Below are 144,179 nucleotides of genomic sequence, written 5' to 3'. Positions count from 1 at the left end.
ATAATTGTAATATGTCAATGGCTTCAATACTTGAATAAATAGTATTCTGCAGAAAAGCTACAAAATACATACACCATTTTGGCCTGGTCTTTTTCACAATACCAGACCTGCAAACCCTGGTTACTTTTTTTATAAAAAAAGTCAGGAGCTAAGTCTACTGTGGAATCTAGTAGTAGATGGTCTACTTGAGGACCTTACTAACAATGGAATCTATGTCCAAGGATATGCAGACGACATAGTCCTTATGGTACAGGGAAAATATACAAATGTTGTTTGTTGATATCATGAATACCAACCTTCAACATGTACACAACTGGTCTCAGGGAGAGGGACTGAAAGTAAATCCCTCTAAGACAGTAGTTGTACCATTCACTAGGAAAAAGAAACCTAGAGTCTCTTTCTAGGCTGAAACTCGCATCCACACAGCTTGAGTGGGTCAAAGACAGTTAAATATTTAGGACTGACTCTAGACCATAAGCTAACGTGGAATGATCATCTTAACAATATCCTGCACAAAGCAAAGTGGGCGCTCATGACGCCAGGAGACTTGCAGGAAATCTCATGGGGCGTAAAACCCCATATAGCACTATGGCTTTACAAAGCAGTTGTAAGGCCTCAAATTACTTATGGTTACATTAGTCTGGTGGACAAAGGTGAATCAGGTAACTGCCAAAGCCAAGCTTGAAAGCTTACAAAGGCTTGGCACAATCTTTGCAACCGGAGCATTCAGGAGCAGTCCCTCAGCGACCCTCGAGGTGGCTTTAGGACTTCTACCTCTTGATGTCCATATAAAAGCTGAAGCGCGTAAGTCAGCTTATCGGCTGATGGTTGCTGGCTTGTGGAGGAATGGCGCGTCTAACGCGAGCATGGCGCCATCACTGAAGCTGTAAACCCAAGCGCTATTCTCGAAATGATCTCCGACATAATGAGAACGGAGTTCGTATTCAATAAGCCATTCTCTGTTGACTTCTACTCCAGAGATGAGTGGAAATTGCAAGATAACATCCCAACAATAAGAAAGAGCTTTGTCTGGTACACGGATGGCTCGCTTATTAAGGGAAGAACTGGATATGGAGTGTTTAGTCAATCCCCTAGAACTGCCCTTTGCGGCAGTTTGGGTCGGAACTGCTCCATATTTCAAGCCGAAATCTATGGTATCCTAGCCTGTGCCAACCTAGGCCTCACCAAAGGGTACCAGGGAATGAACATCTGTATAATGTCAGACAGTCAGGCAGCTCTTAAAGCTCTTGACTCCAACAGCATTTCATCCAGGCTTGTGTGGGAGTGCTTTAACACTCTCTGCAAGCTTGGATCACGCAACTTTGTGCGTCTTGGCTGGGTACCGGGCCACACAGGCATAGGTGGCAACGAATACGCCGACAGGCTTGCCAAAAGCGGAGCAAGCATGCCATACACCGGTCCAGAAACCGAGTTGTGGTATAAGCAAGTCAGCCGCTTACCAAAGTATAAACAAATGGTCCAGGAAGACACACCACTTGCGGTGGCAGAGTCACCAAGGACAAGCACTCGGCAAAAGACTGCTCACTGATTCTAGCTCCGGCTTCACCAGATGGCTGATGGGGCTGGGCAGGGATCGGGTTAAGCAAGTGATTGCCTTGATCACTGGACACTCTAGGTTTACGAAATGAGGACTCGGAGTGTAGACTCTGCAATAAGTCTGAAGAGACTGCAAAACACATAATACTGGACTGTGAGAGACTGGGAGCAAGGAGAAGGGCTCTTTTCGGTGATAAACAACCAGGCGACGAACCAGATGCTAGTATCGGGGAAAAGCTTCTTAGCCTAATTAAGGGCACAAAAGATAGGCTTACCCCTCTAACATCAAAGGGGCACACAATAAGCTCAGGTTGACGTGTGAGGATCTGTGAATCCACCCCAATACCCTAAAGCAAAAAAAAAAAAAAAAAAAAAAAAAAAAAAAAAAAAAAAAAAAAAAAAAAAAAAAAAAACTATTACATTTTTCTTTATATTTGGATAAAGATTCATTAAATTCTTATGATTTGGTTCAGATTTTGTAGCAAATTATATTGTACATCTATAAATATTTGTAATATAAAATAAATTTTTAGCTAACTAGCATATTATCTAAGTATTTAATTTGTTATAAATGCTGAAAAATAATTGTAATATGTCAATGGCTTCAATACTTGAATAAATAGTATTCTGCAGAAAAGCTACAAAATACATACACCATTTTGGCCTGGTCTTTTTCACAATACCAGACCTGCAAACCCCTGGTTACTTTTTTTATAAAAAAGTCTGGAGCTAAGTTTTGTCAAACATTTGTTGGTCCTGAAAGGTTGAACTAAAAACCAAACTATATATATTGCCTGCTTCATACCAGCACTCACTACTGTTCTTTTATAAACTCGTTCTTCACATAGCTTTTCAAGAACTCATAAGTATTGGCAAAATGGCTGTAAACCAATGTGTGCTCTTTAATGGTGGCTATCACCAGTAATTTAAAAGTTTGCATTTTCTCAATGGTTATAATTGTGCAGATGTTTTCTCTGAGCTGGTCATCGTGTGGAAACATGCTTGCCACAGTGTGTAAGGATTCTGTGCTGAGAGTATATCAACCTCGCAGCTCCACCAGTCCTGTAGCAGAGGGCAAAGGTCCCGTGGGATCCCGAGGTGCTAGGGTCACTTGGGCCCTTGATTCTTCCTTCATTGTTGTCACAGGATTTGACAAGTGAGTTGAATACTGTAGACGAAATACCAAAACACACAATCTGGTTCTTAGTGGATTCTGCCAAGAAAACTAGAAAATAGTTTATATTGTTGGTATGACAAAACTAATGTTTTCCATCAAATTTTCAATTTATTTTTATGTGTATGCAAGAAAATATGGTAGTACCAACCTGTGTGCCAAATGATCTCTGGATGCGCTCATAATTATCTTTCACAAAAGGAATGAGGAAATAGAAAAGATGCTGTAATTAATCAAATAAAATTCATTTATCATTCCTTATCTTTGTTCTAAATGATTTTTGTAAAACAATTTGCAATTAATTTACATGAATAGCCTATCTTCTTATGCCAGTACATATATGGTTCTAATTTACCGTAATACAAATAGTATTTTTACAATATTTAAGATCATTGACATTGAGTTGTAAGTACAATATCAAGAAAGTACAGTTATTGCACATGTTGTAATAAGAATGTGTTCTATCAGGGTTTCAGAGAGGCAGATCATGGTATACAAGAGAGAAGACCTGAGCACTCCCCTGGCTACTGTAGGCCTTGATGTGTCTCCTGCCATCCTGATCCCTTACTATGATGAGGACAGCTCAACTCTCTTCCTTACTGGCAAGGTACTTATCGAGGCCTAGAATTAAAAGATAATAAACAATCAGATTATATTTACTCCTTTTAATGTTAGATAATGTGAGGGTATGTACACATGTGGGATATTCGGCAATATAAAGGTAAATACATGGGCCAGATATTTGGCTATATGAGGGTATTGTACACATGCTGGATATTTAACAATATGAAGTTAAGCACATGGGCCACATATTCGGCAATATGAGAGTATGCACATGGGCCAGATATTTGGCAATAAGAGGGTATGCGTATGGATTAGATATTCTGCAATCTGAGGCTATGTAGAGAGGCCAAATATTCAACAATATGAGGTATGCATCAGGCCGGATATTCGACAATATTTGGGTATATACAAGGGCTGGATATTCAGTAATATGAGAGTACATAGGCTGGATATTCGGCAATATTAGAGTACCCTAGCTGGATATTCGACAGGAACTTGGGTGGATCTTTCATGGCTACTGCCAGTTTCATAATTAACCCTTTGAGTGCCACAGCGTCGCTAATTTTGACGGTACGAAAAGTGCATAAAGTGCCAGCGTCGCCAATTTTGACGTTTCGTATTTCGATAATATTTTGTATAGTACAAGATTATTTTGGCCAAATAATCAGACGGCTGTATTCAATAGGTTCCAAACTATCAATAAACACGAGTTTTATGTTGTTTCTCTACTATTTTATCTGTGAAACTTATGTTGTTTGGGTACTTATCAAGAAGCCACTATTTTTGGACGAGTTTTCCTTATCAGGGACAAAATAAATTACAGTATAAAAAACAACTGACTTTATTTAACCTATTTTGTAATTTACAAGTTATTACGACAATCAATTAAATCAAAAACTATAAGAACAACGTTTCATTATTCGAAAATGTCAGGTCATTCGTGTGTCTATTTGGAGATGATTTGGAGATAGGAAGTATGACTCATCAAGTATTTTTCGATTCATTATGGAAGAAGGAACTTATAATGAAGTTTATTTTGATCTCTGATAAGGAAAACTCGTCCAAAAATAGTGGACTGTGATAAGTACCTGTAGATGATTCTGTCTTCCAGTCACGCGACGTAGCGGACGACGAGTACCGTGTTGCGTAACAGCCTTTCTTGTTGTTTTATGTGCCAATAACCAAGCATTTGAGTAAATACAAAATAAAATAGTAACTTATACAGTATTTTACTATATTTCTTTACAAAAGTAATGTATGATTTGAGTTGTGTTCTAGCGAAAAACGTGAATTTTCAATGTAAATATTATTAAGGTTATTATTTAGTAAATGTAAACTTTTATGTAAATATGTTAGCAAGTATTTGTTTCTAAATGTACTAATCATATTTATTTGTGTTGTATTAATGTTTTATTAGATTTATTGAGAAAACTACATCATTACTAAGTAATTTCTAAACTCTGACAAATGAAGTACAGTTTATAAAATGTCGGTACCGGGAAGCATTTTGTTAATGCATATAATGCCATGTTTTTAAAACTCTAGAATAAGATATTATACGTGGGTTTTATTTAGAATCATATGGCCTTTATCATGGTATAAAGAAAAAAAATCTTAAAAATACTGTATACACACAAATTAGGTCAAAACTTAACTTTTTATACAAAAGTAAAAAACTTTTTTTATAAATACTGAAATTTTTATATTTTTATAAATCAAATTTTATTTGTAACGATATGTATCATATTCTGCATTTAATAAGAAAAAAAACAACAACAATATGATGGAAATCTGTTTGGTAGTTATTTTACAACAGCTTTTTTGTCAAAAGTTTACAAATATGCGAAAAACAGCGTAGCACTTTATGCATATGCCTTCGGAAAATACTCGTGGCACTCAAAGGGTTAATGGTAGAATGCTAGAAACAATTTAGTGTTACGGCATTATATTACCACATTTCAGTTTGTTTCAACTTGATTTCTTTACATGTTTAGTGATTCTTATTAATTTATTATAAGAGTACTGTACTGTACTGTAGTGATGTCACAGGTCTGAGTTATGGTTTCTCCAGGGTACAAACTTCCAACACAAATTAAAGTAGGAGTAAATTCAGACTTTCAGGTCTTGTATTTGAATATACAAGGTTTGAAAGGTAAATCCTTAGCCCTAGAAAGTCTATTACCCAAATAATAATAAAATTACGTTTTATCTGTATTTCAGAGCACTGGCTAAATGAGAACGAATCAGAATTTTCTTTTCCCACAGGCTTTTACTGCTCAGCGGTATTACAGCCGAGTGGTACAAAGAAGGGGCGGAACACTTATTTTTGCCCGTAACGATACTAACACCAAAAAACTTGACACTAGTGCACTGTGTGAAGAACTAAATTTTGAAGTGTCCGCAAGTAATTAATGAAGATTTTTTAAAGTTATTATTGCATCATTATACCATTCAACATCAGGAAAATCATACAAATTTCTAGAATATATACAAAAATTTCTTAACTTTTTATTATCCTGGCCTTCCTATACAGTTATTATAGGAGGAGACCTGAAACTCGGCCTTTGATGTCCACAACTAATAAGCCTACAGCTAAACAATTTCAGAATATCTTAAGGCAATTCAATTTTTTATTGTGTAAATAAAATGCCCACTAGGGGTAAAAATTGTTTAGATAACATATCTATAAATGCTAACTTAAACAATAGAGTAGAATGTGAGCTTTTTAACTGTCCCTTTTCAGACCGTGACGGTTTGATAATAAGTGTGCCCTTTAAAAACCAGGAATAACTCCAGGCTGGAGCAACCAACTAATGCTGGTTTAACCCCACAGTTGGTTCTTACGGACAAAAGTGTCCAGTTGCTCGAGGAACACTTAGCCACATTACGATTGGGAGCTATATCTCAGTAATAACTTAAATGCTTGTCAAAACTTTAAAGTATTTTTTGAAATCTTTATATAGACAGTTTAAATAGTAGCCTTAAAATAAAAAACAGTAAACAAAGAAAATACAAAAAATCAAAATAAACATCAGTGGTACACGGGGTGAACTGGCCTCGATGAAAAATAAACTGTTATTCTATAACAGCCTTATTAAAAATAGTCTTAGTCCTAATGATGATTTGGTAAACCAAATGAAAAAATCTTAAATACCAATATCGAACAGCTCTTAAGAATGCAAAATTAGCATCGAATGCTCAGTATATTGAAAAATAGTAGCAACAAGTGCAAAGCTGCCTGGAATTTTGATTAAACAGAATAACAATTCAACTCCCCAGTCATTCCAAGTCTAATCTCTCACCAGATGATTTTAATAACTTTTTTATTGAATCTGTTAATGGTATTCAGAGAAAAACTTGTTAAGACTCCCGTGACATTCGATGATCTTCTAAGTAGGAAACAAATAAGTAAAGCTAACTTTAATTGGAACTACATTACCCCCCAAGATATTATAAAAGCAGCAAAGAGACTTAACAACTCCAACAGTAAAGACATTTATACACCTTTCTAACAGCGTTTTAAAAAAGATAATTCAGACAGTTTCCGTTCCTCCAGAATGCTGCATAAACAAATTTATTGGAAGAAGGTGTATTTCCTTACCAGCTCAAAAATATCTCGGATATGTCCAATATACAATAAAGGGCCAGTAAGTACACCACAAAGTTACCGCCCTGTATCAATACTACCAATATATATCCAAAATTGTTGAAAATAATAGTATATGACCAGCTTAGTATGCATCTTGAAGTAAATAACTACCTTAATGTAACACAATTCGGTTTTAGAAGGGGGATATCAACTGTAGATGCAATAGATAAATTAGTACAAGAAGCCTTTCAGGCATTTGAAAACAAGGCCTATGCTCAGGCCACACTCTGTGACCTGAGCAAGGTCTTTTGATTGTGTCAATCATGACTACCTCTTAAATAAACTTAAGTTTTATGGTGTTGAAAACCCCCCTTTTAAGTTTTTTGAATCATACTTTACAAAATAGAAGTCAAAAAGTTTCTAAATTGATGTATTTGGTCCCAAGAACTAAAAGTCAACCTTCGGTGTACCTCAGGGATCAGTCCTAGGACCTCTCCTCTTTTTAATATCAATAAATGACCCTCCCTGATTTTATAAAAGCCAGAACTATATTATATGCTGACGACACAACTCTGGTGAATTCCACTGCAGACATTAATGCTTTGGAAGAATTAACTGAAAACCGCTCTTCAGGGTGCCACCAACATGGTTCAATGCCAATGGATTTCTTCTAAATCAAGATAAAACCCAAAAAATTATATTTAGTTTAAAAAATAATATCCCTGAGAATCCTGATTACCTTAATGCAGTCAAGTTTTTGGGAGTGTTTATTGATAACCATTTAACATGGAGCCAACACCATTGACTCGATTAATCCAAGACTAAATAGAATCATTTATCTCTTGAGGAGTCTCACTAATAAAATCCCGGAATCGTATAACCAGAACAGCATATTTTGCATATTTTCAGTCAATAATGCGTTATGGGCTCATACTCTGGGGAAATTGTAGCAGAATAGGAGAAATATTAATACTCCAAAAAAGAGCCTTAAGGGCTTTAACAAATTCACAAGAATATGAACATTGTCAACCCTTATTTATTAAAATGAAAATACAAACAGTAATTAATCTATATATTTATGACTTAACCCTATATGCAATTAAAAATAAAAGTAGTTTATAAATATAATTATGATATTCATAACTATAACACAAGGAATAAGGATAGAGCCCTCCCTCATAGCGTTTTCTAGACTGAGTAAATGCCAAAGTAGCCATACCATTATATCTATGAAAATTTACAATAAATTAAAGGTACTTATGGATAAATATCCAATCCTGCAATTTAAAAACAGTTTTATAACTGGCTATTAGAAAATCCCCTTTATAAACTAGATGACTTTTTTTGTCATTGATCCAATAGACTTTTAGAACTTTTGCACGAGGCCTGTTACAAATCACCATTTTTGTTAATCATGTTGTGCTGGTCTTTGCTTGAAGGATGTATGCTTAGCTGATGCGGAGAGAGGCTGTTGTTGACGGAGTATTTGATGGGTACTGTTTGGTATTTATATTGGATAGTATCAGTTAAATGGAGGGTTATTATGTTAAAATCATTATGTTGATTTATGCAGGGAATTTTATGGATTTGGATTTTCACAAGGTGTAATCTTACATAGTATTTTGTTATGTAAATATTTTTTAGGTTGTAGTTAACATATAATATTTGTAATTTGTAATCCTTTTTAATATTGTGTTTGATTGATTATAAAATACTGATTGACCATGTTTGAATATGTGATGGACTCATGACTAAGCTTACTTAGCAGCTAAATGACATTGTCAATGATCTTTTGTGTGATTCTTATGGCAAATAAATATTATTATTATTATTATTATTACTGTATTATTATATTACAGTTTGTTTTAAATTAAGTTTGTACGTATGTTATACATACAATAGGATGTACATGAATATGAGATCAGATCTAGCTGTAAGATGTCACATGATCGAGAAAACTGATACATTTCCTATCAAAGTTAGCATTAATCTCCTGAATAATTTGAGCATGTCTTTTTGTAGATCGTTGATTATAAAATTTAATATAATTTGTTATTGTTATCAAGCAATACTTTTAAAATATATTTGAATTTATGAACAAACAAAATTGTAGAATGTGAATAATTTACTGATTTACTTATAAATTACTATTTGTGATGTCTTAAGGCAAACAAGTGCCGTATAATCCATACTGACTGGCCAGAACTACTTTTCTAAATTTATACTTGTTGCAAATTTGTGAAAATGTTCAAATTCTTAAGTTCTTGTTAATTTTTGTTTTTGTTTGTACTGAAATTGTTTTCATTGGTATCAGGGTGACTCTACAATCTATGCATTTGAAGTGTGCTGTGAGCCTCCATTTCTCTGTCCACTGAGCCACCACCGCTGCTCCTCGCTCCACCAGGGCTTATCCTTCCTACCCAAGAGATCATGCGATGTCTCCATCGTGGAATTTGCCAAGGCTCTCAGGCTTACCAACACCACTATTGAACCTCTCTCTTTCACTGTCCCCAGGATAAAGGTAAATAATGGAATATTGTTTTAAACTCCAAATCCAGTTTATTATAACCATTATCATTAAGCTGATGGCATTATAGTGTACCTGCTGTGATGTAGTATCCAAAAAAATCAATCCACAAGGTCTTCCCCTGATGAGAAAACTACTCTCATTCATCCTTAAAGTATATTGTGATTTATAAATTATTAAATAAAGTTAAAGTAAAAATAATTTAGAGATTATTCAAGATTCTGTAATCTGAAACTATGTTTTATTATTTTTTAGTCCTAATGTCTACACTTGTTATCACTATTTAATTTTTATTCATAAAATTACTTTAGGCATTACTTTTCTTAAACTCATCAATAAAAGTGAATACCTTGTGTTGTTAAAGCTTTCACCAAAGAGTCCAATGCCATTTGCAGTCAAAGACATTGTCTTCTCTGTTTCTAGAGTGACCTGTTCCAAGACGACCTGTTTCCACCAACTAAAGTGACGTGGGAACCCACAATGACGGCGGCCCAGTGGTTCAGTGGAGCCAACTGTCAAGCTAGACGAATCAGCCTAAAACCTGAGGGCATGGATAACTGTGAGTTGTATTTTGTCATGGATTTAGATATAATTTCGTAATTCATTATAGAGATGTTTCAGGGTAAACAGTCCAACACATTTTCTATTCTAATATCCAGTAGAAGAATTGTTTAAATCTTGATAATGTAATGTAAATGTAACATATACAAGAGTTATGGGACATATTATTGAAGTGAAAACTTCTTTAGGCGCGTTGAGCGTTTTGGTAGAGGGTAAAATCCTCGGTTCGCGTCACCGACATGCTAATGATACTAACCTGCATGAAAAAGTCAGTCTCGCTGTGTTAAAACTGTCCCGGCGGAGTATGAAAACAGACTGCGAAAATCAGTGACCTTTACGGCTTCCTCTCGCGATTTAAAAGTGAAGCCAATGTCGTTCAATTCTGTAAGATGCGTCAAATTAAATCTCTTAATATTGGCAATCTATTGGTTACATTTTTAAATATTAAAAAAATTTCGAAATAATTTTGATTATTGTTTACATTTTACATAGCGTTTACAATGACAAGAAAAAAGTAGTAAGCAAGGATTTTTTTTATTTTTTGGTCAGACAAAAATTTGTCAGCGAGAAAGTTGTGTGAAAATAGATGAATATTTTTTTTTGTAATTTATCATTTTTTTATTGGAAGTTTAGTTTAGCCTGTAGTAGCGTATGAAGTGATGAGTGAACGTTTCTGCCGGAACTGTAGTTGGCGCATTGGCTCACTGATACCGTATTAACTCAATAAATTAGTTTATTGTGCAATAAAAATAACTTTACGAAAGAACCAAGTTAATTTAACTAATTTATTAGTTTTAAAAATATTGTGGGTTTAATTGTTGTTGCAATTATATACTTTATCCGTAGCAATAACTGTATTATTTACAACGGTGTTCAACTCACTGTTGTTCACTCGGTGTTTACTCACTTGTATTCTATGTTTAACTAACTATTAATATTGAGCAATTACAACAAGTATAATGATTGCATTGAACTTTTTTCATTATAATAATATTCTTTAATACTTACAGTACTTTTTTATTAAGATATTGTTAAGATAATTGTATATTAATTATTTTTTCAACCACTTTGTATTTATATTTTGTTCATGATTTGTTTAACCCATCATATGTAACTAATAAATAAAACATAAAAAATTTCATATAATTTTTGCATATAGTTTTAATTACTCTCAACTTAATAGTTCCGTTTTCACTTCTATCGGCAGTCCCACGACTGCTACTGTTTTTTTTTAAATTTTACTGTCCATTCAAATGAAGTATAAATCAGGTTTTGGTGTTTGCAATGTAATGAGTAAAGCAAATTGTTAGATAGAAGTATTGTAGGGAGGATATGGACGTAGACATAGCTTTATATTAAAGTTAATCACCACTCATACAAATGTACTCATAACAATCTCTGTGCAGTGTCAGAAGCACAGGGTGCGGCAAGTGTGTCTCCCAGCAGCAAGGAGCCAACAAAGCAGACCCAATCACAACCACAACCATTCAACCGGCTGGCGTGGACTCCTGATCTTGTAGCTTCAACTAAGCAGAAGCAGGAACAGGTAAACCAATTTTTGAAGCTTGTGCCCTAAATCCTATTACTAGTATAAGTATTTTTTTAATGAGAAATATTATTGACAGTAATTTGCTTAAAATAATAGCAATGCTGCAGAAGTCATAATTTTGATATTTATATAAGAAAAGAAATTATTTTCTATTTATTTAAATTTTAGTATAGTCAGTATATTTGGATATACATGCACCATTATCGAATATGATTTTGGCAATATGTAAATGAAGATTTATGTACAATTTAAAGTCTGTAGGTAAAATCGTTCTGAAAATATTCTGTGGATAGTTAGCGTGCGTAAACGCTAAGCCTAATCCCATAGAGGGACATGCGTAGAAATGAAGTTACATGCAAAATTTCAAGCCCATAATAAGTTATTTTAACCTAGCAGAAAGGTAATTATAATTTGGATATTTACACTTTGTCATTTAAATACCCAAAATAAGGGTATTTTTAGTTTTTGAGTTTTATACAACATTTTTTGTTGTTTTAGTGAAGTGTTGAGCAAACGAGGATTGAGACACTGTCATTTGATGCTTTAAATTGAAATTAGCAATAATATTTATCACTTTTAAATGGACAAAAAATAAACATCACTTCTAGGTATTTTTGGGTATTTATAACTTTGTGTACTGCTATTGGGTTTCTTGGCTCTTAAAATGCTTTTTGATGGTACTTTTAACTTAAAGTAAGATACAATGTTGGACAAAACTTTTTATTTTTTTATATATTATGTTAAAGTATTGAATAAGGGTGGTAGCATATCATTTCAGTGGTATTGTACCTGAATATACTCTTAGCAAAGTACCACTAAGATTAAAACTAGAACCTAATTTGATTTGCGAGTTAAAGTAGTCTTGTACAAAGTTCTGCTGTAATTTAAGGTAATATAATGAACTGTTCGGGATAACAAATCTCTTACAAACTTTTATCTAACTTTTTAAATATTGGAATAAATAAATAAATTAAAAAAAAATACTTTCAAAATAATAATTAATTAATTTACAAAACTTTACTTTCAAAACTGTATTGGTTTAAATTGTAACTAGAGCAGCAGCCTGTACAAAAATAGTCCGATGAAGGCTGGTGAGTTTGAATCCTCCCTTTAAACCTGCACCCAACACCGTTACATTAAACAAACATCATCAGCTGTTACCGTAAATAATTATGTGTAAGTTTGATTTCATTCATCTTTTTGCAGACAACATGTAAATCAAACAGACAAGAGTATACGACCATAGGCAAGTCTTTAATGGGAACAGGTGGTAGTCTCACCGTCTCAACTAAATGTATTAAACTATTTGCAGACAACATGTAAATCAAACAGACAAGAGTATATGACCATAGGCAAGTATTTAATGGGAACAGGTGGTAGTCTCACCGTCTCAACTAAATGTATTAAACTATTTGCAGACAACATGTAAATCAAACAGACAAGAGTATATGACCATAGGCAAGTCTTTAATGGGAACAGGTGGTAGTCTCACCGTCTCAACTAAATGTATTAAACTATTTGGTATGGGCTGCTCTAGTTACTTGTTATAATCTTTTATGAATTGGAATTTTACCTTTCAGAATGTGTTCTTTGGGAGCTTATAACAGTGTTACTGGTGTGCAGTGGTGATCTGCAGGTATTCTATAAATAACGGAGCATCTTTGAAAACATGTCACTTCTCACAGTTGTTTAGTTATGCAAATTGTCTTTTCACAGATCCAGAAGTCTGTCAGTAGCAAGGTGGAGGTGAACATGAAGCTGGAGCAAGACCAAATGGAGGGAGTGGATGAAAGAGAATGGGTGGGTATCTCCAGTTAAACCACAATTGACAGGCTTCAGCTAAACAACAGCAAAGCAAATTAATTATAAACTCTTTAAAACGTAAAAACAAATTAAGCTTTACATGTTAAATTGATAAAAAAAATTAAATCTATTGATTTAATAAATTAAATTTTTTAGTATAATCTTGCAGTAATATCTTGCTTGTTCGGTAACCTTTTAATTCATTAGTTATTTTGTTCTTAAACTTTTATACAGCACTATCTAATTTAAACAAACATTGCCCCAATTAACAAATAAATCAGAGTTGTAATCTCTGAATGTTTCATGTGAGCAGTGGCAGACTGTGTATTGTTGGCATATATATCAGGATCATATACTGATTCAGTCTTGCGCACTACAATCAACGAACAAAATGGAGCATTGCCGGGCGGGTGTCATTTGAAACAGCAAGGGATTATTGCCGGATGTCTGTCGTGATATCAATGGAGCATTGCCGGGTGTCTGTTGTGATAGCAATGCATCATTGCCGGGTGTAACAGCAAGGGATTATTGGCAGGTGTCTGTCGTGATAGCAATGGAGCATTGCCGTGTGTAACAGCATGGGATTATTGCCGGATGTCTGTCGTGATAGCAATGGAGCATTGCCGGGTGTCTGTTGTGATAGCAATGCATCATTGCCGGGTGTAACAGCAAGGGATTATTGGCAGGTTTCAGTCGTGATATCAATGGAGCATTGCGGGGTGTCTGTTGTGATAGCAATGCAGCATTGCTGGGTGTAACAGCAAAGGATTCTCATTCGAGAGCTTCAATCCTGGATAGATCGTGGCCACGGGGAGATAGATTTCTACCTGTGTCAGTTCCTGACGGGGCACGGTTACTTTAGGAAGTACCTCTACAGGATGGGAAAAGTCAAGTCGCCCCGGTGTGCTTACTGCCTGGAGGAAGATGATGATGTTCATCACACCTTCTTCGCTTGCGGGCGCTTCACCGAGGCCAGGCAAACGCTCGCCACCACAGTTGGTGATGTTACGGCAGAGACCATTGTGGAGATGATGCTGCAGAATGAGGACGCCTGGAATGCAGTCACCACTCATGTACATGCGATCCTTCATCAGAAACGTGAAGACGGATGTCTGGCTGACCCCTAGCTTCCGAAACAAGTAGTTTAGTCCTGGTTGGGACATAAGATACACGGACCAGGCAAGATGTCATCCGAAAGGGTTCCGGTCTGGGCTCTCCGTGGCCTGTAGGGGGTTTAGTGGGTAGTCCGCAAGGAAGTCCTACACTCCGTGTGCAAATGCATTCCCCCTACGTAAAAAAAAAAAAAAAAAAAAAAAAAAAAAAAAAAACAGCAAGGGATTATTGACAGGTGTCGGTCGTGGTAGCAATGGAGCATTGCCTTGTGTAACAGCAAGGGATTATTGCCGGATGTCTGTCGTGATAGCAATGGAGCATTGCCGTGTGTAACAGCAAGGGATTATTGCCGGGTGTCTGTCGTGATAGCAATGGAGCATTGCCGGGTGTAACAGCAAGGGATTATTGCCGGGTGTCGGTCGTGATAGCAATGGAGCATTGTCGGGTGTAACAGCAAGGGATTATTGCCGGGTGTCGGTCGTGATAGCAATATAGCTACCTCATAGTGAGAATAGCTGGTGACCAGTTAAAATGCCTCAAATGTAATTTGACTATTTTCATGTAAGTTTCAATAGTAGGTTTAGGGCCTAAAGTTGGCTAAATAAAAGTGAATAGTATAACCTAAAACTCATTAGACTAAGAGTATCATTAGTTTGTCCTGAAAGGGTTAATTAAAAGAAAATGTTTTCCTGGAAATTATTTACATTTCCTTAGGTTTACATTATTTCACTGACTACAGAATCTGTATGAACAGTTGAGTTAATTTATATCTGCTATTAATTGTAAAGTTATTTATCTTGAACAATTACATTTCTGTTTCAGGATGAGTGAATCAGCACTAGGATCAGAAAGCCTACAAAAGACATTTGCAACGAAATCTTTCACTAGCTGAGTCATCAACTTCAGTTGGCTTGTACTTGGTTTGTTAATAGTCTTGTTTTGCTTTTAGTTATGAAACCTGTTACCTTTCGTTTCTATCTGCAGCATTCCGTAGTGCCATAGCCCGATGATATTAGTGCTTGCTGATATTTTATTTTATGGTACCTGAAATTAGTTGTCCTTGAAATTGAACATTCCTGCAATGTTTGTTGTATGAATTCTCTTACAGTTTTCATCTGTTTGGTCCATTTGATGATCATACTGCATTTATTGATTAGGACAATACTTTAAAAGTATTATTATAATATTGTTGCTCAGTTTTTGACAAATAATTTGGCGACAGAATCTTTTTTCTATCAAGTACAAATTTATAAAATGACGATTTAAATTATTTGTACATTTGCTTTTCGATTGGAAATCTTTTGTACAACCCTATGTTAGAAAGTTATAGATAATTTTTTTGTAAATTAGCCAACGTAAGAAGATAGTAAATTTATCTTATAAATATACATTGTATTAATTGATGTACATATTCACTGTGTATTCAAGTATGCAAAGAAATATAAATATGTAATATCCCCTGCCTGGAACAAGAACATTTTTGCAAGAAGATCCTTTATCGTAAAGGAAATCTGGGGAGTGGAATACACAGTATAATACTCATAGACTAACACTTACCTACCGTTCTACTTTTCCATCATCTGTGATTTTTTTATTTTGTTTTTATTATGCTTTTGTTTATTACCTCCGTTTTACTGTAACTTAACTATCTAGTCTCACTTAAATTATTATTGTTTACAGAAATGCTAAAATAAAATTAGCTCTGTTTAAAGTTTTTGTTTATACCAATCTCTTATATGCTATGATATAAACTTGCTAATGGCTTAGTTTATTAAAATAATAGTAAATACGTTTTTTATTTTGTATGTACATATTCGATAATGCACATTTTACAAACCACATTACTAGTTTATTCAAAATATAGAAAACAAAGCTGATTTAATAAAGATGATAATCTATTAACCCTGGAACTGGCCATCATTTTTCCCAAAATGGCAGGCACTTTTTGGCGATTTTGTAAGGGTTTTGTATTTTAATCACTGCTCATCTATTTTTAAAGATACAAACATTTTAAAAACATCAATGTCTTTAGAAATAAATTTAGTTTTCCAAAAAAATATTAAATATTGAATCATTTCAATGTATTTTAATTTTTTTACTGATTAACATAAAAATATTAGTAAAGAATAAAGTTTTCTTAAATGTATAGCACCCTCTCAGGTAATATGAAATTTTTTAGAATAATTCTAAAATATACAAAAGTTTGCTTATATATCAGAATTACAAATTACAAAAAAAAAAATATTTAGTTAAAAGAACTTTATTGGTACTTTTGAATAATATATCTATAAAAACTATAAAATCTGAAAAAAGTTTGTATAGCACTATTATGTATACCATTGTGACATTTTGGAATCTATTGGATGAACAAATATTTTTTTTCTAAGAGATAAATATATGTAGAAGACAAAAATACGATATTTATAGAAGTTTACATTGTATAAGATATTTTTATATGGCAACAAACTTTTTTTAATTTTTACAAAAATCAAAATTGTGAAATAAATGCCTAACTTTTTTAGCTAACAATTTTCTTTTCATCCAAAAATTATTTATGTAGATAGTACATTTATTGAAGTTTACAAAAATGTACAACAATGTATTTTTATCTCTATTATTTTTTTGTAAAAAAAAAATAAAACAAGTGATGGTCATAGAAATAAAACGCTAATACCTTCAGAAAAAGTAAAAAACATTTATTGTCTAAAATACATGAATATGCTTTTATGATAAATACCTTTGCATTTAAATCAAAATTTAATTATAATTAAAATTAAATTGTCTACAAAATAATAAAACACTGAACCTACGTGAACATAGGCTTCAGTTTCACAAAAATCCAACCTATTCACTAAAACTTAACCTAACCTCTATATTTTTCACTTCACTAATTAAAAAAAAAAAAAAAAAAAAAAAAAAAAAAAAAAAAAAAAAAAAAAAAAAAAAAAAAAAACACTAAACAAACTTTTATTTATACACACAAAATAACAAAAAGATATCCAAAATATCCAAATAAATAGCAAGCAATACACTAATACCGGCAATGGCGTAATAACAACAAAGAAATCAACATGGCAACCAAGCGATGCGTTGTTCTTCTCTACTGGCTGAGTCGGTGATTGTGCAACAGAACAGAAATAAAATACTAGTTCATAGTCTTTGTTGACGATACTGTTGCTTAGAGCAATTCTTCTTCTTTGTTTTGATATGATTTTCACTATTTCCAGGCAACAATAAAGTAACAGAAATAATAAAATTTAATGAAGCTATTTTCAACGCATTAGGCATTTTGGGATTTTACAAAACACGAGCTTTTCAAACGCTTATTTTATAAACATTTATTTTCCTACTGGCTATTGAAAAGATGTTTCTGAAAGCCAAGAATACACTGTTTTCAATGACGACACTTACGATCGTGTAGAACGTAAACTCACGATAGGGAATTTCGACAAACATACGGTAATTTTAGCGTGTTCGGAAATTAAGCAAACAAATGGCAATCGGAAATGTGAACATCCAAGTTTAGAATTTTATAATGAAAGATTTAATGTAACTATAGAACGTTTTATGATATAATATGAAACCTTGGATCTTTATCTTTACATTTACGTAGGTTTTACTTCAAACAAAGTAAAAATATACTTGCTGTGAGAGATCATATTACGACATAGTTAATGCGTCGAAAATAGCTTAGTGCCATTTTGAAACTGTAGTTAATGCGTCGATAATCGCTTAAAGCCAGTTGCAGGGTTAATAATCACACAAAGAAACACATTGACAAGTTGTGACTAAAATTTTATAAACAAATTATTAATTGATTCGACAAATATAAATTCACAATAAACATATACTCACAAACGTTGTGTTCCTTAGAAGTAATTTATTTAGTAAATTACAACATTTTTGTTGGTAAATTAAAACGTTTAATATTTCTTGAATGAAACAAGATGATTAATTAACCTTTTAATTAATTATGGTATTGAATGCAGTACCAACAATAGAGAAATCTCTTCTCTCAAATTTTCTGGATGTGTGGCCTCCCAGTAGCTTAAGTGCTGACTATAATATTGATTGATGGCTTTTAAATTGTTCTGCAAATTGTGAGCTTATTTTGGAGGTATTTATTTTCAAGTCACTTTCCATAAAATAGTAAGCAAAATAATTTGACAATCGTTGTTTCATCCCAAAATATATATTTATATTTGGTTAAATACATTTTCTCAATAATTCAGTTTGAAGGTTTTTATGGTTAAAGTGAATAATCTACACTCCTTAATACAAAAATACATCAGTTTTGTTTTCTATATTAAATTTGGAATGGAAAACCATGAAACTATGAGTTCAATGTAAAGCACTCTAAACTAAACTTCCATGTCATTTATTAAGACTGTGAGACTTTCAGTGATTCTAAAATGTATTGTATTGTTACTTCTATTCGTCTAGTTTAAGTATTTGTATTGTTTCTATATTCTTTTTATAATTTAAGCTTCTTATTGATTAAAGGGACCATACCAAAGGGTTGTTTTGGGATATATTTACCTTTTTAAATACTGCATTGCAAACATGATATTAAATAGTTTGGAGGTGCCACAAATTTTTTTGTCACTTTTTATATATAGTTTAATATTAATATGTTGCCTTTTTATAGAGTTACATCTAGTTCCAATAATAAAATCAGTGTATACAATAAATTACTATATGATGTTGATGAATTCTATTGTGATTGTATACTTGGTTTTGATTTATGTTTTTCATTTAAACACCGCCTAATTTAAGAATTTGTCAAAGCTTAGATTGATTTAAAACATGGAGTGAAATAATAATGACCAGAGTTTATTATTGTATTTTTAAGGCACCACATGTTAGTTGTCCATTTAAAAGTGATAACTAAGCCTTGTAATTTATATTAAAATAAAACATACATATTTTATGTGCTATAAAGACAACATCCCAATGACCAATGCACTTTGCATATTATAAAAAAACACCCAAAATATAGAAAGTACTTGGATACAAAACTAAAGTGGATTTTTTAAATAATTTTAAGTGTACTGTATTTTAAAAAGATTTTAAAATTGATTGATGGAATAAACAATTTGGTTTAAGAAACTGTATTTGTATTAAAATGAGAAAAACATTTAAAAAGTAATTTTTAAGTATAGACCAATTTGCAGCAAGTGCTCAATTTTAAATTACATCCAGTATTATGTAATTGTCTATAGTAGTTAGATTCGACTGGTAATTGTCCATTTTTAGTGTTTTAGATCAGTGCGCAGTCTGACTTAGAATAGCTAATTTTCCAGATATCTTACGAAAGTGCCATATGAGTGTTTAGACCCCTCCCACGTCTTGGTTGTACAAGACTGGTATTGTAGTCTGTGTTAGAACACCAATGTTCGTATGAGTTATTTGGTCGGATTTGAATGATTTGGAAACTCCACTATTGTATTGTCTCTGGATGAAACGGTTTTTGTTTGGTTATTTATGTCGACCTTTAAGTTCTTATTATGTGATTGATGCTATTTGTAATAGCATTATATTGACCACTACACGGCCAGAATATGGACTTGTCTTCAGTGGTGGATACAGGATTTAGCTAGTTACATACAAGGCAACTACCTACTCACAGAAAATTTAAAAACATTTTGGTGCAACGTGGTGCAATTTAAGGCCGCTGAACTCTACAATAATATCGTGATTAAATGAAATTTTAGTACGGTTTTCTTCATTTTATGTATTTATGTGAAAAGCGATAGGGATTTTATCCCAAAAGTCACCCTAAATCCACCACTGTATTTGATGTTCTTATGGAGCGTACACAAAACAAGTACTAGTTGTGGGTCATGTACAAGGTAATGCGTCTTTACAATACCAATATTTACTTAATTTTATGGAAATTAAACTAAAAACATAAAATTGCAACAGATTTGACGAAAAGAATTCCTAAACTATTTTGCTAACAATAGAACAAATTCTCTGATAGTACATGGTTTAATAGGTTCAGTCCAATGTAACACAAATTTGATGTAATTGAAACATAATGCATACAGTTGCTTGTTTATTTCTGCTATGCAGCTCTGCTATTCACTATTTTAGTATTGTACTTTTTAATAGAATCAATCCACAAAGACAGTTTAAACTAAAAATGTGCAATAACAGGAAGACATTTTCATAAGAATTGTAAAATTAATATTTGTTACGTTGTTGTCAACTACTTTATCAACAGCAGTCATGGGCATGATTTTCCTTATACTTCCTTCTATTCTAGTCATTTAAAGACATTTATTTGCTGAGATAATGTGAACGAATAGTTCAACAATCATATTTGATACGGTTACTGTATTTGTACACGTTAACAAAATATGTAAAGAATATTGTAATATTTTAATTAAGTTTTGGATTGTATTTGCTTAGAAATGTGTGGTGCTAAGTTAAGAACTATCTGTGCATCATTTGCTGAAGGATGAATATTTATTGTACAAGCGTGAGTGTTATTTTGTAGATTGCTGCAACATTTTTGTCTCATACATTGTGTTATTGTATTTGCTATTTATAAAACATTTATACTTAAATAAATTAATCATAACTGTGTGCTGTTTTCATTTGTCTATCTCCATTTCTAATGTTCCCAATCTTGTCTTTGGATTAACTTGGAATTTTGTTTTAAAATTACAAAATGTTGAGTATTAATATATATATATATACATATTTAATTTGTCGGAAATGTTAACTTTATCCTACAAATGGCTTTAAGCGATTATTGACGCATTAACTTTATTTTCAAACGGCACTAAGTTATTTTCAACACATTAACTATTTTGTAATATTATCTCCCACAGGAAGTCTATTTTTACTTTCTTTGAACTAAAACGTGTATGTCATTATTGAAAAGAGCGCATTCTTGGCTTTTATAAACAACGCTTCAATAGCCAGTAAGTAAATAAATGTTTATACAATGGTTGTTTGAAAATAATGTAGTGGTAATGTTTTATAAAATCCCAAAATGCCTAATGCGTTGAAAATAGCTTCATTACCTACATTTTATTAATTTTTTTCTTTGCCGTTGTCTGGAAGTGGTAAAAATTATATCAAAACAAAGAAGAACTGTTGAAAAGTTGCGATTTAAAAGAGTAAAAGGCTTGATAGTTACATAGAAACTCTTGATATTGAAAAATACAGTGAAGAGCTTATTTGCGAAGTGGCTGGAATAAAAACTTTTCTGATAACAAAAGTACCTCTTTTTATTCTTGAAATATATCATCCACCCAGCTCTCCTGTAGTTGACGCTTTGACACTGATTGGAAATGCACTTGACAAAATTCTTTCTAGCGACAATAGTGTATGTATTTTTGGTGATCTTAATGTGGACAGTTTGAACCAAAGAAATAATGATACGAAAAGACTGAGTTTCTTACTTCATACAACATATATAGGCTTGACTTATCACCAACAAGAATCACCCCAACTATAATTTCTTCCATTGATGAAGATACTAACAATTCCTGAGTCAATACTAATAAGGATAGTCAATGTTTTTATGTCATTAACCCTTTCCGCTCGGATGGGCAGCAGTGCTGACCAAATATGGCTTCTCGTAGGCTCGTATTATTTTAGCGCATACTGTCCACTCAGATCGGATGGGCAGCGGTGCTGTCCACTATGGCGCCTGTGTGCACACAGCAGCCATGTCATTGTTGCGTCCCCACCAGCTCGGATTTATTTTCAGCGCGTCAATGATACTGTGCCTTTTAAAAAGTTAAATGGATTTAAAGGTCCAAAGGTAAATAATAATAGTCGAAAAGTATTACAATGGAAATGTTATATTTCTATAAACTAACATGAGTTACGAGTATTAATAATATGACAGTAAATAATTATAACATGATAAAAAATAAAATTGAACTGCTTATTATTGTTCCGAATACAAATTTAACTGCAGGCTAGTTGTCATCTTGTTGTTGAAATATCTGAGATGAATGGTACTTTTCAAAACAAACACCAATGTGAAGACCGGGCTCATTTTCACAAGTTTTGCAATAAAACTTCACTCTTTTCCTGGTGCCGCCTTGTGCTCTGCTGCTACACACGACGCAATCCTTCACTTTTCTACCTTCAAGAGGATATGGTAGATGAAGTTTCCCATTTAGTCGGGAAATATCTTGCAATTGGGATGGTCTTCCTTTTTTATTTGTGTTCCTTACATCGCCAACAAGCTCTAATACCAGTAATTAATAATAATACCAGTAAAACCAGGTATTAATACTGATATATTTACACTTTTATTTACATTTATATTTACACTGATATCTACAATACTTCAGTTACACTAATATTTAATAAAATTGCACAATACTAAGAATAATAAACAATCCGTTCTAATAATGCGTGTAGGTTAACTCACTAGTGACAATGTGGTTAAAAGCGCGCTAAAACGAAAGCCTAGAATGCAATATTGACCAGATGATCAATTTCCAAGCTTTGTAATGAAACAGCTGATTGATCTTAATGCGTTGTATTATAAAAAAAATACGTCAGAATAAAAAAAAGAGTTTATAACTTGTGGTCAACGCTGCTGTCCATCCGAGCGCTAGTAGGATTATTCAATGGACAGCACAGCTGACACTCCGATCTCTGAGGACGGCAACTCTAAAAATAAATGCGCGCGCTAGAGGAAATGGCGGTGGCCAACACTGCTGCCCATCCGATCTCTGTGGACATTCTAACATTACCGCTCCGAGCGGAAAGGGTTAATACATGCATATCTGACCACACTGGACAGCTTGCCACAATTGCTATTCTATCCAAAGCTAAAAAGCCTTCCACTGCGACTCGTAGAGATATTAACACCAAGAACCTCACAAACCTAAAATATATATTAGCTGCTCTATCTTGGGAAGAGCTACTTCAAGCTCCCTATGTTCAAACTGTATACACAAACTTTATCAGAACATTAACAGCTGCATTAAATAAAGCCTGTTCTTTTGTAATATCACGAAACAAGCCTATTAGGTGTTCTAAACCAGAGAACTCTAATCCTGAAGCAGTGAAATTGAGAAAAATATTTGTTGAAGCTCAAGATCTCGTATTTTCTAAGTGGCAGTGAGGCCGATTGGCTAGAAGCATCTCAACAAAAAAATGTATGGACGAAGCTTCGTAACCTAAGAAAGCAAGTCAATGAGGATCACAGAGCTAAATCTACCAAGAAAAGTAAAGCGATATGGAAAGTTGTAAATTGTGAGAGGGCTACAAGAAAAGATGTTAGCGAAATGATATGGAAGCTGAATACTGATGGAGTGAAGACTGAAGATCCCAACAAAGTAGCTGAGCTCTTTAATGAATACTTTGCCTGTATTGTTAAAGAGACTCTGAAAATGAATTCTCTTCATCAGGCTTCCTCTTAAATTATGCATCCTGTTCACCGTGATTAACTCCTTATGAAATTCCGGTCTACAACAACCAAAGAGGTTCTCAGCATAACTAACAAAATGAAATCCTTATCTTCAACTGGAATTGATGACATACCTTCACACATTTTGAAATTCTGTGCCCATGAATTAACTCATCCCCTAACAGACATTTTTAATAAATCGCTTTCACAAGGAATCTATCCTGATGAGCTTAAAACTTCTAAAATATACACTCTGCATAAACATAGAGACCAACATGGCAAAAAAAATGTTAGACCAATTTCCCTACTACCAACAGCCTCAAAAAGTAATTGAGAAAGTTTTACTAATAAAAACTATTTTATCATATACAGCTAAACAACCTCTTACCTGCAGGTAACAATAACAGCTCTTGCAGAACTTGTAGAGAATATTATTGACAACATTGAAGTCGGTAACACAGTCAGTAGCATATTCTTAGACCTAAGTAAAGCATTTGATCATCTTAACCATAGTTTAATTTTAAAAAAGCTTGACAACTTAGGGATTACAGATGTTGCACTTCAGTGGTTTCAAGGGTATCTTAGTGAATGAAGACAAATAATTTAAATAAAGCAAACTGTTGATGGAACAACAATAAGCACAAGATCTACTTCACGAGAATTAATAAGAGGAGATCCCTAAGGTTCCGTGTTGGGACCTTTCTTGTTTATTCTTTTCACTTGTGACCTTTTAATGTTCATAAAACCTTATAGTCGAACAATCATGTTTGCCAATGACATAGTTCTGTTAACCAACAATAAAAATGCTGAAGCTTTGGAAATTGCCAGATTTATAGCAGTTAACATGGCTCACGATTACTGTATAGCAAATAACCTAGTTTTTAATGAAGGAAAAAACACCCATGATTTTGGATAAACTCAAGCACAACATCTCTGGAACACCCAACATTGCTAATGTTGACCAGACGAAGCATGTTGGAGTGATTCTTGACTTTCATGGGATGCCTATATTGGCTCATTGTGCCTAAAAACCCAGTACATCCTTTTATGCATTAAGAAAAACCAAAACAGTAAGTACACAACTGTCCACAAAGATAGCCTATCATTCATTCTTTAAATTACATATTAAATATGGGGTATCAGCAAAGAACCTTCAGCATATCTTACTTACTCAAAAGTGACCTATCAGAGTCATGGCTGGCCTCCAATGGCAAGCAGACAAGCTTTTAAAGCACTAGAAATATTAACAGTTTTAGCTATTTATGTAGTTGAGTTAATTGTACATGATTTGAAACAAAGACTTCCCAAAAATGGTGATCTGCGCGGCCTTCAAACCAGACTTTTTTTCTAATAACCACCATACACAGGAGCAAAACTCAACAATCTACTCCCACCTAAGATGAAGGAAGACAGCCCAGAAATTCTGAGAAGACTGAAGTCTTGGTTACTGGGAGAACCTGTCTACAGCCTAGAAGAGTTTTGACCTGTGCTAAAGAATTTCAAAGAAACATATAATCATGTATTTTTATTAACTTTTTTATATAATTTTATATGAAATGTTGACACTTATTCTGTACTTGATGTTCATGAATCAAGTTTTCTGATTTCTAAATAAAATATGGTCTAAAAATGTCATTTTGAAAGTAATAAATTAAAATAAGACTTTCAAAAATATAACTGAAAAGTTACTTCCAAATTTCTAATTTTGTACATAAATAAATAAATATCCTTGAAATTTTACTTTGATATGTTTCTTCCAACAAAATATGTGTAATCATTAACTTACACTGTTGAGTTTTCAAAAAAAATCATTAAAACCAATATGAATCTGAAAAGACAAATTAGTGACCAGATATTTTATTGAAGAATATTAAAATTTCTTACTGATAACATGGCTTACAATCAAATTAAAAAAGCAGTCTTGAAATTTGGAATATAGTCAATCAAAAGGGATGAAGCGATTTAATTAGTGAAATACCAATTGGGAAAAGCATTCAGGAAACAAGCTCGCAAAAGCACACACAGTAAAACGTTTAGCAACCGAACAAGTCTCGACTGGAAATTAATAAGGCGGGAACTCAGAGTAGAGGAAAGAAGAAAGGTACAAATTACATGTTTAATTAATGTGCAGACAACTGAATCAGCTGACTTGTCTCCAACATATCTTGTGGCACATTATTGCACAGCCTGTCTGTCCACCAGGCTGCACTGGATTCAAAGATCTGGTCAATTGATTTTGATACACTACTTTCAAGTAAAATTTCAATTTTAGTCCTGAGTTCCTTGTAGTATTCAAACTGTAGGCCACCAAAAAACTGAAATAAGTTTAAGTATAAGTAGCTGATAGGCACAAGGTCGGGACTGGATGGAAGGTGGTCAAAAAATTAGTAAACCATGAATCTCCTTAATTAAGGCAGCGGTTGTAAGAGAGGATTGCGCCAAACAACAATTTCCTGTGCTGTTAGTTTTTCACTGCATTCTCAGTTCTTAGTTTGAATGAGCCTGTTGAAACTTGCACTTATTGCAGGTGCATTTAGTAGGTACAACTAACTTTCAAATGGATTTCAGTGACGGAAGGTAATTTTAGACTCAAAAATCGAATCACAGCGTGCACTTCATAAATCAGAAACTCTTTATTACATTATCTTTGAGAATTAGCGTCAATTTACAATAATTTCATGTCTGTTTGTAATATTTACAACAATAATGTTTACACAAAAGTACATATAGTTGTGTTTATAAAGTTAAAATGCAAGGTTTTTTTTTAATCTTCCCATTGCAGGTATTTTTTCAGTGTGTAGAAATGTCTTGAAGTCGGGCACTCATTCAGTGACAACTAGCGGAAGAAATTATTGGGCAATGCAATTTGTATTGACTGCTGACAAATGATAACTGAATTAAAGAAAATAACAACTGCAGTGACTATTGTTATAATAATCAATAGACAAAGCAGCATGCATGAAGCTATGTTCATAAGCAAGCTAATAGCCCTTAATTTAGGAATTCACTCGGTAATTTACCCAATAATTCAAACTGTTAAGAGCCGATTGTAATGGTAACCATATTGATCTTAGTCCTATAAGAATATCAACTTCAAACACTTTTACAACCTTATTTTTATTTGTGGAATGAGGGAGATGTCTCATTTAAAGATGTAGTTAATATACATCTCATTATTTTAATATTATTACTCAGAAAAAAATATCAAACTTTTCGGTATTTCATTTACTTTAGAAGAAGACTAAAAAGCTTTGGTATGTGTATTAATCATATCTTTAAAATGAGACACCTCTCATTGTTCTATGACCAAAAATTAAGGTGTAAAATTGTTAAATTTATCATTGTTCTTAAGGCGTAAAAATCATCTTCGTTTCACCACACAAGTGCTGCTGTGAAGTCTTAGCAGGCCACTATTATGAATAGGTTCAACAGACACCATCACTTTTTCAAACCATTTTTCTTTTACCAGTATATTTTAAATTAGGCAAAGTTGGCGAGTCTCTGCCCCAACTTTTACTAGATTTTGGGGATCTGTTTTAGCTTAACCTATCTGGGGTCAAAAATTGATGAACTGAATGAGTTCTTTATGTTTCAACCAATGGTCTCGACACAAATTAGTCAATGGCTCTCTCGATTATCTATAGTTGCTTGTGAAGATTGACTTACTGTTCCCAGAGGGACATGCTCTATACGTTTAGAAGATAAAGGAACACCTATAATGCTTATAATTCTGGATTATTTGATTACTATAATAAGAAAGTAATGCTGTTTTCAATTTTTTAAATATAAAAGAAAATTATTTGTGACCTATCCAATCTAAAACAAAGTAAGCCATACACACATTTCAAAGATTTACATTTTCCAGTATCTATATTTAATGTACATTAATATTATACAAAAAGTGGTATACCAACAAAATTAGCATCCATAAATCAAATAGCAAAGGATTATTATAACACTAGATGGTACTCTTATGGCTATGTAATTTTGACAAGTTGCTTCTATTAGACGAAGAATACTGTAAATAATTTACTGACTGAAATAAAAAAAGGATTAACAGATGAATGACATTAACATATTTTAAATCTTTCCTCATGTCTTCCTCATTCCTTCTAAATTTTTTCCTCGTCAAAAATGACTATAATTGCTCTGTCCAAGAACATTGTGATCATCTTTCTTTTTAAGTTAAAGTTATCCAGAAATATATTTACTTAACAAATTGAAGTTTCACATGATTTAAAAGCTGTTGCTGAAGTAACTTCTTCTTTTGGCGGGCTATGGGCGTTGTTTTGCATGGGAAAAAACTTTGGTGCGCATCACGGAACATATTGTCACGCATGTTCTTCACTCTGTAGCTGTTAGGAGCAGGACTATCGCAGGCATTTTGATGTCTGTTTCTCCATTCTTTAGCTATCCAGGTGTGCTAGTGAGAGGTTACTGCTGTTCCTTGTTTTTAAATTTATGAAATTTGATTGATTTCAGTAGTTATAAAAATAAATTAATTTAAAATGTTTAAAATTATAGGACAGTATTTTTTTAGTGAAAACACTATTTTAAACATAAATTGTTCTTTAGTGTGATCATATCATAAACCCATAATTTCATTTTTAGAATATAATAAGAATGAAAATGAAGTAATTATTTAGGAAATACAAGATTGTAGCGAAAATGACTGACAAAATTATAGAAAATAATAGAAACAATAATAATAAAAATGTATAAATATTTATTACTTTAATATTGGAAGTCAGTGATCATTGTAATACAAGAAATGATCATGAAATTTAAAAAATATTTGAAATTTAAAATCGTAAAATTTTTTAAATTTAATCGTATATGAAATTTAAAAAATATGTATAAAATCAATAAAAAATATATACATTTTTTATTATAAAGAATTGAGCATCTCGTATTATTTTAAAGTATAAAAAATAACCATTTAATAATTGGCAAACGTACTTTTTCAAGATTTATATTCACAGCACATTATAAAAAGTAATCACTTTTGTTGGTCAGTCCCGAAACTGTCTTTCCTTTTTTATAACTGAAAAAATGATAAAAAAATATTACTCTGTGTATCAGGTGTGACATTCTATTTTATAACAAATTATGAGTGCAAAGGTAAAAAAAAGGTATAATAGATCCATTGTAAGCTACATAACATAATTTTATTATTAAATGTATGATGCATTCAATGGATTCATATAATGCATTAACAAATTATAAGTAGATTAAACATAGAAATATTTGAAGAAATTCCAAATTTTCATGAATTATTAAAATTGCCATTTCACTCTTTGTATGTTATTTGGAGGTGGTTATACAAAATTACCTAAAACCAGAAGTGAATCAAAGGCATAAAGCTGAAGACAGAGTAAATTAATAAATACTGTAGGTTCTCACAACATATTTCATAACTTGTTATCCAGTTCAAGAAACAAAATCCACAGTCAAAAAGTGTAAACAAACATGAATAAATAAAAGGGGATTACCAAGGGAAAATTAAAACACAAATTGCATAAAATGTTATTGTTTATAAATAAATATATCTCAACAGGAAACGATACAGCAGTAACCGCTTTACATATAAAACGTTATATAACTTTATACAATTAGAATGAAGACAACCACAATAACAGTTTATCGATTTAAAGTCTGTCAAATCCGGGGGGCAGATGTGGCAGCAGGAGGTGGGGGCACTCGGTTCCAGGCCCTAAAAAATGTAGAAAATTAGCAAAATAACAGTATTTAAGGCATCATCTGTGACATCTCAAGAATAATGTGTCCACAAATTTAGATTCTGCATGCTTTTGCATTAGCATTAATGTTGCACACTTATTTTTAAAACTTTGAAAGTTTAAACTGTCTTAAATATTTATTTTTTTAATTTAATGAAATGTAGTTTTCAAAACCCAGCACTATTAAAACCCCACAGTTTTAACTGTGGGGTTGTCACTGATTAACCAAAACACAAAGTAGTCAATCCATAATTTCTCTAAAAGTATATAATCATTTATTATTATCAGTTCATAAATAAGAGTAAAAAGATTCTTGAAAAATATTATGTATAACTTTTAAACAATCATTTATATTCACTAGAAAAATTATAGAAATTCTGAAATATAAACAAATTTTACCCAATGAATATCAGTTCGATCGGAAGTTGAATTAATTTTATTAAAGTTTTTAGCTACTTTTTTAAAAATAGAGACAGACTTAGCTGTGGCTGCAAATGTGACTTTGTCAATAATCTCTGTAATTTTTCTGGCAATAAAAGAGATTTTGATTGATTCAGAGCACGTAAGTACTCCAAGTATACAACAGTTTGGTGTATACATGAGACCAAAGTTTTTAATACTATTGTACAACCTTTGGAACTCTACTGGTAAACAATATCATGGGATGGTTTATTTCTAAAGGTGTGTACAAGTGTTGAAAGTTTAGCATCGCTCTTATAGGGTAAACTGTGCATATCCAATCACAAAATTTGTCTGAGCAAAAATTCCTATGCATATAGCTTTTAGAGCAATCTATATCCTTGTGTCCATTATATGCTCTGAACCCCTGATTATTATTTTATTGTTGTTTTTATTAATTTTATATATCCACTATTTAACACTTTCTCTGTACTGAATATGTACCATACATGAATAATACAACTGTTAACTTTATACTTGTTTATTTTGAAAATTCATTATGAAAATAAAGTAATAGACTAAAAATATGCAAATATAGAACAAAAGGACAAAAATAATATAAATATAGTTTTAATTGCTTCTCTGACAACTTTTTCAACTCTTGACTGATACGGTTGTCAAGACTGACTTGAGACTGTCGTTGTGACTCTTGTACTCCAGTATGGTGTTGGGTGGCATGTTCAGTACGCGGCGCAGGGTATCTCGGATCCTTGTCGTCGTTCCTTGATCGGAGGCTGTCTTGTTCCATACGGAAATAGAGTCCTCCTGCAAAGTGTTGGTTTATAATTATGCAGTTAATATGTATAATATACTACTTATCAGAACAACAAAGAAAACATTATTACCTGGGTACATCTGAGAAACAATTACACAAGACTACATTACTTACAAGCCATCACTCAGCAAAATTTAAATGTGTTTTATTAGAACGAGTCTCGATGCCATCAACATCAGTTTGTCTTTCATATTATGAAGGTTAAACAGAGTGCATTGTCAGATGGTTTAAAATATAACACATCACAATCATAAAAATAATAACACACAACATAGTCGATACAATTATTGACAACTTCATATGACCAACAAGCTCATGATGATGCCACTGCCTGTCAATATTCTCCATGGCTTAGGGGCTATAATCAAGTATAATAGTTAATTAATGAGTATATTAACAATTTTTTTCTGCAATTTAACAATGATTGAAAATATTTTACACATTTCAATTCATGAATGTTATTGGTTAAATGTCTATATGCCATTTTCAGCCGATGTTAAATGTGGCTAAAAAGTGGAATGGCCATATCTTGTAATCTGATCCCCATAGCAGCTCAGCTTGTTTCAGTCCATTATTAGTGCTAGTTGAAAATTATTCATAATTTGATAGTGCATCATAAAATGTGTAACATTAAAAAAGTCAATGTGAACATAACATTTTTAACTATTCAGTCATCTTTAAAGGAATGAGAGTATCCTTTGCAGTTTGGATTCTGAAAAAGAAGAAGCAAAGTACCTTTAAGAGCGGAATGAGTTGTACACTTGTGGTCATGTTGATTTTAACCCCATAAAAACCATGTTCAACTTAAATTAATTTCAATAAATTAATATTTATCTTATTAATTAAAGATATATAATCTAAACCCTTTTTTTAGGTATTTTACATAATTTTTATTGGTTATATAGAATACATCTCAAAATTTTGTGTACATCATCATTTAAATATTAAGAAAATATACAGTTAAAAAAAAAAAAAAAAACTAGAAAGCATATTTATAATATCTTTAAAATGAGACATCTCTTATAATTCTATGACCAAATATAATAGAATGAAAGGCTTTTAAGTTTAAAATTGCTATCAGGGGGAAGGATCATTTTAGTACAGCCAGTTGTAAAACAATGTTTCCCAAAGTGGTCTGGGGTGGTAACATGGTCCACGATACTTAAAAATGTACAAACACTGTGAGTCACATCAAATAAAACGTGAAATTATCCACAGGGACTTTACCTCAAAAAAAAAAAAAAAAAAGGTCCTGAACTGAATGATGTCAGGACCAGACACAATTATAAAGATATAGAGCAGATATAGAGGGGTATTCTTAAGATGTTGTGAATGCATTTTCATTTCTCTCTCTATCAAATCATAGGAAACAATTGGAGGCACAGGGATGTGCCTTATGCATTTTCATTTCTCTCTCTATCAAATCATAGGAAAACAATTGGAGGCACAGGGATGTGCCTTAAAACCTACCATTAACTCATTGGTTGGTGAGCACTACTCATATGATCTTTAGTTCAGCAAGTATAAATAATATTACATAAAGTAATCAAAATAATATTAATTAATAAATAACATATAACATATATGTTTACACGTAAAATGAAATAAACTTTTTTATTTGAGAGATGGCCATTCATTGCAATTTAATTTTCTTAAGTGGTTCTCAAGATCAACAAGTTTTTGAACCACTGTTCTAGAGTGTGAGCACTGTTAACGGACCAAAATTCATGGTATGTTCTGTGATCTATCAAAAGTATGTTCAAAAAGAGATATTCTTCATAAACTACATTTTTTTGTGGTATTTGAGATGATACGCTTTGATGTTTATTAGAATGATATTTTACTAATTGTAGACAAAATGTAATTCTTGAGAATGGACTTATCTCTAAATAAAATATGAAAATTGGTTTTGGGGCAACTCAAGGCCCTCTCTCTAGAGCTACTTTATGATTTCTATCGGTAATTAACAAATAAATATTAAAAATTCAATAAGTGTACACAGATGCCTAAAGTGACGAAAAAGGTGATAATATCTTAGGGCAAACTCAGGACTATATGGTGGATAATACAAAACTTCTCACCCAAAAATCAATAATTTCCTGGGTCTGGACAGTAATGTGAAGCCTGTCACAGTGAAAGATGGCAACAAGTTTTTTTTTAATAGACATAATGTTTTGTTAGTGGAATTTGAATTAAATTGAATTCATGCTATGAGGAACAACCATCAATGAAGCCCAGTGCACAACCCGAACCAAGCTCCACCGAGTAATATAAATCAAAAGTCGTGGAAAGCTAGCAAAGGGAATATTGCTCATTCATGATTAAGCCAGGCCTCTCATTTTTGAGCAGATCTACTCGAATTTTGAGCAGAGAGGGAGCTGAGGAAACCACACATTGGACTTAGTTTTAATGACATTTGCGTTTGCTTTCAGAGTGACAGGATATTTAGGGTGGATAAGGTTGATGGTATGGGGCCATTTCATGCCTAGACCCCATGAGGGATAGCAGGCTCTATATCTGTCATTTTAACTTGCAGGAGAGGCTAGTTCTGTAGGCCTCTTTCAGTCAAGACAGTGCTCCCTCAAGTTTAGACTAGAAATAGACTAACTTAACATTAAGAGACCCCAGTTATCCCATCATCACAGAAATGTTACATTAGCAGTTTTATGTACTTTTCTCAAACAGTACTAAAGATAATTAAAATATATAGTTTTTTACTTAAACTTGGTATGTTAGCTAAAGTAATAAGATTTATCTTTATTGTTTTTAAACCATTATTACAAACAATGTTTTTATAAGATCACTAAAAAGAGTACAATTATCCAGTTAACATTTTTTCTATTAGGGCTTCATGAAAAAATTCTATTATTATGAAACAGATGAATGGGAATAAGCACAAACCATTTAATCTTATTTGGAATGATAGTTAGGAAGACAATGATACCTAAAGTTGCTAAGTTTCAGAAAATGGTCTTGAAAGATAATGGAATTAAAGCATAACTCTTGAAAAGTAAGTTCTTGCTTTCATGACATTGCCACATCCGTAAAAAAGGACATTGGTTCTTCAAACATCCATAAAAACGGATGTTGGCACTGAAAGGGATACAAACTAGTCAGAAAAAATTCTGAATTAAATAATTTCAAGAAAAACCTGTGGTAAGTACAGAAGTCATATTGATTGATCTTCGGCCAGGTGCGATATAGCTTCATTCATATATAAAATCATACTACATCATAAAGAATGAAACAAAATAACAATCAACTAAAGAAGACATAAAGGACTAGAAGGGTGTACCTGGAACCGAATCGACACAACAGCGCCACAGATTTCCTCGCCCACCATAAACTGTTCACCCAACATTGCCAGGATTAGATTCTCCCAGCAACGTGAAGCCAGGCCTTTCCTTAGCCGCACAATCCATTTCCCTCCCAGTTTATTAGCTTCATCCTGAAAATTTCCAATGGAATAGTGAATTTTATTGTGAAAGAAAGCAATTTTATTAATATTAGGGAATAGACTTATCATACATGTATCCAATATTTGCTACATTCTTATTTTACGTGTCTTAAGTATTGACACCATTATATATAAAATTTGTTGTTGTATATAGGTCTGTAGAGTGTAGACAATTTACTAAGAGAAACTTTAACTTATTTTTTGGGTTACCATGAAAACATTGAATAATCAAACTTGTGGAAAGATAGGAGAACATTCAGACACCTATGTATAAAACAAATAACAAATATAAAAGAGGTTTTTATAAATTTTGATTACTGAAATATTTTAAACTAAAACCAATTACAGTTTTACTGTTGCAATTTTAAAATATTATAGATTGGATGAAAAAGTAAAAACTGCTCTGATCTGATTAAACGGCTTACCTCCCACATCGGTTTGATGCCAGTTTTGAAGAGATGGAAATCACAATGGCTCTGGAGTTCTGAGGGCCGCACGAGGTGGCTGTATATAGACCAGAATTGCTCCACTGAGCCGAACCTGCCCACCAATTTGAGGTTCTGATCGTAGCTCTGTGTATACTGCTTACCGGGAGACCGCTTGCTAAACCACAGCCAATACGTGTACTGCAGCTTGTGATCTCCAGGTGGTATTTCCAGAGGCACCTATCATCACATCAATGGGAGACTTTCCTTTTTCATACATCATAACTAAACTATACGAGTACAATTACTAAATGAATAGAAAAAGGAAAACAACATTTCTTCCAATTTGGTTTGCTATGTTAATTTATATATTAGTTATTATAAATATGGAATTATAAATACAAGTTTAATTTAACATAGTGTGGAAATATAGGATTACATAAGACTGAAATAGTTTGTAACCATATTGGTTCTTTTAAGCAATGATTAAAACTTTTACTTCCAAATACTATTGCTTTCTGAATTTTATTAAGATACATCAGAATATGATTATTTATTTATATTCTGAGGTAGGCCTATTTCAAAATATTCCATCAAAATAATAGTAAAAAATCAATACCCAAACAGTTGAGTGAGATTGTTTTTAGCTTTTTCCTCAATTGTTTCAACAGTGCAGAACTTTTGACAGATGCATTTCAAACTTTGTTGTTACACATCCTATGGATATTAATAATTTTATCAATGTCACAAGAGAATATTTTAATTAATTTTGTCCCAGATGGATTTACCGAAACTTGCTTTTGGTGCAATCTGACTGAATTGATTGGGTTACTCTGCCGTGGAAGACACATTCATGTTTTACTTTAACAAGTCTATTTGAACAAAACTGTTACATGTTATACATAAATATTTTAAAACTCTTTATAATATTTTGGTAAGGAAATTCAGCTTATTTGTACAAGACATATTTGTTTGTATTTTTATGACAATAAAACAGTAATTAAAAAAGTTATAAATAATTTACATCATTCTAAGACAGCAAAATAAATTGGAGGACATTGTGATGAAAAACCACAAAATCACTGTCAATGAAGAGATTGAAAAAATGTTTTATATATTACTTCTAGATAGCATAATTAATCATAAAACATTCAATGAACAAGGATAACAGCACCATCAATAGATATTTCCATTAGCATTCCAAAAGTAGCCGTATGACAGCAGCACAAAACAAAGACCAATGATACAGCAGTTGGTGGCAATTGGAGTAAATATGTGTCACTAAGTATGTTGAACATTTTAGCCTCTTTGTTTCATTGACATTCTCAGTTGTAATTTAAAAAAATATAATATTGCTTCAATCAAATAACACATTGTTTTTTATTACAAATATTATTATATACTTACTAATGGTACTTTATCAGTATTTTGGAGGTCTCTTGAACCATTATCAATATCATCATCACCAAAGCCATTGTTCTTTAATCTGAAAATAAAAATGCTGTATAGTACAATCTTACAGATTTAGATAGAAAGATCTTTTCAAACTAATATGGGATAATATGTATGAAAAAGCACCAGCTATTTTTAATCTAACCTATGTTAGAGTTGAGGATCAAAAAAGAAAGAAAAATGACAATCTTTACTGGTGCATAAGTTTAGATACCAATCTTTTAATATAAATACAGGGTGTTTGAAAAGTATGGGTACGGCTTAATATTTTAAAAACCATAGGAGATAACATCTATAAACTTTGCACAGTGTCATATAGCTATGTAAACTATTTTTTCTTGGTATTACCATGACATACCAACCATGGGGGGACGGCCCACAGAGGAAAACATGGAAATCTTAAATTGAAGCATGGGTCGAGTGATACCTCATTTGAAAGAGCTCACTTAGTAGAGTTGAATGCCGCAAACCGCATCTCAAAAGGTTTATCCAATCAGAAATGGCGGGTTGTTTTAGGTACACATTGTAAAGTACATTATGCGCTGCCATTTCTGACTTGATCGTCGTATTCTGATGCGGTTGGCGGCGTTTCACTCTACTAACCAATGTGTTTTCACTGCATTTTTTTAATAAGCAAATTACGTCGTAAATTTATAACACAATAAATAAAACACAATAAATACTGATGTTTTTTAGTTTATTTATTGTGTTATAAATTTATGACATAATTTGCTAATTAAAAAAAAGTCGGTGAAAACACATTGGTTAGTAGAGTGAAACGCCGCCAAAACCGCATCATAATACGACGATCCAGTCAGGAAATGGCAGTGCATAATGTACTTCACAATGTGTACCTAAAACAACCCGCCATTTCTGATTGGATAAACCTTTTGAGACGCGGTTTGCGGAATTCAACTCTACTAAGTGAGCTCTTTCAAATGAGGTATCACTCGACCCATGCTTCAATTTAAGATTTCCATGTTTTCCTCTGTGGGCCGTCCCCCCATGGTTGGCATGTCATGGTAATAGCAAGGAAAAATAGTTTACATAGCCATATAACACTGTGCAAAGTTTATAGATGTTATCTCCTATGGTTTTTAAAATATTAAGCCGTACCCATACTTTTCAAACACCCTGTATATCCCGTTATTTAAATTGTAGCATTCCATTCAATAGTTAATGCAAGAAAAAGGGAAACTATAAATCTAAAATTATTAAATCTCATATCTTTATACTCATGCACTAATGAAATAATATTTATAAATAAGAAGTTTAAATAAAACTAATAATAATAAGAAGAAAACAATAATAAATACGAGCATAACCAAAACATACAGCATTATCAAACATGACATGAATATAAAATGTTAGACCAAGCTATTATTAACTTGACATTCAACTGGTAAATTTATAATATAAATCTTCATTTAATTTATAAGTTACTAATGTTGAACTGTATTATAAATGGGTTTTGTCCTGTACAAGTTACATGAGGAGTCTCATTTTCTGGGAACGTTATTAATTATTTATAAATAACTTAATATTATTGATTAAAATAAAAAAGGCTACTTAATCACTATTATGGCACTTAAACATTTCAGAGCATCATATTAAAGTTAGTCGAAAATCAACATAAGTACGTACAAGCCTAGGCCATAGGAGTACAGCGTGGAAATTCAAAGTAAATTAACTATGAGCACAAGTTTTATCAAAATTTAAGTATATTTGAAATATAATTTTATTCTTAATCTTTTTGAACAGTAGTGATAGAACAGTTACTGCACTATTTTATAATCCACCTACAGTAATAATCCATTGTTGTTTGTGGTTTAATATTTATCTTAAGGGGAGATGTACGCCCATAAGCCCGTAATGTTAAACATATGCTAATATATAACCCATTATCTCAGAAAGTATCAGAGTTATAAAATTGACATTTTTACCCTAAAATAAACATAGTATTCTAAAGACACCCTACTAATTTCATTGAATTCCATTAACTTTTTGGCATTATTTTTATTTTTTTTAACATTTGTAATTTTTTTTGCTTATAATTTTAGATTACTATTTTAAAATAATTTTTTATTGTTGAGCTAGAAGTCTAAATCTAGTACGGTTTGTGTAAACAGACATTCTTAATAACCTGTAAAAATGTTAAATGAATTTGGCCTTCTACTTTCTGAGATAATGGGACTTTTGTAAAAAAAAAAAATAGATTTTCGGGAAATCGCGAAAACATGATAAACATATATTTACTTACATTTCAAAACATTCCAGCTTCTTAATTCTGATCAATTTTCCTTCTCAACATCGAGGAGTTTTCTTCCTGATCATCCTGGTCCTTTTTCCTGGCTTAGCTTTGTCTTCTCTTCACATGCTATATCTGATTTTTATCATCCGACCATACGGATCAATTTCACTAAGGCACTTGTGGCACAATTTTTGTCCAATTTTGATCCCCAAGCCCTTTTAAGACTGCTAATCTCCCCTGACTGGTGCCCTCATTTATTAAAAGTTAATAACTGCATCATATTGTGGTCCCTAAACTTTAGAGTATTGTAGTCCCTACAAAGTTATTTTTTGGCACTCTTGGACCAAAGAAACCAGAATTGAAGCTTTCGTTAATATTTTGACGTGCGGACCGTGGCAGACTAAGCAACTATAACAACTCAGTTTTTGGCCAGGTCCCTGACATATAGGTTTTTAAATACAGATCAATTATGGGGCTGGTACCAGTGAAATTTTTTATGTTACATATGTTTTAGTGCATCCCCCTAATGGTCTTGCTTATTACTCTACACCATGATATGTCGCAAAGCTGATGGCTGTGGGCTTGTTCGTCGTTGGACGCTCTATTACTGCAAGAAAAAAATATTAATTTATATTATATTATTTTAGGGATCCGTTATATGCATGTATTAATATATCATTTTAATCAGAACAAACTAAACAATACAAAAAAAAAATATAAAAAAAGTAAATTAAAAATTTTTAAATTATTCGAGGGCGTTATACATCTCCCCTTAAGCAGCAGCGTGAACGTTAGAAATGTTGTGGATCTACTTATTTTATTTTTTAAAAGTGAACTACTTCGTATTCATTACTTGGTGAGTGGTTTTATAAATGTTGTATAGTTCTAGTACATTGGATTGCAGAATGTAGTTAGTGCACAACAACCGGAGCAAAGACAAAGTTGTAACAGTCCATAATACAAAAATATCAGTCTGTGAATAATCAACCAGAGAGCATTGAAGGTAAGTGGTGGGCAGTGCCTACGCGTTAGTCTATGTTTTTAGCAGAAACACTCTCACGTTTCTTCCCATCATGGCATATCCTCCCCATCCACCTACTGACCCAAGATCGCAGGCACAGCGACATGCCTCCTACTGCAACGTAAGTTGTGTGTTCTATCACCACTCAATGAGCGAACTTGGCCCCTACCTGAGGACTTAACACTCTATACAAAGAGAGGATTTTCTCCCTTCAAAGTGGAAAATTGGTTTTTTAAGTTTTTTAGGTTTGATGTAATATTAACCAAAAATTTTACTTTAAAACATAAATAAACAAAGTCATAAATAATATTGTATTGAGGAAACTAAGAAAGACCTTCCCTCAATTAACTGACTGTCAAGCACATGTTCAGATCTACCATACCCTCTAGGCCCACCGCCCTATGGGGGGGGGGTGGGGGGGGGGGGGGGTGGGGGGGGGGGGGGGTGGGGGGGGGGGGGGGTGGGGGGGGGGGGGGGTGGGGGGGGGGGGGGGTGGGGGGGGGTAGCAAAGACTAGAAAGAATGACAATTCTTGCATGCAGTAATGCCACAGGAAATATGAGAATGAAACTGGCTATGATAGGCAAGACGAAAAATCTGAGAGCGTTTAATAATGTTTCCAAAAATATTTTACCGGTAAAAATATTACAATCAAAAAATGCTTGGATAAGCTCAGAAATGTTTAAAGAATGGTTTTTTAAAGAATTTTTGCCACAAACTGAACACTTTTTCAAATTAAAAAAATTTGCCATGGAAAGCAATATTGCTGCTTGACAATGCTACGTGCCATCCTGACGATGACGAACTTATAGATAAGAAAATAAAGACCGTGTTTTTGCCTCCAAATTTGACTTCCTTATGCCAGCCGAATCAGGGAACCTTAAAGACAATGAAGAGGAATTATCGAAAAAACATGCTTCCTTCTTGAATTGATGCAATAGACCAGAGATAAGACATGGTGAACAAATTGTGTCATCTTAATTTGAAAAACGTGGCTTACTAAGAGGCCCAATCATGGGAGAGTGTTGGAGCAAACACCATTGCTAAATCTTAGAAAGTTTTGCTCCACAAAAATAAGATTCTAATTGTGGTGAAAATGTACACTAGCCTACTTCCATTGTTACAAGTACCGGGTTGAGCATAAGCAACAGAAGAGGACGTGAATGAGTGGATTGCGCAAGACAAACAGTATGAAGTGACAGATGAAGAAGTAGTAAACATGGAAAACGGAAAAGGAGAAGACGATGAAGAGTATATGGTGTTGGAGGAAAGTGCACAGAAAGTTTCACACAGCGAAAGACACAAAGCTTTAGAAATGGCGTTAAAGTATGCATTGCAGCTGAAGGAAATATTGTCTACCGAGGTTTTACTTCTGAGGAGACTATGAGATTTTGGCGGCCAAAAAACGACAAACAGGAAAAAAAAGACAATCACAAAGTTTTTTATCCAAGCTTAAGTTTAGACTTCACTGTATTTAATGTATTTACTGTAAAATGTGTTTTATAAAATTAAAAGACCGCAGTCAGGCAGGTTGGGCAGTGTGTGGGAATGACAGACCCGGAATTGGATGCTTTGACAGACGTGTCCGTCCAACCGATTGGTTGGATCATGTATGAAGGCCTTTACACAGTTTCAATGTAGTTTTTATCATTTTCCATGTTAACCGATTTTACCACAGCTGTTAAGTAGGATAAACGAGACTCTACTGTATTATCACTATCACACAACAATCTACAAATAAACATTGGAAAATACCTTGTCAAATATTAATGTATTACGTAACCATTCCCAAACTTGTGTATGATAAAAAGCATGTGGCATCCAAGTAGTTTGAGCAATGTCCACAAGATTATACCACTAACTAACAAGCTATCGTACTATACGGACGTCGTAAAAAATGGCGCGTCAACTCCCGACGTCCCGTATAGTGCGGACGTTGCACTTTTTATTACTTTACTGGCCACCTATTTCACCAAATGCTTTGAAATTTCACAAGACTTGTGCACAAAGATATTTTGCATCGAAATATATTAGTTTGTAATGGTTTGACTTCGTATTTTGTCAGTCTGTGACTGAGCAATTGCAGTTTGTCTGACTGCTCACGCTTGTTGCAGACAGCTGTATATCACGTGGTTGTGAATATTCCGTTTTCTTCACAGTTTTAGGTTAAAGCAGTGTAAAGTACGGCAGTTAAAGTTTAGTTTATTATTTGTTTGATTTCAAAATGAGTAAAAGACATCGTTCAAAGTCTCCCGTATGTGAAAATACACTAATTAGTAACCTAGTTGCAAATGGTGTGGATGTGATTAGTGACCCCAATTGTTTTGGTGACCACAAGTGCTAAAACATTTTGTAGTGATGTAAATATTGTTTTAAACATTTTTTTAAAATTTAGATTATGAACATTTTTAGTTATTTTGTCAGAAATAACTTTGGTTTTATGTTTATTTTAAGTACTGTGAATTTCAAAGGTCTTGTTACATTGCCTTGCCCAGAAATGGCAAAAAGAAAAATGTACACGGCTTTACAAAAATTGATGTTACTCCACTTGTAAATAAGGTAGGCCTATAATTTTTGTTTCCTTTTATTAAGGATTAAATATATCATAAAGTAAATGGGTATTTTTGTGTCAAATATTTTTTTATCTATTTGGTTTCCATGATCAAACTTGAAATGTTTTCATTTTTATTTATTTTTTATAAATGTATATGTATGTAAAAAAATTTTCTTTCAAAATAATAATTTTATTTGTATATTTCTGTAAGCTACATGCATAAAGAAGTAAAACGAAAAAAGAATTACCTAAATATCTTAATAAATAACTGAGTTATGAATTTTTTACAAAACCCTTACATTTTGTCTGAAAATGGCTTGGGATTTCTGGCACATCACTTGATTGAATGGCCGGGGTTAAAAGGGTTAACCATTCAAAAATGAAACATGTTTAAAGAAAAACTATAAACCATATTGATGTGTATTAATTCTTTATAATCAAGCATCACCCATAATGCTGTTACCACAAATCCCAAACGTTTTGAAAGTATAAAACTATTCATATAGAATGAAACTAAAAAATTGTTTTAGTAGAAAGCTGACTCTTTATCACTAACAAAAAACAACTTCAAAAGATCAACCCGCTTTATTTGAAAGACAATTTTATGCGTAATAGCTCTAAGCTCTTCTATTCACTGCCAGATTCAATAAAGACTGAGGATAGTCCTAGAGTTTAGAAAATAGCTGCAATTACAGGGTTAACTCCAGAGTGTCTAGGAAGTTTAACACTGTCATGTTGGTTTTATGGCCACTTGCAAGTAAATATTATTGGTTCTATTTCATAATTTAAATTTTGATTACAGATTTATTTGCTCTGTACTTTTTTAGCTGATAATTTATAAATGTACTGACTTTATTATATGTGTATGATAATATCATGTGACTCTTCTAAATTGGTAGTAGTTTCAGTACTTTATGACCTAGGGATTTTAAAGTTCTTTAGGAAAACAAAGAATAGGATGGTTTTGTAATAAGCTATTTAAATTACAACAAAATAAAACAATTATGCCTTATATGACAACTGCAAAAGAACTCAATTTTTTTTAATCTTATCCACATAATAGGGTTTACAGCCTGGTCTACCTGGTCGGTGTGTCCTTGCAATGTGATAGGATCGTAGCCACGAGTTAGGTCCCAGACACGCACAGTCATGTCATACGACCCAGAAGCCAACACGTCCTGTGCTAAGGGATGGAACTTGATGAAGTAGATTTTCTCTGAATGACCCTCCAGCACTGTGTCTGGGCTGTTGGTGGGTTCTGTGAGTCCCCCCTCGGGGATAAGCCATAGCCTGATTGTTCCGTCATCGCATGCTACAACAGAGAATAAAAATGTATACAATTCTTTGCTTTCTGATTAGTTGTGTGGATTATTGTTTATATTCATAAAAAATAATAATGAATTGAACTAGATAAGTAAATTTTATTTGCATGCCCAATGTACCTTCCCTTCTATAAAAATAGATACATAGTATTTTGAAGTTAACTTTTTGTTTTGTTAGAGATTAATAAAAGTTCCAACATACCGACAGCAAGCCGTCTGTTGTTGAAAGGGTCCCAGGTGAAATCCATGATGTTGGTACCATGTACTAGTGCTGGTATCACACCATCTGGAAGTTTGCCTGTCTTAGCCAGCTCAAAAACTGCAATCTTACCACCCGGTCCACTCAGGGGAACAGCCACCCTCTCACTGTTGGCTGAAAACAAACATCTTATCAGTGAGAGTTTTGATCGGGGTAACCATAGAGATCAATATATGGAGTCTCAAAAAGTAAAGTGCTTGTTATGAGAACTTATAGGCACCATTGATGTTCCCTTCAAAATTATGGAAAGTCCTTCCAGAAATTAAAAATTCTTTATGTGTCAGCAGTTGAGAGGTAGTTTACCAAATTAACATTTTATAAATGTGCATTTAAATATTTTTAAATCTTTTAATTACAACATGAGAAATAGTACATAATTGTAAAATTTTGAAAGTAGTTGCATTTCAATGTATGGGCATACTAGTATAGAACTATTGATTGTACGGATTTACAACAAAGATTACAAAATGTATTCACAGTAGAAGCAATACATTTGGTGCAATAGAAAGAAAAAAATTGTTTTTTTTTGTTGGTATAGGCAACTTAGTATTATGTTGTTGTTTGGAAAAGCAACCAACCAAATATTCCATTGTTTTAGCATTCTAGGCGAGTGAAACTTCAGCAAAAATGTTGTTGGTTTTCTCTATAAACTCAGTACATTCAAATGTTGATTGGAGCACAAAACCTACTGATTTCTACACAATAGAATCTTGTCTTTCCATTGGTACCAAAAACACTGTCTAATTTGTTCATAAAGATAGTTTTTTATTGATTGTAATTGCTCACACATCACATGTGAGCGTAACAGATTTTGAAGACAATCGTGTTCAAACGTACGTGTGGCCACACCACATCGAGGTTAAGTAATTCTAACTAAAAATAAAACATTCATGAAAACTATGAACACTTAGTATTTGTTGTTGGAACACGTATTTATTATTAAGCAGCAAACATGTTAACGGAAAGAGTGTTTCTAAATAAAGAAGGTGGTTAGCTGAAAGTCTAAAAAATTAAAGTTCTCATCTTCTGCAACAACTTTCCCAATTGAAAAGTTTATCATCAAACCATCATCAGCCATCTACTATGCATAATTATTTACCATGGAATCCGTCACACTCTCCAGATATCTGCCGGGAAAGGTTCCGGATATTCTCAATATGTGCAGACTTGTGTGCTGGCGTGCCTTTGAGATGACGAAACTTTGAGACTCGACCTAGACATCAAATAATAACCAACATAATTAATTTGGAGTACTGAATGTGGTAGCAAACAAACTAAAAGAATTAACTTATTCTTAAATCCTCAAAATGATTGCTTTTGCAAATCAGAGAACTTACTGAACTTCCATAGTTGTTTTTAAACTTTCCATAAAACAATGTTTACATGTATGCCACTGAAATTTCAATCAGGTGAATGATATCTGTGCAACAATTTAGAACATCACTTTTTAGAATCTGCAAGGGTTGGCAATTAGTATGAAACATGCTATTGTTGAAGGCATTACTTCATTATATATAGCACAATTTCTTCAACAGATACTTTTGATATAGAATAAGTACTTTACTGTTTCCAATGACACGTTCATCATAAAAAATAATCTAAAATCATGCGTCACGTACATAATAAAATAAAATATAAAGTTTGTTGCAACATGGTGAATTGAAGATAACAGCAGAAAATGTTAGCAAAGATCAGTAGTAGTTCAGTTTTAATATCTAAACTAAGTAGCATGAAATAAGTAATGGGATGAGACATTTAAAATTTACCCAGTGTATAAAAAAATTTCAAATCATTTTAGCCAAACTTAGTGTTTATAAGTCATTTTATAAGTTTTTGGATATGATCAAACAAAATTCATCCACGAAAACTTAACTTTGTTCTATCTTATTATAACTCAAACTTATACAACTGAAATAAAATGAAATAATAAACATCAAAACTCATTAGCAATATGTGTAAAGAAACTAGTTTTCTCCCAAACCAAGTTATATGCAAATCACTTAAAATTTCAATTAGAAAGGAAGAAGTTGGCCATCTACTCTTAATATAAGGTTCTTTGTGAGAAGGTTTAACATCAGAGACCAATCTCTGTACCATAACTAAGTCCAGAGCCACTCTACCTAGTATCTAGTACATAGCTCTATATAACTTTGCCTCACAGCTGATAGATACGCCCAGCTGTTTGTTATGTTTAGATGTACAGGATCTCGTTTAAAAAGCCTGTTCAAATCATTCCAGAAGTGGCCATAACTGGTGATTATATAACTGCCCACTTAGTTGTTCCCTGCTTCATGAAAGAAGAGATTTATGGAGTACAACACAAAGACCTTCAACAAGGGGATTTCCAAAGTATTACCATGTGGTAAGTATTTCCAGAGTGGTGATGCCATGTACTGTCCTGTGAGAATGTTTGACCGTTCTTAAATGCTATAAGCAACTTGGCTGATTGAGAAGCTACAGTTAGCTTACCAGTAGAGTATTTTTCTATTCCAAGTTGGACACAGATGAAAATTAAACGGATCTCTGGCTGAAAGATGCTACTTTCTTTCAAACGGCTCATGTTTACATTATTTGGAATCAAACAAAAAAACAAATTCATATACTTTCTTTCAAAGGCTCATGTTTACATTATTTGGAATCAAACAAAAAAAAACAAATTCTTATTTGATTCTTGTTGGAGAGCAATTTATTTTCCACACTAGTCTACTTTGTAGATTTAAAATATTATTATTTTTGATCCAGCTTTTTCTATGATCACTTACAAGGAGTGACAAAACAAATGTTTTGTCCACATCACACATGATATCATCTTTAGCACAAGTAAATCGATCTTATATCAACACTGAACAAATTAACAAAAACTAACTTCCTATACAAGATTAAAAATAATGAAAATTTAGTTAAATGATACTTGCTTCAAAACTTAAAATATTAAATAATGTTAAACAAATAATATTATTTAACATTTTGAATACAGTCAGTGCCAGAGTGCCTTTGTAGGATTAAAACAAATGTTAAAAGGTCCCTGAATAATCTTTATGAAACCATATCAATTAAATACTCATTTAACTTGTCTTATACTTTCTGTGGTTAAACTTACCAAAAACAGTAGAAGTACGTTTAGGAGCTGGTGTGGTTGGAACAGAGTCAGGCTTACTGGGCTGTATCGATGAGTTTCTCTTATTGGTATTTCCATCTTCTTCCTTTATTGGGCCGGACTTGGATTGCTACAGATACAAAAATACATTAGTCTGTGATTGTTAAAACAAATTAGATACACAACCAAATATGCAAACCCTCTGATGGTATTTGTTGTAAACTTCAAGTTTCAATAAAAATAAATATAGGTAAATTTACCAAACTAAGCTGAATAAATGCAATCAATTTCATTTTCTCAATTATTTTTTAACAAATAATAACACGTGGTACTAATCTATTGTTGTCTTAGGCTAACTTTTATGATATTAATTATTTTGTTATATTGGTTTGCTTAAAATTTAAACATAACATTTTTATATGTTAAAACTTTATAACCAGTAAATATATATTTGCATAAATTAAGCTCTAATGAACAAACCACTATTTTAAATAACAGTGGTGTAATTTAAATCCGTTATGACCAATAAAATGAATTTCTAAGTAGTCACTACACATAAAAAGCGTAGAATGTATACTAAACAAAGAATAATACAATAATTAAAACTACTACACTTCTCTACTCACTTTTCTGTTACTAAACTTAAGCAGATTATTTACATCAGCTGATAATTTCCATATTTCAATTTCTGCCTGTTTATTGTCAAATGGTTCATGTGTTAAAATATCACTGTAATACGTCATTACAGATTATAATATAAATCAAAATGTAATTTTACTGAAAAATAAACACAAAATAGTAGAATAAAGTTTCAAAGATAGGTTTCAATGTTGTAGTCCTAGTGTAATTATGAGAAGTCTGTTGTTTTTCAAAACAAGAACAATTATTCTGCCTAAGTGTTCCTATTAGTTTAAAGTTAAGTATTCTTGAATTATATTAGTATGCTAAAAATGGCAAATTACATTGACCAGATAGTTGATTTGTTATAACACTGGCTGTGGGCTAGCCAACTTCCACAGTAAAAATTATCACTCGAGGTGCTGGGAAAATTTAATTTCTGTCTGTGTATCAACAAGATATCTCGAAAACAGACCAATATACCTGACAGTGTAGACGAAGCTTCATTTATATATAAGCAACACTGAGTTAGATTGCGGTGCTTGTGTTTAGGGTCACTTGTAAGACAGAGCCTTATGGTCCTAAATTCACCCATTTGTAGCCTATGATACAAAATAAATTGTTTGTCATGTCACTCCATGGGATTTGGGCTGAGCGTTAGCTGATTTGGATATCATTGTAAATTTTATGTTTACAATGGTCTTATGGATATCCATGATTACTTGAGAAAACCGCACAATAAATAAATTTATAAACAAACTAAGTACAATCAAATGAAATTTTAACATGTGATATACAGTAATAATTCATGTAACCGAATGGAATGAGCTATAGACTTTAAATTTTGCATGTAACCTCAGTGGAGCCTGATACGTGACTTAGTGTAGTATACTACCTTCATAGATAGGTAGTAGATAGGCACAAAAACTTGTATGAAAGGGTTTTTAACAAATAAGTACATTTTACCATTCCAGATTAATTTATGCATAATGTTACCTTGAGTGAATCTCGTCTGCGCAGTGGTGTGGGAGAAGGACTGACAGGTTCCTGGACTGACATGGATCTGTTCTCATACAACCTCCGTCGCTCAGCTATACTGCCCCGTGTTCCTCCTCTCTCTAGGTTCTCTGGCTCATCCTCCCCCACTCCTGCTAAGTCTCCCTCTCCTGCGCCAGGCTTACTGTCACCTCGCCGCTCCACCTTCACAGTTAGACAGTGACATTGTTATCACACCCGTGAGGATGATGTATGTATGAAAGTGGATGATAATAAATCTAAAAATGTAAAACTTACCTCTGACCAGAGCCGCACTCTCTCGGCAGTGCTAGGAGTTACATCCCCTCCCCCTCCACCATCCATCACCTCTTCCTCCCCATTGGCTAGCTCCTCCTGCTGTTACAGTACAGATTAGTTATTTAACTATGAAAAGCAACCGTTAAACATGTTTTATACAAATAAAATTAGATGTGAAAAGAGAAAGTATACCACTAAAAAGTCAAATAATACATGATAAACATCAATAAAACTCATTATTCAATTTGTAATTTTCTCAAATAATCTGCTTTAGTATCATGCAAAAACTAATAATGTCGTAGATACACAGCATTAATTTTGTCCCTTATTTCTTAGCTGACAACAATAGTTTTATGAATTTAGATTAAAGTTTTATAACATTAGATTATTTCAATTACAGTAAACATTTTACAACAAATTACATAGCACATGTAAAACATTCTTTATAAGACAAAGTTTTTATATCACAAGCATTTCACATGAATGGTCTAATTTTAAAATGTTCTAATCTTAATTCCGACTCTAAAAGTTTACAATCAATTCTTGATTTTGTGTTTGAGTCTGTGTTGACTTGATATATTGGCACTGAAAAATGTAGACAAAATATGCAGTATGATACCATTATGGAATGCAATAACAACTCATTAACTTCTCAGCTATATTTGTATTAATACAAAAGATATTTTTACTTCTTCCACAATATAACTTAATATCAAAAGCGCTTAAGCTGGTTAAGGCATAATCAGTTCATGTAAACAGAAAACATGTGTATAAAATATAAAAAACAGATGTCTTTAGTATTAAAACTTTGCAACTTCTATCAAGTGTACAACGCAGAAAATATATTTGTCTCAGTCAATTAGAGGACTAATGACCCAATGGGGATGCACAGAACGGTGGTTTAAGAATGTTTGCCGTTACCGGCAGGTGATCATTTTATAAACAGATTTTTGCAAAATTCAATTACAAATGCCCAGTGCCCAAGGTGTGAAACACTCACTGCAAACTCTGCCTGGTGTCAAATGCTTTTTACAGTACTGCAGAGTTTGTGGCATTTGACTGGGAGAACACGCATTGAAGAAACTGACTCTAGAGCTGGAAGTGGGTGTAATTAGCAGAAAATGAATCGGATGTGAATATTTTAATGCTATAAGTTTGAATGTGGCCTTGATGAGGGATGAATGTAAAAGTTTTAGATTTAATAAATGAAGTTTGTTATGCAATGTACATTGTAGATTTCAAATACATGATTTGATTTCATTTGACTAATAAAACCTACCTTTAGGTTCTTGACTACTTGTTTCATTTATCATGTCAATGCCATAGTTGTTTGGCAAAAAAAGATACTTAAACTTATTTACTATTAATAAAAAATAAATGACCTAAAAATAAATATTAAAAGTAAATATAAATTTATAAGCACTGGTTTATTACATGTGGTAAGTGCATTATAAATTATGTTATAAATACTGTACATAGTTTTTACAAAATTATTTGTAGCATGTTGAAAAATCAATTATTAATCAGTTATCTCTGTGAGTGGTTAGTATCTCAGCTGTCATCCCCGGGTTCAAATCTAAATTTAGGCATGGCCTTTGCGAATTTTGACACACTAACAAATAATCCTTCAAGCGTAGCCTGAAGTAATGTAGTTAACAGTTCCAGATTAACTTCTTAAGCAATAAGCTTTGTATTAAAACCTGGCAATAGGTAATTCAAAATCACAGTAGAGACCTGAGGTAGTGAGGCAGGGCCTGGGCTAGGCTCGGACACTGCGGGGCTGTGGCTAGCACCGTTGACAGCAGGGCTGGACGGGGCCGCAGGAACTGAGAACACTCTGTCCAACTCGCTAGCACTGCTTGTGTTGTCCAAGCTCAGTTTGGGTGGTGTAAACGGCTTCGGACCCAGCCTTGGCTGTATACAGTTTATAAAAACAAACAAAAGTTGTCAATTGTGGTCATATTGGAAAACCATAATGATTAAATCAATTGAGAAACATTGATAATATTGTAATTTCACTCTGTTTTTTTGGTTTCAAATTAAAAATATGCATTTTGAAACAACATATGCAGATGCACAAAGTGTTGTTAGCACAAAGTGTTGTTAATCATAATAGATTAATATTCAACATGTAATTTAAGTATAATAGATCCCCGGTTATCCAAACCTCCAGATTGTCACAAAGCAATTTCAACATTTTACAAGTTAGGATACAACAAGCAAATGATAAATGATGTAACTGATTAGGCTGGTTTATTTTAATGATGATTTGAAATTATGTGTAAGCATGAACCACACAACCGCATTGTATGTATTTTACTTTACACCTATGTCCTATATGTTATGAGCTATTTTTGTTAAGTACAACATACTTAATTTACCACCACTCAAACATTTTCAAATGTTAATATGGCAATTTGCTAGATAGTTGTTTGGCATTACTGCTTTGTACTTTGTAGGTGGCAGTGACGAAATCTTTCTATTAAAATAATTACATGTAAAAACTCAGGGTGGAGTGTGGGATATTTAATTTTCTGTTTATTTGGACATATCATCCTGCTAGCCATCTGCCACATTAGGCCGGATAATCGAAGGTCTGCTGTATTGACATCAAATTCTTCATATACGTTTGCAGCCATGAGAAACATAGAAGATAGTTACTTTTTCAAACATAAATAAGACTTAATTACAGTCAGAAAAATGGCAAATACATATTAACGATGGACATCAACTTAAACCACTGTACCTTATAAATTTTAACACAAACGTGCTAACACTACTTGAATAAAAAGTAAAACAGTACAAAGCAAAATCAACACAAACAAAACAATATCAAATGTGTTTTAATATGTGCATATTTAAACAAAAATAGGCAAATACAAAAGCAATCATTGTATTTATTTAAAATTGCAAACACTATTCCATGAAAAGCTAATATTACGAAACAAAATTACTGACAAGTAAAGAAAAATATAACAGCCAAACACAGTAACAAAATCAAATTACAGCTGTGTACAAACGCAAACAAAATACTGCTGTGGGTCAAGACAACACACAAGTGCAAGCTATCAGATCCGGTCACCTTGTACGCTGTAGGCACATTTATTGAGGGGGAGTTGGTGGTAGCAGGTGATGTCGTCACGGGAGCTGCTACTGGAGGGGTTGTCAGGGGAGCTGTTGTCGTGATCACAGAATTAGTTCTCGGTCTTGCCACCGGTTTCTGGACAGGTGCTTGAGGCTCCTCACTTTCCGACAAGGAATTGGTCCTTCTCGGTAGAGGTTTAGGAGGTGTTATATTTTCGCCCTTGTTTCCATTCTGGATAATTTTCTCAGAGTCCTCATTCTCGATCTGTGGTTCCTCCACTTTCTTGATGATCTCAACTTGTTTGTTCTTCTGTTCGTTTGTTTCATTGTTGTCTTTCTCAAACATGTTTCTAGCTGCTGCAATGTTGTTTCGATACGATTTCGGAGGTGATTCCACGGCTTTGATTGGTTGGCTCTTTTGGCTTTTCTCTTGCAGCTGCTGACGCACAGCAGACAACGGTCCTTTGTGTACCTATTGTTAATTTTAAAGTACTCAATAACAGTTCTTGTTTAATTTCATACTTATAAGAACACTAAAATAACCTCACTACTCTTTATTCATATATCCAACTGCAGTGATTAAATCCTTAAATTGGTTAAAGGTAAAGTACTACCCATTTGAATATTTGTATCCACAGAATGGATACAATAATACTGAAAGCAACTGCACATGACAAATTCATGTTTTAAAAGAGTTAATAAACAACTTGTCATAATTGAAGCTATTAGGACTTCAAAAAGGACTTGATTGATTCGCTATATTACCTTTACTAAATTTTATCCTATTTTTCAAGCAAGCCCACAATAGCAAAGATAATGTTTGTTTGGTTGTGTAACAAAATAATACCTACAATGCACAATGGTGCTATTAATATTTGTGTTTAATACTACTTTTTTATTTATGAGTTACCATGTCATTAACTTTAAGTTTTACCACATAGAGCAACAAATAAATTTTTCTTGGTAAATTAAAAAAAAATGTAACAATTTTAAAGAAGCAAGATATATTATTTCAGTTATATGTTTACAAAGATGATGGAAATACAAAATCATACATTAAAAATTATATAAAAATCTGAAATGTTAACTATGAAACAGAGAAAAATTGAAAGAAACTAATATTTTTGTCAGGGCTGTTCATACTTTAATTTTATCACAACAGTGTTCTTGTCTTATAAAGGTTTTTAATACTCCATCTACCCATACAGTAACTTTTGTACTGGCCAAATTTAGCCCTATTTGCAAGGGGGTTTTTATCTTTTATGAAATATGCAAAGGTACACGTCTTATTATATACAGTTCTTAGCCAAAGTACGACAGTGTTGAGTACTGTACTTACAAAATATTAGCACTAATAAAAAAAAAATTCTGCAGAAACTACGGTTTACCCATCAATTTTAACACTACAGTACAAATATTGAGTTTCCTGGTTTTGTACCAAAATCTTTTTGGGAATTAGCAAATAGCCAAAAGGTTCAGCATTTATCACTGAATAAGAAGATATGAAATATTGTGTAAAAATATTAGATGTACATGTTATTTCTACATATCTAAAAAAAAGTAGCAAATTGACTAATACAATAATTTTGTATATGTAAATATAAAATATTGCTTTATATACAAGCCCAACATGTTTTATATAACAGTAATCAAAAATTGTATTTAACACTCTCCACTTGAATTATCTGGGGCCTGTTTTTACCATCTACGCATCTTTATTTTGAGGCTAATTTGTGTGGTTCACATTCTTATTCTAAACAAAAATTCCTCCATTTCTAGAAGGATGGTGATTTTTGTTTGCTTCTCAGATATCTATAGTATTAACACTAAACACGATAACACAAATTTTTGCTTATTTTAAACTGACATAAGGTCTAAAAATGTTTTGTTTTGAGATGTCTATGATTCTGACTACAATATAAAATGCTACAATAAATGTTAAGCCAAAATTTCAGAAGGCCTATCTCCCATACTTGATTGGTCAACCTTAATGCTGACATTGTAAGTAGTCTATTACTTACATTATATCTCCATGGACTGTCTTCAAATGTCTTAACGTTTACATAATTTTGATCAACAATACTGTCACTATCGATAATATTTTCATCACAATCTAGTTTGATCAAAATAGTCAAATAAAATATCTTCATTAAACAAACTGGAAATATTTGAATCACTCAAATTCAGAAGCAAAGTTTCATCATTGTTTACATTATTTTGATTAGGACTACTGTCGTCTTCTTCCATTTTAAGCAAGGAAAAATTAATAAAAGAACTGAAATAGAGGTTGACAAACAGTAACATTTTAAAAAGCAATAAAACAATTCTTATAACAAATAATTTATGTATGGCAAAGGAAGACGAAACTTGCAAGAAGCCAGCTGTGTCGATAGCAGATTTTAGATTATTAAGCAATGAAAGCCTGTTCAAATGGTTCTGAAAAACATAGAGGTAGCAGCACATGTCAAGCAATAAGACTGATGGCCAATGATGGAACTAAATCTGTCCAAATTCAATCGCAATACATTGTAACTGCGCACCCGGGTCAGACCTGAGGTTCAAGCTTGTGTGCAAGGCACCCCCAGAAGTAGAGTGGAAAGGGTTGTAATTAGCTAAATGCAAAATTCAGTTAAAAAGAATAATAATGTTAAATTATAAGAATAATTAAAGTTAGTAAAACAATTGTTTACATCCACACTGGTACTGTTTAGAAAAAAGATTTTTTGCAAAACTAATAATTTTATCGCATAGCATAGAATTTACACTTTGCATTGATTATGTACATGTTGCAAATGTTTATTATTCTTCACTTAAAAGTTAAAAATCATTCAATAACTATAAATAAATCCCATATATTAATTGATTTAGGGCATATCCCCAAATGATATATTAATAATCTACTCTCATTCTAATAAATACAGACCTGAATGAGCTGTTTCTCCATGGGGTCCAGGGATATCCTGGCCAACTGAGTGTCGACTCCCTGGAGCCAACTTGCCGGAGACACTTGAGACTCCGCCGCTGCTGTCTCAGGGAATAGATCACTGTGAAAGTCTCGATACGACTGTCAAACAAGAGAGAGTTTCTGATATATCATGATTATTGTTATTTGGAGGTGTATTTGTTTAAATATTTCCACAACTAAGGACTAGCCTAAATCAGCTCCCTAGTTGGATTGGTTCAGCTTTCAAAACAAACAGATTTTTAATTTGAGGTTTTACTACCTGTTCAATCCATTTAAAATTTTAGGTTACCCCCCACTCACCTACTTTGGGGTGAAGGACGTAATTTTAAAAACATGCAAAAACAATTTCATTTATCTTATGTCAATCATTCATTGGTCATTTTACTATATACATGGTGTATAAAAAAGAATATACGTATTTCAAATGCATATATTTATTAAACTTTAAGATATACGAATATGAAATGTTACACACATATTTAGGAACCTCTCAAGTTCACATTACAGGATGTTCAATATGTCCTCCATTAGCATCATGAACAATATCACATCGATACTCAAATTCCTCCCATACTCAGGCAAGCATGTTCTTCGTCATTGATGTTATCACAATACAAATCCAGTTCATCAACTCTTCAAGATTCTGTGGGAATGGTGTTACATAAACGTTTTCTTTAACGAAACGACACAGGAAGAAGTCACAAGGCGTCAAATCTGGTAACCATGAAGCCCCCGGTGCTCCAACATGCTAAGTCACCAGATCTATGACGACCAATCCAACGGTTTGATAGAGTTTCATTCAAACATTCACGCACTTGGAGACTGCAGTGAGGGAGTGCCCCATCTTGTTGAAAAATGAAGTTGTTTTTGTGCAACCTCAGAATCAACCAGTTTTGTAACATACCAAAATACTGTTGACCGTTAACCATGTTCCCATCAAGGAAGAATGGGCTGTAAACAAATGATCAGGATATCCCACAAAACACAATGACTAAATGAATCTCATACATGTTCAATGGCTGCAAGTGGGCTCTGTAGGCTCCAAATTCAAACATTGTGTTTGTTTACCTGACCACTAACATGGAAAGTCGCTTCATCACTGAACACGATGCGTTGTTACAATTACAAAATGTCACACGTTTGTGTTTGTCATCAGGACGCAGAACTTGTAATAGCTTTACCTTGTACGGCTTCATAACCAACCGTCTCAAAGCAAGCCAAATTTTTGTTGTAGGCAGTTATAACTACCGACTGGTACGATGAGCTGATAATGTAGGACTACGTTGGAAAGCAGTTTGAATCTTGCAACATTTTCTTCAGGAACACGAGGGCGCCCAGGACTCTGTCTTTTACATACACATCCTGTATCCACAAACTGTCGATACAATCGCAAACTCAAGAACACAAAATGATTTCTGCTATGGAGTAACTATTTTAAACATATGAGATGGTTACCAAGCAAAATAGAAGATTCCTGACACCTAGCGGCTATTAATATAAACTAGACTCTGTATTCATTTATTCAATAGCCGAGCTGAGGTGCAGCAATCAGTAGTTTGGACAAAATATTACCTTTTTGAAACATCCATGTATATAAAATTATAGGTAAATTATAATAATCATAATATTGTACTGATAATTAACACATCCCCCGAAATTACTGTACAAAAAGTTAATATTTGAGGAAAAAAATTAATGTGAAATAATACTCATTTGAAAAAATCTGAAGAAGTACTTAAAAAAACCAATTTTTACTATTTCCTTGTTTATTCAGGGCCCATATAAATCTTATTTTAAATGAGTGTTTGTTACATCATTACAACATTGTTCTTTAGAGATTATTGTAAAGATGCACTATTGGACACGAGGCTCTAAACTCAATTATGGAGTAGAATCAATTATTTACACCAGAGTTTCTCAAAGTATGGTTCGTGGACCCCCAGGCGTCCATGAGCCTGTACCGGAGGGTTCACAGAGCTAGCCTACGAAATGTGGAAAAATATATAGATTGCTGCTAATAGAATCTACTGTTTGCACTATATATATGCACAAGAAATAACAGTGCAAAGTTTATTGTCAACACTGAACAAAATCTCCATATAAAATCTCACCTTCCTCGGAACCTGGTACATAATGGGGATGACCGAGGACGAGGTCAGCTGCAACACCCGGTTGACCTCAGCTTGCATCACATTGAGTGCTCGCTTGGGCACCAGGCACGCTCCCTTGGTCTGCTCTCCGGAATGTCTGATGCCCTCTACTAAGTACGGGTCTCTGTAACATCACAATTAACAGGACTTATATAATATACTTTGTTCAAATCTAGTCATATATCCTGTGGTTCAGTGGATCGTCCCATGCGGGCTATACTCTAGGGCTATACAGAGAACCATTACATGATACTTGTTGGTATAATAAATTCTTAAAATTTCAGTAGAAGCTAATAAATGGCGAAGAATGTATTTTTCAGATAGGAAAACTAAATTAAAGTAATATTTTTTGTCACAACAGCAAAAGATTACAAGTTATAAGTGAATTTATAGTACTTATAATTCCATGACTGTAGCAAATGGAATCCAAAAGCATCAAACCAGATGGACATTAAACACAATTTTTTATGACAAATCGTCGAAGGACATCTCTGTTTTTTCACAGATGAGGAATACTATATTAATTAGGTACCTAAATATGAATAATTCCCAATTTAAATCAAGGAAATAGGATGAAATAGCTAACAGGGTTTGGAAACAATAATATATTAGTGTACTTTTATCAGGTTTAAAGCTTATTCATACCTTCAAAACTAACACTGAGGGCTTAGACATAGGTATGCATACATTTCCTTTTAGGGAATTAAAACTAACTGTAAATATTATTAGCAAATACGAATATTTTGAAAATTTCTTGTCTCTTTATGTTTTTGAGTATAGCGAGTGAGTATAGTGAGTAAAACTTGTCCACACATCTGGAAAATGGTAAAGATGTAGGTCTATTAAAGAGAAAGGTACAGTCGGAAGTTATGATTTTTAACTCTACCCATATATTTATTTATTATTATTATTGGTTATCTAATTTGTTAAGTCTGATATCTGTTTAGTTTTTCATTTGGCAGGAAAATGCATGTGAAGCCACAGGTAAGTGCTTGTTTTTCACTACAATTAAAATGCTTAAGTAATACCTGTTTTAAGTTATACATTTTTTAATGTGATAAACGAGGAAGGCAGGATATATCAGAGGAACCTGTTTTTTAATTCAATCCATACAACTGTTTTACCAAATGTTAGATTAGTGTTTAACACATTCAATCCCGGAGACGTGTTGACAATATGCACTTGTTACACCAGTAATACTGACAACGCCACGGTGGTGTCAAGTACAGGGGTATTTTTAAGCTGTAGAATGTTTCGCTATTTAGTAATAAATCATATTATTGCTATATTAAGTTTTTTTAGGTGTTGAATACCAATTCGGTCTTGGTTTCTGGAAATCAGTCTTCAAAGTGTTGATTATTTTTAGTCTTTATGTTGAGCTTGACTTGTGACTTTACAAATTCCAGCTGATTTATAGTCAGCTGTTCTGATTAGTTGACTCGAATCCCACCAGCCTCATGTTTCTATTACTATTAGCTAACTCGGAGTCATGCTATTTTCTCACATGCACTATTATTATTTGGGAGACAAGTGAGTTTAAGATTACAATCAATACCATTAGTGGCGATGTCACTACAGTGGTGTTACAGTACTTTTTATGTAAAAAGTAACATTTCATATAAAAAATTGTTATTTGGCGATGATATTAATAAATATATATATACACACAAACACACACACACACACCTGTATGTACTATATCAAGAGTTTCAACACAAATATTTGGTAAGTGTGTCACGTGTCCACACCGCTAGTACTGATGACACCATGGTGTCAGTGTACTATTTTTACATTAATCTTTTTTTTCCATACAAGTGACTATATTCCATGATTATAATGCTAAATAATCAGGCCAAAAAACTAAGTTTGGGATTTCAGATGTTATACTCCAAAATAGGGCTGGGCTTGAATGTGTTAAGCCTCTACAATTACTTACATTAAAAGCAAATATAAAGTAATGATTTGAACAAAATACCTGTCAATGACTTCCAGATAAGAAATCGTTGTATCTCCTTTTCCAGCCAAAAACAGCATACAAGTGTCTGGGTCATATAGAGGAATCAGGATCCTGCAGAAAGTGTTATTGTTTATTTCTTTAGGGTATGTATTATAGGGTGGTATTAATTATACACAATATATTATATTTTGCTAACATATAGCCTGGTTTGTTTATTTTTACAGTAAGTTTCAATATTATTCCAATAGTTGATGACTAATATATGATGACACTGTGAACTGATACAGATTTTTATGTTTTTAGAAGTGTAATGTAAGATGTCTCTTATTTAAAGATAGGCTATAATTAATATGAATCCAAATGCTTTTTATATATTTTTTGTAAAATGTATACTTTTTGAATATTTGAACGATTAAGAACAACAAAGTTTGATTTTTGTTATAACCCATAATAATATTGAAAAATACTAAAAAGCATTTGGATGCTCATCAATTATGTCTTTAAAATGAGATACCTCCCATAACCAAATGACTAAAAATAAGGGTGTAAAACTGCAGAGGTTTAACATAATTCTTATGGGGAATACCTCAAGATCATTTTACTACAGCCAATTCTTAAGGTCGCCATACAGGTACCGGCAAGCCGGAGGGTCTTGCCTGGACAGCCTGACAGAGACTGGCGGACTGTTGGACTGATCACACCACACACGTTCAGTTGAATCCAGTCCGGCAAGCGGTATTTTTATGTGTAGTGAATTACTTGCAATGCGTGTTATGTAATTGAAATGTCAAGTGATGAAGATGCGAATGCCATTTTGGCTTTATTGGTAGTCCTAAATGGTAACAGGAAATGGCAAAAAAAAAAGGCGAGTTATGGTGTAAACAGTGGCTGTCTTGGTACATACTATATCTCGTTTCGAGAAGAACCAGACTTCGAAGAATCCCTCACCTTCTTTAGTTCTTTTCTGTAGCTGCTCCTCAAATTGTTAATTTTTTTATAAACAGAGATTTTGTACAGTTGAAATCTATGATTCCACACTACAACAAGCCTTACGTAAGCCACTTCTCTCTTCGTCCTATCATGATACACCGATGATTTTATTTTCCATAAACACGGTTCACTTTCATAAACACTAATAAATTCCACGAGACAATGTCTGAACAACCCACAAAAACTGTAAACTATGCTGAGTCGCAGTCAGGTTGACGGAAATCCCCACACACGCACCAGCTCGCCTGAATCTTCTTCCGGCCGGCCGGATGGCCGAATAGATTTTTGTTCGATCACCGGCCGCCTGAACAGTCCAAACTGACAGGACAGTCGGAGCACATACACGCTCCATCCGCGTCTCCGGCAGACTGTTCAGGCAGAACTGTCCAGCTTGTTGGTACGTGTATGGTGGCGGCCTTTAAGAGTGAATACCTTCAGCCAATCAAAACATGAGGTGTTACAACTTGTGTCCTTTCGGTGTAGTACCCATCTAACGTCCATGGCTTAAGATGAAGAAATGAATCATGGTTCGGTCAATACACATGTGAGTCAACTGGGTCTAGCTTAGAGAGCAAAGTGTCATCCAATCCCATTACTTCACAGACAAACTTGCTATGTAAACCCAACAACTAGCTCATCATCCTAGAAGGTTACTATTATCAACAGGAAGATTATAAATAGGTAAATCAAATTTTTTAAACTCACCCAGTTGAACTGTCTAAAACTAATGTCTTTTCAGGATCGCTGAATTTCCTCAAATCTCTTATGCAGACTTCTCTTTGGCGTGCCTGAAACATTATTTACGATTAAAACACTTTTAAGTTATACTGTATTCGCAATGGAAAAACTCATCATTCTACAATCAAAATGGTCATGGGTAGGTGACTTACTGAGTCGAAGCCAGTTGTCAGTATTCTGTTTGTATCCCCGAGCCAGACCACCCGTGAGTCCTTAATGCTCTGGTGGCTGTTGGTGGAATGTGACACTTGCTGTTTGGAGCTACGAGGGTCAATCACTCGCAACTGTTTGTCTTTGCAAGATGTGGCCACCAATCGTCCGTCCCGCTTCCAGCTGACAGCCTGAACCACGTCCGTGTGATCACTGTTACCTGGACATTGAGGTTGTGTAAGTGGCAAAATCGGTTTTTGATGTACCCACTCTAGGTTCTACTGGCAGATATAAACCAGGCAGAAGAGAATCCTTTTGATCCTTTCTCATTCAAAAATATATTTGGCATGAAAAGCAAGAACAAAACATTGTCAAGAACAAATGTCATATGTTCAATGACAAAGCTTGGGTATATTGTGGGTTGTGATTGTAAACTCACTGTACAACTCCTTCTCGGCAGTGATGTCCCAGAGGGTGAGGGTGGTGTAGGAGGTGGTGCTAAGCAGACAATTGGCAGTGGGGTGGAAGCACACCGTCTCCACCCGACGCTGTTTGTGGGAGAATGTACACTCAGGGTTGGTCAGATTCTCCTCCAATCCCTTCTCTGGAATGTGCCACACTTTCACCTGCAACAATACAACATGCGTTATGTCTAGCTAAGACTTCCTTAATTGGCAATTCATGTCTTTGTCCAGATTGTAGTCAAGCCACCAATTGCCTTGGTTTTCCCATAAATGTTCCAATTATAAAAGTTGATCAAAGTCTGTTCCAAATTTTAACTAAAAACTGTTGCTCGCAATTATGATGCACCCAGGATAATTATTTGAATTAATGTATTAAGGTAAAACACATAACACATCAACTAATAAATGGCTAGTAGGAGGGTTAACCCATTGTGACCGAGTTGCTCATTGCCTATTATACTAATAATGAAATTCATGGTCTAGTTTACATATCAGATTTTGAGCAGTATATTACCAGACAACATGCACAGTTCAAAAAGCTGTTTGATCATAGTCAACTACATCTGAAGATGAATTAGTGAAAACGTCAAAATAAACCTTACTTCTAAGAAAAATAAAAACATTGCAAAATTTGTTCCTTAATTGAAAACTGAAGAGGCATGTATATGTTATAAACAAAAACAAAACTTATTTATACTGGTAGTATAAAGTTTTACAATGGATCAGCATTTATTTTCAAAACGGCCGTTGTACATTTGATTCCAAAGTGATTAGTAACATGGACATAGTATTACGAGTATTGTTACCACATGGCCATTATAGTCATATTACCATATTACTGGATTGAGACAGACTAACTAAAAAGTGCAACAATAAAACATACCAAACAGTCTTGAGATCCTGTTGCAAGCATGCCGTCATGAAAAGGTGAGAAGTCCATATCTGTAATGGTGTCAGTATGGGCGTAGAGTAGCGGCATAGTCTTGCTCTTCCGTCCACAATCATCAATTGGCAGCACTGCTAAACTTGATCCTACAACAAAACAGGCTCGTAAAACTTACTAGACTCTTCTTATCTGGTAATAGTAGACTGTCCACTTCTTTGTATCATGTACTTAATTCTAGGTACCACACTATGAGTGTACATTTAATATTTGTGGACTCATATTGTTAGTTCAGTTAAGTTGCACAACTACTTAACTTGATCCCCCTCATTTTTAGTTAGTTATATAACTAATATAAAGATTAATAATTACTGAAGTGTCAAAAAAAAAGTTTAAAACAGAATCAACTGCACAGTGCATATAAAGTAAAATGTGTTTCTTATGAAACAAATGAGAGTACAGTAACAAAGAGTAGTAAATGTAGGAGTGATGTTTCTTCAAATCATCTGATTTGATGGCAAGGATTCCAAATATCAAGAGGTTGCAGCACTCATCAAGGAACTACGAGAATGCTCCAACATTGATTCCACCAAATCTTTGCTGGTGCTTGGGAAACCGAAGGGAAACAAGTGCATTTGGTGAGTTTATTGATTAAATAACTTGATAATGTGACGGAGCTTACCTAAATATTGATTGGAATTGAAATGGTGTAAAATACATATACATAAATTCATGTATAATTGTTCTAAGACTTCTTCAGAAAATTTCAAGCTGTTTTAAAACTAATTTGTAATTAATTTATTTAAATTGTGTTTTAATATTTTTTATTGTGCTTTAATGAACATAATGGTAAATAAAATAATATTACTGACTACTAAAGAGTTAGAATTATTTAAGTGCCACTTAAATTACAAGTGCCACACCATTATAAAAATTGTAAAGATAGTTACTTAAAAAATAAATATATACATACCATTATGATCAACATTGAAAGCCATGAAAGCAGCGGATGCTGTGATATTGTTTCCATACGTCTGGTAAGAGCCAACTGATATGTCTCTAACACAGGCCTCAGGCTTTGGCACGATAGGAGCAGCATTTTTGAACTTGGATGCCTTAAATCTCCAAGCCATTTTCTAAACCTGATTCCTGAAACAAGGAGAGTTACAATGCAAATTTTAAACACAAATTGATTACGGAATGCATTAAATGTTGGACTTTTTAATTTGAAAGCATTAAAAAAATGTTGAATGTTTTTATTTTTTATAGTAGTGTACAATGCAGACATAAATAGTAAATGTATAGAAATACAATTGAATAGTAATATATATATATATATATATATATATATATATATAAGACTATCAAATGAGATGGATCCAAAATTAAGTATGGCAATAAGGCATATATAACAAAAGTCCCTTTTAAACACCTTACTACTACATCTTCAATACAGATGACATGGACTTTTAATACCGTCTTGAAGGGGTTTTTTATATTACACTCACATGAACAGTTCTTTTGTGGTTAAAACATTATTAACCTACCCTTCCACCAAAATGTGTAAGTAGAAGGAGATACTACAAACATATTTATATAATGAAGATATTTGTTTCTTGAACAAGGTACAGTACAAAGTTAAAAATAGCGAGTAAGGTGCATATATATATATATATACATATGTATATTATATATAGTTTATATATACAGGGTGATTCAAAACTAAACGGCAATCTCTCGGGAGCTTATTCTATAGCTAAAAACAAGTAAAAAAGTTCATATAACCATATGCCCGGAAACGCTTCGTTAGCGAGTTACGCCTAGCGAAAGATTTCGCCCGGATTTCAGAACCCTTGGTGAAGTCAGGCCGTATAAAAAATGGTAAAGGTAGTTACAAAGATACAAATACGATTGTTTTTTATGTTTTTATATCTGAAAAAATGTATTAAAATTCGTCCCAGAGCTGTAAATGCAATACTTTCAGAGATATCTTACGTAAAACACAAGAATTGGTGCAAAGAAATAACAACATTTTTGTGTTTAACGTAAGATTACTTCCATAAATTTTAAATAAAGGTCATTTTTTTTTCTTAAACAGATTTGTAGAACATTTAATTCTGAAAAGATTCATGTGCATTACTTAGGAAAAAAATTAATAATAGGTATTGAAATTTAGCTTTATTTAAAAATAAAACAGACGCACAAAAATGCATATTCTTATCTGCATAAAATATTAACTAATGTTTAGGTTTTGAGTAACAGCTGATCATTTATTCTAGACTGAACATTAACATAAAAATGTATTTACCTTTATAAAACTGTAATAATCACCTATAATAGTTGCTCAAAGTGTCCTCCGTTGTTAGCAATGCACGTTTTCGCACGACGAATCCACTCTTTTCTAGCGCGTTTCATAACGTTTGGAGCATTCTTGATAGTTTCTGCCGCCTCTGTAATGCGATTACGTAACTCCTCTATGGTGTTAATCCGTTTTTTGAATAAACAATTGACTTCATCCAACCCCATAAGAAAAAGTCTGCTGGCGTGAGGTCAGGAGAACGTGGTGGCCATTTTACTGGTCCATTTCGACCAATCCATTGTCTACCGTATGTATCATTTAAAATAGTTTTTCACAATCATTAGAAAAATGTGGAGGTGCTCCGTCGTGCATAAACCATGCATTTATTCTGTTTTGAACAGGAATATCTTCCAAGAGGGTAGGCAGGTTTGTTCTTAAAAAGTTTAAGTACGCTACTCCATTAAGTCCGATTAGGGAGAAAAAAATGGACCCAATCAAATTATCACCCAGAACCAACCAAGCCATACATTGACTGAAAATGTATGTTGAAAATGCCTCGTCGCAGTTTCATGTGGGTTGTCGTACGCCCAAGTATGGGTATTACGAAAATTTTACAATTCCATTTCTAGTAAAAACAGGATTCATCAGTAACGAGAATACGCCGAAGAAAATACTGATATCGTAAACAATTTTCTTCTTAACCAGCGGCAGAACATCTTCCGTTTATTAAGATCTTTGCGGTAATAAGTCTTGAACACGTGTTATATGGAATGGGGTACAACTGGTGCTTCATGAAGTGTCCGCCATAAACGCTTGACTGGCAAATATTTAACTGACGTGATAATCGTCTGGTGCTTGTGGTTGGTGATAATTCTACAGCATTTATTATTGCTTGTTCATTATTATAGTTCCTTGCGCTACGTTGGCGACCAGTATCTATTCGCTTTCGGTTTAAAGCTACCAGTTTCTCTAAGTCGTCTCTCCACAGCTTCAAATGTTTTGCGATCATGGTGTTCTTCGATGTGGAAAAGTATCACGATATTCCTGAACTGCAGCTAAACCATTCTTGTTAAAAACTTTGCCGTAAATCAGTATCATGTCCGTATACTCTTCAAATCGAATAGATACCATTTACATTATCTGCCATTATTTACTAAGATAATTACATACCACTTTTATAAAAATATTTAATGAAATATTTTAAAAATAAATATTTAATAAAATATTTTATATACACTTGTATAAAATATTTCCAAATAATCACAGGATCTCACAAAATACAATCTTCACACCGCCACAATACAAAAAAACCTCCATAAAGGTTATTCAAATATTACTTCATGAACTTAATTGTTTGATCAGCTGATATTGCCAACCTTTGCAAAGAAAATATGACGATAAAAAGTGTTTGAATAAAATGATCAGCTGTTACTCACAACCTAAACATTAGTTAATATTTTATGCAGATAAGAATATGCATTTTTGTGCGTCTGTTTTATTTTTAAATAAAGCTAAATTTCAATACCTATTATTAATTTTTTTCCTAAGTAATGCACATGAATCTTTTCAGAATTAAATGTTCTACAAATCTGTTTAAGAAAAAAATGACCTTTATTTAACATTTATGGAAGTAATCTTACGTTAAACACAAAAATGTGTTATTTCTTTGCACCAATTCTTGTGTTTTACGTAAGATATCTCTGAAAGTATTGCAATTTACAGCTCTGGGACGAATTTTAATAATTTTTCAGATATAAAAACATAAAAAACAATCGTATTTGTATCTTTTGTAACTACCTTTACCATTTTTATACGGCCTGACTTCACCAAGGGTTCTGAAATCCGGGCGAAATCTTTCGCTAGGCGTAACTCGCTAACGAAGCGTCTTCCGGGCATATGGTTATATGAACTTTTTTACTTGTTTTTTTTAGCTATAGAATAAGCTCCCGAGAGATTGCCGTTTAGTTTTGAATCACCCTGTATATATATATAAAATGTGTGTGTGTTCTTTTATACATAATTGGACCACATTCTTTTGTTTGGTTGTAATTAAACAACAAATGAATGTAAGATGCTCCACCTAGCAGAGTTAGAAGTGTATTTACCACTGATGTCATTATGGTGACACTACCTCCAATACTGCCCGTATGCATGAACAGTGGTTACTTTCTGTATAACCCTCATACTTTTTGGGTTTCATACAAAGCTTGAATATTTTAGTTCAACCCGCAATATCATTTTTATAGCTAGCCAACAATAAAGGGCTATTTTACTATGTTTTGTTGACTGAGATTACTAATGTAAAATGGGATTGACAGATCATTGATCTAATGTACTGTAGTTTAACTTTTATTAACTAACTTTCTTGTCTGTCTATTAAGTACAATTTTTTTATTGATTTTAAATTAACTTTGCAAAGACATAGAGCCTTGAAATTTGGAACATAGTTTAGAACTGGATATCTCACTTGAGTGTCTTCATATGCCACGTTAGTGCCCCAAAAACAAAGAGAATACCTTATGTCACATGAAAATTAACTGATGTTTTTCACTGTATAATGCATTAATTATTTATTTTAGTGATTCTGCAAGTGCACATAAACTTGGTTTGTGTCTACTCGTGTACAGAAAATATACAAAGAAGTTTTACAACAACATTATCAATTGTAAAATCTAGGGTTTTACTTTTAACCATATTCATACATAAAAAATTAGCCATTATAAAGTTTAATTAGTTAAGCATTTAACAGAGTCTCCCCTGATGGAATGAAGTTTAAAGCAGATGTTTTTTCTTTGTGTGTTTGTCTGTATGCGCAATGACTTTTGAATGAGTTACTTAAAAGGTTGAAATTTTGCGTGGAACTCTACCTCTATATCACAACTGAAAAAGGTAAACATAAGCATTAGTCCATTGGGAGACGCTCTATTGGCCAGGATGTTGTTCACTGCAGCATACTTAACTTTTTATCTTGACCATTTTTTGTATAGTTTGATTTTAAGTTTAATACAAAAATTGATAACAATTATGATTTAACTGTCTTACTAATATTATTAATAACCTGAAAAATCCTTATTAAAATCATGTTAAATCATGTTTCCATATGTGACATAACTCTTGATAGAAAGATCCTAAGAACTTCCAATTTGGTTCACAGGTTTTTCTTGGTCAAAAGAAGAATGCTATTGATTTTGGGGTCAAAAGGTAAAAGGACAGACTGTCCATCTGGGCAATAACACTTGATAGAAAGGCACTAGAGAATTTTAAATCAGTATATATGTCTATATTGGAAATTTTATAAAATGTTATATTTTATTATATTTCTTATGAAAATCTAAAAAACATTAAAATGAAATATGTTACATGTATTATTGTATACATTGTCCTTTTCAGCAATATATTTGTTATATTTTATGAAATCTCAATCTGTACTAAATATTAAAGTATAGTTTGAATAATGTAATATAGCCCTATTTATATTTCAAAGTTATAGGGCTGACATAATAAAGTAGATGAACACCAAGAGAGACATTTGTTTACATTTAGTTTTAAAAATAATATCACTTCTTATTTCAACCCAACCTGTTATTATTGTAGTATCAGCATTTACTCAGAAAAGTAATTTAAGGTTTCAAAGAAAATTTTAAACAAACAAAATTATAAAATGAAATAGCTTTTAATAAGAAATGTACTTCAAATAGCAACGACAAAAGTATTATCTAATTATAATACATACGGTGTCAATAACAAATTCAAACCATGCATTGGAGATATAATTTGAACTTTGTTATAATTAATCCCTTAACTGCCATGCTTGTGTTAACATGGGCGATCCCAGTTTGGATTCCACTGCCATGCCCGTGTTATTACACACAAAACAGCTGCTTCCCTACACAACACCTGGCACCTGTAAGATGATACACTTTGGCATCTAGTAGTAATTATTTGAACTACTACAAATCCACAGTAGTGCTGTTTAATTTCTACTATACTCAGATGGTCAAATACGGAATTATCGTGAAATCACAAATTTTTACTTAAAAGTTAGAAACAGAATGTTGTTTTCTAATTTTGTTAATTGTGTTTTTGAATTTGCTACTGTAAATTATTAAATTTCTATTTTGATCATGGTTCAGTTTGTATGGCAGGAATTATTTGAAATAATGATAAGAATGTTTTATTGATTTTAGATTTGTCCACATGCATTGATGTGAGTATTCAGCATTCAGCAGGGTGTAACTTTTCTGAGAATGGTGGTGATCAGGATGCTGACTCAGTTTATTAACCAAGATCTGACATGATGAATCAGGAGATTCTGGTGGTAGTTCGGTAAATGAAGTTGTTGCTGAGTTGATCATGGAGGACGAGGAACATGCTACATTGTATGCTGACTGTGAAGCAGCCTTGTGTGCGGTAAATAAACCTGGCAGTACTGGGTGACAGGGCTGTTCAAAACTTGGTACTTAAAGGGTTGAACTCAATTTAATGAATCAATCTCTAAATTACACAAGGTACTTAAGATTGTCTTGGTTGTCATTGCTATGGCACATGTTTATAGAGGCTGAAAGGAAATAACAGAGGATTGAGCACTAACATGGCTCATTGAACCATAGCTTCTAAGACTATAATATATAGTAAGAACAGAAAGCCTGTAACCATTTGAAAAAGCGTATAAATTAATATACCTAATATAAAGAAGTCTGAGAGTACAGTGAGAATGGTTTTAAAAGCAATATTATAATGATGCGCAATATTACATCAATAGCATACTTTGACACAATCGCTATGAACGTAACATTACGTCAAATACTGTGAAGGGGTTAAGAAAGGGCTATCTATGGTAGTGATAAAATAAATTGATGTAATTCCTACGCTGAAGATGAAATAAATAGAAGAATACAGTGAAAAAGGGATTGGAAACTAAGAACAGCTATACACAAAAGCAAGAATACACAATGATTGCAAAGAATTTATGAATACTTTCAAAAAATGAAAGCTCAGGGTACACCCAAGCACTGCTATGCTTGCTACTCAGAATAAGCCTGTAAAGCAGAGAGATGTCTGTAACGGAATTATCCTAATTTTAAATATTGTAGATGTAAAAGTTTGGATGGTTATGTTTCTAACAATCAGAGATATTTAAAACTACATAGTTTAAAAATAAAATAGTATTTACGTAAAATATACGTATTTAATTTATGTTTCAAATTTATTAGACTCCATCATGTAGGTGCTCATTAAGAAAGGGCTATTTATAGACTCTTGATTTCAGAACTCCTCACTATCAGCATTAAATAATTAAAACCTTCCTATACAGGTAAGTACACAATTAACTATCTAATCTGTGCTTGGTATGCAATTTTAAAAGAATGTGCCTTTCTGCTATATAAAAAATAGTGTGTGGAGCCACAGGTAACAGGAAAGTTACTACATTAGAATTGAGTTTTGAATAATTATTTTTAAGGTTTGGAAAAGAGTGTGTCTTGAGCGGACGAAATACATGATCCTATTGAGTTAATTTTACTCAAGAACATAAGAAATATATGCAAAATTTTAAAAGCATTCATTTAGCCTATAAGAAATGTTTAACTACAAAGCTTGGGGTTACTCAATGGGTTTGAAAAGTATTCAACAGTGACTCCTTTCACAATAGTTCCTTTTTACAGTTTAATCAAGTTAAAATTTCTTTAAACTACGTATACATATATACATGGAAGAGATATTTAACTTTATGAGAATAATAATGAATAAACATTTCATTACATCAAGTTAGTCTAAACAGTACATTTATTGGTCTCAGAGGGTGAAAAGCTATCTTGTGTAACTAATCCAAAACAAACAATACTAAACTTACAAAGCTCAAGACTAACACATTTTTCAATTCATCTGTAGATGAAGGGCCCAAAGGCACCAAAAACCCATGCAGTGGCGCGTAGTCAGGATTTTCAAAAAGGGTGTGTTTAAACTTATGTGTACAATTGAAGATTATGAATAGTAACCTGGTTTAGAACTGTGTGATTGCTTTAGGAGTGGATTTATTTTTAAATTACTCAATTAACACAAAACCTCGTAGTGAGGGGGCGTGTTAATGTAACATCCTCTTAAACCCTTTAGCTGCACAACTGAAAGCCCATCTTCAACTTAAAAACAAGAAATAAGCACAGGTCTGCAAGAGTAAGCTTTGCTTATTTTATTATCACTTAGGTTTCCAATTGACAGTTATCTCAATTACAGTTTGCAATCAGCAGATAACTGTCAATTAGGCATACATTTATTATATTTTCATTTCATATGAAACAAAAAATGATTACACCAAGTTAATATAGAGATTATAAAACATTAGTTTCTGCTATGTCTACAGATAAAGTTTTGCAATAAATGAACCAATAACTAAATCAGCTGTTTGTTAAATGAAATGTTTTCAATTCAGCTATTTCAGGCCAGTCAGTTGTGGTTATTATCTGTCAATGTTGGTTAGATTAAGGAGAATCTTATAACTTTTTGATTCTATATTTTATTCTTTTTTTTATATTAAGTGCAGTATTTTGTGTTTGTGCATAAAGAATATAAGTTATTAATAATCAATACAACTAATTATTTAAACTGCCCAAATCCCCCATTATTAATTTCAGTACATGTTTTCAAATGTCCATATATAGCTTCTATTTCTTTATGTCTAAGCTCAGACATAAAGCACACGTTATCTACACATTTTCAAAAACAACATGTATGTAACTTTTAACTGTAGGGTTTTTAGAATTACAGAGAGAACAATGTTATCAAACCATTCAATTACTGTAAAAATTTTGAATAATTCATACAGATTTAATATTAAATTATAATAACACAGTTAATTAATACTCAAGAAACCTTTTTTATACCAGAGATATTGTGCAATATGTGGCCCAAAAATCTCAGTACCATTTTGCCAGTTTTGATACACTTAACTAAACAAATTGTTTCTTGCTTATTTTCAAATAATTTACACGATTTTTTTCATTCAGCACGATATAACTAAATTACACTCTTGATAACTTTTTATTAAGGAGTGGCCAATCCCCCTTTAAGCCCTTGTGGGCCACTGGCCTGTGCAAGAATCTTATCAAACAAAATAAGGGGGAGAGTTGATACAACACAAGATTGAAAAGTGCATTAGCCACAGACAGGATTTGAACCCGCACCATCTCTAAATAAGATCCAAAGTCCAAAGTCTTAAACCACTTGGCCAGTTGCCATCGGCACTCCCCTCTAGCTAGTAATATTTATTGTTAGATATCTAATGTGTGTGTGTATATATATATATATATATATATATATATATATATATATATATATATATATATATTGGTGGGCCCTATATAAAAATAATAAGTACTTATAAGCACACTTTATACTTAGTGCAGTTACAAATTAGAAACTACACATAATACCATTCATTTATAAAAAAAATGAAATAACTAAATAGACTAAATAAAATATGGGATTAAATACAAATTGAAGTTTTCCATTTGACAGTTCATTCAGGATAAGAGCTACTAGTAAATAGCGCCAATTTAATATAAATGTAAGGATGTAAAGGAAATACAAACACGAACAGATTAACTACTAAAAAATAACGTAATAAAGTCAAACAATGTAATACACACTCAAAAATAAATTTTGTAGATAGTGGGCAAAATAACATTGATTATAACATTTCTGAGCGATAAGAAGGTTCAGAATACCCAGGATATCAGTGGTAAGGAGGAAAAATTATGGCGAGTCTAATACATATTGTTAATAAAAAAAATAAATTTATCCTAACCTTATTAAATTAACCCATTAACTATTTATCACTGTACCGTCTCGTGATGGCCAACGCGATACCAAAATGCCAATCCTGTATGGTACCGTGATGAAGACACACGTTATTAAATATTTGTTTAAACATTAGTATGGGCTTAAATAATACAGTTTATGTATTAAAATTAAACAAAACAACTTGTACTGTACATATAAATACATATTAACCCCAGAAACACAATAAGAATCAAGGTGTAAAACTATAACCTTGCACTTTTTGCATGTTTCCTAGGATTTGTTTAAGGAGAACATATGTCGCATTTTACAATTAAATAAAAAAATAAAGACAAATTAATTTTTTTATTTTTCCCACATACAGAATTAAATTTCATATAAAACTACACCAAATATCATAGATTATAACTGTGTTTAGTACTAAAAGAATCTTGCTTTAAAAATGTACAAAAATTCAAATTTTAAGAAATTATTCTGGAAATTAAAGAATCTTATATACTTCAGATGCTTATGGAATACATTAAATTATAGCCTGTTTCACTAGCTAAAAACCAATAGCTTAGTCAACAAAATAAAAACAAAATTGAATTTGTAATGGGTGTTATAAAGCCCTTGCCCTTTTTGCGTGTTTGCTAGGGTTTTTGTGTTCTACAAATATTTACGTAAAAATTAAGATAAATAAATTAAATAAAATGTTTCAAGTAAAGAATTAAATTTTATATAAAACTACACGAAATATCATGGATTATAACTGTGTTTTGTACCAAAAAAGATTTCTTGCTTACAAAATTTTAATTTTTTTTAATATTCTGGAAAGGAAAAAAATTTATAAATTTCAGATGCTAATAAACTACAGTACGTTATAGCCTGTTTAATTAGCTAAAAACAATTTCTCATTTGACCAAATGGCAATAACATTTATTTTTTTGTGAGAGTTTTGCATGCACATTTAATTGTGTTTGTACAAGGAGGTTGGGTGCAAGAATATCGAGTGGCTAATGGGTTTATCAATCCAATACCCATCAAGTTTTAGGTATTAACATGGTGTGGGCTTGAATTTAGATGCTATCTTGAGGGATGATTTTCGGTACTTTGGGATTATACCGACCACACCCAGACATGAATCGTTATTTGACATTTTGCTTCTACTGATTACTAGATTAGCGCAAAACAATATTTTGTCAATATAAAACAGGAATTGTCTTATCGCAAACCCCTCCCCATCCTCAGACAGAGGTCAAAGTCAAGCGGTCTAGTAGATAACGTGATTGCAGAGTCTCGCCGCCCGTTCAGCTGGTTCGTCGCTTTGTTGTACTTCCGTGTTTTACCTCTACATTTCTCCAAACACAAAAATTCAACAAAAACAAACATTAATAAACTCTTTATTGAAAAAACACTCAAAACTTGTTTTTATTCTTGATCACACTCCGCCACCCAAAATGCGAGTGCCTCCGGCCATCAGCGCGGGGCAGCACCGAAGGTCTGTCGACGAAAGAAAAAACATCCCTCGAGATAGTACCTATCAGTAAAATATAAAATTCTAGAGGGGCTGATCAGAAATATAAATTGAATTGTAATGGAAAGGCAATTATGTACCGTGCAAATCATGTGATGCCGCAACCGGGATTCTCGAGAAAGATAAGATAACAGCGACAAAGATACCGATTACAATACCTAGAAACACTTGTAAGTTTGTAATTTTATAATTAAACAGTTGTTTTTTCGTTCTATCATGTTTGTTTCTATAAATTTATATTTTTGTTCTTCATACTGGTGTGGTCGGTATAATCCCAAAGTACCTGATTTTCTTTTCGTGACATCAGAGCGGGCTATGCAAAAATCACAAAGTCAACACCAATGCCCGCACTGATGGCCAGGGGCATTGTAATTGGTATTTTCTTGTGTGGAATAAATCAATGCAATCTGATCATTGGAAAGAACAGTTCTTGAGCTCCCCTGACCATCAGTGTGGGCTGTGATACCACCTTTCACCCCACACTCCAGGCAGAAAAAAAAATTTATCCCTCAAGATCAAGCTCAGATCATGTGAGCGCCTCTACTTCACTTCGGATTGGACAAAATAAGAAGTATAGAGTTGTGTACACAATAAACCTTATTGTCATCACTTAATACTAAATTTGGTGAGACTTTAATAAGCAGCCTACACTCGTTATTCAATTTCTATTATCGAACAATTCGATATATTATCCAGCTTAAAAATCATACACAATAAGAGTTATAATATACTGCATGAGCTTCATTAGTTTATTGTTACATAGCCAGATGTCACTGTTATAAAAAATTATTCTTGTTACTTCTATTATTGTTACATTTATACATAGTCTACTTACGTTTTCCCTTAAGAATATTATATATTTAATTGATCATTGTTGTTCTTGTTGTTTACTGTTAATTTGTTATTGTTTTAGCTGTTTTGTTGATCTGATTAATTTATAGTTATGATCTGGATGTAATTTTGTAAAACCAAATATTGTAAAAAGGTGTATTGCCGTTCATTGTAATAAATAAATAAATAAATAAATAAATAATAAATTACTGTAACAAGAAGAATTCCATACATAACAATTTTTAAAACATACATTTTAAAATAATATTACAAAACAACAAAACCAACTATGGCCTAGACTTAGATATCAAAGAAACCTCACAGTATATATAACTTGCCCAGCTTGTTATCAATAAGTAACAGCTTTTGTGAAATGGAGGAAAGAATTCTCACCATGTGTTACCAGAATCTTAAACAAATCTCGTCACGAGAGAAATATCTTACATATTTTCTTCATATTCATCGCCAACCTATAAATTATAATTTGATATCATATGCTACGTTAAATAAATTCTAATATTGAATTATGCTACGGATAAAAAGAATCGAATCATTTGATAATAGCAATCAAATAACGAGTGTAGTCTGCTTATTAAGGTCTACCCATAAATTTTAATGTTTATTATGATACTTTCTAAAGATTGTCTAATAATCATACTAAAATATGAAAGAAATTGTAGTTGACACAGTAATTTCTCAGAATTACCAAAACAATGCGTGAACATCTGTATATACAGACATATTGAGGTTTTATGCAGATACAATTGATGATCATATACAGACATTGGGATTGTATGTGTTAACTTAGACCTGAATAAGAACAGAAATAGGCTTATATGACTGTTCATACTTTCCAGAAAAATAATCTATAAAACAATTCACAACTGCTGTAATTTACACATTTTACTAGAATTTTTTCAACCATGACATACAAAAAACATGTTTATTTATTTACTTATTTCCAATGGCAGCAGCCAAGTCAGCTAAACGACAATACTTCTATAAATATTAATTAATAAATAATAAAAGACATGTTACCATTTAAAAGTGATATGATTCACAGTAGTTATTAGAATTAAAATAAAATGTTTTTAGAAAAGCTGCAGAATAACAAGTGGCAACTATGACATTCACATCATCGTTATCACACAAGATCTAAATCATTGAACTATAAAACACCAAAATTACAAACCGAATTACAACATAGGCATTTCCTATTATAGTAACTTATAATTCAGCTATGTTTTTATATCTAAAAAGGGATAATTTAATGATGGGTTAAAACTATCTACATTGATTTATAAAATCTAGAACAAAGCAGTGTAAACACTACTGGATAAACATGTCTGACAGCTTGCGACAAAAACAACTATGTTCATCTCCATTGAGTTACAGCTATATCAATTACAGCAACTCAAATACCACACATATGGTTTTACTTTGTTTGGATTTTGAACGTTGTTGTAATACATACAACAAGGGTAGCAATAATTAGTTGTAAATAACTATAATTAGAATGTTTTTGTATTAAATAGTTTAGGTATTTGTAATTGATAATTTGGTTCGCTTATTCAATTCTTGTAGTGACCACTTTATTATATTGCTTATAAGACAAGCTGATCACAACAGGTGTACAAAGTTATATTATAGCCTAGTTAGTATATTAAAAATGGTTCAATAAAAATTGTTTATAAATCATTGTACAGGCTATAAAGCCCACTGAAGCAAAAACTTTTTCAATGTTGATGTTGACTTCCAATACGCTAAATATTGGATTGAATAATGTTTTATCCAATTTCAACTAAATAACAAATTAATTATTAGTAATCGTGATTCCATTAAACGTAAATGAAAACCCGGCTGCTGGATGTGTCAAGTATGACAATAGAATGATTAGCCTACAACAGGAGGTTGTCCATAACAGGTAAGAATTTTAAGCTTAAATATAAACTGTAGCTAGAAAAATTGGAACCAAGTAAATGGATAATGTTTGAATTCAGTAAATTATAACAGAAATATATACCTGTAACGACAGTTATACAACCACTGTCACTAAACAAGCTTTGTTTATGATCAGACGTCAACCGTGAGCGTCCGCAAGTCGTCGTCAGTGTCTGTCCAGTATCCAATAAGAATTGAGATAAATCAGGAAATGGCTTTATCAACAAGAAAACTCCATATATATTTCAAATAAAACGCTTTATGCATGAAATTCGTTAATGCAAATTTTCAAATCAATTGCAAACATTGTATTGGGGATTTATTTTCAATACTCTATAGTTAGAACAATTTAATTTATAGCTGGGAAAGTAATTTACTTGACCTCGGTATTAAGGGAGTTTCCTTCCAACCTAAATTTCAATCGGGTGTACCAACAATGCTTTTTAATATGATCATTGTTTTAATTTTGGATCATATAAAGTTGCACGTTACAATACAAATTGCTGGAGAAAATGTTTCGTTTTTAAACATCTTGAAAGTTATGATTCTTATGCCAATAACAATATTTTTCTGCCCCGTTTATGTAAATTAAATGTTACTTTATTTCTAAGTTCAATAACTTGTAAGTTGGAGGAATTTAGCTGTGCTCATAGGGTCCTAATACTACCCTTTCAACAAATAAACGCTATCTGTGTGACGGGTTGCGTTTACGTGCTAGCCGCTGAGATGAAGGCACAACAATCTAAAGTCATTAAAGGGTTAACGACATTAAACTCACGATTTCGATTTGCCGATTAGTATTGACAAATACGTTATATTTTTAAAGAACACATTAAACAACACTATAATAACTTAAAAACAAGGATAAGTCCTATTATTGCTATTATTTGATATTCTCTTATTAATTAATTCCACACAAAAATCAGCACTGTCACAAAACAGACTGATTGTAGTGAGTGTGATGAGTTATTTGAGTCAATAAGATTCCTGAAAGGAGGGTTTTACCCATGAGTCACAGGAAATGTTTTCAGGACGCAGCGCATAATGCTACCCCGCCACCCTCCCGCCATTCACCACACACTCAAGATTCACGCGCACAGCTAAAGTCCTCGAACTGGAAATTCTTATTAAGGTTATGCAACATTCCAAAATAATCGTTATTAAAATTTTGCGTTACAGTTGTTTTTGGACTCTAGCCAGGGAAAGAATGAATCGTTGAGGCATTGTAGTGTTCGTTTCTGTGTTTTCCAAAAGCCACTGTTAAAATGTCATATCACAATGTCAAGAAAGCCCACCAGTTTAAAGTAACTTATGTGAAAACATTCGTAACTTTGTTCATTAAGGTTGGTTACATAGCAGTGTTTAAATAATATTTCAAATGCATTAGATGATTTAAATTCGTCACTGGCGCGATCTGGAGTAACATTTTGATATTAACTTATTATTTACTATCTGAATTGCACTACTGATCAAGCACTGTTTACTTAATATTTGATCAAATTTAAATTTAAACAGATGGTTCAGCCAATTTTTTTTTTTTGACAATTTTATTTACAATCTGTTCAGACATTCTTAGAACAATAAGTAAATTAGATAAAATAATAAATTAACACGAGTTAGACTCTATCCAGTGATAGAGCTAACACAAATAAACAAGAAAGTTTGAAATTAGAATCTAAGAGGTAAGTCCAGGATTGAGTGTCTCTTCAGACGTGTAACTGACGCACTATTATCCAAGAGGTTCATCGCAAGATAGTTCGGATGAGAATACAGCTTGTCTTGGTACTTCTTGCTGTAGCGAGTTATTTCCTCTTTTACTGTGGGAATTTTGGTGTCTTGATGTATTAATTGATTAGTTATATACCACGGAGCTTCCAGGATGTTCCGAAGGACTTTAAACTGAAAACGTTGGAGAATTTCGATGTTGGAGTTACTGGCTGTACCCCAAAGCTGTATACCATAGGTCCAAACAGGTTTCAAAATCACCTTGTATACTAACAACTTATTTCTTAATGATAATATCGACCTCTTGTTTAAAAGCCAGGATATTTTTTTGAATTTTGAGTTTAACAATAATTTTTTGTGCCAGGTATGAGAACGCCAAGTTAGTCTTCGGTCTAGATGCATACCCAGATATTTCACTTCATCAGATTGGGGGAGGAGGACATTATTAAGAGAGACAGGTGGGCAGTTAGCAGGCCTTGTTGTGAAAGTTACATGAGTGGACTTGGTTTCATTAACCTTCACCCTCCATCTCACAAGCCACTCCGACAAGTCATCCAGCTCAGATTGTAGTCGTTGGGATGCAATTCCTGGGACTTCATGAGAGGCTAGTACAGCGGTATCATCAGCAAAGGTGGCCATGGTGACATCGGCTCGTACAGGTATGTCAGATGTGAAGAGGGTGTAGAAGATGGGACCCAATACACTGCCTTGTGGAACGCCCGCCTCAATTTTGTGGAGGTCGGAGTATTCGTCTTGAAATTTGACTCGAAAAAACCTGTTTGACAAATAGGACTTGATGACATTAAAGAAAGAATGAGGAACTAGTAGTTTTAATTTATAGAGGAGACCCTCATGCCAAACTTTATCAAAAGCCTGACTGATATCAAGAAAAACAGCCGAGCAGTATCTTTTTGCTTCCAGATCTTCCTTCACTACATTGACCACACGATGAATCTGCTCAATGGTAGAGTGCTTCTGGCGGAAACCAAACTGATGGTTGGGGATAAGGTTGCCGCTATCAATAACTTGCTGAAATCGTTTTAGAAAAAGCTTCTCAAAAACTTTTGAAGTCACAGGCAATAGACTTATGGGCCTATAAGAACTAACCTGATGTGGAGGCTTCCCAGGTTTAGCTACCATGACAATTTCCGATAATTTCCACTGTGCTGGAAAATGCTCAATTCTCAATATTGCGTTGAAGACAAAAGTCAAAAACATAATAGCTTTCCTCGGCAGTTCTTTTAAAATCCTTCCTGTAATGAGGTCATACCCAGGAGCTTTGTACGGCTTCAATTGTTTCACAATTATTTCAGTTACTTCAGAGGGAGTAAAGGGCTGAACAGGAAGTGATAGTTGGGTAGGTGATTCTAATAAGTATTCAATTTATGGGTCAGGAGCTTGAGCTGAGTCACTGGGCTTGAACACATCGCGTAAGTGCGTAGCGAATACTTCAGCTTTCTCCTTGTTGTTCTTGGCCCAGCCACCACCTGGCAAGATAATCGGAGGAATCGGCATTCTTGGACTAGTCATGTGTTTAGTAGTTTTCCACATTGAATATTTCGTGTCTTCTGTAGGAGTTAGACTTGCAGTAAAAACCTGAAACCTTTCATTATTGAAGTTAGATAACAAACGTTTCAAATCCCGCGCCGCTCTATTGAAGTTGTTTTTATCACGAGGATTCCTGGAATTTTGCCAAATCCTACGAAGTCTTCTTTTTTGAGCAATCTTTTTCTTGATGCTAAGAGGGTAGTTCAGGCCATTAGTGGTTCCATTTCGTTGATGCGGCGTTGATTGCCAAGCACACTTCTGGACTGTCCTGTTAAACAATTCAACAGCTTCATCTATTTCACCATTATTTGTCTTCAAGGAAACGTGTAAATGCAAGTTTTCATCAAGAAGAGATCGAAATTGGTCCCAGTCAGTATATTTAGAACTTAACCGCAGTGGACCCTCTGTAGTAATGACAGATGAACTTAAAGTGAAGATCAATGGAGAATGGTCTGAGGATAAATCAAGACAAGATTCTACACGTGTGTACCTTTGGGAAATACCTTTAGTCACGAAGAAATCAAGCAAATCAGGAATTTTTAAGGGATCAGTAGGCCAATAAGTCGGTTCTCCCGTAGAAAAATATTGATAGTTATTGTCGTTGATAGTCTTAAGGAGATTACGGCCTCTGGGATTGCACAGCCGAGAGCCCAACATGGTGTGTTTCGCATTAAAGTCACCCCCCGCAATAAATCTACAACCCAAGGTATTGAAGAAGTCGCTGTATTGCTGGTATGAAACGTTATGACGAGGAGGGGTATACACAGAAGATACCGTGAGTGGACCTGACCAGTCTTCAATCACAACACTGGAAGCTTGAATATAATTATACTTATAAGCAGGTATGGCATGGTGTTTTATACTATTTTTAACTAATACCGCACTACCACCATGAGCAGTATTATCTGGATGATTACAGTGATACAGAGAGTAAAAAGGAATTTTGAAATGTGTCATATCTGTGAAGTGAGTTTCGGAGATAAGCATAATATCAACTTTATGAAGACCAAGAAATATTTTAACCTCTTGAGTATGGTTACTCAAGCCATTGGCGTTCCAAAGTACTATTCTATAAAAATTATTCATTTTAGCTTCGAAATGACGGAAGACAATAGGTCCATTAAAGTACCTATCTGTTCAGCCTGTTGTATCATTATTTTTTTCAAATTTGCTGAAAAAGTCGTTAAGTGTTTTACTTAAAGCGTTTTGAGTACTGTTATCTTCAGACATCGAGTTGGATGCCACCTGTGCATATGATCGTCCCGGCAGGATTCGAACAGTGGATGGACTGGGAGGTCTTACCACTTCTTGGGCTCCCCGAGGTGATTGATCATGAGTTTTACTTTCAGGTACCTTGGGTCTGATCGGGGGAAACGATTTTTGTTTAAGTTCGCGGTACACAGAACAACCTTTGTAGTTCGCCGGGTGGTTCCCCTCACATAAAGCGCAGGTAGGTGGGGTATCACTGGATTTCAAACATGCCCGTGTGTCATGGTTCTGGCCACATTTAACGCACCTGTAAGGGTCCCAGCAATACGTTTTGGTGTGTCCATAACTTTGACATCGCTTACACTGAACGATCTCGGATTTCCTGAGCGGTGGTTCAAAGGTAATTTTTGCATTAAGGAGGTACTCGATATTAAATATATCTTTGTTACACGGATTTGGTTCCAGATCAACAAAGAACATTGAAAGAGGTGCTTTGGTTTTATGCTGTCTCATATTCATTACGTTGCGAACCTGGAACCCACAGGATTCAATAGCAATCTTAATGTCCGCAACATCAGTGGAAAAGTGCATATTTTTTAAAACCACGCGATATGCTTTCTCTTGTTTGATTTGGTAGGTATGAAAGGTGACCTGCAGCTCTTTTAGTTTGTTCACCAGCTTCCGATAACCGTCAATAGTTGTTGTATTAACTTTGAATTTGTTTTGGCTGAGGCATTTAAATGTGTAGTTGTCATTTGGGATAACAGTTTCAATAGCGGTTATCATGCTCTTAACGTTTACAACGTTGGGTACGAAGATCGGAGGTGGTTTATCCTCGCCAACATGAGACGGCGGCGTCGATGTGGTGCTCTCATCGATCGTATTTGACCCTCCAATAGCATCGAAACGATTATTTGTAGTTAATGAGAAGCTACTTGGGTTTGAACACAATTTCTTCGATATGTTGGGACCGTTCGAAACCAATTTCCTAGGTCTTTTGAATGAACCAGTCACTGTTTGCCAGTGGATGCCGTCATTACTTTCTTTCTCCTCAGAGTTTCGGGAGTTTGGAATACCTGTAGATATTACTGCTGTCTGATTATAACTGTGATCATGTAGAACATGAGCACTATCATCAGTGAAAGCATTTTCACAACTGGAACCTGTTTGCATCATGAGAGTCTACAAAAACGTAAACAATCAAAACATAAACACAAACAAGACAAGGTTATGTAACAGGAAGAACAAAAAACATTACATTACGAACAGTAAACTACATCAAAACTATTATCAAAATAAACGAAATCAATTATTAATAACAGTCCTTATTATCAGTTTGTGAACTATTTCACGAGAAAAAAGCAAGTTTATAACAAATTTCACAGAACCAAATATAATACATGTTCACCAAATAACAAAGTCAGCTGATCTTCAGCCAATTTGTCGACATAAAACTTAAAGTGTGAACAGCTGCTGTTTAGTGCCAGTTTAATTTGGATTAAAGGAAAAAACTACAATTTTAAAAAAATCTGAAATATTTTAGATAACTTTTCTTATATCTTGCTTCATAAAATCCCTCCATGGATTTCAATGAACATTTTACAAAAAGAATTAACCGAATTGGTCCAGCCGTTCTCGAAATTTGCGCTTACCAACACATTTTGCGATTCATTTTTATTTATAAGATATTCTATGACCTGATATTTTGAGGTAGATAGTTATATGGATAGAAAAGATATTTTTGCTGTTTTCGTATTGTGTTTATTTTTATTTCTTATTTTCATTTTCAATGGACATACATACAGTTTATAAAATATTGATAGCTGACGTTTAGTTAAATAAAAATTATACAACTCAACAATTTAACAAATACTAAAACTTACTAGAAAAAAAACGTAGTTCATAATAAAAAAAACACACAAAAAAGTAAATAAATTATTAACAGATACTATTAACATAGGAACAAAAGGAAAATGACAGAAAAACGACAGAATTATTAAAAATACAATAAACGTTCTTTAAAAAATAATGAAAACAAAATATCGTATGTACAACTTTTTACTCTAACTACAACAAAATGTACCTAACACAGGCTTTAAACTGGCTAGGGGAACAGGAGAAAAGTCCTGGTGACTAGAGATGCGGTTTCTCAGCCGTTGTATCTGCTCCAGTGTGCATTCCAACTCCATGAAAGATGAATGGTGCTTTCTTTCAAACAACTCCAGAAATCTTATACACCAATGACATATAAAATTCACACGTTCTAGAAGACATGGAGAATCTATCAAATTGTTAATAAGCTAGTAAAGAAACATGGCATCTTGAACGTCTCTTATGGCCTTTAGGGATTTCCAATTTAAGTCGTTTTCCAAGTCGGAGAATGGCTTATAGTCATTATAGCTGTATCCCAACCTGTGGCCAACAATTCTAACAGATTTGTTTGAATTCGGTGGAGTTCTTGTCTAAGCTAAAACTAATGAGGGGACCATACAGTGGAAGAGTATTCAAAAGAGGGCGGGCGTTAATACAATAGGCTCATAATGGTATTGGATCATATAGATGATTAGACCCGTGACAGCATTCCCAATATTTTCAAAGCCTTGCCACACACACTACGCACATGCTTAACAGGTCTTAAACATGGCAAACAAATACTCCCAGTTAAAAAAGGCAATCCACTTTCAGCTTGGCTGTGATGTAATTTATAACAGATTTAACGATAAAGGGCTATGGCAGAAATACTTAGGCGCCCCTGAAGATGCTATTAAGTTATTTGAAAAAATAGAAGAAAAAAGTCAGCGAACTTCACAGCAAGTCTTCTATTGGCCAGATAGAGCTTCATCCATAACAATAGTGCCCCACCGATACCCTAGGTTTCAAGCTTTGCAGTCAGAATCGAATGATCAACTTTGTCGACGGGTTTGCTAAAACCAGACTGTATGACATCCTGCTGACTTCGCAATGAGGAGGCCTCCTCTATGCTACATTGTTGCGTAACAATCTTCGTTACAGCTAGTTGACCTCTCTTTGCTCTTGGGTGGAAATCTAGTTGGAAAACTGCTGAATTCTATTTAGCACTATTTTTCAAATACTTCAGCTAAAATAGATTGTATCACAACATGCGTCTCACTCATTGCATTCTCTTTTGAGTGACTTGAATATTGGTGTAACAAAACTAGTTTTAAGACACTCGGGAACACTCTTGACTTCAATGGTGCATTTAAAAAATCCGTAACCGCATCATCTAAGACAGTATTACAAAATGTTAAAACATTCGGAGGAATGCCATCTCTACTGCAACCTTTGGACCCGTCCAAGCTAGATAAAGCTATCATAAACTTCTTTATGAGTAATTTTCAACTTAAATAATTTTTTTAATTTTTCTTTTAAAGGAGAGGCCGATCCCTTTTTAAGCCTTATTCTGTCTGTCCTCATGGGCCACTGGCCTGTGCGAGGATATTATCAAACAGAATAAGGGGGAGAGTTGATACAGTACTAGGTCAATTGTACTGATGAAAAGTGGAATGGTCACAGACAGGATCTGAACCTGCGTTATCTCTAACTCAGACCCAAAGTCCAACGACTTAGACCGCTCGGCCATCGGCACTCCCACACAGACTGATGACTGATATATGTGTTGAGCTGACAAGCATAACTCTTATTACTTAGTGGTGTATAGCCAGTTGAAAAGAATCTAGCGAAGAAGTCACACAAATTTTACTGATCCGAGATTTTGTAATCACCTAGGGTTTAATGTGTGGGGATAGAGATATCTCCGTGAAGACTCTCACAAAAGCTCCAGAGCACTTTTTTAGGAAGTTCATTCTATATTTGTCCAATGTACTGAGGGTAGATTCTTTTGTGTGCTCCTTGCATCGGCTCCTCAACACAGCAAATTCGAAATAAGTTTTTCTGCTAGTGTGTTTTTCGTAAACCTATTAAAGCCATTTCTTACTTATCACCAGTGATTTAAACTTCCAGGTGTACCATACATATACCATACAGTTTGTTGTCTGTTCACTGTATCGTGCTTACTAATGGCGTTGATTATAATACTATATTTACATATAATAAAGTGCCAGACTTATACACCTGGTAGGCCCTCAGATCAAGAACCTTGTTTATAACAGATCAATAGCAGGTCTACCTGTGACTTTAGTTAGCTGTGTGCAAGTAACAGTTCTGTGATTTGGTAACGATCTTTTACTAGTGTATGTGTATTGCATTTTATGCATTGTTGTCTTGTGCTTGGCTTGTTTTCATTTGAGGTTATGTTATAGTAAACGTTTTTGTGCCTAGTTGATAGTTTTCAGTGTTGTAAGAATTTCAAGTAGCCTAATTTATTTTCTTACACCATGCTTCAAATTCAACAGTACAGTGATAGTGGGGATTCAGATCCTGATGAAAACCAAACTGCCCATTTAAAACCTCTTGAAAGTGGAAAGTCTATTTCAACAATTTCGTTAGCAGTTTGTGCTGCTCCTGATGTTACTCCAACGGTAATATATATATTTGTTTCGTAATTTACAAAAATAATCTAAGTGATCTAGGTAATGTTAAAATTAACCTACTGTAGGCCTATGTAGACTAAAAATCTGACAAAGCTTTGGGCAAGCTGGGTGAGTAAGGTTGTAAAGGTAAACTTCCACACTGTGGGGGTTAAGCCTTTTCCACATGACCTTTTTTTTATTTTGCTGGTGTCTTCCTATACCCTATAATAAATGTTATACACCCTACATTTTATTCCCCAACTTACCCCTTGAGAAGTTATCATTAGCCTACTCACATTAAGTTGAATGAATTTATTTTAACGGTTTAGCTTGATAATATTTATTTTAGCCACATTACCTGAAGCTTTCTATAACCACTTTTATAAGTTTCTTAAAATAATATATTTCCATTTCTAGAAAGAATTTTTAACCATTTGCAAACCATGTAATGCACAATAATTAAGAACATGTTTGAAATTTGGATAATATAAAAAATAGTACATCAACTAAAGGGACTAAAATGGACTGCAGTATAATAAGCGGCCACCAACACAATCGGATTATGATTATTGAATCATTCAAATCATTGATATCCATGACTATCCAACCGCCTAAAAACAAAACGTTGGACAAAATAACGTAATAGATATTTCAAAGAATAATATGGTTCTGCTTATTTTCAATCTTAGAAATTAACGTATAAATATTAACCCTCCGGCTGGCAATGTCGTAAATTACGACTCATTTTTTTCCCGCTGTGAACTGACAAAAAAGTTTAACGAGTCAGTTAACCATAGTGATTGAGTCGACTCATTAAACATTGTCTACTAATTACGTTATAGTTCCGATAATTACAGCTCGAATCGCATAAAAGTTATATCACTTTAATCACAAGATCCCAAGTTTTCTAATAATGTATTCACTTTTATATATATATATATATATATATATATATATATATGGATATTTGTTCTTTTACTGGCCGCTAAAAGCTCTTAACTACTTCCGCGTGACGTGACTCTGCAACTGTTAGTGTTCCAAACAGCTGTTCGGTAATTTTATTAGTAAATATAAGTGTTTATAACTATGTATTTTCTTTTTGTGCATATAGGTCTGAAAATGTCTTATTCAATAGTATTGATATTTAAAATCGAAAAACAATTCTATTGTGTTGGTGGCCGCTTATTATACTGTAGCCCTGAAATGATTCATGAAACTTTCTGTTTAGGAAGGGTAGAATAAGATAAGCGGAAATTTTATTTTGAAATTATCAAACAATATTTAATTATTAGAAATACCCATCGATATAATCAAACAATAGTAATAATCTGAACAATAACTAAATCATCTGCTCAAACTGTACACACAATTTCATATTCTAAACACAATTTGTTCTATAAGTAACTTCTTTTAAATAAGAAAAATAGTTAACGTTTAAAAAAACTATACAAAATAACTTAAAAAGATGTTTTACTGTCTTTCTCGGTTTCAAGATGTTTGTTTTATTTTTAAGTTTTCTTTATCATTTAAATGACATTTTCCCTGTCAGCTGTTTTAATTTTATCGTTGATTAATGGTTATGGTTCCTTTATTATTTGTGACATTATATATAAGTTAGTTAAAACTATTTTGTATTAATTTGAAACATGTGACTATAATTTAGTATTTTAGATATGTTGATATCGATTGATAGTTATGTTGTTCGATATAAAAGGTATCGATGATTGTAATAAAAACCAGGTTTGCTTATCGTACTGTGACTGGTAGGGGATAACTGGGTTTTATAACATATACATAAAAAAGAGCAGGGAATTGGATAGGGTAGAATGTGGCTTTTGAGTTTTTTTGGTATTTTTTTCGTAATTTTGTCCACAGTATCTACTACCATGGTGAAGTTTATTAATTTTTTCCTTTTGTTATTTCAATTTCAGTCTTGTTTTAACCATTGTGCAACTTCTTTGGGCGTCGCGGTAGCCTGTCATTGCATTTCCTGATTAGGTAGTATTAGATTTATGGATGTCAGAATGATATAAATACTTCTATTGAAGTAAATAGTTCTTGAAATAGTATATAGACAATGTAGTCTAGATAATTGGATATTGTAGTAGTCTGGATAATAAGTAGGCTACTGGGTACTTTGGGATTATACCGACCACACTAGTATGAAGAACACAAAAATAGAAATTTATAGAAACAAACATGATAGAACAAAAAAACAACTCTTCAATTACAAAATTACAAACTTACAAGCATTTCCAGGTATTGTGATCGTTATTGTTGTCGCTGTTATCTTATCTTTCTCGAGAATCCTGATTACGGCAGACCGCGCGGCATCACGTGATTTGCACGGTACATAATTGCCTTTCCATTACAATTCAATTTATATTTCTGATTAGCCCCTCTAGAATTTGATATTTTTACTGATAGGTACTATCTCGAGGGATGTTTTTCTTTCGTCGACATCAGCGCGGGGCAGCACCGAAGGTGCTGCCAAAGCCCGCGCTGATGGCCGGAGGCACTCGCATTTTGGGTGGCGGAATGTGATCAAGAATAAAAACAAGTTTTTAGTGTTTTTTTAATAAAGAGTTTAGTTTGGTAAATGTTTGTTTTTGTTGAATTTTTGTGTTTGGAGAAATGTAGAGGTAAAACACGGAAGTACAACAAAGCGATGCACCAGCTGAACGGGCGGCGAGACTCTGCAATCACGTTATCTACTAGACGCTCGACTTTGACCTCTGTCTGAGGATGGGGAGGGGGTTTGCGATAAGACAATTCCTGTTTTATATTGACGAAATATTGTTCTACGCTAATCTAGTAATCAGTAGAAACGAAATGTGAAATAACGATTCATGTCTGGGTGTGGTCGGTATAATCCCAAAGTACCGGCTACTGTTTCTTAATATCTGACTGACACTATATTCATTTTCCGTATAAAGAATTAATAGAAGAGAGTCTTACAGTAGCATAATAGAAATTTAGTTTCACAAATAAATACCCTAAGATTGTAAATTAATTAATTCTATTATTAGCTAATATTCATTTAACAGTTATGACCTAATTGTTTAGGGACCATCTGATAGCCTTCAGTTTGTTGACATCACTACAAAAGAGCTGACCAGAAATCTTAAATATGAAGAACTATTCGCTCCTGAAGTTGGTCCGGAAAATCCATTCCTGACTCAGCAACAGAGAGCAAAGAAGAACATGCTTGCAGGATTTGTAGAACAAGCACATATAAGTGAATTTCAGTTTGAGAATCAACGAAGAACATTCAGTAGTTATGGTAAGTACTTGTTGTAGTTTGAGAAAATAAGATTAACTGTGCAGTCAATTATAATAGTGATAAACTGCAATTTACTACTCTGTGATAGTTTGCATGGCATCTAAAATCGATAGGTAATAATTAAGTATTGATATATTTACAACATGGATGCCCAGCCTAATATAGGGATCATGTCAAATCTCTAAGTACAAAAATAAATTTTTTAATTTTATCTATTGCGGAAATATAATAAATTTTGTTGCTACATTAAAATAGCGGCCACAGTAAAATCAGAGTACAAAATTATCGATTAGAAATACTTTAACTATCAAATACAAAAGCATTATAATCATATTTATTTACAATTAATTATTGTCAGTTCTTTTGGTACTTTGGGATTATACCAACCACACCTAGACATGAATCGTTATTTGACATTTTGCTTCTGCTGATTACTAGATTAGCGTAGAACAATATTTCGTCAATATAAAACAGGAATTTTCTTATCGCAAAACCCTCCCCATCCTCAGACAGAGGTCAGTGAGGTTCTTTAAAACTACTTTGAAATTAAAAGCTCCTTGAATAAATTTAGTACATAAATCTGAGCAGTAGATTAAGCATCAACAATAATAAAAATATGAACAATAACGGAATACATTAAGTGCTCATTTGATGTGCTCATTGTGGCTTTTTAGCAGTGTAGTAGAAATAAACTAGATATAACTTTTATGCCACACTACATGTCTTGCAACAGGCTTTGCTGAAGTTATATGCAAAATTTCAGCTGTATTGTCATTCCCAAGATGTTTCTATGAACAGACAATGAGACACATACACAATTTTTACAGCATCCCAAGCCATTGAACACAGAAAAGTAGAAGAGGCCAAGTGGTGAGTGCGACGTAAAGACATGTGGTGGCCGTTGTGAATGTGTCACCCTAGTGTCGAGTGGTCTGGGTACTCAGCTTATTAACACTGTGTTTGTTGTTCTGCTAGCCTTACGACTTTTGTTTGCGCTATGAAAACTACAGAAGATCTAGTTGTTGTTCGTAGGTTTGTTGGTTGTTCTGCACTGTTCACTTGCTGTCAATTGACATTAGATTTTAAGTTTCTCAAGAGGAGTAAATCTTAAAGATTTAACTTATAACTTTGTAGTTATTTCAAAAATGTTTTCTGTACGATAGATGTTTTTTTTTACACAAATATATTCAGGTGTAATATATGTAAAATCTTGCCAACAGGATACGCACTGGACCCAACTGTTGACTGCGAGAGTGAAGGCAAGACTGTTGTCGGAGCTACATTAGCAGCTGCAGATTCAGCCATGAAAACTGTGTTTGAAGCATCTACGAAGCGGCCACTTGATAAACGGAAACGGAATAAAAACGATGATCCTTCTGACATTGAGGGTTTTCTTGGTCCTTGGGGTTGTTATGAAGATGAAAAACGAGTAATGAAACCAAATGAGGTACAGTATGAAATTCTAAAATTGGTATTAGTAATCAATAAATACATTAAGTGCTCAAACTATTGTTACAAACTAGTTGTACTTTACATTCCTTAGCTATTAGGAAAGGAAAAAGATTACGATCACTCATAAAATATTGTGTAAAATCAATTACAGTATTAGTATGAAATTATTACTTTGTTTACCATTTGAATAACCAGGATTTTTTCACATGGTTACATCTCACAGTATAAGTGAATGTTAAAATTATGACACAATTTAAAACATATTTATTCTTTAGGATGTTATTAATTCAAGATATAAAATACACGTAAAATATACAATCAACTAAACAAATAATATATATTTTTTTAAATCCATATTTAACTACATTGGCCGATTGTGTAATATTAATGGAAGAATGAATTTAGAGGAAGAATCTAATCCGAGAAATATTTTTTTTTGTAAACAATCAAACAGGAGTATAAATAAAAATTGAACAATTTTCCCAATTTCTTAGTGAGAATAATAGACTCCCTTGTCACAAGATCCTCAGAATCAATATTTTGCAAAAACATGTTTATGTTTTCATCCATATTCCCTCTGTTATGTTTCCATTTGAAGCAGCGAGATGAGATAAAACTTACTTCAAGGTTGCTCAAGAATGTTTCAGGGTTATACCTGTGTCTGAAATAGAAATAGTAGATGAAGTGCAGAAATAAGATGTACCTACTTCATGAATTACATGTATGCTTCAACTGACTTTTTCTAACAGAGTGAAGTTATGTGTAAAGAAATCTACAGAGTCAAGGGCACTGTTGCCTATAAGGAGTTAAATAATGCCAGAGGGTAGTTGAAATCATAGGTAGTTTATTAGTGATAAATTTTCCTCTACTAATATAAAATGTTTAATATGTTTTCAGGCTGAGGCTGAAGAGTTAGAGGAGTACCTTGCAAAGAAACAGAAACGGGGTAAACAGACTGATGACAAACCTTTGGAGGAAAAAACAGTTTTGCATAGTGAGTTATTTATTTGTATATTGATTGAATAGTAATTGTGTAACAATAATCCAATCTCTTTTTTGCTTCTGTATGAAATTATTTATTATGTATACATTATTATAAGATCAACCATATCTGGTTGTGGCACGTCTCTTAGTTCCCTATTTTTCCTAATTCTCCATTCTTCTTCCTCTTGGATAGAGCCATAAGTTCTTAATATATCTTTTTGGAAACGCTGGACGTTTTCTGGGATTTCCTAGTAAGAGCCCACAATTCTGATCCATACAGTAGGACAGGCTGGATCATTATTTTATAGAATCTTATCTTGTTTCTAGTTGTTAGCAGCTTACTTTTAAATAGCTTAGTTAACAGCTCCAGTTTACTGCAGCTTTCCAGACCTGTACTTTGATATCTTCTGTGTTGTTACTCTTGAAGGTTGTGCCAAGGTATTTTAAACTATCCACTTTCTGAAACTTATAATTTAAGCCATCCAGTGTCGCTTGATTCTCTTCAGGTCTTCTATTTATATTCATGTAATGGGTTCTTTCATAATTAGTCCGACTTTTACTGCTTCTAATAATAACCTCTCTGTTAGTTTCATAAGATCCTCTTGTTTTCTGTCAAAATTGTATCTATCCACAAATGCCAGCGCATTTATTCTTCTTCCAATGTTTAGACCCTCTAGCGCCCTCTTTGTTGGCTTCAATGCATTTTCAATTGCAAAATAGAGCAGGAGAGGAGAGAGCCTGTCACCTTGGCATACTCCAATGCTGATTTCAAATGTGTCTGTAAATTCTTTTCAACTTTAACCCTTCCTTTAGAGTTGTTCACATAGTATTCTTGCAAAGTTCCTTAACATTTTTAGTAGTTATACATATTTTATAAGCTTAACTTCTCCAAAATATACATTTGTATTTTTATCACATATTTCTCATCTTTCATACATCTATAATATTCTTCCATTGTATAGAATAGGATTCTAGATAGCTAGTTAAGTGCAATGTTTGCAAATTATTTTGTTCTGTCAGAATTTGCTATGAAGCAGGTAGATTATTATACAATCTAAAACCTCTTGGTTTTAATTAATCCAAACCATGGTAATTTAAGCTCATCAATATTTCAAGCATAATGGTAATGTGTTATATTTCTGTATTAGTATTTACTATAAATTTGTTTTAACTAAAAATAAAGCAGCAGTTTTATGAAGAGAAGTCTGCAATTACCTAATGGATAATAGCCAGCTTTAATTCTTACACTTTTATTCTACTGCAGGATACAAGTATTTTCCATGGGGTGGAAGGCATTACCCCAAAGCACTTCACTTTATCTTAAGTTTGATAGTACAAATATTACTCTAAATCATTTTTTACATACACTATATATGTAGGATTTCCATGAAATGTTATTAAATTGCTATTTTTAAAAATCTTAGAAGTACAAGTAACGTTTGAGTTTTGTCTTTGTTTAAAAAGTGGTTGTTGGTTTCAAATCAAGAAGTTACATTCAACAAAGTGCATTCGGACAGAAAATAAGACGTTCAGTACTTTAATATACATTCAGAAGATATATATATATATATATATATATATATATATATATATATACGTAATCAACATAACTTGGAGTAAGATTTAAATTATAAAAACTTAAGGAATTTAGAAGAACTTAGGTTTATTAGTATGCATTTGCTATTTAGTCACTTTATGTTTCCATATCAGTAATCTTCGTTTTTTTGTAAAACAACTTCTCATTTAAACTTATGGTTTGTTTCAGTCAAAGACAGTGTGGACTATCAGGGACGATCATTCCTCCATGTGCCACAAGACGTTGGTGTCAATCTCAAGTCTGAGACGCCACCTGACCGCTGCTTCCTGCCCAAGTCACATGTCCACACATGGCAAGGTCACTCTAAGGGTATCTCTGCCATCCGGTGGTTTCCGCACTCTGCTCACCTCCTCTTATCCTGCAGCATGGATTGTCGTGTCAAGGTAACAAAGAAGGGATTGTAATTTAAAAAAATGATAAAATTTCTTAGGATACTTTTTGGGTGCCAGTCAATAGTTTTTTTTTTTTAACTTTTGCCTTTGCTGTACCTCTCGATGAGCTGTAACTATTAAAGTTGTATTTTATCATATCGTCAAGGGGAACTGGCAGATATATCTTCTTTGTTCTATTTTTGCATATCATACATCTAATTTTTTATTGTATTTTGTATTATTGAGGATATGGTCTTTCACTTGCTTTTGCTTTCGAGCATTTCAGCTATAATATTCCTTGAAATCACTTTACCTGCAACTGCTTCCATCTTTGCACACTCTGCCTAGGGTTGTCAAATGTTAATGTTGGGAAAAGAGGAGACTTTAGCTCTTGAGCTGCTATTGTAGGAGAACGGGTTCATCTTATGCTGACATTCCAGAAATATTTTATAAACAAAACACTAAAAACACTTGTCAATGTATTTGAACATAACCTATTTTCTACCTGTGCTTATCAAATGTATTTGTAGCTTGTACGAAATGTTTTCATTTTTTATATATTTCAATTTAGTAAAAGATTTTAAAAATTCAAATTTATAAAACAATACACTTTTCATAATTTTTGTTTTTAATTACCTTATCAGTTAGCAACTAGCATTAAATATTTAATTATATCAATTACCTTAAAATACAAACCTTTTATTGAATAAATGAATAAACCTATAACTATTTTTGTATTTACCCAAATTACTATGTAGGCTATTAATCATTAATTAAATGTTCAACTTATTAAAAGGCACCTAATTTAATATCATTTATTAGTTTCATCTGAAAGGATTCACCACTCATTTGTGGTTGTTGAGCCAAAACTAGAGCCAGGAGATCATGGATATAGCATCAAGTGTTTATGGACTCTTTTCAATAAATCTTTATTTGACAAGATGATTGTAGAACTGTAGACACACTACATATTGTACATTAAAGGCTTTTTAAATTGACTCAACCATTGGTGTATTCTTTATTCTCATTTAGCAGGCAAGACAAAACATTGATAGAAATTAGGATATTCTTTCTCAAGAACTAATAAAAAATAAGTTGTATTCTATTTTACATTTGTTAAATGGGCTATTTCTTTGTCTCCTATCACAGTTACAATTAATTCATATTAAACATTATATGCTACAAACCTTAACCCTTCGCGCGCTGTTGACAAATATAACCGCCAATATTTACTTTGCTCAAAACGCTGTTGACAAATATATTCGCTTTTAAACATTGAGGTTATTATTGGGAGTAAGTAGTTCCCAGTTTTGCCGGTGGAGTGCAGCAACTGCTGGAGCATATATCCCTCAATAGAAAAGCACAGTAATAGTTGTCCCCGCCTCCCGGTTTTTCTCCAAGCTGCAAAATGGCGGCGCACTACTCATGCCACTGCCTGTTTTGCCAGACACAAGCGCTACTGACGAACTAACTCGCCGGTTTAGTTCGTTCGCGGACTGCGAGTGGAACTGTTGTGTTTACGTTGTCAAATTGCTTTTTGACATATTGGGAAGATGTGTTGTGTGTACACGCAATGGTTTACACAAGGAGACCATTTACGTGTGCGAGACATGCACCGCCCGGCCGAACTTGCACCCGGATACGTGTTTCAAGACGTACCACACGTTAACGTTATCTTGAACACCGTGATGGCTAATTTTAGATCTTTTTATACCCATTAATGTTTTATTTTAATTGTATATAAACATACTATACATATAATATAATATTATACACGATAGTAAAGTTTCGTTCAACATTTCGTTAAATTTGGTGTATTTATATCGTTTTATAATTTAAATAAACGTATTAAAAAAATTATACTTTTTTCGTTCCCAAAAGTCTTTTTTTATGGTAACAAACTCAAATACAACATTAGCGTTGACTTTATGGAAAAAAAAATGTTGAGGTATATGTAGCGTTTGGGTATGGTGCGTCCCAAATTGCCGTAGCGCGGGAAGGGTTAAGCCTTACAATGTAAGCTAAATTGCTGTGGTAAACAAATTGGCACCGTAGCAGTATCCTTTACAAGACAAAAAAAATAAGAATCATTCAACCTTTTTTGTATACAGTTTGGAAGTAACACTGCATTAATACTGTACATCTGGTTTGACAGCTTTGGGAAGTGTACAAGGAGCGTCGCTGCATCAGGACGTACTATGGACATCGGCAGGCTGTGCGAGACATCGCCTTCAACAATCCCGGCACACAGTTTCTGTCCGCTGGTAAGTTTGAAAACTTCTGTCAATATATTGATGTATTTTTAAACTTTTACATAGATAGGATGACAGATTTTTAGACATTTGCCATCTTTATGTGTTAACAAAAACTGAAACATTATATTTTGAGAACTGGTACCCATCTTCTTCAGGTTAACCAAGGCCATAAATGACCAAATCAACCAAACACATGACAACAATCAACACTTCAAAGCCATACTTCACAACAGAACAATTAACTTCTGAAATTAATTAAACATATATGGTAACCAGCACTACGGACTGGAGCAGCACAGACAAATATCACTTTCCACTACTCAGTAATTTCACGCTGTTGTAGTGTGGTGCAGGTCTTTTTTGTCTATTTTATTAAAACTGAACAGATTTGATTAATTTTGATCTGATTTGATTAATTAATCTGATTCGCCATCTTTGTATGTGGCATAATATCTGGCAATTATACACACAAACACAAGTAATAAAAATGTAAATTCAGTGCTTACAATTTTTTGTAAACAACTAAAATTCTGAAATTGATCCATTCACACCACATCCTAATTCTAAAATATGACTCTCTTTAATTGACGAATTTAATTACAAATACCACTTTGATACTTAAACATAATTAACAAATGTTGCAACACTATATACACAATTCTTTTAGTTAAACTAATTTACCGTAATAATTTTTATATGCATACCTTTTGTAAAGTGACCACATCAAAATAAGGCTGGACCTGCTCCCATTTTGTTTGTACAAGAACGTTCACCAATACCTGCTATCAGCGGTTTTACTAGCATGTCATAGTTTAAACTACTTTATGCTTTTGATGGATTTATGTAGCCAGTTATCTACCTGATACTAGATATATGTTATGCTTTATTGATTAACCATACCAACTAACATATTTACATTGTAAAATTAAAAAAAATTATTTTATGTGGCCTCTACTCAGTGAATGTTACAATGCCTCTGCATATAAAGTGTGTTGAAAACCAAGAAATTAGAGAAAAGTTAATACAGCCTTGGTGCTGTCAAACTATTACTTTTGTGTTGCCTAACTGATAAGACTCATACTATAGCAGCCAACTGCAGGTCTAAATAGATACCCTGTTGAAGTAATGCGGAAAACAGTCCCGAGAGGGAGTGATGCCTGGGCCGGTGAGGTTTTTAGTGGGTGCGAGTCCCACTCATTATGCTGACAGTGTATTATGATTTTCCGCATTGACACGAAAAAAATTAGACTTTACTAACCACCACATGTAGAGTTAGTATACTATAGTTCTAAATTTTAAAACTCAATAAGTTATGATTTTACTTGATTACGGTATTTAAAATTGCTTCAATTTTGATTTTGTTTAAAATGTAGGTGAAAATGTGAGGACTGAAATAAAGTTCCTATTTCCACATCTCTGAGAGTACCATAATATGTTTAGCATGTAAAAGGACAATGATTTTAACAAAATACTAGTGCTATTTAGTTAGATGTAATAAATAATTCTTTTTTACAGCGTATGACCGTTACATCAAGATGTGGGACACAGAGACGGGCGAGTGTATATCTCGATTCACCAGTCGCAAAATTCCATATTGTATTAAGTACCATCCAGACGATGACAAACAGAACCTCTTTGTGGCTGGTACTTCCGACAAGAAGATTATATGTGTAAGTTTAAATGAAGATTCTTATGTTTCATACTAGTTGTACATTTTCCAAATCAATTGGTCATAAAAATTTTTTATTGAATTGGGATCTGGATAACAACAGTTACAGCTTGAATTATGTGTTACTAGTTTTAGGAGTCTTCTAAACCAATCACAATAAACTAAAATTGTGTAAGCAAACTTGTAATTAATGTCTCTCTCCATCTTCTAATTGTCTTAAAATATAACTTGATATGTTGCAGTGGGATATACGCAGTGGAGAGATCGTACAAGAATATGACAGACATTTGGGTGCTGTCAACACTATTACTTTTGTGGACGAGAATAGGAGATTTGTTACCACTTCTGACGACAAAAGTCTCAGAGTTTGGGAATGGTGAGTTCTTGTCATTTTAAAAGTCAGATGTTGTGGATGCTTAAGGCTGAGATGGGTTTTATATGCTTTCCCACATCTGTACTGTACCACTTGTTTATAAATCCCTAAATAAAAATAATGTTTCATTTAAAATAATTTTAATAGAATAGATATAGTAAATAAAAAAATTAAATCTGTTGTAACTATATAGAGAAATTATGGCTGGAGATATATCAAGATACATATAAGGAAGTAGTCAGTAAAACCTGATCATACACAACTTGGTTGACTCTATCTGTGAACAATAGAAACATATAATTTCAATGAGGTACACCTGTCACAGGCCACTGGGACCTCTGCGTTGGGTAGACGAATGGAATAAAGGGGAGACAGCATAAAACCTGATCCAAACTTTCCTTCTGGATTTTCTTGCTGTTACTGTATCTAGTGAAGGTATTTGATACCCAGCAGGGATCACTTCTGGCTGGTTTATACCTACCAGTTGAACCGACCACTGGGCACAGCAAAAACCGATGTGCCACTTCAATCTGGGCAACCTTATGGATGTCCAGTAGCGGCACATCACTAACCGCAAATGTTGAGATTCTGGGGTTCATGGGCAATTCAATAGGTCTAGTCTACTGTGGAAGATGACTGTTGGAGTTTGTGGGGTTTGTTCCCTTATCTCAGAGATTCTTGTTAACTTCAACAAGGGTGTACCACCCCCTGCCTACTTTGACTGGAGAGGCTGGTTTCGAGCTGGCCTCCCCTTCTTTCGGGATAACTTTGAGTTGTAGTGCCCTAATTCTTCCTCATGGATCTCGATAGGAGGCGGCCCCTACTCCCTAACCTTACCCATCCTGAATATCCTATCACTCCGGAAGCAGTGCAAAGGTTCTTACAGGACTAAGTGCAATTTATAATTTACTGTCCCAAGAAAAAAAAAGAAATAAAGGTATTTGATTTCTAAAGAAGTTCTCGTTTTTATTTGAATAAGAACATGCAAGTAGGAACTTGCTACATACTAAATATTAAAAACTATATGGCTTTTCCTTTATTGCAAAAATGTGATTCCAAATAATTATATCAGAAAGTAATTTAACTAGAAAAGAATTTGGAGTAGCATTTTTAACCCTGCAGCTGGCAAAAATGCGTTATTGAGCATTGTAGTCGTATTTTAGACGGCAACACCCAATATCTGGTCTTTTAACATGGCGTACTTTAAAATATTCTCACAATGTATAGGTATTAATATGGTATATAATATAATTATTATGGTATATATATTTATAATAAATATAAGATGATGTCCGAAATACAGAAAACACTGCCACTGACAGGAATTTGAATGCCAGTTCCAGGATTAACACCATATTTTCTTGATTTACAATTTATATAAACTTTTTTCCTTACTTGTGGAGAAAGTAAAACACTATTATTAGCTTTCATTGTAGTATGTTGATGAGTTAGACTCTTACCCAAAACATTTTACCACCCCAGACAATGCTCCTACTTTCCTAAGTACCCTCATTTTTAGAGCTTCCCATTGTTCATTGGAATTTTAATTTATGATACCAACTGTGAAAATAAATCAGTTAGTAAACTTCATCCATTTATTATGCTGGTAATATAATTTTTTTATGAATATTAAGTACTATGATGGTATATTAGTTAGTGTTTTTTTTTTAATATTTCTGCACCTAACTTCTCTGGATATAATCTATTAAATGGCAATACCCAAGAAGTTGCTAAAATTGTCAAACACTTTTTTTATTGTGGAAATTTGAAATTGTTTTTAGTGTAGTGTTACCTGAACAGATATGTTAAATTCAAACTAAACTTGTACTGTTTCTTTTAGGGATATCCCTGTGGACATGAAGTATATAGCAGATCCCAGCATGCACTCCATGCCAGCTGTAACACCGTCCCCTAACCACAAGTGGCTGGCATGTCAGAGCATGGACAACAAGATAGTCATCTTTTCTGCTCTCAACCGGTTTAAACTGAACCGTAAGAAGACATTTAGCGGTCACATGGTCGCCGGCTATGCCTGTTCTCTTGACTTTTCTCCAGATATGAGGTATGTACTATCTAGTAGTACATCCTACTGTAATCCTTATTTTAAAATTAAATTTGTATATTAGCTTTTGTACATATTGTATTTATATAGTAAATGCCAAAAGTACAGGGACTATCTTAATCATTTTATAAATATTTAATTAAAAATGATTTTATTCTTGAATCATTTTATTTGATTTTGATACAGATATTTCTGATGAAGAAAACAGATTTATAAAGTTGGAATTTTTATGTTCTTGGAACATACCATGTATAATAATTATTGTAATTTAAACTCAGAGCAACATACAACAAAACTCTGCCTGTACTAGTTATGTTTGAACTTTTTAATTAGAATAATTGCAATAATCGGACATTGTGGGAGCTTTTTAGCAACACTACAGTGAATGTACAGTACAGATCAGTGTGTTTTATTAAAATCTGAGGTTGAAGTATCAGATTGTATGGGATATTTCCAAATGTCAGCAAAATTTCATTTAATATTTGTTCTGGAAAATCTTTATATGGCTATATATCTGAAACTAGAAGATAGAATTTATATTTTGAAAAATATTCTGGTACTCAAAGGGTATAAGACAATATGTTTATAATCATGATGATAATACAACTCTTTTAATTCATAAATCAATTTTATCTTATTGTTACTGTAATGATCTTTCAACTCTGGTTTTACATGGTGAAAAAGGTTAGGACAAACTGAGTGTAGCACTTGAGAGGTTGCTATGATAATAAATTACAATCAAACTGATTTCACCATTAGTGATAGCTTTCTAAGAACAGGTGGGGGAAGAAATATTTATGTCGTGAACTTTTATTTATTTGATCTGAGAAAATCAATAACAATGTTGAAGTATCAATGTTTATTCTAATATGTATTTTCTGTTCACACTTTTCTGTTGCTTCAGTTAATCGAGTCTTGCTTGTTACAAATCAAATCGTCTAGCTTTTTGGGTCAGATCCAATCTCCAATCTGTTTTATTAGGACCTGACCGGTCTTCTTTTAAATCGTGTAGTTGTCTGTGTTCTCTCTATAAAAAGCTAAAAGGATCCATTAGTATCCATCTGTCAATCCACCTGTTGTGATAACTCCTGATAGGAAGGTCCTAGAGTTTTGAAACTTGGTACTTAGGTTCCTCTTAATCCAAGGGAGAACTCTATTGATGTTGGGGTCAGAAGGTCAAAGGGCAGCAAAGTTACAGTAGTCTAAATTTTGTCAAAATTTAGGTTACTCAAACATGGAACCACCAGCTGACAGTCACCCTCATAACTTTTATTATTCCTTCATAGACACAATATATAATTTTCCACAATTACTAAGTATGAAAAAGTAACATTTTCAGTTATTGGTTATCAATTTTCACTTATATGTTTTAAAAGACACAGTCAGTTTGGTTCAGACTTTTGTTGTGTTCTATCAGATCCTTTGATACTCCTTGTATCAGATTATTACATGTCAAAAATTCCTGTAAAATCATTATTTTTCATCATGATTTTCTTTCTTGGGCCCCTATAAATGGGATGTAAGGGAAAGTGTGCTCCCCAGGAGGGTTCACTTCTGGCTGGCTTAAACCAAAATTTAAAAAAAACCGATGTGTGATTTACATCTGAGCAATCCCATAAATGTTCAGGAGCGACACATCACTAACTGCAGGTCTAGTCTACTGAAGAGGACGACTGTTGGAGTGGATGGAGCTCCCTTAGTGTTAAAGACTGTTGCTAGTATAGCCATGTGGGTAATATTCTCCCTACTCACTTTAACTGGAAAAGACTAGAATAGTGCTAGCCTCCCCTTCTTGGCAAAGTGAAATGAGTGAGATATACAGTCTACTATCCCTCCTCTTAATATCTCAATAAGAGGTGGCTCCAATTACAAATCATACTTTCTGAGGTTTTATCAGTCAGGAAGCAAGTGCAAAGTGCAAGCAACAAGGGGTTTTCTTAGCTTCTTGTCCCAATAAATAATAAATACAGAAACTGTCCCAGTTATTTCCCAATTCTGGGTGTTTTGTTTTCAGTATTTAATAAAAGACTGTGTAGGCCTATTATAAATTAACATGTTATATAATACTCTACTGTAATACATTTTATTAGCAACTTGTCAGTATAATGCTGTGGTAAGTCCACGTAAGACCAAATGTGTTATCCTTACCTAACCACGGGTCTGACCATGTTGCAGCTATATAATCTCCGGGGATGCAGATGGCAAGGCTTATGTCTGGGATTGGAAGACTACTAAGCTGTTCAGTAAATGGCAGGCTCATGACAACGTCTGTATCGCAGTCCTCTGGCATCCACACGAGCCCAGTAAGGTGGCCACTGCCGGGTGGGATGGACTCATCAAGTACTGGGACTAGTTTACCATAAATACCTTTTGTATATTTGTAAATATATAAATTATTTTATACAATGGTAATATTTTGTTAATTTATTATTACCCCGTTTACATAACAAGGAGGTTCATGGCTGTGTTTTCTTACCCTGTTTTTAAATAATCTTTATTTGCGTTTGTACTAGATTGAAGTACAGTGAATACTGTCTCAATTTCAACAGACTAGATACATCCATAGATGTCTAGGTAAGTCATAAATCCAAGGTGAATTTTATCTATAATCTAAGATAAAATGTTTTGAGCCGAAACATAGTACATTTTCAGTAACATTTAATTAAACTTACGATTATGCAAATCCATTTTATTATAATTCCTTCTGTTATAACAGTGAATATCATTGTGTGCCAAAAATGTATTTACGTTAATCCTAATAATATTATAAATGCGAAAGTGCCTTTGTTTGTTTGATTTGTTTTCACGTATAAACTATTCTACTTATTGTATTGAAATTTTACATGAACATTCCTAGGGTCCTTAGAATGAACATAGGCCTATTCTTATTTTGTAAATCCTTTCGGACTATGCCCCACTGGTCTTTAACCCTCTGAGGTTGGCCGGGAGAGCGTCTGTCCCACTTGTGATGAGTGGCCGAGTAGCGTGCGGGACAGCGTCTGACCTGGCATACTTGGGTGGCTGAGTAGCGAGCGGGACACCTGCTGTCCCACGCTGTAGTGCTTTGTTCTTTATTTTGTATCTCCTAAACAAACTAACCTTTTCATGCAAAATGTTTTTTGTTTGTTTCTTAAAAGTTTGTATTTTTGTACAAAAAAACAAACCGAAATTGTTGACTTTGTTTTGCAACGTTTACTTGCAAAGAAACTATTTTTTAATTTATTTGATACCACTGTATTGAACAGCTATATTCTCTACAAACCTGAAAATGGAACAAAGAAGCCTCTTAATGACTTTCGACTAAAGCTTGTCCAAGGTCTTATTCTTCGTTTTGGTCCCACTGATGAATTGTTCAGAGTCCTACCATACGAGACGTAAAATAAATATAATCTATACGAGAAACCACCAAGCTTTCTGCTAGAAATAGTAACCACTGGCCAAAACAATCCAACACACGACGACGCTGTGTAGTGTGCCGCAAAGCCGGAAGAGAGAAGATATCCGCTATCTACTGCAGTGGTGGTGACGTAGGATTGTGTTTGGATCCTTGCTTTCAAAGGTATCACACCATCCTACATTATTAAAAGGACTTTAAAATCACACTCGAAACTATTTCAATCTGTGTAAATAACTTTAATTTACTGAACTCTACTCAATATAATTTGTAACTATAAAAACGTATTGGTGTATTTTTATCCCAAAGAAAATGTTTTATTTATAATTAAAATCTAACATAAGCTGTATACTGATATTAAAACTAATTTCAATGATAAGTATTTGAAAACAACTTCATTCTAGGTTTTTTTACCACAAAACACGCTTAAAATGTAATGAAACACAAGTTTTTCAAACTAAATTAATGTAAAACACATATATTAATTGTCGGAAAATTCGTAAGATTAACTCAAAATAAAGGTAATTTAGTTTTACAAAATAAAAACTTACAATTGAATAAAAAATAAGAAAGTTAGAGGCAAATAACTAGAACGATGCGCGGGACGTGAGATTTGAGTGCAATCCTGCCGCCCAGCAAGGGCAGGCAGGTCTCGCACGTACCTCCACTCAGGCACAGCGCACGTCAAATAGCGCCGGTGTCAAAGGGTTAAACCATCAAAAAAACCCATTAAATGTATTCAACTGCTATGTGTAAAAATTGTATTATGACAGCATAATCATATGTTTGATTATTTTAAATAAAATTTCAGTTTGTTTACATTTATAGAGTGAAAGCATAACAAACGTAACAACACTTCTTATATCAATATCGACGCAACAAGAAAATCATTTTATTTATTTGGATCACAAAGCCATACACGAGACACAGAGTGCAATCTAGAAATAAGTAATGGTAACTGAAAAATATTCCAATCTCCTGATAAATTTCAAAATAGTTGGACTTGGAAGAGTTTGGAGAGCAGTGTTGAGTCCTGTAATCAGGGAGCAAAACAGTTTTTATAAATACCAACTAAATAAATCAATTTCTCTGCATCATTCCCTGTACTTGATTGAATAGTTCCTCCAATGTCAGTAACACTTGAACTTAGACCAATGTGGAAGAACTCTAAAATTGAAGTTCTTAATTTTCTTTGTGGAAATGCCTATAGTGTAATACGATGGAGTTTTATATTTTTTAAATGGAAGTAGGCATATATCACTATGACAGTGCTCATGGTTTAGAGGATCAGAGGTTAAGCAAAAATTGTGAATGGCTCTTATTTCAGGTTTTGCAATTATGGTTGGAATTAATTATATTTCCAGTACCAAAATTAAGCTCATGTTCTCCCATAATGTACAATAAACATAGACTTGTATTTAGGAGTCTTGTTGTTTTTTTTTTTCAAAATGATCTCATGCCATGACGGTCAGACACTTGGCAGGTCCGTGGTGTGTACAGTAGTAGACGCACATCTTTCCCAACCACTACAACTTTTGTCACTGCCGAGTTCAAGTAGCTAGTTTGCGCTGACCTGCAGTCGCATAAACATGGCCTCCTATATTGATTCTCCTGCCACATGTAAATTGAGGAGTGTTCTTCGTTTCCTACAAGCAGAAGGGAATATTGCAGGAGAAATCCATTGGAGAAATGTCCATTGAAGCCATTCGGCAATTTTTATGGGTATCAGTCACATTTATGACTTTCTTATACTCAAATTTGGCTGGTTTCCTAAACTTGTAGTCATGGAGCGAATGGTTTGTTGAATCATGTTAATGCCTCCCTCCATTTTAGTTCCTTCAGATACTACAAATATGCCATCCTACAATGTCAAGGGGAATAATTTATAGTACTTTTACATGTACGAGTACATACTCCTAATTTTGTTCATTAAGTGAAAGTCTAGATAGAATAAACTGATTGGTTTAAATTTGTTATTGCACCAACTGTAGTAAAAACTACATTACTACTTTTCATTACTATTTGCACAACACTATTCTGATATTGATTCATGCAAATACAGATTACTGGGACACTGTGTGGCACATTGCATTCTGTGAATTGATCAGCTTTTCTAGTCACAGAATAAATACTAAATACAAAATAACTACTAGTGCTGGAAAAGTGTTTAGAAATTAATGTTTGGCTGAAATTATTAATTATTTACTAAATAGCAATAAAAATTGTATTTAGTTATAAGATATATACATATAATATATGGCTAATATATATACTATAGCTGTTTGGTTAAAAACTTTTTAGACATACTAATTAAAACTCACCAGAGGCTCAAGTGTACTGTAAGTAAAAGTGAAAAGAGTTAATATTTAAACTGTAAAAAGGATCTGTGAAAGTACACAAAAAATATTTATTAGTTTTTGTATGCTCACCCCTAAGCCCTACGTCTTTTTCGTACATGAAGACAACTTTGTGCACATTAGAGGACAATTTTTAGACTTTGAGAGTATTAAACTAGATATACTCACCTTTTGCTACCTGTGCTCTTGTATCTGCAAAATTTGGATTTAAAATAGTAAAGTTTTCTTTTTTATATGGTTTAAATACAGTTCAAATTGGATTTTGAAGAATAATTAAATTATATTAATCTATAAATCTATTAACAGCTATTATAATTAAAGGATAGAATATGGTTTGTTGAAAGACCGATTGAGTATGACTATAATGATAATGAAAAATATTTACTTTTTACTCTCCCCCATATTATTATGCATAGTGTGTAGGAGAAAGTTGTGTTAATGGTATAGAAAATTAATGTTGAAATTCAGTTGGAAGTGCTCTTTTTCAAAAGCCTCTCATGTAAAAGTGTCTATATATTTGTATATTGAAGAGAGTGGTAATCTCAAATAGGTATTTTCACTTACAAACTCCGTGATTTGGACTTTAGTGTTTTTGTAATTGTTCTTAGTTAATTATTTCTTCATTTTCCATACTTAAAATTGTTTGAAAAATTAGATTTTAAAATGTTTTGTGTGTGAAATAAGAAACAAAAAAAATTGTTACTTTGGATTAGCAAGGTTATTATTTATTAACAAATGTTTTACGTATAGTAATTTGGATTGCAGCAATGATACTAAATAATGTATAACAATACAGATGGGCCAGGCCACATAATTCTTTTTGGAATCTCTCAAAATGGTCTACTTCCAATCTTCTATAAATTCCAAACTGAATTTAATTATGTTAAATAAACTATTTTAAATTTAAATATTATTGGTGTTTATTTCTTGATATAATTTGTAAATTATGATAATAAGTATAAATAGTACATGATAATTATTATTATTTATTAAATGACTCATAATTATTTATTTAATGACCCAAGCATCTTCATAAAGATGATAATACTATGTTCAATATACTGATGAAAATGAACAGTGTTGCATTTACAATGTTAAAGAATTCGAAATAGAATGTAGAATATACTTTACATGTTATCATCATGATCTATTCAATTAATTTTTAAGTGCCCAGTGAGAGGTGTAGAAAATTGAATAATGCATCTTTATTGCTATAACTGGATAGGCTGCTGCTACAGATAATGTTTCTTACAAAACAGATGTTTATAATCTTGCTGATGTTTGACTAATGGTGAATACACACAGCAAACTCATCACAGACAGGTGAGCTGTGTTAGATTGTTGCCATAGCGATGCCTAGGAGTGGAGGGATGGGAGAGGAGGGTGGATAAGAAGTGGAGAGGGTAAAATCAATAGCCCATTACAGCTGACTGTATCTCCTACCTCTTCTTTAGCTCCAGTTAAAATGTAATTGCTTGCAGCTTAATTTTTCAGTGACTGACCCTTTTACAGGTACTGATACAAATTTCATTACAAAGTTTTCCATAAAATATAATACATGTATGTTTTCTATGAACAATTAACAATTGTTGACAGCTCTTATGGATATGTGGGTGTTGATAGGAGTCTAAATGACTACTGTAAAACAATTACAGTTATTTTATATAAACTTATTTACTGTGATGATTTAAAGTTTATCTCAAGCATAATATTTATTTATTTTATCTATTTATAACATTTCTGTCTTGGGTCTATATAACTTGGTCTGATATAAAATATTTACACTGATAAGTTTGTGTTTTGTATAGCACTGTTGTTCTATTACTACATTGATTTTTGATTAAAGTCAATCCATAGAAATATTATGTGTGACTATTACTTGATGTAAATTAATTAATAAAAATTAAAAATGTTGTTGAAATCATACAAAAACGTAAATAATGTTAAGCTTTGTTTTTCATACTGAGAGCCAAAACTATTTTATTTTTGTGATGTAACCATAATGTGTTTGTTTATCAACAATATGTGTGAACGTGAAATTTAAATTTCAAAAATAGAGGATTATGCAGTTGTAAAACAAGGTATTTATTAGAGTGTTAAATGTTGTGCCATATTTTAAAACTCATCTTGAAATCTGGCAGTTCTGTGCTTGATAGATGAATTGCATGCTATTGTGTGAGGAAAGTTAAACAAAGACAAAGAGAGATAGTTATGGTGCACTAAAGAGCAATAGAAGAAAATGGGAGGAAAGTAAGAAATCAGCTGTGTCTGCAGAGCCTAGAAGTATGGCATGTAAACAGTGGCTTAACTGGGACGTCTTTGGAGGAAATGTATTTATAAGCTTTTAAGCTGATATACTACTATTCATATCTTCAATCTTTGATCAGTATTATTATACTTTTTCTTTGTTTAAAATTTGTTTTAGACAATGGAAGAAATATGAGGGTAACAGAATTTTTTCAGAAATTTGTAATCATTCTTATAATATCACTTAATGGGTGGCAAATATGAAAATCATGTTATGCATTGAATTTTTACCAGATAAGTTATAACACAATTTGGTAAACAATATAAATGTTTTATGTATACACCAATACAATGATTCGTATTTCATGTGGATGCAGTGTGGACATCACCAAATGTTTTCTATGTCGACTCATGAAACAGACAAAACTTTTTCTTAAAAAAAGGTTTTAAAGTTCCAAAATGTTAATAACATTACAAGAAAATTATTATTGATTTCAGTAAAACTATCTTCTCAGTGCTAAAATTTGCATCATGTACTGCCAGTGTGAGAACTAATACCCTCAAATTCGATGTGTTAAGATATTTTACAAAATGTACAGTAATGTATATATTTACTGTATGTAGCCAACTGTACCAGTTTTCATACTGAATGCAATATAATTTGAATGTATCACTCATTGGATATTGACTTTGTTTATAAAATTGATTAAAATGAAAAGTACCTTAATAATGTATTATCGTAATTGATTAGTAACGTACAATCATTATGTTTAAAGTATCAAACCATGGCTAAGATTGATGGAGCCAGCCTAGGCTACGCATACCACCTGCCTTCAGGTGGGTGCCTACTGCGCCTGCGCAACGCCTTGTCTCAGTTTAGTGACTTGTTCAGCGAGTTCAACAAATACATAGCTCCTGCCTACCATCATGATCGCTGTGAGAGGTATTACATCTCAGATTATTTATAATGTATACAATTCAACAATAACTTGTGTAAAACATAAGTGAGTAGTTGAAACAAAAATGATGAGTCTTGTGTAAAGTATGAATCCGAATATGCCTAAGTAGTTAGTATCGATGATGTACTACACTCAGCCCCATGTGAAGTTTCATTTTAATACCATTTACACTTGTTGCAGAGTTATAAAGACGTTTGGGGCTGAAAGTGTCAAATAGCAATACTTGACTAGCTAACATACATGATGTTAAATAGCAATACTTGACTAGCTAACACACATGATGTTATACAGTAATATTTTACTAGCTAACGTACATGATGTTAAATAGCAATACTTGACTAGCTAACACACATGATGTTATATAGTAATATTTTACTAGCTAACGTGCATGATGTTAAATAGCAATACTTGACTAGCTAACACACATGATGTTATACAGTAATATTTTACTAGCTAACGTATACGATGTTAAATAGCAATACTTGACTGGCTAATGTACATGATGTTATATAGTAATATTTTACTAGCTAACGTAGAGGATGTTAAATAGCAATTCTTGACTAGTTAACGTACATGACGTATGTATAGTAATAATTTGCTAGCTAACGTACATGACGTATATATAGTAATATTTTACTATCTAACGTACATGACATATATATAGTAATTATTTTACTAGCATATCGTACATGATGTTAAATAGCAATTCTTGACTACCTAACGTACATGACATATACATTATAGTAATATTTTAGTAGCTAACGTACATGATGTTAAATCGCAATACTTGATTAGCTAACGTACATGATGTAATATATAGTAATTTTTACTACATAATGTACATGATGTTAATACCAATACTTGATTAGCTAACATACAAATGTTTGTATAGAAAATATACGAGTACTATGCTAAAGTTAAAAATTTTAATACTGTCAGCCCGTTGTGAAGTTTCATTGTAATAATATTTACTCTTGTAACGTAACATAGACGACTGAAGCTGAAAGTATTAATATATTTTTAAAAGTTGTACAGAATAAGATAGGAAAACCAATAAAACTCATCTAATGGAACACTGGAAAGGTTATTAATGATGTCACAATAAACAATGATACATTTCTATTACTACTTGTTTCCCTATAGCACTTGATTATAGAGTAGACATTTCACAAACACATGGTAGGCTACAAGATTGCCTTTGAATTTTCAGAGAATAGACCCTGCATTCATATGGGGATTGTGTAGAAGAAATTTGATTAGGAAAAGCTAGTAGTTGTTTTTCAAAGCGTAGATATTGGGTACTATACTAAAATATTTGATCATGATGTTTAAACCCTTTGAACCCCAGGCGACGAATATCGTCGCCGAGAAGATATGCGAAGATCCCCGCGGCGACGATGTATCGTCGCCAATGAAGGTTGCGAGAATCCCGGGCGACGTAATATCGTCGCCATGGATATGCGTGTTATATACATATTTATTTGGAAATTGTAAAATACCTTATTTTATGAGTATTAATACATATTTATATGTATTTTATTAAAATACAAAATCGTAAGTACCAAACAATTTTGACTATTTATTTATTTAGGTAATATCAGTGATTTTTTGTGTGTAACGCCTAGAGGTTTTTACAAGTTCGCATACTTTTATATAAAAATTCAAAAAAAGTTTATTAGAGATATCAATAATAATTTTTTTTGTACATACACAAAACTAAATTTAGAAAAATAAAATGTGGGTGCCCATGGTAAAAATATTTCTTATTTTTAATTAAAAAATCTTAAAATCATTTTTTTGCCCTAAAAATCTATATACATATATTTTAAAATTATTTTAATGCTGTTAAACATTTTTTTATACTTCAGACTAATCTTTTTCTGTGTATATAATTTCATTCTGGACATTTTGGTGTGTGTAATACAAGACAATAGCATAAAAAATAGCAAAAGTATTAATTTTTATACAAACAGTATGCAAAACAGCTGTTTCTGCTCCGGGGATTCTCGGTAGTTCTTAGGTCAAATGATTTTGGTACGTTTTTTCCACCATCAATATTTTGGTCTGGGGTTCAAAGGGTTTAAATAAATCTTAATCTTATACTAATTTCTTCATTTTTTATGAATTAAATATATAAAATGTTGAATATTTTTTTATTATTGTCAGAGTTTAGTCAATATAACATTTGTTTAATAGTGTTCTGTATGTATTAGCCATAATAACTGTTTCCTACACTTGCCACTTGATAGCGCACAATTGCAATTTCAGTTGACAACACGTTTTAACACTGGATGCAATATCTTCTCATTACACTTATACATCAAAGGCATTGTTGCATAATTTTTTAGAACATTAGTAGACGAGTAAATTTCCATCCTTTCCGAGGCTGTTCTTATTTTTGAAAGCAAGTTTTATCCACTACCGGCTTGCTAGACCTGACGTAGCTTCACCAGAGCCCCGTTAGCCGTCTCTTTGAGCCGTTGCCCGTCCCTCACGACACGAGGACGATGGTTGGGACTTAAACAAAGACGTGTATAGTTGAAGGATATATATATATGAAAAGGTGAAGGAATTCTGTTATTTTGGAAGTATCATAACAGATAGGGGCACAATAAGTAAGATAGGAAACAGAATATGGAAGAGTGGAAAGTTTTTCAATATGGTAAAGAAGATTGTGTGGAGGTTGGAACATTGGGAAAGAATCAAAAGTAGATTGGATGTATAAATCTTATTTCCAACCAATGTTTCATTATATGGAGCAGAGGACAGAGGAACGTGGACGTGGACTAAAAATGATTAAGCAGATTGCAAGCTGCAGAAATGAGTTTTTTTAAGAGGTTTGGATAGAGAAGACTACAAGAAGAGATAGAAATAAGGAACGAAATTTTAACTAGAGAAAGATTGAAGGTAGTTTCACTGCAAGAGACAATGGAAGGGAAGAAGAATACAGTGGGATGGGGCATGTGAAGAGGATGGGAGATAATAGAATGCCTAGATAGCACTGGAGAAGGAGGAAGGAGGAAGAAGACCAAGAGGAAGACCGAGAGGAAGATGGGAGGACCAAGTGTGGAAAGACATAGAGAGAGAAGGGGGACTACAGAAAATACAGGTGGATGAAGAGGAGACCTGGAACGATAGACTAAAGTGGAGGAGGCTGTGTACGACGACCCGTGAGAACGGGAAACGTCTGACGGATGATGATGATGGTGATGAGTAGACGAGTAGACGAAGGACTAGTAGTTTAAATCATTAGTAGAATAGATGGTATACTCTGAGGTATTTTTTATATAGTGGCTCTCAATGACCTTTAACCCTATAAGCTACTACAAGTCACAACGTGATATATTAGAACACTGCCAAACCTATAAGTGAGTGAGCACTGCTGGAGAGAAATCATAAGGGAGCCATGTGCACACCCAGGTCATCAATTCAGGATACCTGTGTGGTCCAAGCCACTATTCTTGAACAAAGGAGTTGGAGTGTCCGTAGAATCGCGGGTTCAATTCCCATGCCTGATATTAGGAATTTTTGTGGTCTGGTGTACACTTATGAGAGGAGTCAATGGTCTATGGTAGGTTCAATGCCCAACTAGTGTTGGTTTTCTCACAAAGGCGTGTATAAATGAAAAGTGTACAAGAGAGAATGTGTCCTTTCATGGACCTTCTAAGAATTCAAATATCTTAGAACAGGAGTCCCTCACCGAACAAAACAGTGACACTAGATTTGGCTAATATGGTCACTGGACAGTAATGCCTGTTATAAAACATATCCGCTGTTGCAGTGAAAAAATTTAGGGGATAAACCTTGGAATGGCCACTCTGTAAGCTAGGAGAGGCTCCACCTTAAACTAATGGTAGTTGGCTTGGGTAGAAGATGACGAGATCAGTATGTTCATGTAGGTGTATCAGACCATAAACACCCGTTTTGCATTTTTTTCTTTACTATTAAAAAATCACTCTATTTCTATTATTTTATGTTTTGCAAAGCATTTATTATTATATCATAACCATAATAGTAGCTTTTAAGAGTTATAACACCATGTAAACCATACCTTGCATTTTAGGAAAAATGACCAGCAGCTAGAGGGTTAACAAACTCTTTCTTTGTAGTAGGAGAATTTTAGAATAATGGAGCATTAGCCTCAATAGAACTCAACTCATTAAGAACTTTGTGATATAATACATTTTTTTGTGAGATCCTTGTGATTTGTTATATCAAGACCTCACTATAATTACAATTTTCTGCTTTGTATCCAAAGATCGGTCCAGATGCGACTGTATTCCATGCAGAAAGGAGAATTCGTTATGGTCTTCCTTGCCTTTTTCTGCTGTCTTGGCCTCAGTGTTTTCATTGGTTTAGCAGGTGAGTATAAATACCATTTAATGATGTTTTTAATTTTAAAAGTAATACAAATTTAAATAAATATAAACTCTCTCTTGAAATATTATGCTTAAACTAAAGTGTATTATGGCATACTGACACATCTTGATGAAGGTCAGATTCAGTATTTCTAAATAATTCTTGCTTCAAATTGGTGTGGAGCCTTTAATAAAGGCCAGAACTCAAAATATTGTTGTTATTAGTTTTTTTTTATTTGTTACCCTACATTGTGGATGGTATGCAGCAGTATAATTCAAAATACACTAATTGAATTATTTCAGGATGTTAGTGGTAGTCTCATTTCAACTTAAATGTTGTTTGTATTTTAGAGTACACTAAGAATAAAGTAATAGTAGGGATTGTAAAATTTATGTATGTTAAATGTATATTAATTGTCTTCACTTTTTGTAAAGAAATTTAGTGGATCAAAGAGTTGAAACATATTCATGTAAACTCAGTGCATGTCACTCTTTCACCATGTTATTCCTGTTTCATATTCATCTTATGTAAACTTCAAACAAGCCAAAATGGTAGTTCTTATAAAATATTATAAATTGTATATCTTATGAATAAACATTATGCTAACTTGCTAAATTTAAATTTAGTTATCAAGTATAACTTAAGTAGTGTTTACATTGGTCAAGGTACTTGATTAAAGTTTGCTTGATCAAGTAAATTTAAATCAATTTTATCTGTCTAAATACTTCTTCAAGTATTTAATTGGTTGTTCAAGTAGTTCATGTCCCCTAGATTTCAGTAGCAAGTAAAAATTAAACAAGTTTAAATGTTTTGACAAGTTGAATGCAATCAAATCAAGTAGAAATGTCACTTGACCAGTCTAAACCCACATTTAAGTTTGACCATATGTACTTGCTACAAGTACACAGATGTAGAGAAGATAACCTACAAATCTGATATTATACTGTATTGGTTATTCAAAGTGTATTATTTGAATAATATCTTTGAAAAATATTAAGTGGAACAGTGCAAAAATTATTCAATTCCTTGAGATATACGAGGTGTGTCCAAAAAGTATCCGACCTTGACGTCTGGCTTGAACTGACGTTACTCGGCGGCAACGGCAATCTGGTCCCCTTCAAAATACTCCCCTCCACAAGCCACTACCTTATTCCAATGCTCCTCCCACTTCCGGAAACACTCCTTAAATTCATTTTGCGGAATGGCTAACAGGTCCTTCGTCGCATTTTGTTTTATTTGTTCAACATCGTCAAATCTTTTTCCTTTCAAAGGAATTTTTAATTTCGGAAATAGCCAGAGGTCACAAGGAGCTATGTCAGGACTGTAGGGAGGCTGTCGTAGTTGGTTGTTGTCGTGTTTGACCAAAAAACGCTGAATAAGATTTGAGGAATGAGCTAGCGCATTGTCGTGGTGCAGGATCCAGTCACAGCTTGTCCACAGTTCAGGTCGTTTCCATCGCACTGCATTTCGTAGCCGCCTTAGGACCTCAAGATAATACTCCTTATTCACTGTCTGGCCTCAAGAGGCCAAACAGCATACTCTAAGGAGCATGCTTGGCTTGTTGTCCAAGGAGCATATTCGTGATGAACAATGCCGTCCTGGTTATAAAAAACTGCCAGCATTGTTTTGACATTGCTTCGACTTTGTCTTGCTTTTTTCGGTCGTTGCTCTTTGCGAGTTTTCCACTGTGAAGATTGAGCCTTTGTTTTAGGGTCGTAGCCATAAACCCATGACTCATCACCAAGTAATAACTTTTTAAATAGCCCTTGGTCACTTTTTATCAAATCCAGAATATTGTCCTGTGCGATTTCAAGTCGACAGTTCTTTTGGTCTTCTGTCAGCAGCCGAGGAACAAATTTTGCCGAAACAAGGTTCATTTTTAAATCTTCGTGTAAAATGTTACAAAACTGACGATTTTGGTATTCCTAAGTCTTCTTCCAGCTCTCGGACAGTCAATCGACGGTTTTTCATTATTTGCTGCACGAACACGTTCAACATTTTCAGCGTTTCTGGCCGTTGAAGGCCTGCCAGATCGGTCATCACTCTCCACTGATATGCGGCCATTTTTAAACCGCCTAAACCACTCTTTTATTTGTGTATCGCCCATATTCACGTCACCATAAACTTTCCGTATCATAGTAATCGTCTCTGATGCTGAATGGCCAAGTTTTTGGCAAAATTTAATGCAAATGCGCTGCTCAACATGTTTAGTCATATTAAAATGCGACGCATACACACGGCAGTACTGTATGGAACAGAGCGCTGTGACTCACCAAGTGACCGGATCGTATTCAATGCCTAATATGGGAAGGAGTAGGCTCACCCCTCCCCTCCAATAACAGGTTCGAGCCGGTCGGTTACGCCGCGGCCGCCTACTGGTCGGCGGTCGGATACTTTTTGGACAGACCTTGTATAAAAATTAACCAGTTCTGTGGGAATCCTCTTTGAAAGAGTGCTGCACCTGGTTCAAGTTTATAAAAATTGTTCATTTTACTTGAATACAGTGTAAAATCTGAAACCAGAGTCTAATAAGTTAACTCATACAAACTTGAATCAAGTAACTTGACCAATGTAGTTGCCACTTTAAAGTTATAGAATTGAACATGAAAATCACAGCAGAATTTCTATACGCACAAGTATAATAAAAACATCAGTTCTGTAAAATATTAAAAATTGAAAAACTCACATCACTTTCTAGAGTCAGTGAAACTAAGAGGTAATACTATTGTCTTATTTTTTCACAGGGAAAAGGAATTACAATTCTTTTAATTTGAGTAGACTGATTTAATCCTCTGCCACTTTAACTTTCCTGTATAAGCGCTGCTATACCACATAATGTAAGCAACAATTTGAAACCTTATTGCATAATCAGGTCCTCCCATCACCAAGACCTCACATATAAAAGGCAGCTCTGTATTGGAAACCCACAATCTCAGCTTGGACCTGATGGCTCAAGGACCATTTCCCATCCAGAGTCCCTCCATCACAGTGTACAGGCAGCAACTGTGGGTCATAGCCGTCATGCAGACTGACAACTCTGATGGTGAGGTTTTGTCTTGTACTTTTAGTTAACTTTTTATAATGCTGTGTTATTATGTAGAGAATTCTTTGAAATTTGTTTTTTAGAATTATTGCAGCATACATAAATTTGGACTTGTGTCACCATAAAACAATAGTTAAATTTTGTATTACTCTAATTTCATATATATATTTATAAACAAAGTTTCAATTCCATTAATATGAACACAAAAGAATACTTTAAAACAGTAAAAATCACGATTATTACACACAGACGCACGCACACACACACCCACAGACACACATACATGCACACACACACATGTGTTTGCACGCTCACACACATATATCTGGTAAATAAAGCTTTTGCAAACCAATATTAATAATGTAGGGTATTAGGACGCAAGTCAACAAAGTAAATCAGAGGCTTCACTCCTAGTTTGAACTTAAAAAATAAATACAGCAAAATATTTGAAGCTGTATAAGACTTTAGAATTAAAAGTTGAAAAACATTTTTGTGTAGCTGCATATCTCCGCTATTCTTATTCACATATTCATAGACACAGGTGGTATGATTCTCAGAAGCAACTTAAGAGATACAAATATTTGGATTTGTACACATAATATCAATATTAAACTGTAGTATTTTGCAAATCATCAATATTACTTTTTCAGATGAAGTCTATGAAAAGCCATTCCAGGTTTCTATTTCTATTGAAGGCATTTCTCCTGGACATAAGAAGATTCCTGTGATGCGGTCTGACAGATACCACAACAGGTTAGTTGACGTTTGAATCATCATGAAACCTTGGATGTAATAATACATGAATTAGTGTATAGTATTAAGTGTTTTGACAAATAAAACTAACTTTTGTGTGGTATGGTTTAAAGTTTTCGAACTGATAACAAACCTCATTTTTCTTCCTATGGAATTACGGGTATCTAGAATCTTTGAATATAGTGTCTATATGTTTCAATACAGGGAAATTTCCAATGGTTTGTAACATGTTATCAATATATTTCCTGGCCTTTAAAATCTTATCTCTTTGTATTTTGTATTTTTAAATCAAGACATATGTTTTTATTTAAGTCTAAATTGTTTGTATTATTACTTTACTTTTATTTCAGTTATGTGGGTCTGACGATGTGTTCATTGAGCACGAAAGGCCTCACAAAATAAAAATTTTTTATTTATTGGAGTGTTTGATCATATATTAAGCATTTAGTTTCCAATAAGAAGAAGCTGGTCAAATGTAATATATTTCCTGTTAAAGAACCCAGACTGGATGTTTGCATCTTAGTGGTAGAGTGATCATGACCATCACGGTCCGGTAGGAAATACCCCCTATGGGCTTAACAATTGAAATAATAAACTGTACTATTTGAATATGTGTAGGTAAAATATCAATGAATAAATAAAACAAATGGGTTTCAGAACATTATTTTATTATTAATAAACAAATGTTATAAACAAAAGGAAGTACCTTGGATTTTTTTACAATACTAGCTGTTTTCCCGTGGCTTCGCACGCTCTTCGTAAGCTTTGCCCGTTTATGAACACTTAAGCGAATTATGTTTACAACACCGATGTAGATTTGGCCTTGTTGCCATGATCAGGAAAATCAGTCAATAGTGTATGTTTTTATATTTGTAGCCTTACATGTACATTATTATAAAGTGGTCTTCTATTCAAGTTTTAAGTTCAATCAATAATTTATTTTTAAGACAAATATACACCATATTAGCGCCTTCAAATAGTTTTTGGCTACTTAATATACGTAACCAAGTACGTACGTATGTACGTGTGTTGTGATTGCAGTTTATAACTTGCAGGCACTTTCAAAACTTTTATGTTTTGCAGCACTGCCTGGTGGCGAATTACACCAATGGGCATAGAATATAAACCTTCTCCTTTGAAAAATACATATACATACAAATTTTCATAACGATCGGTCAAATAGTTTACGATTCTATAAAGAACAAACACACAAACATTCATTTATATATATATATATAGATTAATGAGAAAATAAAATTTCTTGCCTTGAACTATCCGTTTGAAATTCGGACTCAAGTTTGTACATGTATTGTCATTAAATCTTGGAGATGTTCATCAGTAAGTCTGCTCCGGAATTTATTTTTAATAAGAAGCTCATTTAAAAAAATGAGAAGTTTCAAGCCTAATTTCTTAAATTCTGATGATTTTGTTTAATATTCAACTTCTATACTATTCATTTCTTTTTCTATAATCTTTCCTTAATATATATATATATACATACAATAATTTAACACTTTATCTTTAAAAATAAAAATGGCAGTTCATGTTCATATTTTTAATTTATAGTGTTTATATGACACCATTACTGAACTTAAAGTTTATGTAAATAAAGATGATTTGACTATGGCTTAAACATAATTATAGTGCACCAAACACATTTTACAACTTCTAGAATGTAGATTTTTATAGCAAATAAATGAAGTGAGTGTTTATATGAGATTACAGAAGTATGAATCACAACAGTTTATTCTGTTTTTATAAAATTCTGTATATGATTAGGTGATATATTTTTCCATATTAGGTTTTATAAATCTTTTGCAACCTCCACAAAAACATTTGTGTGGGCAACAAAATATGTATAATACATTTTAAGCACTGTGTGTACTTAATTAATTAATCACCTAGACTAAAAATGCCTGAAAGTTTATAAATTCTTAACATTTTGCAATTATATGAAAAGTAGGTAAGCTACTTAAGTTATTGCTCTGTAATAGATATCAATAAATACCATGTAATTTCATGATGAGTGGTATTTAAAGCATATTCTTCTGTGTCCAAAATTGAAAACTCAGTTCTTAACGTAAATGCAAGCCTTGTCAAAAATAAAATTCAAATCATAAACACTGTGGTCTGTTATCTTATGAAGATGAGGTCTGGACTACACTTGAATAATTTTTTGCTAAACATATTATTATTTTATAATACAAGGTTAGCTGTCTTGTATTCAGAATAAGACAGCTAATTTATTTTTGTGTTTTTGTATTTAATTAATTAATTATTATTTTATGATGTTAAATTTCAACGTTAAGTAATTACATTTCAGAACGAGACACTTGCGGTGTGCCAAGCAGACATGTGAGCCTGTCACAGTATTACATCTCGGGTACTTGTATTTCTCCCGCTACTTGTTCACCGTTCATCTCTACGGTCTGCAGAGCTTCCACAAGCTTTACCACATCCGGGAAATTAACTTCTTTGTGAGTACAAACAACTGTTCACCATTTGGATCATAGTTACATCTTTATATACAAGAAACTTATGTCACGATATTCATTATGCTAATCTCCAAAACTTCTTAGTCAATTTTAATGAATTTTTATAGATATGTATTGTTTAGTCCAACATAAAAGATAGGATATTTTTTATCTCAATTAATAACACATATTTTTTTTATTGTGAATTCAAGGATTTTTTAATAGATAAAGGGTTGAATTCACTTATAGAAACTGTTAAATGTACTAAACTGTTCTGTGTAAAAATAGTTTTATGACAATACAAATATATGTTTTATAAATTTAACCACGATATACAATTTTTTTCCCATTTATAATCTTGAAAGCATAGAGTAAGCTTGATATAACATCACTTCTTATATCAACCTTTACTACAACTGCTGTTTAGCGTAAAATAAGAAAATATCTAGGTAATAAAATATAAAATGTTAATAAATATACTTTTAACTGTACATTTTAGCAATTACTTGGTTAGTGATGTACACCCAGTACATTGAACAGCTGGTCAGAGTTTGGCCAGCGTAATATTCATTTATTATTGTTATCGTTTACTTTTGACTTTTTGAAAATCATTCTGTTGGAAACTTTTGAATAAAAAGTTGAGTTATTTCCTTTAATTTTGTTGTGTTTTGTTAAGTTAAATTATGGTATCAGGTGTTGAAAAGTCTGATTATAAACTTAGTGAAGATTTTTCATAAAGATGTCAGGAGAAGAAAGTGCTGATTTGGAATCTCTGATCAACCAGATTGTAAATGACCGTATCTTAGCAATAGAAGAAGAGAATGCACATCTGAGACAAGAGGTTGAAGCAGAAAATGTACACTTGAGAAGAGAGATGAGTCAGAGGTCAAAACCTAGAAACACGTCAGATCAAGGTGAATGTTTGTCCTTCAACAACGTCAGGTTCCACTGCTGGCAGCAATGTGGTAAGACATGTACCAGTACCCAGTAAGCTGAAGCTTGATGGGAACATGAAGGATAACATTCAACACTGTTACTATTCGGTTCAGCAACTATTCCTTAGCAACCAGGCTCTGTGACGAAGACCACTCGGTTAAAGTAGCTTCATTGATGAGTATCATTGGAGATAAGGACAGACTGATGGATGAACCTGAGAGAACAATGCTGAATGAGGTGCTACGTGTGTTGGAACAGAAGCTAACTCCAGAGTTGAATATTCGGTACAAGAGGTACTTGTTTAATTCAACCAAGCAGGAGATGGAAGAGACAAACCAGGAGTACTTTATAAGGTTCATGACTCAGGTGAAGCTGTGTGACTTCAAGCAAATGGAGGATGAGGTTATGCTAGACAAGATCGTTTGTTCAATAAAGGACCTAAAGCTGCAAGAAAAGTTGTGGATAAAAAAAGATGTCACTTTAGTTGATGCTGCTCAAATGTGCAAAAGCAGTGAGAAGACGAAAACAGCAAATGAGATGCAAGATGCAAGATTTGAACAACAGAATCAACGAGATACATGCCGAGTCCAAGATCAAAATACACCAAAGAACAGGGGTTTAACTAATTACTCTCACAAGAAGTGCTACTTTTGTGGAGGAGGATGGTACGATTCAGTGAAAGACTGTACTGGTCGAGAACAATTATGCAGAAATTGTGGTAAAAAAGTAAATTTTGGAGTCGTTTGCAGAATTCCAAAACAAATCAAGCAGGTCTCTGTGGATGTCGAGGAGGATGACCAAACTGTTCTGAAGACAGAAAAGTCAGACAGTTTTCAACTGGACACAGGAGCATCTTGTAACATTGTCAGTCTCAAAACTTTGCAGAGAATTGTTGGTGTAAAAACTTTAAATCTTAGTGAATCCAGAGCATTACTTAGAGCATTTGGTGGATCTCAAATAAGAGTTCAAGGAAATTATACACTCAGGATTTACACACAACACAACAAGGTTCATGATTTGGTGTTCAAAGTGGTTCAAATAGCTCAAATCATGAACAATTACATGCATGTGTTTGAAGACCTGGGTAAAGTAAAAAGTAAAGTTAATCTTGAAATTATAAATGGAGTCCCTCCAAAACAACAAGCTGCAAGGAGAGTTCCAGTGTCTGAAAAATGCTCTGAAAGAAGAACTTGATAGTATGGTACAACAAGGAATCATTGTCGAAGAGTGGACAAGCAACATCACTATAGTGCACAAGAATGACAAGACCAGAATATGGCTAGACCCATCCAACCTTAACAAGGCACTGAAGGACACAAAACAACAGTTGCCAACATAGATGAAATCTTAACAGAATTGAACATGGCAAAAAGGTTTTCAAATATGGATGCCAAGAAGGGTTTTTGGAAGATACAATTGTCTGAAGAGAGCAACAAGTTGACAGCTTTTTCAAGTCCATTTGGTAAGTTTACCAAATTATATTTAAGACTTCCTTTTGGTATAATATCAGCAATGGAGATTGTTCAGAAAAAGATGCTTAAAATTACCAATGGTCTCTGAGGAGTTCATGTTCTGGTAGACAACATCCTCCTAGTGGGTTATGGAAAATCTGTTGAAGAAGCACAAGTATACCATGACAGAAATCTGGAAAATCTAATGTAAAGAAAAAATCAAGAAAATGTGAGGCTCAAATAAGATAAAACCAACCTGTGCAAATCTGAAATAAAGTTCTATGGATACATACTAACTGCAGAGAGGGTGAAACTGGATCATTCAAAGGTATCTGTAATTCAAAACATGCCTCGACCAGAAACCAAAGAGGATGTATTGTGTTTCTTGAGTATGGTTACTTATCTTTCCAGATACATTTGGAATTTGTCTACTTTGAGTGAACCGTTGAGAAAAACTCATCAAAATAAACCTTTTGTTTGGAGAAATGAGCAATCCATATATTTTCAAAATATCAGGTATAAAAGCATCAGATATCAACAGCAGCCTTCCTTAGATTCTTATGACCCTACCAAACCATTAACAATCCAAACAGATGTTTCGTCTTTTGCTCTCGGCTGTACACTTCTTTAAGATGAGGGCTCAGTTGCATATGCGTAAAAAACTTTAACAAGCTCACAAAGAAATTATGCCCAGATCAAGAAAGAGATGCTTAAAGACGTGTTTTCGTGCAATTGATTTGATCAATATCTTTGTGGTAGATCCGGCATAATTGTGGAAACCGATCACAGTCCATTAGTAAGTATTTTTAATAAACCCCTGATGAAATGTCCAAAAATACTTCAGAAGATGATCATGACTCTCTAGAGATACAGCAACATGGTAAAGTAAAAGCAAGGAAAGAGCATGTATCTGGCCAATACTTTATCTCAAGCACCAGAGAGTTTAGAAAAATCAAGAAAAACAGTTCAATGTCTACAAAATTAACCATTAATTGAATGAGTTTGATCAGGCCAGTACAATTCAAATCTTATAACAGGAGTTTATTATGACCAAGTCAAAACAGTAAAACTGAGCGACGCATCCGTCAAGAAGATCATGGAGGAAGCAACCAAAGATGAGCAGATCCAGAATTTGATCGAACAGATCTCAGATGGCTAGATTGTTTTGTAGATCTGTAGTTAAGAAAAAAAGCCAATGTATAATTTTTTGGTTAAAAGTTTTAATGTTTTATTGTATAATAGAAATATTAATATTTTATTATATCGCCATATTTTCCCATATCCCTTCCATGAAAAAGGAAATTCAAATTGTAGCTATCCAATCATAAACAATCAAAATAACTTTACTAAATCCTACCTTAATAACTATTCTATCTTAAACCTCGAAATCAAAGAAAATTCAAATAATTTCTAGTATTATGAAGTTTGATTTCTCCATATCTCCTGTTCTACTAATTGTGTTGTACAACCACATAACTGAAATAATTACTAAAATGCCCTAAAATGAGTAAACACTATGCAGAAATCTATGCGTATTTCCTACAAATTTTATTTGGTAAAAGATATAGGTTTCACAAAAACATAATTGCCTAATGTGTTGCACTTGAAATCTAAAACATCATTTACTTTTTTCCAGTTCAAAAGTTACAACCCTGGCTTCACACAAATCGAGATGTGGTTTCGACTTATTTTTCTGATGGTAACCTTTGGAGTTACGGTAAGCATTTACAAAAAGACTGCCAGAAATCACTATGCCTTACTTACTTTTTATTTCAGTTAAGATGAAAAATGAGGTAATTCTCTCAGTAGTTAGACAATTCGATGATTAAATTAAATTGAGACCAACCTAAGTTCAGTGCTTGTTTGCTATGGAAATTTGCCATTGTGAATAGGTGCAGGTTCTTAGCCTCATTAGAGTAAATATTTACTTTTGGGTTCCTTTCAGCTTAGTTGTTAATGAAAATGGTTAATTCAAAATGCCTCCAATATTTTCATGACCATTTTTGTGTGTGAATAATAATACATTCTTTGTTACAATCTGTAATGTTTACTGTAAAGCTTATATTTTGTTAAAATTCTTGAACTAAGTGGATTAATATGACAGTAATTGTGCTTGGCAGGCAAGTAAGTAGTGAGTAAAAATGATTTGAGGAAACTAAGAAAGTGAAGTGTGAAATAGGAAAGCTCTTACTCTAGTGTAAATATAAAAGATCCAGTATTTAATAGAGTTTTAACTGTTAACATAGTAAGTAACTATCTATAGAAAAAAACTACATGGCTATCACAGGTGAAAAATAATAATCTTTTTAAACTCTAAAAAAGTAATGTATTTTGTTCTAGTGCTGGTTTTCATTGACTTTACGAACATTCTTCATCCATGACTGGTCCATAGAACAGAGATGGATGTCAGTTCTTCTTCCTTTGCTCATCCTGTACAACAGTAAGTTTCAGATGAGAATTAAAGAAGCAGAAATAAAGAACTGCTTCCTTAATGCAAAGTTAAGTTTAAAAAAAATTTGTTGAAGAGGACATTTCTCTCTCACTGTGGAAGGCAGCAGTAACTCACAATCTATGTTTTCCTCTTGGTAAACTTATACAACTTTAACATTTATGTACTGTTACAACACTTTCTAAAATGGGATTCTGAGTGTGTTCCTGAGATAGCATGATAATTATCAATATCAAAAAGAGTTTTTCATCTCTGTCAGATCCTGTATAAATGTTACAGTCTAAGATTTAGAAAACTTATATGTTGACAGACCCGATCTTCTCTCTGACATTCCTCATGGACTCATGGGTGCCAGGAATGCTGGATGCTGTATTCCAGGCATCATTCCTATGTGCTCTTCTGCTGTTCTGGCTCTGTGTATACCATGGACTCAGGCAGGTACGGTAGCAAATCTACTGTCAATATAGAGCATACCTTTTCACATTCAGTTATTAATAAAATACTGGTTTATTGCAATGGTACCGTAAAATGGGGTGAATAGCAACACTGGGGTGAATAGCAACAAAACTTCCGAAAATCTTTTACAAAATGGTAGAAAGGCACAAAACTGATAATCCACCGCGGGATATTTTTTTTTGAAGCTGCAAACCTTGAAAGTTACAGGGAAAAATAACGTTGTTGTGTTGGCATCACTGTACTGCTGTGTATTGAAGACGACACATGTGCTTTTAATAACCTCAACAATTGAATCTTTCTAAACTTCTCATGTAAGTACCAAACTAAGTTCTTTCATACAACCAAGTAGGTTTTTTTATTGTGCTAAAACATCTAAGAGATCAATTACAGGAGTTAACAAATCTATCTATTCTGAAACATGTTGTTCAATAATTTTTAGGTTATCATGTCGGATATTTTTAAATCACGGGGTGAATAGAAACAGAGAATTGTTGTGTTTTCTTTTCACCCCACGGATTACAAAATTAGATAGTAAGGTTATAAAATTATATATATACAATATTTTGTTGTTATTTTAGTGCTTGTTCACTGTCTCAGTTAGTATGGAGTTATATAGTATGCTTAAAATTTAGGCTACTATGAATGTTACTAAAAGTAACCAATTTTCAACAGGTCTAGGCCCAGGTAACCTAAATTAAATCTCAGTACCTACGGTACATATCTTTCTTTCTCGTTTTAAGAACTGTGTAGTAATGTTTAACATATATTACGTATCGTACTGTACATATAACATACCCATGTGTGTATGTTTAACATATGTACGGTAACTTAAGAAACATTTTTATGTTAGATATGAAACATATGTTTCAAGCACATTTTAAAAACAATTAGGTCTAATACAAATGTTTTTTTCCAGCATGCCGAGAAACTATATATCTCTCAACAAACATAAAAAAACACTCGGCTGAAGACTTAAAAAGGGCTCTGAGTTTAATAAATGATGGTATGAGCTTAAGAGTAGCGGCAGATTGCTCTGGCATTCATTACAGTGTGCTTTATAGACACATGAAGAAAGGTAGCGAGATGAAGAAGAAGGGGGGACAAACTGTATTGTCAGAAGAGGAAGAAAAAATTATTGTTGACAGACTAAAAACAGTCGGTGAATGGGGTTACCCGATTGATTCGATCACTCTACGGCTGTTGGTGAAAGAATATCTCGATAGGCGTGGAAAGACAGTGATCAAGTTTAAAGACAATCTTCCAGGAAAAGATTTTGTGTATTCGTTTCTACAACGCTACAAAGCTCAATTATCTTTCCGAATGTGCCAAAACATCAAACGGTCTAGGGCAGCCGTAACACCTGAACTCATCAATGAGTATTTTGATAACTTGGAAGTCGAGTTAAAGGATGTCCCTAAATCACACATTGTTAACTACGATGAAACTAACCTGTGTGACGACCCTGGCCGAACAAAAGTAATAACAAGGAGGGGCTGCAAATATCCTGAAAGAGTAATGAACTCGACCAAAGCGTCAACTTCTGTGATGTTTGCTGCGTCAGGTGATGGAACCATATTACCACCATATGTGGTATATAAAGCTCAGCATCTTTACGACAGCTGGAGGGAAGGAGGTCCAGCCAACTCCCGGTATAATCGTACTAAAAGTGGATGGTTCGATTCCTTCTGTTTTTCAGATTGGGTTGAAACTGTGGCTTTACCTTACTTTAGACGGTTTGATGGTGTGAAGTATCTCATTGGGGACAACTTGTCCAGCCACCTGTCACTAGACGTTATAAAAAAATGCAACGAGAGCAAAGTTAAGTTTATCTTTCTACCGAGCAACTCGACTCACATAACCCAACCACTAGACGTCGCATTTTTTCGACCGCTTAAGATATCATGGCGCGCTATCCTCAAAGATTGGAAAAATGGGCCAGGTAGGTACGAGGCTACTGTCCCGAAAGATAAGTTCCCCAGCCTCTTAAAAAAAGTTTTTGAGACTTGCAAACCTGATAACATTATATCAGGTTTCAAAAAGTGTGGAATAATCCCTATAAACCGCAAACCAGTGTTGGCAATGCTTCCAGGTTATGGCGTTTCCGATAGCGCTGCCGTGAGTTCAGCCCAGTCGTCGGCTGGCAATACACCTGGTACTGTATGTGAAACACCTATTGAAGCAATTGATTCTTGTTTCAAAGAGCTTTTGAAAAAATTGAGGCAAGGTGACTCCCCAAAACCGAGGAAGAAAAGAGTGAAGGTTTCGGTAGCAGCTGGGAAGAGTGTCGGCATCCAAGATTTTGTTGAGATGTCTGAAGATAATCCCGAAATAGTTGACCAAGCTGGGACTAGTACCGGTACCAGTACCGGAGTTAGAAAGGCAGGCACCAAGATTACAAAAAAAAAAACAAAAAAGAAGGCAACCCAACCATCATCGTCTGACAGTGACATGTCAGACTATTCTGTCCAAGACACAGACAAAGAATTAATCTTGTCATCTCCAGACGAAGAGTCAGGTGTAGAGGAGCCCTTAAATACGCAATTGTCATTTCTTCCCGGAGATTTCGCTGTGGTAAAGGTCTATGGGAAAACTAAAGCCCACTTCAGACTATATGTTTGCCAAGTCAAAGATTATGAAGAAGGTGGTTACATCTGCCAGTTCTACAAAAAACAACCTTTTGCGAGAAAATTTGCTGTTACAGATGAAGACTCCTTCGTAAGCAAAATCGATGTTGTCCGTAAACTTGGTGTTCCAATTGTTGCCCCAAGCACATCACGTTTTAACAATACCATTAGTTTTGATGATGATCTCAGTGGACTGACATTATATTAAGTAGTAGAAGTCAATCAAAAACCTAGCTAATGTTTGCTGCTTGTTTCTTTTGTACCGGTAACTATTTTTTGTATTAATAAATTGTTTACATGAAAAAGTGCATTTAAAAATCTGTTCCCATGTTTTTTTATATTGTAACATGTAAAAGGTCATAAAACAGTGTATTTCCATTCATCCCAACACTGGGAAATAGAAATATCTAGCAAAAACAACATATGTTTCTATTCACCCCTTTCCGTGGGGTGAATAGAAACAGTAACATTTTAATTTTTTTAATTTTTTTGGTGAAGGATATTTAAAAATAATTAATACTGCTTAATAGAAGAAGGCAAGACCGGAAAACTGAGGTAATTTTCACTGGTTTAGCATTAAATTTAATAACTGTTTTTTAGCTCCAAAGTTGAAAACTGTTGCTATTCACCCCATTTTACGGTAAGTAATGAACTAACCAAAGGCTCATGAAGAGGAGGGAGATATTGAATATTCTTTAGGCATATTAAGTTTATAAGCCTATGATATAAATAGAAACCATTTTGTTGTGTATCATTTCATAAATAAAAATGAATTGCTAAATGTGAAGGTAAGCGCAAATCTTGAGAATGGCCGAGGACCAATTCAACTAATTCTTTTTCCAAAAATTTTGTAAAGTTCTTATAAACAGAATAATTGGAAAAGTTTCCTAACCTTTATGTTATCTGAGATATAATCATTCGAACCAAGAGTGCTCTTACATGTGCAAAATCAGAAATAAAAGCCAGTTATAATTTTGCTTAATCTCTGAAAAGCTCTTAACATTGTTCACTAATATAATATGTAACTATAATATTTCTAGGACTATTTCCAAATTACAATACAGTCACATTATAAGTGATTTCCAAAAACCAAACTTCATTGGCCTAAAATAGTGCAATTAGTACTGAAATCGTTGAAGTTATTTACTCAAATATCAAGCATGTTACCAAGAAATTCGAGTTAATTTAATGGTATTTTACTTTACAACTTTAGGGCCCCAAAACACTGCTTTTTAGACTTAAAGCACAATTAATCTAAATGGATCAAGAGATTGGAATATTTTTCAGTAATCTTCACTTACCTCAGGGGCGTTTGGTATGCCATTTAAAAAGGATATGCCCATGGAGTCCTATTATTCAGCTGGAAATTGTGTACAAATCTGCTGGTAACTGCTAGTATGAAATATAACTATTACATGGTCAGTTAAGAAAAATTAAACAATATACAAGCATATAGTTGTAGTAATTACAAAGTAGATAATTATGTACAAAAATAAGCTATTATTTTAAAATTATTTATGGTTTGTATTACAAATTACTGAATTAATAACAATAAATTATCTCTCTAATAGTTTTTTTTATTTTATTAATTTTTTTGCAATACTTGCACATATGTACTTTTCTTCCATTGTAAACCCAGCCATAATGTTTAACAAACATTTGGAGACCCACTAATGTATAAATTTAAAACTATAAACATTAAATTGAAATGAGATTTATATTTTTCATGGAGTTTTTTCCGTGGTTACAGCAGATATTCAGTTGTATCCCTTTACAATCGATTTTCTTATTACTGCTGCAGTTTTTTCATGTATCTATAGTTATTTCTTTCAAAAGTAGTGAAGCTACTGTTTGTTGGTAGAATGAGCGTCGCCTACTCACATTCTACCTACCCAAGCTGCTGATCGTAGGTCCGGTGTGGCTGTGTGCTGTTACCATGGCGACCTGGCAGAAGTATAATGAGCACCTTGATCCTACCTACAGCTACCAGCTGGATACTTCTTATTTCTATGTAAGTCTTAAATGATTATTCCCAAATGAACGGTTTTGTTTAATTGACACATATTTTATGTTGGTGTTCCTTTGACTCCCACACTACATAAATCTTTTGATTAGATCTCTACATCTCATTAATCTTTTGACTAGTCGATAACATTCTTTTTATTTTCAAACCATGCAGATTCTTCGACTAGCCAGTGTCATATCTTTCACTCCTACACCATATAGATCTATCTCTAGACAGACAGTGCAGTATCTCTCACTCCTATATCACATTAATCCTGTGACTAGATAATAACATGTTTTTAATTACTCTTTTATCACTGGATTACAGACACAGATACACAAATGATTTTAGTGAAAAGGAATAAACTAACTTTTTCATTGTTTCATGTCAGTGTTGCAGCAAGCCTCTTTTTTGTTTTGGTCTTCCGTTAGGATTTCCGGAAATCCCCTAGCACGTAATTTTTGGTAACCAAGTTAACAACCACAATTTCATGAACTCTGTGAAATCTGGGGTCATGTTCTGAGAGTTCCATAATCGTGAAATGACGATTTGCACGGAATGTTTCATTGATTTTCACCATCAATTCATCACTCATAAGACTAGGCTTACCACTGTGATGCTCATCATGAATACTGGTTCGTCCATTTTTAGAATCAATGCACCACTACCTCACACGGCTTTTACTCATTGTTCCTTGACTATACAGATCACAAATCTAGTGATAAATTTCAATTGGTTTGTGATTTCTTCCCAACAAAAACCTTATTACAGATTGCACTTCACAACTGATGGGATTTTCAATTGCAGCGCTCATTTCAACACTCTCCTGTATACAAAGTACGATAGGCACGGTGCATAATCTACCATGGCTGGATGCATACTGAGTGTACAAACACTCTGATGCCAAGATGGCAGCAATAGTCCCACCCATTGCTATACCATGTCAAAATGTATGTTACTTTCTGGACAGCCCTTTTATTGCAACTCGCTTTTTAACATGTTGACTGCAGCAGATGCTTTACAATGCAGAATGAGATTTAGAGTAGCCGATCTTACTCAGTATAAAGCCACAGAAAAGATATTAACTACATGTATTATAACAAGACAGCTATTGTACAGTAGTTTACAGCAGCAGATGCCTCATGGTATAGAATGAAATTAAGAGTAGCCGATCTTATGTAGTATAAACCAGCAGTGAAGGTGTTAAAGGCTGTGGTCACTTTGGCCACCAGCAAGAATGTAAATAATCATTAACTTGAAGCTTTCTAGTAGTAGTTATATAAATATGGTTGTTGATTTGTATTGTATGGTGTTCAAAACTTTAATCTGTTACAGTTCATTATTTATATATTTTTGTGTTGTTTATATTTTTATTGGTTACAGCATTATTATACTAGATATATTATATTTTGTTATTGCTATACTGTTATTTCTACTTTGTTGGTTTTTGTTATTTTTGCATTGTTTATTATATTGTTATTATTGAATAGTTGTCTAAATTTCTGTTGATTTATTTGTTTTTATAAAGTTAATCAATGTTTTGAATTTAATTGAAATGTTAACTTTAAGCTATATACTGTATTTTTACAATAATTTTTAGAGTATAAGTTTGTAATATATAATTCTTATTTACTTTCAGAATACCACAAATATATATATATATATATATAATTTCAATAAATATATATATATATATATACATAGTTCATTTGAAACACCATCCTCAGCTACACAGTGTTAATTTAGTTTTTATATTATTCTTTGTAGACATATCATGTTACTGGTACACTTTCTAGTTAAGATGTACCCAGCTTAACAAGAACATATATTGTGAAATATATTAGTACAATAATTCCTTCAATTCTTTAGCTTTCTAATCTAATCTTTTTCACTCTTACACCTCATCGATCCTTTGGTTAAACAGTGACATTTCTTTTATCATCACACTACACTATTCCTTCAGCCAATGAATAGATAGGGTAGTACCTGTTACATATTTTTCAGGATGTCATAAATTTCTTTTACTTTGGTGTAAAATAATCACTTTAATTAGGAGTGAGGTTTGAATTAAAAAGGTTGATAGCCAGGGATTGTTACTAGTCGATAGGAAAATCAGCACACTTCATGTGGGTAGGTAATTTTTTTTCTTTTGAATTCTTATAAACTGTCACTGTTCTGAAAGCCTTCCCAGAATGATAGCATCCCCAAATTACGGCAGTAAAGTTGTTACTTTTCTTAACCCTTTGCAATTGGAGGCCTTAAATGTACTTATTTCTAGCTCAATTCGGATTTAGTCTCATGTAATTGTCTGCTCAGCTTAAAGTGCCATGCATAATGGCTGACTGTGTTCAGCATCAATTGCAGTGCTTGCATAACCTTGTATGTCATTTTTACTCGGATTCAAAAGGTAGTATTTGACCGTCGGTTCTTTAAATTCTCAAATAATCTACAAAGTATATTAGCTTCAAGCTTGAAATTTATCAATTGGTTATTTATTATTTGCTTTTAAACTAACCAAGTAGTATGCAATTTAAGTTATAGGTTGATCTGTTTTTAAAGTACTTTTATTTGCAGAATAAAAATACAAGCAATCTCAATTTCTCTAGTAACAACAGAATAAAACTTGTTTCCATATTTGTCTTCATCAAATGAACTAGTATTTTAATAAATTGAAAGGATATACTATAGCAGCTACAGTGACACTGAGTCGGATAAAAAATAACTCTGAACAATGTTTACTATAGCATGTGCTTTAAACAAAGAAATATTAATTTAGTTTTGTGTTTGGCCAAGTGATTGCAGCATTTTCCAACCACAACTGGATAAGGATTGAGTTTCATAATTGTGCAATATAGATGGCCACACTTAGTGGCCTGGCCTGGCAAGCTGAACGGCAAAACAGCGAGGACCACTATATGGATTTGGTGCCAATCCCAAAGAGTTCATGTTCTCTGTATTTATGAAGTTGGTTTATCAGAAAGGAGGTCTTTATGTAGAACTGTATGACAGCGTAAAGTAATTATTTTTCAATAAACAGTTATCACTCTACATTTACCGATACATTAAATATGTTTCTTTACAAAGTTTTCAAAAATTTAATTACCGCAATGTTGTTTCTGAATACTCAGTGTTTTCTTATACAACCTCAAATCACAAAACATTCGAATTAGCTATAACAGTAAACTGAGTTAGCTATGAAAATGAAGCTTAAAAATAAGGTGGAGTCGGTTTAATAAAATCAAACCATCCCACTCTCAGTTTTATTAGGTTTTTGATCACTGTAAACCAGTCTGTTTCTTGCTGTTCGACACAGAGATTTAAACTTATTTACATAAGAAAGAAATCTATAAAATAAATAACAATGTGCAGACAAATAAGAACAGAAAAACTGCTATACAACACACTGGAAGAATATTTTTATAACTGGTATGAAGAAGAAAGGTGTACAACAAAACCTCTTCTTCCAAAAAATGAATGTAACCAAAATAAAATTCTAAATGAAGTTCATTAGTTAGAGATTATGAATAAAAATTGTAGCTTTATTAGGATTCAACATATTTTAATTATGTCTTTTTTTACTCATTTACAATTATCGTTTTTGGTGCTTGATTCTTCAGATTATTGTTATATTTTTATTCGACTAACATCCAAATTTCCCAGTGATTCAGACCGCGCGAATATATTTTTGAAATATTTTAGCCTTGCTGTGGAGCGCCATCTTCACACAACAGATGTTCAATTGAAAACTGTTTAAACAACAGTTAAACCACATAAGCCTATGAACTAAAAGATGTGTTTTATTCAACCAGCAAGGTTAACCCATATTATGGTTAATCAAACTATGGATAATAGGAGTTGACGGTTTTATTAATAATTTCTTATTAAAAAGGACAACATACATTTGTTACAGAGTTTCAAACTAACATTCTTCCTGTTCCTGGGGCTCTATATCACATACTTGTTGTGCCTTATCCTACGAGCCTACAGTGAACTTCGATCCATGCCGTTCTTTGGTAAGTACAATAAGACAGAATTAAAACTTTCTGTAAATTACTTCATGCCGTCACTAATATCACTTGTTTATATAATATTAATGAGGACTGATGAATACAAAGTACTCGTAACACCGGAGCACAAACCCAGAACTCTCACTTGCTTGGTGTTGGTGTTACCATTACACCACAAAAACCATTATTTTAATCAATAAATTATTTTGTATTTGGCTGTTTTCTGTCACTCCAAATGGTGGTCTCTTATGTATTTGTGTGGAATAAAGAAATCCAATGCGAAATAAGTACCTTGGAAGGGATCATTTTGATCAGCTATACTTTATATGCATCCTAATAGTAATAATATTAGAAATTGTGGAAGTGTCTTTATTCGTTTGTTTTGTTTTCACGCTCAAAATACTCAACTGATTGTACTGAAATTTTACACATTCTTATGTTTCCTGGGATGATTATAGGCTTACTCTTATTTTCAAAACCACTCCGGACTACCCTCCACTGGTCTTTAAAGTAGTGAAAAATCTCATCTTGGCCTCTAAAGTTGTGTAATATTAATCGAATGAGCCTATCAAATGTAATCAACTATTTTGTGCAAACATTGTATTAAGACAGCACAGCAGTATGTTTATTTTATTTAACTACTATTTTAATTATAGTATTTGTTGTCATGATAAAAATTTAACAGACACAGAACTCCTGTCCTCAATCCTAAGATGTATGTAAATTTCCTTCATCGTGAGAACAAGGCACTTTGAACTATGGCACTAGAAATGTCTAAGAACAAAAGAAGACTGCAAGAGACATAAGGAGATTCTTTTTGACAGAAGTAGTTTTCTTAGATCAAGATATGTATATATTTCCTTGGTAAGGACAATAAATTGAACTAAAACTTCACAACATAAATACATTAGACCATTAATTTAAACGGCTTGAAATAGACACTTTTTAGTTTTTGGCCAAAGTAGGCTTACATGTTTACATATTTTCTATTTATCAGGACAAACATGGGAAATTATAATATAGTATTGGAAACATATTAGACCAGAAGTCAACGCTTTTAGACAGGAGTAGGTTTCTTAGATTTACACACACCCATATATATAGATAAATATATTTTTTGCTGTTTATTGGAACAACTAAGTTTCGATTACCTGCAGAATGAGTGATTTGCATGATTTTGCTGACAAATCCAATGACTTAGCAGATAGTTGTAGTTCTGCACATCAAAGTGATATTGACTCCAACGTAGGTGAACTGTTTGATCTTGAAGTACTTAATGAAGTAGGTGACAATTTAGTGATAAATCAAAATGTATTAGAAGAGCAATACATTGGATATAATAATGATGTTGAAGTGAACGATGATGACTTTGAGGAACAGGTTTCTGACAGTAAAGCAATAAGTGAAGAACACGCGGAAGGAAATGGAGAAGAAGACCAGGCTGTAGGAAATGGAGAGAGGAAGAGGCTGCTGAAGGATATGGTTGGAAAGAATGGACTGACGACGACGTAAGGTTTAATAAATTAATTTGTGCTAATAATAGTGGCTTTCGACCACCTCGTGGCCTAATGCCAGACGGAAAAAGATTTTTTCCAATTGTTTTTTACATATAGCTTACTTACAGAAATTGTTACTGAAACAAACAGATATGCCAGAGAGAAAATACTTAAGAACACTCCGGAAGCGATACTTAATACTTAAGAAAGCGATCTATCTGGTGGTCATGGAAGGAAGTAACACTTCCTGAAATGAAAGCTTTTTTAGCTGTGTTAATAAATATGGGAATCAATCCAAAGCCAGAAATAGAAGACTACTTCTCTAGTGACTACGTGGATTACCAACCTTTTTTTAAAGACACTTTTTCAAAAGACAGGTTCCATCAAATCTTTTGGAACCTGTATGTTAGTCCACCAGAAACTAGCCGTGTAGGAGGATGTTTTACCCGATCTGGTAAGGTAAGAAGGGTCGTCCAGTATTTAGATAAGAAATTTAGGCAGTACTACGTGCCAAAGCATAAAGTTAGCATCAACGAGAGTACTGTGGCATTTAAAGGTAGGGTTTGTTTTAAAGTTTATAATAAAGACAAACCCATTAAATGGGGGATAAAGATTTGGGTCATGTCTGAGTCTGCAACTGGGTATATTTGTGGCTTAGAACCATATTTAGGCAAGACAACAACAGACCGCATGTGCTGAGAGGACCTAGGTGTCACAAGCAGAGTAGTGTTACTATACACTTGGTTGAAAAACTAGAACATGGCTATGGAACAGTAAAAGGTCTACATGTATTCACAGACTGTTTATATACAAATGTACAACTTGCAGATGCATTACATAAAAAGAAAGTGCACATAACTAGTACAATTATACGCACAAGAAAAGGATTACCCCCTCAAGTAAGACTAAGAAAAAAAAAAACTCTAATACAAAAAAAGAGATGTCCCAATTATAAAACTGAAGAAAGGCGAGATCAAAGCCTTCTGAAGACAAATTTTCCCTTCTCCTTTGGAAAGACACGAATGAAGTGACTATGTCGACCACTTTGTACGATACATCCACGCAAACTGTAAGACGGGTGAAGAAAGGTGGAGTAGTGGAAACTGTACAAAAGCCAACCGTTGTACGTAAATACAATGAGTCTATGGGAGCGAGTAGACCTAACAGACCAGTATATATCATCATATCCCTTTTCAAGATAATCCATAAAATTGTGGAGAAAAATCTTTTTTGGTTATTAGAAACAGGGATTATCAATTCCTTCATTTTTTTTAACAGTAATAAAACACAAGGAGAGAAGGTGACCCAAAGAAAATTTAAAAAAACAATTAGTTAAACAGTTAGTAGGTGAAGTTCGAAATACAAACAAAAGACTTTGACCCTCAAATATTAGTGATGAACAGAGACTGAATGGCAAACTACACATAATGTATCCCCTTGAAGAAAGAAAAACAAAGGACTGCGCTGTGTGTAGCGACCAAACTGGAGCAGGCGTTCAAAGACGTACCAAATTCTTCTGTAACACTTGTGACGCTAAGCCAGGACTGTCCTGGAGCTTGCTTTGAAAAATGCCGTACCAAGACAAATTTTAAAGACTGATTTATTTCTCCAAAGTTGGATTTTTTAACAGTCATATTTCTGTCTTTTATGTTAATACATGTTTTCTTATCTTAGTTATTACTATAATATAAAACCTTGTAATTTGATGATTTTAAGTTTAGAGCAAATTAAAATATTGCTGTTGTTATGAAACCAGTTAAAATAAAACGGTTTTTATTAAAATAAAAAAGCAAAGAAACACACTCAGTAGCGATTGCGAAGTAAGAATGAAATATTTAGTATTTGATCTCAAAGTGTGTACTCAAATGGTACTTTATTGAACTTTTTTTTACTAATTGTCTACATTTAACTAATGTCTCTTCACTGCAAGAATTTCAAGGGGAAATTAATTTTAACAATGAATAAGTTCAAGTAATGTTTCAGGGCTATTTTATAATTTAAAAATTGTTTTAAATAAAGCATTGAAAAGTTTCCTGTTTTTATCTTACTCAAATAAATGTACTATATTATGTTGTATAATAAATAAAACCACACCATGAAATTCAGTATGTTTTAACTTTTTAAACAAATTACAATCTAACCATTTACGTGAATATATGGGGTTTACAATAATTAAAAACCACATTCATGAACAAACACGCTTTAAAACACAAAATAGCTTCCGACCTGGTAGATTGGTGAACGTAACTTTGCGTCGAGCTGACAAAGAAGCCGCCATGGCCAGCAGTGCTGGCCATACGACCTGAGAGAACAAAACATGAGAAAATTTGTCTAGCTGAGACGTCCATTCAATCTGAGAGGACAACCCATATAAGGCACTACCGAGGGCAAAGGGTTAACATCCATTGTTCAGGCAATATTTTTTGCTGATTTTGACACCTGATATACCAGCTGAAGTATTAAATTATATTTAATATGCTATCTTGGATGAGTTTACGAGGAAACCCTAATTGACAAGCAAAACTGATTACAAGTCAACAGTCCAAGTATACAAATATGCCATTCCTAATTAATTAAACTAAATTTTTCTTCGAAAATATTCCAAACTCATTTGAAAAGATAACATTTAGGGAACATGATACATTACTACCCATGGGTTTCTCACAAAATAATTTCTGTTTCTGTTGCATTTTGAACATGATAAAAGGTAGTTACTTATAATAAAGAGGAATTACTATACAAAAAATAATTGAAGGTTATTTGAGAAACAACATAAGTCAAAAAAGTTCACTTTAGGAAAACTAAAAAAAACTGTACAATATTGTTACATTAACCAATAAAAATAAACAAAAAACAAAGAATAATCCCAAAACATGGCATAAGTCCATTTGTAGGTGTAAAAAAGTTTGTTTTCATTTTTCATTTAAGAAAAAAAAATCTTTTTTGACTTGGACTTATGTGCTTTCTCAAATGAACGAAAGCTTTTAACAATAAATGATGGCATTTATTGTTATTATTGAGGCCTAATAACTCAGGTTATTTAATAAAACTCTATTTCACAATGCAAAATTATTTATTACATATTAACTTATAAGGTTAGTAAAAATTGGTCCATGGAAAAAATGATTTTTAATTTGAAAATATACAAACGCTAAAAAGCTTTTTATGTATGTCAGGTTTCAAACTAAACATTTTCCACTTCTGGCATCTCCGTATTGATTGTTGGCCAAGCATTTAATTGTTCATAAAAAATCTTCACTTCTTCGTCATCCGGGAGGTATGGACTGAGTTTTTTTATATCTTCAATTTCTTTTAAGTTTATTGGAACACACCCACCAGGGTAGGCTAAAGTCTCTGGAAGTACTAAGTTGTTCTTGTTGGAATTTCTTAAACTAAATGTCTGTAGCTGAAGTCCATCTATGTATGTTCGAGCTTGAACTTTATTTTTTACAGTTTGGGAATGAGTAAAATGTAGAAACTTACTATTTTTAAAGGAATTTTTTGTTCTTTTGGTACATGTCTTCCTGAGCTTTCATCAGATACCATATTTTTCTTATAGAAATTAGGCCACCAACCTTTGTAGTCAATAATGTCACATGAATCAGGCATTACAACCGTGAAATCATTTTTCTTGGAAGAGTGCAGAATCAATTCTGCATATTTTTTAAGAGTGTACACACGATCAGTTTTCCTAATCTTCCTTTTCAAAACAGAAAAATCTCTATCACAGGGAAGAAATGAATGTCCCCTTACTGGGAAATAATGGTCAATAGTTTTAAATCTATCCAGACTGACTAGAGTTGACAGGAGTCTAAGCAGGGTGTGGTTCTTATTTTGACCACCACACCCATCAGAAAAAATGTGCAAGTGGTCAACATTATTGAAAGATTCCTGTAAATATTTCATAAAAAAAGACGAGACTTCATTCGGTCCTTTCGAAGCTGTTCCTTCGTGATAAAGAAAGAAAGTTACACCATTATCTTTTAAATTGTGTATACAGAACACACTAACCGTGAGTTGACGGAGATAAAAAGTTTCCTGTACTGGAATACAAGGTAGCGTTAGGTTTTGCATGTAATTCATACAATTTCCGCCCACTTTTTCATTGTGTCGACATAACTGAGTTATTTCTTTCATTTTTAAAGAAAACTTTTTTTGCTCGACGTAAATGCACCATTTTCTCTGCAGCTGCTGTTTTTTGGCCATGTCATTTAAAATTTTACTTTAAATTTTCATTTCAAGTTCCTTGCATGTGCAGCACGTATCAACTTGAGGACGCCCAAATGACAGGGAGAAAGCTTCCTTAAAAATTTTAAGATAAAACTTGTAACTTACGTCGACCTCTGGGTATTTTTCTTTAAAAAACTTATGCATGTCTACAACTGACAGTTTTGCACTAAGAAATTGGCGTTCGGTGTTGCTGTAGTGTGCAATTTTGGTCGGGAAAGAGCTGATGTGTTTTTTAACCAGGTTTATAATGCTTTCAGCTTTAGCGTTTCCTGGAGTTGATTTTCCTCGCTTGTCAAAGGGAAGCTTTCCCTCTCAACAGATTTCCTAATCGCCTAACACGTTCACTGGTAATCGAGTGTATGTTTAGAAATGCTTCCTTACATACCTGTATTTTTCCTTTAGAGGTTGAAATTTCATACTTATATTAAGCCGCTCTGTCTGGTTTTGAAGAGTTTTCTTTACGTCTTCTCCGTCGCTTAATTTCAGAGAGGGCCATAAGGGACTGTAAGTAGCAATCCTGCTCGTTCTTTGTCCCCAAATCAACGAATTTTTTAAAAGTATTCAGCCTTTCATCTTCGTCAATGTTTTGGAAGCACTTGTGTTTGCACCTATAATAAAACATAAAAATTAATTGAGCTTAGTAATAAAATGCAGGAACTTATGAAAGACATAGCAATGCAATAACTAAGCCTAGACTACTAAAATATGCTGACCTAATATATTATAGAGACGTTAGGTACATATATTTAAGTAAAAATGTTCTTTGGTTACTTACTTGCAACTATTCCCAGGTGCTCTTTCAGGAACAGATTTACCAGAATAGCTTGTATAGGCTGATCCTGATATTCTAGCCTTCTTTATAACTTCACTTTTATAATCATCTTTGTTAATCACTCCCTTTTTCCTCTTCTTCTGTTGAGAAGTTTCTGGTTGATTATTTATATTAACTTCCTCCATAAATAAGCAATGTTTAAGTGTATCAGGTAAAAATATATATTATTTACAACACAAAAAGCCGGTTATACAATACAACAAACATAACCTAAATGAACATGGCAGTAGCAGAACAGAACAGTGATGTTGAGTAGCCAGCTGATTGATGCCTCACATCTGTTCCATAGAGAAACAACACAAGTCCTGGACTTATGTTGTTCCTCAAATGAACTATTTTCCAAAGACACTTGAAATAGGCTTTGGATGTGTAGGACTTATGTTGTTTCTCAATGGAAATGTGTAAATAGCCTTATACTGAAGGAATCAACAATAAAATCATTTTTGCCCAAAATGGACTTATGTTGTTTCTCAAATGACCCGTTCGATACAAATATGCCATTCCTAATTAATTAAACTAAATTTTTCTTCGAAAATATTCCAAACTCATTTGAAAAGATAACATTTAGGGAACATGATACAGTACTACCCATGGGTTTCTCACAAAATAATTTCTGTTTCTGTTGCATTTTGAACATGATAAAAGGTAGTTACTTATAATAAAGAGGAATTACTATACAAAAAATAATTGAAGGTTCAAGACTTTTTGTAGGAATAATTAATTACAATAATTAAATTGAACAAAAACGTGAAATCTTTTACAGATATGCGGCTCAAGTTTGTAACCCTGTTGATGCTAATCGTGCTGTCTATCAGCATGTCCATCACAGTATCCAGGTTCGGTCTGGGTGTGCTGGAAGACAATTTTGTGGCCGACCTTTCAACAAACTATGCGAGCTCTGCGCAGTTCATGGCCTGCTACGGTCTCCTCAACTTTTACCTGTATACAATGGCTTACGTCTACTCCCCCAGCAAAAAGACCATCTTTGGTGAGTTTTCAGCATATTTTTGCACTAGAGGATTTCTTGTACATAACCTCTTCAGTTGTGTCCACATTGAGTGAAGTAGGTGGATTACAGCACCGAACTGCTAGCACTCTATTATTTTATTGCTGCCAATAAATTGTTGTAAAGTTGAGTACGATTTAAATGTCTTTAAAAATACAAATTAAAGTTGAAATGTAATTTTTATTAAGTATAATACCAGGCAGATATTGAACTATGAAACTTATTAAATTCTCTACAATATAGTACAATGTTTAACCAGATTTACACATAGAGATGACTGTTATTATTGCTCCTCTATATGAGAGTTTACATGATCAATTCTCCAGAATATGAGGGAAGGAAACAGTAGAATTAATTTAGAACCCATGTTAAAGATTTTTAAATCTCTCCAAAGAGTGTAATCCTGTGTTATAAATGTGAAAGTTGTGAAGAATAATGTTTGAGTGTTTGATACTCAATTACACAAAAGTAGTAGACAGATTTTGATGAAACGTGGCATGGATATTGCCTAGATATTAGAATAACACAATCATAGGCATATTTATATTCTGAAATACTTCTCATTATAAAATACTTTATAATGTAAGAGTTTTATTTACTTGAATAAAATACCATTTGCATTGTGCTACAAATAGTTATTATAGTATAATTATTAATTAACAATTACAGTAGATGGCAGAAGTGTGGAATTCAAATGATTTAGTTTATTTTAGATACTCTAAATTAGTTATTTTTGACATTGAGAGATATATTTACAGTAGCCACAGGAACAAAAACAGAAGGACCAGTTACTAATATTACTGGTAATATACAAAACCAATAAATTTTATAATTTTTGTTTCATATTGAATAAATATATTAGAGATTTATATTCAACACCAAATATGAAAGTTTTGTACACCTCTTATTTTTAGTGAAGTATCTAGCTTCCCATGACTGTGAATTATAGATAATTTTCTCTTTTGAAAGTCCATGCCTACTAGTACCTAACAAATTATAAATGTATTGTTGACTCTGTTAAAGAGGAATCCCACAAAAACAGATTTTTATTTATGTAGTGAAAACAAATTATAAGATACTACAATGTAAGTCTGCTATCCTGGAAAGCATTAAAATCTCTCTATGTGCACAAATTTTTCTTATAATGCTTAAACGAATCTTTAGTTGAAATAAAATTTTAAAAAGTACACAAATCTATTTTGTATTTTTACTGATGGTTTTACAATCAGATAAATACAATTGATAAGACCTTGGATTAGTTCATTTATAATTGTACAACTGGTTTATTTTACAGAAACTGGGATTACCAAAGACAATCCAGCATTCTCGATGATCAATGACTCGGATGAAGATGTAATCTATGGATCTGACGAAGAGAGCAGACAGCCACTGAACAGGAATCGCAATGATGATGACAGTGACTAAAGGGATGGGTGGGGGACAATGAACTCTCCTGACCGAGGAGTCTTGGGTTACACGGATTGACAGCTGTGAAAGACTCAAAGAATTCTTACTAAAACAGTAGCAGGTAAATGAATGAGGTAGTGTTTTTTATTTATGGCCATAATTTTATTTTTTCAAAGTGTAATTTTCAGTTTTTGATATAAATTATTTAGTATTGTCTTCCAAGAAATACTTTTCAGTAGTCATGCATACACAGAGTCTCTACATTTTTGTTATAAATAAAAAAATAACATTACATATTTTATAATGTTATTTATTTTAAATTTTTATAATGTCGGTATTATATATTTGTTCAGTAGTACAGTCAATGATTCAGAGAGTATGCCAACTATTAGGGTTGTGACTGCACGTGCAAGAGCTGAGTCAGTGAGGGATACCAACAGGGGCCTCGATCCTTTAAACAGAGTTTTATGTTTTATTTAAACAATTTTATCTCCATTTTCCATACTTAGAAGAGATACATATTTGGCCAGAGAATAAGTTAAGCACTAACTTATTGTTTTACCTGCAACTATATACTAGTGTAATGTTTAAGTAGTTATTTGTATTAAAAGTGTAGTGAAATTTTTACAACTATATACTACTACATGCCAAAGTATGTGATGTGTAAATTTTTAAATATGTTTACATGTAAACTGTTAACTCATTGTACAAATCTGAAAGCATAATTTATAAATAAATTTAATGTGTTAATATTGTTTTGATTTCTTCCAGATGTTCTACCAAATATCCTGTTTCAATATCACAGTAATTAGAGTTTAGTTTTAGCCTTATTTTATAATCTTAGAATACCTTGTAAACGGTCTGTTTAGGAATCATCTTATGTTATTCTTTCTTAGCCAGTAAAACGGTTAATCTACTAACTAATCCGTTCTCTACTTTCTGTTTTTGGTAGTAACTGTAAACTAGCTAATTATTTGGGTCATACTTTTTTATAATGTTCTAAAACAAATTTGTTATACATTGTTTTTCTTAGTTTCTCAGTCCCAGATGTGTAGGAGTGTATGAAAATTCAAAACAAATAAGAAAAGCAATATATTATTTGATTTGGTTGATATAGAAATCATTGTATCAAATGTTTCTGTACTTCCTCATTAGACTACTTCAACTTTATTTTACTCAAAATTATAATAGGAGTAAAATAATTGTAGTAATGGTCATAATTAATATAACATTACCAACCAGTATAAAAGTTAACATATTAGGAGTTACACTAAAGAAAGTTTTAATAAATTCAATGTAAATTCAGGGAAAAAGCCTACAACAAAATGAAATATGTCTTGTTTGTATTTTGATTTTATTTTTAGATATATATTTTACTTATTTAGTTTAAATTGTACATAACAATAAAAAAGAAAATTGATTTTAACCCTCTGAATGCTAAAGGGCCAAATATTGAGTAAAAAAGAAATTCACCCAACAACTATGTTGTAAGTCATATATGAGAAATGCTACGTTATAGTTAGCGGTATTGCAGAGCTTCAGGGAAATGATAATAATTTTTTATTTATTATAGTAATTAAATGAAAAAGGTATAAAAATGTTTATATTCAAATGTATAGCAACAGAATAACGTAAGACCAATAAAATTGAAAATATATGTAATTGAGGCATGTAAAAATTATATAAATGTATATAATTATTCTTTTTTTTTAATTGGTTTAACAAATTGAAATAAAAACATTATACTCAGGAACAATATATATTTTTTTTAATTTGTTGTAACTTAAAAGTGTTTCCTCAGGAGGGTTCACTTCCAGCTGGTTTATACCTTCCAGTTGAACCTACATTGGGCACAGCAAAAACCGATGCATCACTTAAATCTGGGCAAGATGGATTTCCTTATGGATTTCCAAGAGCGGTACATCACTAACCGCAAATGTTGAGATTCTAGGGCACAAGGGTAATTCGATAGGTCTAGTCTACTGCGGGAGATGACTGTTGGAGTTGGTGTAGACATAAGGGTGTGTCACCCCCTGCCTGCTTTGACTGGAGATGCTGGTTCAGAGCTAGCTTCTCCTTCTTCCGAGGGGACATGACTTGAGATTAGTGCCCTAAACTTTCCCTCATGAATCTGGACAGAAGGCGACCCCTACTCTCAACCTTAACCATCCAAATATCCTGTTACTCCATAAGCAGTGCAAAGGTCCTTATAGGACTACTGTAGGTAAAATTTTCTAAGATTCTTGTCGTAAGAGGAAAAAATATGTTTAAAGTGGAAAAAATAACACTAACATTTTTTAAATAGGAATACAATATTTACATAACAGTTTTTGAGATTATGTACTTTTATTAAGATACAGTACACGTTC

General features: G+C 33.2%; 5 protein-coding genes across 5 annotated transcripts; 3 read left to right on the top strand and 2 right to left on the bottom strand.

The window, feature by feature from the left end:
• The first annotated feature begins 2,500 nt into the window (after positions 1-2,500).
• Positions 2,501-15,894, top strand: LOC124362898 (coronin-7-like). The gene is made up of 7 exons (XM_046817773.1): positions 2,501-2,713; positions 3,200-3,338; positions 9,199-9,405; positions 9,835-9,970; positions 11,379-11,518; positions 13,238-13,321; positions 15,260-15,894. The coding sequence occupies exons 1-7, from the start codon at positions 2,505-2,507 to the stop codon at positions 15,266-15,268; spliced, it is 924 nt and encodes a 307-aa protein (XP_046673729.1). The 5' UTR covers positions 2,501-2,504; the 3' UTR covers positions 15,269-15,894.
• Positions 15,895-29,339: 13,445 nt separating this feature from the next.
• Positions 29,340-76,683, bottom strand: LOC124363623 (coronin-7-like). The gene is made up of 22 exons (XM_046818882.1): positions 76,390-76,683; positions 62,900-63,075; positions 61,927-62,075; positions 61,019-61,205; positions 60,582-60,799; positions 60,397-60,479; positions 58,720-58,812; positions 56,706-56,868; positions 54,553-54,693; positions 51,628-52,101; positions 50,280-50,459; positions 48,546-48,644; positions 48,249-48,452; positions 46,638-46,764; positions 44,637-44,750; positions 43,481-43,651; positions 42,989-43,268; positions 36,087-36,165; positions 34,680-34,919; positions 34,093-34,245; positions 30,651-30,787; positions 29,340-29,538 (listed from the first exon to the last, which is right to left on the bottom strand). Exons 2-22 carry the CDS (start codon positions 63,057-63,059, stop codon positions 29,484-29,486), a joined length of 3,507 nt encoding a protein of 1,168 aa, XP_046674838.1. The 5' UTR covers positions 63,060-63,075; positions 76,390-76,683; the 3' UTR covers positions 29,340-29,483.
• Positions 76,684-84,937: 8,254 nt separating this feature from the next.
• Positions 84,938-101,737, top strand: LOC124362897 (pre-mRNA-processing factor 17). Its single transcript, XM_046817772.1, has 10 exons — positions 84,938-85,288; positions 88,346-88,562; positions 89,783-90,009; positions 90,912-91,008; positions 92,764-92,978; positions 95,122-95,230; positions 96,737-96,891; positions 97,133-97,266; positions 99,104-99,325; positions 101,501-101,737. The coding sequence occupies exons 1-10, from the start codon at positions 85,145-85,147 to the stop codon at positions 101,676-101,678; spliced, it is 1,698 nt and encodes a 565-aa protein (XP_046673728.1). The 5' UTR covers positions 84,938-85,144; the 3' UTR covers positions 101,679-101,737.
• A 4,746-nt stretch (positions 101,738-106,483) lies between these two features.
• Positions 106,484-142,562, top strand: LOC124362895 (transmembrane protein 181). Its single transcript, XM_046817769.1, has 13 exons — positions 106,484-106,588; positions 108,100-108,266; positions 112,541-112,644; positions 115,514-115,684; positions 116,335-116,437; positions 118,761-118,914; positions 122,935-123,015; positions 123,639-123,738; positions 124,058-124,185; positions 128,689-128,838; positions 132,743-132,845; positions 140,161-140,385; positions 141,698-142,562. The coding sequence occupies exons 2-13, from the start codon at positions 108,109-108,111 to the stop codon at positions 141,826-141,828; spliced, it is 1,608 nt and encodes a 535-aa protein (XP_046673725.1). The 5' UTR covers positions 106,484-106,588; positions 108,100-108,108; the 3' UTR covers positions 141,829-142,562.
• On the bottom strand, positions 138,499-139,564 carry LOC124362896. Its single transcript, XM_046817771.1, has 2 exons — positions 139,341-139,564; positions 138,499-139,173 (listed from the first exon to the last, which is right to left on the bottom strand). The coding sequence occupies exons 1-2, from the start codon at positions 139,520-139,522 to the stop codon at positions 138,990-138,992; spliced, it is 366 nt and encodes a 121-aa protein (XP_046673727.1). The 5' UTR covers positions 139,523-139,564; the 3' UTR covers positions 138,499-138,989.
• Positions 142,563-144,179: the final 1,617 nt, after the last annotated feature.

The sequence above is a fragment of the Homalodisca vitripennis genome, chromosome 5 (assembly GCF_021130785.1).
Source record: "Homalodisca vitripennis isolate AUS2020 chromosome 5, UT_GWSS_2.1, whole genome shotgun sequence".
In the NCBI taxonomy this organism is placed as follows: domain Eukaryota; kingdom Metazoa; phylum Arthropoda; class Insecta; order Hemiptera; family Cicadellidae; genus Homalodisca; species Homalodisca vitripennis.
The sequence above is the reverse complement of the archived record's forward strand: the minus strand, read 5'-3'. Positions and strand labels throughout refer to the sequence as shown.

What these genes read in the sequence shown, in the direction of transcription:
- LOC124362898 (XM_046817773.1), top strand. Translation starts at nt 2,505, where the DNA reads ATGGTTATAATTGTGCAGATGTTTTCTCTGAGCTGGTCATCGTGTGGA. An exon ending in GTTGTCACAGGATTTGACAA is followed by an intron (nt 2,714 to 3,199) that starts GTGAGTTGAATA and finishes GTGTTCTATCAG; the next exon opens with GGTTTCAGAGAGGCAGATCA. An exon ending in ACCTGAGGGCATGGATAACT is followed by an intron (nt 9,971 to 11,378) that starts GTGAGTTGTATT and finishes ATCTCTGTGCAG; the next exon opens with TGTCAGAAGCACAGGGTGCG.
- LOC124363623 (XM_046818882.1), bottom strand. Translation starts at nt 63,059, where the DNA reads ATGGCTTGGAGATTTAAGGCATCCAAGTTCAAAAATGCTGCTCCTATC. An exon ending in TGTACCAGGTTCCGAGGAAG is followed by an intron (nt 54,694 to 56,705) that starts GTGAGATTTTAT and finishes CTTGTTTGACAG; the next exon opens with TCGTATCGAGACTTTCACAG. An exon ending in ATGTGCCTACAGCGTACAAG is followed by an intron (nt 50,460 to 51,627) that starts GTGACCGGATCT and finishes AACTGTATACAG; the next exon opens with CCAAGGCTGGGTCCGAAGCC.
- LOC124362897 (XM_046817772.1), top strand. Translation starts at nt 85,145, where the DNA reads ATGCTTCAAATTCAACAGTACAGTGATAGTGGGGATTCAGATCCTGAT. An exon ending in CACACAGTTTCTGTCCGCTG is followed by an intron (nt 95,231 to 96,736) that starts GTAAGTTTGAAA and finishes TCTTTTTTACAG; the next exon opens with CGTATGACCGTTACATCAAG. An exon ending in AGTCTCAGAGTTTGGGAATG is followed by an intron (nt 97,267 to 99,103) that starts GTGAGTTCTTGT and finishes TGTTTCTTTTAG; the next exon opens with GGATATCCCTGTGGACATGA.
- LOC124362895 (XM_046817769.1), top strand. Translation starts at nt 108,109, where the DNA reads ATGGCTAAGATTGATGGAGCCAGCCTAGGCTACGCATACCACCTGCCT. An exon ending in TGTTTTCATTGGTTTAGCAG is followed by an intron (nt 112,645 to 115,513) that starts GTGAGTATAAAT and finishes TTGCATAATCAG; the next exon opens with GTCCTCCCATCACCAAGACC. An exon ending in TCTGACAGATACCACAACAG is followed by an intron (nt 116,438 to 118,760) that starts GTTAGTTGACGT and finishes ATTACATTTCAG; the next exon opens with AACGAGACACTTGCGGTGTG.
- LOC124362896 (XM_046817771.1), bottom strand. Translation starts at nt 139,522, where the DNA reads ATGGAGGAAGTTAATATAAATAATCAACCAGAAACTTCTCAACAGAAG. An exon ending in GCACCTGGGAATAGTTGCAA is followed by an intron (nt 139,174 to 139,340) that starts GTAAGTAACCAA and finishes GTTTTATTATAG; the next exon opens with GTGCAAACACAAGTGCTTCC.